Source organism: Carassius auratus, chromosome 6, assembly GCF_003368295.1.
Source record: "Carassius auratus strain Wakin chromosome 6, ASM336829v1, whole genome shotgun sequence".
NCBI classification, from domain to species: domain Eukaryota; kingdom Metazoa; phylum Chordata; class Actinopteri; order Cypriniformes; family Cyprinidae; genus Carassius; species Carassius auratus.
Window position 1 is genome coordinate 26,968,384 of NC_039248.1, and position 144,179 is coordinate 27,112,562.

The 144,179-nt window shown below is 36.6% G+C and overlaps 6 protein-coding genes and 1 long non-coding RNA gene across 14 annotated transcripts in view; 5 read left to right on the forward strand and 2 right to left on the reverse strand.

Annotated features, from left to right (window-relative positions):
• The first annotated feature begins 10,226 nt into the window (after nucleotides 1–10,226).
• LOC113105076 (phosphatidylinositol glycan anchor biosynthesis class U protein-like) lies at nucleotides 10,227–16,485 on the forward strand. Its single transcript, XM_026266182.1, has 12 exons — nucleotides 10,227–10,390; nucleotides 10,946–11,010; nucleotides 11,089–11,148; nucleotides 11,363–11,425; nucleotides 11,552–11,661; nucleotides 11,751–11,851; nucleotides 12,378–12,475; nucleotides 12,558–12,712; nucleotides 12,796–12,939; nucleotides 13,026–13,150; nucleotides 13,683–13,825; nucleotides 14,501–16,485. Exons 1-12 carry the CDS (start codon nucleotides 10,261–10,263, stop codon nucleotides 14,612–14,614), a joined length of 1,308 nt encoding a protein of 435 aa, XP_026121967.1. The 5' UTR covers nucleotides 10,227–10,260; the 3' UTR covers nucleotides 14,615–16,485.
• A 3,414-nt stretch (nucleotides 16,486–19,899) lies between these two features.
• On the forward strand, nucleotides 19,900–25,777 carry LOC113105079 (oxidative stress-induced growth inhibitor 2-like). Of its 3 annotated transcripts, none has more exons than XM_026266186.1 (6): nucleotides 19,900–20,119; nucleotides 21,528–21,595; nucleotides 22,039–22,175; nucleotides 22,358–22,549; nucleotides 23,022–23,113; nucleotides 23,281–25,777. In XM_026266186.1, the coding sequence occupies exons 2-6, from the start codon at nucleotides 21,538–21,540 to the stop codon at nucleotides 24,323–24,325; spliced, it is 1,524 nt and encodes a 507-aa protein (XP_026121971.1). In that variant the 5' UTR covers nucleotides 19,900–20,119; nucleotides 21,528–21,537; the 3' UTR covers nucleotides 24,326–25,777. The 3 variants fall into 3 exon arrangements, with proteins under 3 accessions (XP_026121971.1, XP_026121972.1, XP_026121974.1); XM_026266187.1 differs by having other exon boundaries at nucleotides 19,913–20,003; XM_026266189.1 differs by having other exon boundaries at nucleotides 19,925–20,007.
• A 2,363-nt stretch (nucleotides 25,778–28,140) lies between these two features.
• On the forward strand, nucleotides 28,141–79,371 carry LOC113105077 (metastasis suppressor protein 1-like). Of its 3 annotated transcripts, XM_026266183.1 has the most exons (17): nucleotides 28,141–28,419; nucleotides 28,718–28,846; nucleotides 42,063–42,124; nucleotides 46,393–46,466; nucleotides 63,735–63,819; nucleotides 63,926–64,017; nucleotides 64,865–64,939; nucleotides 70,099–70,256; nucleotides 70,570–70,677; nucleotides 70,759–70,856; nucleotides 71,086–71,176; nucleotides 72,130–72,252; nucleotides 73,120–73,215; nucleotides 73,355–73,511; nucleotides 73,829–73,855; nucleotides 74,806–75,077; nucleotides 75,639–79,371. In XM_026266183.1, exons 2-17 carry the CDS (start codon nucleotides 28,775–28,777, stop codon nucleotides 76,281–76,283), a joined length of 2,235 nt encoding a protein of 744 aa, XP_026121968.1. In that variant the 5' UTR covers nucleotides 28,141–28,419; nucleotides 28,718–28,774; the 3' UTR covers nucleotides 76,284–79,371. The 3 variants fall into 3 exon arrangements, with proteins under 3 accessions (XP_026121968.1, XP_026121969.1, XP_026121970.1); XM_026266184.1 differs by lacking the exon at nucleotides 73,829–73,855 and having other exon boundaries at nucleotides 28,141–28,846; XM_026266185.1 differs by lacking the exon at nucleotides 72,130–72,252 and having other exon boundaries at nucleotides 28,141–28,846.
• A 32,165-nt stretch (nucleotides 79,372–111,536) lies between these two features.
• LOC113105080 (uncharacterized) lies at nucleotides 111,537–121,439 on the forward strand. The gene is made up of 3 exons (XR_003292292.1): nucleotides 111,537–111,779; nucleotides 114,845–114,942; nucleotides 118,783–121,439. It is a non-coding gene; the product is annotated as an uncharacterized LOC113105080 (long non-coding RNA).
• A 3,450-nt stretch (nucleotides 121,440–124,889) lies between these two features.
• LOC113105081 (transcriptional regulator Myc-2-like) lies at nucleotides 124,890–127,981 on the reverse strand. 2 transcript variants are annotated; one of them, XM_026266191.1, is made up of 3 exons: nucleotides 127,822–127,981; nucleotides 126,397–126,939; nucleotides 124,890–126,268 (listed from the first exon to the last, which is right to left on the reverse strand). In XM_026266191.1, the coding sequence occupies exons 2-3, from the start codon at nucleotides 126,926–126,928 to the stop codon at nucleotides 125,730–125,732; spliced, it is 1,071 nt and encodes a 356-aa protein (XP_026121976.1). In that variant the 5' UTR covers nucleotides 126,929–126,939; nucleotides 127,822–127,981; the 3' UTR covers nucleotides 124,890–125,729. The 2 variants fall into 2 exon arrangements, with proteins under 2 accessions (XP_026121976.1, XP_026121975.1); XM_026266190.1 differs by lacking the exon at nucleotides 127,822–127,981 and having other exon boundaries at nucleotides 126,397–127,219.
• Nucleotides 127,982–140,020: 12,039 nt separating this feature from the next.
• The window catches only part of LOC113105082 (endoplasmic reticulum-Golgi intermediate compartment protein 3), a 9,926-nt gene continuing 5,767 nt past the window's right edge, over nucleotides 140,021–144,179 (reverse strand). The window contains exons 11-14 of one of the 2 annotated variants that reach the window (XM_026266192.1): nucleotides 142,324–142,388; nucleotides 141,935–142,071; nucleotides 141,737–141,792; nucleotides 140,021–140,818 (exon numbers count right to left, since the gene is read on the reverse strand). In XM_026266192.1, the coding sequence (XP_026121977.1) occupies nucleotides 140,739–140,818; nucleotides 141,737–141,792; nucleotides 141,935–142,071; nucleotides 142,324–142,388 (338 nt within the window). In that variant the 3' untranslated portion in view covers nucleotides 140,021–140,738. The remainder of the gene's footprint in view (nucleotides 140,819–141,736; nucleotides 141,793–141,934; nucleotides 142,072–142,323; nucleotides 142,389–144,179) is intronic. The other variant, XM_026266193.1, reaches the window with a different exon arrangement.
• romo1 (reactive oxygen species modulator 1) overlaps nucleotides 142,701–144,179 on the forward strand; it is a 2,474-nt gene continuing 995 nt past the window's right edge. For both annotated transcript variants that reach the window (XM_026266194.1, XM_026266195.1), the window contains exons 1-2: nucleotides 142,701–142,852; nucleotide 144,179. The exon at nucleotide 144,179 is cut by the window's right edge and continues 130 nt beyond it. In XM_026266194.1, the coding sequence (XP_026121979.1) occupies nucleotide 144,179 (1 nt within the window). In that variant the 5' untranslated portion in view covers nucleotides 142,701–142,852. The remainder of the gene's footprint in view (nucleotides 142,853–144,178) is intronic.

A 144,179-nucleotide genomic window follows, 5' to 3' on the forward strand; every position in this document is an offset into this window, starting at 1 on the left:
ATAAAAAGGTTAATGCATTGATTTACTAAGGTTGCATGAGCAAATGCAAATTAACTTTAGTCTTAAACCAAAGAACCATTCATCTTACCTTTACAGAATCATTGTCACCTCTAATTACAGAGGTTCAATGCTAAAATTTTGTCTCAATTTTCACAGTACTTCTAATTGCATTGAATATAAACATTTATTAAGGGATCCTGTCTAATTCAGAATGATTGAAATGTCTCTGTGGACATATTTCACTGCTTTATTAAGTTTATTAATGAGTTTGAGGGTGAGGTCAACACATGGAGTGAAACTGATGACTCTTGACTGTGTTCACAAAGCACAAAAAAAACAGATTTCTTCTTCCTCCATACATATACAATACAACTAACTTTAATATGACATTGGTTGGTTGATTTCTTTAAGATTTGTAAACACCATGCCATTGGAAAACAATCATTAGTCAACGGTGCAGAAATGACACATTTAACCTAAGGAGGCTTCTTTTATAGGTTTGATTCTTCCTTAGAAAAAATGATATTCCTGAATAACAGTACTACATTTCCTTCATAACCATTTCAGCCTTAGGTTTTAACTGTGGATAATAATTTTGTTAATAGCATCAGAGAAACAGTCAGCACTGTAATTGAGTTTAAAAGGTTAAAATTCATCAAATAACCAACCAAAAAATGTAAAATGACTGTTTGTTCCCTTTGGCAGTAATTTTCTGCATTTTATCTCTCTGCGTCTTTACCTCTGAGGACTTTTTTTTTTTTTTTCTGGTCTTGGCATTAATTTATTAACACTAGTGTGATAAATGCAACTGATAAATCCAAATAATTAACTCTTATCATGTTAAATCTATCAATGCTGAAAGTAGCTTTCATGTCACCATTTAATTTCAATTGATGCAATGATGTTGATGGAAAGAAGCTGATGTAAAAGTTGAAGCTGAAATGAAATAATACTGCTAAAATCTAGTTTTATTGATAGTTCCCTAAGCTTCAAACATCATTGTTCCAACCTCTCATGCACATAATACATAATATTTAATCATTTAATAATTTGCCCCAGGACAAGGTTTTGTTGTGGCAAACACAGAATTAGATTAACCACAGTTAGGAGTGTATCTGAATGCCCTTTGAAGACAAATATTATTAATGCGATAATAAGCGCAGCAAGAACAATACAATTTTTAAAGATCACATCAGCTGCAGACTGCTGTTCTGGAGTGTGAAGGACTAGAGGACTAGCAGACTCAGTCATGTGATATGCCTTTAAGTGTCTCTCTGGATTACATTAACCTCCATTAGAATAAGTACACTGCTATGAATATGAAATGGAAAAATATGAATATGCATATGAATATGCTAATGGGGCTGCAGATAAATTTAGGGATTGACGTTTTTTAATTTTAGTGTTTATGAATAAACCCTGACTCATATTTCAAGCACACTAAATTGTTTTGCGACAATGTAAACCCAAACAGAGTTATTTAAAATGCCTGTGAAATCAAAAAATTATGTGGTTATTTTGCCAGCTAGATATTAACTTATAAACTTGAACTAACTTTCTCAGCCAGATATTTTTCAAACTGTTGCTCTACCATGTCAGTAAGTGACCTGAAAGAGAAAACTGGCTGCAGAAGGAAACTGTTTATGCTTATGTCCTTTATATTGGCCCTTGCAGCAAAGCAGGGGTTGTCGTGCGCATATGGTTTGCATTATAATTGCCGTCTGACAAAGTTCAGAACGCAACAACGCATGAAATCGAGCTTGTAAGGCTAGAAAAGATTGCGTTCACGTACATTTTGGGCCTTGGGCCAAAGCACTGCTCTTAAAGCACCTTCAGTCTATAGTCTCTCCTTCACTTGAATGAACAGGAGTAGTTTGTACTCATCCACGGGGGCTTGTGCATAAAGTTTAATGGAGGATAAAAAGAGAGCACGATAAAGAGGATTTGCAGGTCCTTATAAATAAGGCCTCTAATGATGTTCCTGTCATTATTTATGTGTGACAGGTTTCAGACAGGCACCTCGAGGGACAGCCGAGACCTTGTCTTGTCGCAGGCACGCGGTGCCCACAGAGGGGGACTGATTGATCAGGTTCCAGAGCGTGGTCCGTCTGAGATTGAGACGTGATAGTTGGGGCAGCTGATTGATGTGTGAGCGTGTACGTGTGAGAGAGAGAATTCATCAAGACAAGACGATGAACAGACAAACCAAGGGTGCTGTGTGTAGATATGAAACCTAAATTTACAACGAACACTCACAGTACGGCTCTTAGGATTTACAGATTTAACCTACTACAACATTTCAAATTTGACTGTCAATTATTAATACTGTATATTATGTGTATCTAAATGCACACACACCTACATGTGTAAATATTTGCATGTATAGATTTATTTATACATATACTGTAGGGTAATTCCAACGATGTTTCCAAAATCTTTTTATGCATTTGAACCAATTTTTAACTGAAAAAAATGCAGTTGTGCAGAAAATGTAGGCGTCACGACATTGAACCAAATATAGAAAATATGAAATACTGCAATAACTCAGATTGTAGTCTACATGTTTGAAAATCACATAAATCTTGTGTGTGTTTTTACACCTCTTTTAATTTTGTAAATTAGCTATAAAAATATGTGCTATTACTTTCAAGGGTTAAAAAAGGGTTAAAAAAAAAAACTTAGTGTTTGATTAAATCACACAACAGAAAGGTGACTTGCAAAACATAACTCATTGCCCAGCATATAATATAACCCATAGAGCAGGTAATAACGGATGCTGAGAAATCTAAGAAAATGTATTATGATTTTGATAAGACATATTCATGAAGGAAGGTTTGAATTTTCCATAGTAATTGTATAATTCACCAAAGTACCATGGTTAAAAGCCATTTACACTGAATAAAATTATAAACGCAACACTTTTGTTTTTGCCCCCATTTACCATGAGCGGAACTCAAAGATCTAGGACTTTTTCTATGGACACATAAGGCCTATTTCTCTCAAATATTGCCCACAGATCTTCCTAAATCTGTGTTAGTGAGCACTTCTCCTTTACCGAGATAATTCATCCACCTCACAGGCATGTTAGACAGCATGATTATTGCAATGTGCCTTAGCGTGGCCACAATAAAAGGCCACTCTAAAATGTGCAGTTTTACTGAATTGGGGGGTCCAGGATGTGTGACCACCATTTGCCTCACGCAGTGCAACACTTCTCCTTCATTTGATTTTCATGTTTGATTTTCAAACATGTAGTCTAAAGATGATCAAGTTGTTGATTGTGGCCTGTGGAATGTTGGTCCACTCCTCTTCAGTGGCTGTGTGAAGTTGCTGGATATTGGCAGGAACTGGAACACACTGTCGTATATGCCGATCCAAAGCATTCCAGACGTGCTCAGTGGGTAACATGTACGGTGAGTATGCTGGCCATGCAAGAACTGGGGTGTTTTCAGCGTCCAGTAAATGTGTACAGATCCCTGCAACATGGGGCTGTGCATTATCATGTGGCTACGTAAGGTGATGGTCATGGATGAATAGCACAACAATGGGTCTCAGGATCTCATCACGGTATCTCTGTGCATTCAAAAGCCATCAATAAAATGCACCTGTGTTCATTGTCCATAACATATGCCTGCCGATACCATAACTCTGAGATTCATCCGTGAAGAGAACACCACTCCAAAGTGCCAGACGCCATTGAATGTGAGCATTTGTCTACTCAAGTCAGTTACGACGATGAACTGCAGTCAGCTCAAGACCCTGATGAGGATGACGAGCATGCAGATGAGCTTCCCTGAAATAGTTTCTGACAGATTGTGAAGAAATTCTTTGGTTATGCAAACCGATTGTTGCAGCAGTTCTCCGTGTGGCTGGTCTCAGACGATCTTGGAGGTAAAGATGCTGGATGTGGAGGTCCTGGGCTGGTTACACATGGTCAGCAGTTCTGAGGCCAGTTGGATGTACTGAGAGATTCTCTGAAATGCCTTTGGAGACGGCTTATGGAAGATAAATTAACATTCAATTCACAGGCAACAGCTCTGGTGGACATTCCTGCAAAACGCTTCCTCAAAACTTGTGACATCTGTGTGACTGCACATTTTAGTGTGGTCTTTTATTGTGGTCAGCCTAAGGCACACCTATGCAGTAATCATGCTGTCTAATCAGCATCTTGATATGACACACCTGTGAGGTGGACGGATTATCTCGGCAAAGGAGAAGTGCTCACTAACACAGCTTTAGACAGATTTGTGAACAATATTATAGAGAAATAGGCCTTTTGTGTTCACCTCATGAAAAATGGGAGCAAAAACAAAAGTGTTGCATTTATAATTTAATTAATTAAAATTCAAACTCAAAAGAAGGCAGCCATAACCTATCAAAACCTGTGCCAATCCTCGGATTTCACCTCAAGGTTGCATACAACTTAATACTACTTTTAAGTGCTTTCTCCTAATCTTCTGTCATGGTTTCCCTCGTACAACCCAAATTGTCTTTTTCACCTGGTGCTCAGATAACTAAACACCAGCTATCTTAAAGAAGTCGTAAATAAAACTCAAGTGATATAATATCCATATTAACTTATGTTTTATGGATTTTCAGTCCCTTCCAGCAGGTGTTCAAATCTTCAAACCAATTTTAACGCGTCCCCACATGCAAAGTTGAGCGTGAAAATATGGTGCCATTGCGACACTTCTGGCAACACGCTTTGGCTCTATATGATGTTCTTTTGCATGGTCATGCAGGTGAGAGAAATGTTTTATTTGACCGTCTTTTGAGAATAAGATAAGAACAACATCGATAAATATGAAAAACGTTTTATTAGAAGTTACATTTTTTATTGCAAATAATAGTTTTTCACACTGGCACCATATTTAGTTTACTACGTTCTAAGTTTGAAGTCTAAGCATATACAATTCTTAAATATGAATTCATAATTTAAATTTATTGTAAGGTTTAGTAAATAAACTTGTTATCAGTCTCGTTATGAGGCTCTAGCTAATTCCTCCATCACTGGGGTCATGGGTCTTTAGTGCTAATAGGGTTAACTGGAGTATACCATCGCTCCAGACAGGGCACACCCGTCAGTGTGTCTCTCGGGTGTTTGACGCACGTCAGGAGCAGAGGGCAGGTGTGATCACTCCCGTCGTGGCCTGACCTGTCGCCCAACGGTGAATTATTCCACACCAGCCGCGGCAGAACAGTTTAGAGGTGATGAATCGCCCCGGTGCTTGGCAGGCGGTGTGAATTTCATTTCCCCCCAATCAGCAGGTGTCTAGTTTTTCCCCCACAACGTGCAGAAACTCTGTTCCTATTGAGCCAGAGCGCTACTTTTTGCCACGTGTCTCCCACTGACAGTTCTATTACGAAGAAAAATGAACAGGAGACATTAACCGTGCTGTCCTGCCACGGTGCATTCTGAAAACTCCCTGTGAACAGAGCAACTGCGGCAGCCATAGTGCCATCAGGTTATTAAAGCAATCAGCCACTCGAGGCTGTGTGTTACAGTGATTTTACCATGGGTAGGGGTGTCCTTAGACACAGTCTGAGGTACAATCATTGTGCACATGGCCTTTGTGGATTACTGCAGTATGATAAAAGACACCAATGTTCAATCAATGGATTTATTATTCATAATAATTAGTATAAACCATTCTTACACCAAGTCACATCATAGCTCAATAGTCTGGCCTATAGGGCTGGCTGTCCCATTAAAACGTGATGCCTCCTAAAAATTCTTAGGGAGTGCACCTTGTACACTTTTTTTACCATTTATCTCTAACATGTACATATTAGTACCACAAAGGTATATTAATAATTTAAATGTACAAATACACATTAAATAGGCTTGTAACTTTCTTTAAGAGTGTATGACAGTAAAGGTAGAGGTAAAAGGTAATATTTAAAGCTGGTAGGCTAATCCTAATTCAGTCCGCGATCACTTCTGGAAATGTAATCAGGTTATCATGTTCCTTGAACTCTGAGTCATCAATGTCTCAGTGTTTAGTGAATGAAGACCCTTGCCAGAACCTCATGAATCCCACTGCACTCACAATTTATGGCCAGTGGTTTACAGAACTGTAATGTCAAGAAACTGTATGGATAAGGATCTATATAATTCATATTTAAGATTCTGTAAAAATGTTTACAGGGACAATGATTTGACTTGACAGTGTTTATTTACTCTACCTGCTCTTTATTTCTCTTACAAAAATTATGTGGAAGCATGGTCTGTATATAAATATGCTACTACTACTATATTTTTCCCAGTTATCTAAATAACAACAAGTCTAAATTTACTTTAATTCTCTCTACATGTCACAAGTTAGTTAGTTAGTTAGTTAGTTAGTTAGTTAGTTAGTTAGTGACATATATAGTAAAAATACAAATATTGTGAAAAAATATAGATACATATTAATATTTGAAATAATTGATTTTTTTAAATATACATTTAAATTAAATTTCTTCCTGTGATGGCAAAGCTGAATTTCAGCATCATTACTCTGGTCTTCAGTGTCATATGATCCTTCAGAAATCATTTTAATATGCTGAGTTGCTGCTCAAGAAATACTGTTTTTAAGTACTGACCTCAGACTTTTGTTAGATGTAGTGTACATCAGTATATTTCTCACATCACCACTACTGGCATTGTCTATAACACTGGGTCACTAAATCCCTGGTCGTCCCTGTAATATTAGAGATCAGAGTTGGAGATAGATATCCTGGTGGACTACCACAGTTGTTGTTGACACATCTCATTTGGGAAGTAGGCTTTTCCTTCAGCATTATGATTACTTACATCTCCTGGGCCAAAGTTTGATGATAAAAGATATTTGTGCAGCTGCCTAAAAACACTTTTCTGCCGACCGTTATCTGCACTCTGTTCTTCCTTCATGCACAATCCCATTTTAAAACCCCATTTTTTCTTAGGCATAGCATGATTTTGACCTATACTGGCAATAACATGAATTTAATTGTATGTGCAGAGTATCTGTGACAGTGCAGAGCCCTGAGGTCAACGACAGAATCTGAACAGGTGAAGTTTGTTTCTATGTTAATTCATGCCTGCGAGACAGGATTAAATTTGAATGAATTTTGTTTCTAATTTTGCTGCCTAAATCAAGCAAATTATTAAAGGTAATAAATAATAAAGTCAATTTAATATCAAATAAAATAATAAATATTAAATCAAGTTCTAGGAGACTCTGCCCAGAAAAGGGGATTGAATAAATGGATCATTTTAATTTGTTATGAGAAACTAAGGTTTATTATAAAAGCTGAAATTGATTGTTGCATGATTACCTTGTTCTTCTAGATATTATTCATTCTGTCAATAAAAATCCCATGTTCAAAGTCAACTTGAATATCTCTGACTGAGTGTAAAACACTGGCACCTTGATTTATGAGCACACATCATATGCCAGGTTTTTACTTGCTGATCTTCACAAACTATTAGACGCTAAGACTTCTCTCAGCAAGCCAGAAAATTGAGATTCAGTGAGAGAAAGACATACAGAGTTTCAGGCGGGATGGAATAAGTTATCCTCAGTCAAACAGAAAGAGACTCCTGTTGAATTAAAAGCAAGAGAATAGAGGAAACATCACAGACAGGGGTTTGAAAGGTGAGCACAGCCTTTGATAGCTGTCTGACTTCTGCTTCTGGTGTAACGCTTTTCATCCTTTCAAAGAATCCTTTTCAGGGTTGCAGCAAACATTTTAAAGTTTGAGGCTTGAGTTGGTTGATAATGTTATAGGCAGCTGTCAGTAACTCAGTGAATGATACGACCACAGGAAACACTGACAACTCACTTTGAACCCAATAAATTAAATATGTGTATGTATCAGAAGTCATCATGGGATCCAATCACATTCTATTTGATTTCCACAATCTGATGCATTTTTCAGTGAAACAGAAGAAATGTAGATTTTACCCACAGGAGCTGCTGGATCATGAAAAGTGGGCGTTTTATACCTGAATAGAGACAGACTTGAATTGAGTTTGCAGCTGACATCCACTTTTGCGGAGGCTTTCCAACCTGAATGTGGAGGACAAATTATTGTTGCACATTCTACTGACAGATTTTTAGAAATACTGCATTACCAGGAGCTTAAAACAGTGATTAAATTGCATTCGGCTAAACATTTTAGTCAGGGTAGTGCCATATTTAATTTTTTGACAGGAATGAAAAGAAGGCTGTGAGGGATATGAGTACAGTACGTTCAATAGCCTGTACTATTGTTTTACAACATAATGATTATACAGTCGACAAAAACATTTCTGAAAAAATACTAGACAAAAACAGATTTGAAAGCTGTGAGTTGTGAACAAGATCCGTGCAAATACGGCACCAAACCTGATTAAGGTCTGTTGCTTAACAATAAACCAATATCACTATTTAAAATATGAATAAATGCAAATTAACCTGCTCATTACAAGTTCAACTTAAGCCCAAACAGAAATTATATTTATATTATATAGGTAATAATCGTATAAAGATAAAATGCATGCCTATTAGATGATACAAAAAAAAGGCTAAAGCTTCAATATCTGTCTGTTGTCTTTGGATTAGCTCAGAGGAACATAAAAAAAAAAATTGAAAGTCAAATTATATATTAATTGGGGTCTCTGGGACTCCAAATAAAAAGAAAGTCAATCTCACCCAGAACACGAAGCTCAGCGTGCTAGATTAAAAACGTATTTCAGTCACACTTTCTTATTTCTTGCTCTTTCTAAGGTCACTCTTCTCATCCTGAACTTTCTCATTTCGAATCCCTCTCTATCCACATCTCACAGACTCGCTGCTCAGCTTCTCTCCACATGCTGTTACCTGGCCTGGTGCTTTGGCCGCTCTTCAGAAGGGTGAGCCAGTGTCGGTCAACACGGTTGCTCGATAATCTTTATCCACTCACCGGCCCGTTCCAGCCCTGCCCAGAGCGAGAAACAGGGGCAGACTGTGTCTGGGGGGAAGGATTTAATGCGCTCTCCTCCCTGACTTCATTACATCCCCAGACCAATATCATCCCTCTTGGTTCAGACCTTGAACTTTGCAGCTTCTCCAGCTGAGACCCTCATGATCCTGTGTGAATCAAGCTCATAGTGGCATCTTTAAATGACCTGATTCTCTGGTTTATGACACACACACTCAGTAATCCTCTGACACACGCTCTAGTCATCTTCTCCCCATCAGCTCCATTTAGCCTTCACTGGCTGATGTGTCATATTATACGCACACGGGTTCTCCATAATGTGACATCGTATCCATAAATGTTTCTTTGGCTATGTAATAGGGATCCTTCTGGGTCAGCATGTCCTTGATATGTTTAGAAGGACTGTAATGGGACATAAAGCTGGAGTGCATGTGAACAAAATTAGTTTTACAAGCTTAAGGGGAGTTCGGGTGTGTTCTTGGGCAATACAAGAAACTCGTTTACTATCTTGGGCTATTATTGGTTTATAAACAGGAGCTATTGAGGGATCAACCACTGCCATCTTGTGGTCGGTTTCGAATCCTGTTCCACATTTTAGTAAAAGTGTCCATCTGTAGTCATTCATCCTCACAAAAAACTTGGCTTTCTGTAGAAAACGAAATAAAATGTTCTGATTAATGTTCACCCTGCTCTGTATATGCGATACACCATCCTTACAAACCAGCCCACGTGACAAATTAAACCTTTATGATCATTTCATTATGAAAAGCTATTATTTTAATTTAACCTAACACTTTTGAGAAGTGGTGAGGAGGTCCGTTAATAAATTCTTTATCGTTGCATTTTGTTTGGACATTAAAAGCTACAAATCATTTAGCAACTTACTTGCTAAAATAATACCAAAACAACAATAAAATGCATTGAAAAAGGAAATCAAAAACTGTGGATCCAATGGAGAACATTATAAAGAATTACTGTAATGAAATATGAAATCTTACAGACCAGCGAATAACATGATTGGCCAAAATAGGACACACACACACACACACACACACACACACACAGAGTCATGTTTTGCTCACTGTATTTCGCTGTATTGTTAAATGAGTTCACACAAGGACTATGATACAGTATGTGGAAGCTTTCATTTGTTCTCATGCATTCCTAACTGTAATTTCCATTAAACTATCTAAAGCTCCCATTTTCTCCTTTATGAACGTTAGAGAAGGTGACGGTGAACTTCGTTTCCCAGAGTGCATCGCGCTGACAGCTTCTTCCCATAGACAGTAAAAGACGCAGCGACAAAAATGGCGGCTCTTCTTCCTCGCGACAAAAATGGCGGCTCCTTTAACCCTACTGCTGATAGTAGCTGTTACAATAAGAGCCGTTTTATTCCGATCCAGTTTGGCAGAAATAATTTCAGAGAGGGTCGAGGTGGTGTCCCCTTTGAATGCTTGGAAACGAGGTATGATTATGTATTTTTTCTTTTTGGGAATGCTGTATACCGATGGTATGTAATGTATGGCAGCATTGCTGAGCTGTCAGTTTATGCATGTAATATATTTTCAGCAAATTATGTTTTCATGCTTTATTGTTAGTTACATTATTGTTTACTTGTATATCTGATTTTAAATATTCAGCATCAATGGAATACGCAGATTTGTTCTCCACAGCCTGTTGTGGCACACAGCTTAATATCTATTTACTGTATGTCTTGTATTGAATGGATTGCATTAATGCAGATTGTTTTTAAGTTTGATTTTACATCAGATCCATGTTACATCTAACATCCTTGTTATATTTATACAGTCTGACAAATATGAGATAAACTGGAGTTCATTCTATGAAGTGATGTGATTTTGGTGCATTGTTTCAGTAGGGAAAACTTTACAGATCTGTTTCAGTTACAGTAGTGTTCACTTCACTGCCTTGAATAAAATGACTTGTGTATTTAGAGAGAAATGTCCTTAAGTTCGTTAGCTGTTAAATGCATAATATGATTGATTTTTTAATTAAACAGTTGTAGAGGGTCTTGCCTTGTTGGATCTGGGGGTCTCGCCTTACTCAGGAGATGTGTTTCATGAAGTAAGTCATTTTTTTTTTTTTCAAGCCTTTTTTTTTTTTCGATGTGTTTAATAGCTGTTGTTTTTTTATTTCTTCCAGACACCCTTTATGATATACCTCTTTCATTTTACGGTTGACTATGCAGAGATTGTTTTTATGGTAAGTGCTTACTTTGTTGATTGTCTTTCTTGTTTCCTTATATCATTAGACCATGCAAAAATGGCAATTGGTAGCAACAATCTCAAATCTGATTTACTGTTAAATTTTCCAGGTTGCTGTGAATTAATATCATGGTTTATAACTATTACTGTGCGTTTGTGTTTTTGTAAATTTCACTTCTTGTAAGTATGCTCATGTAACGTTATGTCTCCAGATAGCAGATGGAATCACAGCGGTGGCTCTTTATCTTTCAGTTCAGATCTATAACAAGGATGTGGTAAGTTATAGCTAACATTTGTGTTGATATCTGTGTATGTGTCTTAAGTTAGAGCATATGAATTCATTATATTTTCAAATTATTAAATGTATTATTAATGAACATTTATCTTTGTGTGCTTTGTAGTTTAGAAAACAGAAATATGCCTTGGAATCGGACCGGTATCCTGCCGACTGTTTGGAGCTCCTCCGCTCTCCGAAGGAAATGTTTTATATCCCCCTCAAGGTTGCCATGTTGTAAGTTCTGATCTGGCTTTAAATCAAGATTAAAGAAACTCAGCCTTACAAGTAAGGCGCATCATTTAATTTCCCTAATTGTCTTCCAGTTATTTGTTAAACCCCTTCACCATCCTGTCTTGTGTGGCAAAGTCAACTTGTGGGCTGAACAATGCCATTATTGCTCTCTTCATTTTCTGTACATTAAAAGGTGAGTGTTCTCTGTGTACACTTAAAAGAAAAAGATGATCAGTTTCCACAAAAAAATTGAAATGTCTCTTGAGCAGCAAATCAGCATATTAGAATGATTTCTGAAGCATCATGTGACACTGAAGACTGCTGAAGATTCAGCTTTGCATCACAGGAATAAATTACATTTTGAACCATATTCAAATAAAAAAAAATATATATTTTAAACTGTAATATTTTTTCCAAATATTACAGTGTTACTTTATTTTAATCAAATAAATGCAGCCTTGGTGAGCATAAGAGACCTTTTAGAATCTTACTGACCCCAAACTTTTTAACAGTAGTTAATATGCTAATTATGATGTAGTTGATTAATAATCAGATGTGAAGTGTGTCACAAAGATCATCCAAAACACATTTAGGATCAGCAGTCTTTGATCTGAGTAATAATTAAGAAATGATCAGCTGCTCATATTTGACTGTTATTTATTATAATCATATGAAGTATAACATAATTGTCTGTGGTTTACTGTATGTGATTTCATCAGGCAGTGCCTTGTTGAGTGGGATATTGCTGGCCTTGGCTACATATCAATCCATCTATCCTCTGACCCTGTTTGCTCCTGCACTCCTGTTCTTCCTGCAGGTGAGAGTCTGAACTCATGAAGAAACACTGCTCTGATGGCCAAAATGAAACATCTCCCTCTATCTCTCTCCGTCTCTTTCAGAGGTTATATATCCCAGTGAACCCGAGGAGGAGCAGTTTCTGGTTCTTCACTCTTCAGTATGCGTTCATATATGTGGGCAGTCTGGTGGTGATCACTGGACTCTCTTTCTTCCTCCTGGGCTCCTGGGACTTCATGCCTTCTGTCTATGGATTCATGTTAGTCAGCAGTCATACGCCACATGCTTTATCTCCAAATACAAATGTCTTATTCAAATATTCACTGTGTGTGTATTCCACAGATTATCTGTCCCTGACCTGACTCCAAACATCGGACTCTTCTGGTACTTCTTTGCAGAGATGTTTGAGCATTTCCGTCTCTTCTTCAGCTGCGTCTTTCAGATCAATGTCTTTTTTTACACCATCCCGCTCTCCATCAAACTCAAGTAGGTCCTGCATTATACCTGAAGATGAGCGATGTATTTATTTAGCATGTATAGCACTCTTATGGGTAAACGATTCAATCAAACAGGGAGCATCCAGTGTTCCTCATCTTCATGCAGATTGCCATCATCTCCATCTTTAAGTCGTACCCTACTGTGGGAGATGTCGCCCTCTACATGGCATTTTTGCCAGCCTGGAGTCACCTTTACCGATGTGAGTAGCTGTTTCATTTAGACATGTTGACTGATTTGATATTGAAACGGGAAAATGGAGAAGAGCATATCATGTAAATTGAGCAAAATATAATTTAGTTTCATTTCTTTTGTGTGGGTTTTTCTTTGTGAATTAACCAAATGTGGAGTGTATCCCGTGCTCTTCAATACATTAAGCACTTTTTCAAAGCACCTTTACAAATAATGTGTGTACTATTTTCAAATTTCATAGGAAAATCAAAATTGAACATGGTAAAATGCGATAAAAAGGGGACACTGCAGTTCTATTGGCAGCCGAAAACAATGTATTCGCGGAATATTAAATAGACGCAGATGCAAGGAGTTGGGCTTCTGTGAATGACTGCTATTTAAATTCTGAGGAAATATGTAGACAAAAGCATCCAATGCAGATTCCGTGCAAGCCTGCATAGACATGCACTCGGTTAACTGGATAAAGCTGAAATCTGCTAGCAAGCTTTTTACTTTTTGTAGAAATGAGTTTGCTTTATTTCTTTCTTCTCTCTTTATTTCAGTTTTGAGGAACATCTTTCTGGTGTCGTGCGTGCTGTTGGCATGCTCCGCTCTCTTTCCTGTGCTCTGGCATCTCTGGATTTACGCTGGCAGTGCCAACTCTAATTTCTACTACGCCATCACATTGCTCTTCAACTTTGGACAGGTAAAGAGTCTTGATAAGCCATTTCAACTAAACACAATAGCAAATACAGCTGCCAAATTGTCTGGTTTGCTCACAAGTCTTAAGTTAATCAAAACTGGTTTCTTATACCTCTTAGCCTCAAGGTACAGTTAGATTCTATTAATTATGCCATGACAGAAGCTGTCATGCCAGGTATTTCCTGTACTCATGGAGGTAGTACACAAAACCTGATGACAGAAAGATGATGGCTATAAAATGTAATGAAAAATTTAATTAAAATTACATTTATGCATTATGCAAATTTATGTTGTTTGGAAGGTCAACTGCAAAGATGGCAGCAGTTATCCGCTCCTTGCTTCTGGTGTTTGACCGGCTCAGCTACGACAGTGTTTACAACTACTTGGCTGTCAAATTATGGGTGGAAAAATCGATGTAGGAACAAGGTTTCATTATTCATTAACTCGTATTAGTTTCAGTTAAACAGTCCCGTATTAGGTTAACCAAGACAGCTGGCACACCCCACATAACCCGTGAGGAACGTGCACCTCACAATCTTGGAACAAATTTCATCTTTTTGTAGATATTAGAAGTTTGGGAGTTGTCCGTTTGACCTCAGAATGAAAGTTCATTTAGTGAGCACTGTTTTAGTTGACAGAATTGCATGAACTGATGTCATGTGTGTTTACACCATCACAGATCCTCCTGGTTTCAGATTATTTCTACGCCTACCTGCGTCGAGAACATCACCTGACACACGGCCTCTATCTACAGAAGAAAGATGGCACTGAAGCCACTCTAGTGTTAAAGTGACCTTCTTTCATAAGACTTGGAGACCTCACCGACTGCCTCACACCCGATATCTTTGCTTTTTCAATTTCCATTCACACTACATTTTTTTTTTCCTCTCACCTCCGTTTGCCTCCCCTTTGCTTTTTCCCCATTACTTTCAGCATTTTACCTCATGTTTGAATGTTGACACCACCTTTTGGATCAAAGCTGTTTTGTACAAGACTTTTTGATAATGGGAGCCGAAGTATCTGAGTGCTACAGAACTTAACTATTTTGGCTCCCATGAGATGGCTACAAAGTTATTTTCACTTTTGTTTCACTTGTCTTTCATTGTTTCGAAAGATTTGCCTTCTTTATTAAACTCCATTCCAAAAGTGAGGTTGTTTGGCTGGACTTGCAGTTTGAAGTCATGGTCAGCAGAGGGCGTAACACGAATGTGGAGACTTCAAGTTGAAGACCCCTCAGCGCCTTTGTGGATATTTTACCTGAGAGTATGATATGAAGAGATGGTTATCTTCAAATGTTCTCTGAATGCTTTACTTGGTTATTGTTTTTTGTTTTTTTACCTATTAATAATGCAAGAGGATTAAAGGTTGGTAAAATATTCACATTTGATACTAAGTTTGATTGTTTGTTTTATGTTCTTAAAAAATTAGGGATTAAACTGCACTGCAATTTTATTCATTTTAAAATTGGCCCTGATTTGAATTTGGTTTATTGTTCTGTTTTATGATTTCTTTGGCATTAGGAATTTACCGTCTGGATTTCCTTTGATCTGTCCTTTTGATCTAGCACCTGGGCACGTGAACCGAACTATTGCACACCTGTATAACCCGTCACTCTTGTGGTTCAACCATCCTTCTAGATCTTAGATGGTGGAATTTTCCATTGCCTGTATCGATTCTAGACTTTTCTAATACTCGGCCCTTTGGTCAGGTAGGAAGACGCAAACATCCGGGTGGCTTTGATAATCAGGTCAGTGGTTTCAAAGTCTAGTGTGTGGAAGTCATCTCTAAAGTCATAAAGATGTAGATGTAGAACATATGCTTGCCATTTCATTTCTACATGCACTGGCATGGCTTATCGCACCTTATGTTGACCTTAAATGACATTTATAACGCAAATGGATTTCCTAAAACAAATAAATGAATTAGGTTTAAAATGTAAAAAGACTTGTTTTCACAAAATACATTTTCAATTAGCTTCTCTTCCCACATTGGCTATTTTTTTTTATGCTTAATATTAAACATCAGTAATGTAAAAAAAAGCATGTTTTATATTAAGTATAATTTTAAAGGAAATTTAATTTGTTTTGACACTAAGATATTGTTACTGGACAACAAGTCAGAAATACTGATTCAGACAAGTTTTTGTGAAGTATAATACACAGCATTTCGATTGAAACTTCTGACTTTGATCATATTGAGCAGTTGTTGTACTTGCAAGTACCATTTTCATTTTTTCAGTCCTCATGGGAATTATTTATTGTGTTCTTTTGAATTCATTTTTCTACTCTATTTTACTTTAGTTGAACAACAGACTAAAGTTCATAAATGTGCTTTTTTGATACCAAGTAAGAAACATTTGAATGGCCAGCGAAATGTGAACATGTCTGTGGTTGGCACAATTAAGGGCTTCTCTCCTGCTCGCTTCAGGGAATCTTTATCTTAAATGAAATTTGAAAAACTTCAATGTGTTTTCAGGAGTTTTTATTTTGAATGCCTGCCAGCGGTTCAGAAATGTGCACACTGAAGTATTACACATTACAAACCTTCATTTCACATTACTCGTGAAAGTTTGACTCGTTTTGGATGTCATAACACTGATTTGAAATCATCTGTAAATGATATGGGCATTAAAATGTCAATAAAGATTATTTCTCAGTTGTGTTATTTTGTTAAACCCTGTTGATTCTAGATTTAAGAGATTTTGTCAAAACTTATAAAAGATCCACCCTTTATGATCCGTTATTTGGGTGTACAAAAGCAGTCTTATGATCTGTTTTCTTTAAGGAGAAATGCTGTTTAAATTAAGCTTGTCATGCGTTTTTATGTAGAAACCAGAAGTATAATCTATCATGTCAGCAAGTGTTGTGTGTCCCAGTTCAAGTAGTTACATACCACTGCTGGGATCATGACTTGATGAGTGAACTAATGAATAGACTTCTTAGTAAATTTGAAGGGTTCTATATATTCTATAGATGCTATAGGTTTTGTAAAAGCTATGAATGAAATACCTTTAGGTATTAGTTGTGAAATACCTTTAAAGACTGTCAAAATGTTGTCACAGTCTTTCATGCTCTGTAGATATCGCTGACAGATGACACTGAAACAATGTTGAGTGCAGTAAAAAAAAACAAATAAAAGAAAAATGTTGACAATCAGGCATTTATGCCACACCTGCTTTAGTTCACCGAATACTTTAAGCTGTCTATAGTGAAGTCAAGAGATTTAGCATTATTCCCAATTATTTCATAAACTCAACCCATCTGCACTATGAAATTCATGTTTGGTGTTTAGTTCATTTTAAGTGTTTTTTTTTTTTTTTTTTTTGCATACAATTTACATTTCTACTCTGAAGTATAGTAGTTATTAAGAAGACTACATATTTGCTTCTTGGCATTTGCAACAAACTACATTATAATTTTAAGTCATTATTGGGATACGTCAGTCACGCCAGGTGAAAGTCAGAATGACACTGCATAAATCACAATATTTTTTTTTTTTTTTTTTTTTTTCATTTGCATTGTTTTGGTGTCCTTTCACCTCTTTCAGTGGATTCAATTATTACTTAACCACAGGTTGTTAAGCTTTATTATATTTATCTTGAGATGTTTGTTTTTAGATTATATTTAAATATTTATCTTCATCTATAAAACTGTCAAAGTATCCATAATAAATCATAGTTTGAGTTTATATTTGATAGCTTTCTTTGACATCTGTCACTGGAATCCAAGGTAGGTCATAATTTAAACAGCTAATGTTAACATAAGTTAACAATAGTTGAAACCAACTAAAACTATGAGTAATACTTTCATAACATTTATTAATCTTGGTCAATGTTAATATCTACATGTAATACAAAATGTTTTAAGATTTCAAGTTAATATGATATTAATCATGTGTATATTTTAACGCTACCCAAGCAGAAAAAAGTTATTGTTTGCTGTTAGTTCATGATACCTATGATAACAAATGTATACAATTATACAAACCCAAGTTTGCTTAACATTGTAATTGCTTTTCATTCTCATGGCCTCTGTGCAGATTGTCTAAATAATGTTGCATAAGCATTTACATAACTTCTGAGCTACCATGACAACTGCACGTGAGCCGCTGAATCAGATTTTCATGTAACCATTCTTTCGCTCTTGAGCTGATGAAGCGATGCCTTGTAATAACACAGACTTGGTTCTCTTTGTGAGTGCCGTTGACTCTTGGATAGACTAAAGAGAAATGCTTTCAGAAGCCTTTTGAAAAGTTGTTGAGTCATATGCTGACTGGCCAGCAGGATGCAAGAGGCTGCTGAAGTAGAGCGTAAGGGACTCAAATGAATCATTTGGTCTACAACAATATGCTTGCATATTAAACCCACTAATTACAGACTGTAAATGTTTAATGATTCAAAAAATACCCGTATTTGAGTTATTTAATATATGGATTATTCTGAAGAAACATCTTGGATGCAGATTAGATAATCTGATAACAGTAACCCTGTCAACCCCTCGAAAATTAAGCAAATTCATGCAAAATAGAGATACATTCCAAAAGAGAAAAAAAATTATATTCCATTATGTTTGCAGATGTCTTAACTCACGGTGTGATGAGGCTTAATAAATCTTAATGAAGGATCACAATGTCCTAAAGACAGCATGTTCTTTGGTTAAATGTTTAGATGGTCAAGAACAAATCCTCCTACACCTTAAACTTTTATCAAGACCCCAGTCAACATTGTGATAATATTTAGACGATGTCCCAAGATAAGTCTTTGTTTTTCTTCACGTACCATTTTAGAACCATTGCAATACTAATCTTTGTAATTCTGTATATTGAAATGGCTCGGATGATTATGTAAATGTTGTGGTGTATAAATATGGTACCATGTTATACATCAAAATACCATGGTTTTGCTGAAGAAGAATATAGTATTTGTCCTTCATCTGAACTGATTGATAAATTTGAATTTATTATTACAGTCCACAGTCAACCAACAGGGTTCCCTTTTTCGAACAGTTGATCATGTTTCTAGACATGCTGTTCTACTTAAGCACTGAAGTTGCCAAACAGGCACTGTTCCCTTGTGCTATTTATTAAAAGGTCTTATTTTCAGAACTCAACAAAATGTTTATGGGAACCCAAATAGACCCAGGAGAAAAGACCTTGAATGAGGATTTAAGTAATTAGTTCCCAACAATGGAAACTTTCTTTTTCTTCTGAGCAGGGTGGGGGTCAAAGAAAGTAGCCCAGACTATTTACTAGTTATACTGCATCGCCTGACCTATAAGCATGTCACCCAGTCACGTACTATTATTGTTTTTATGTTGTAACTTAAATATGAGGATTGTCGTAAAGGGTTTACATCTATTTTACAACAGCACACTAAGCATGTGTAAAGTTCAGTACAAAAGGAATATAAATTACAAAAATGGGGTCAAAGTCACAGGAAGTCTTTTTTGCTGTGTCACCTGACCAAGTAGCCATATTCCCCAGTCAGATTTTTATTTTATTTTATTTTTTTATTTTTTTTATCTGTTTTCATGCTGTATCTACAATAAAAAGAGCCAGGGCTATAAAAATGATTTGCTGAATGAAAAAAAAATTATATACAGACAAATTCACAAACTAAGTAAATAAACCTTTAGCAGTTCTCATTGCTGTTGAAACTCTGTAACATTCAACGTCAAAATGTTTGTCTTGTGAATAAATAATAATTCACATTTGTATAACAAAAGAAAGGCTAAAATAATTGTTTATGGGGTCAATAAAGGTAATAATTCTCTGAAATGGAGATGTGATGGGTTTTAACCATAGACTGTATAAAAACAGGTTTTAACATAGATATATATACGTATCTATGGGTTTTAACACTGTTTTCTATGGCGGCGACACCGTTCAAGCCGCTGTGTTTGCTGATTGGCTGGTGTGAAGTGAGCGCTAGACTCAGACCAATCGGATAAGAGCATTGTCAGTGAATGGAAAACTACAAGCTAGAACACGCTCTTTGCGTCAACCTTCACCCAACCAATCATAATGCCAAGCGTCACGTCTTCGCTCGATGATTGGCTCTTATGGGCGGACGCTGAAGAAGAATTATAAAACCCATTAGCGCATGAGAGTATCTTCTTAAGGCTCTAACGGTGCTGCGGCATCTCTCATTACAGCCACACAGAAGAACAACCGGAGAAAGCTGCGTGGGTATTTTACCTTTCCATTTAAAATATCTACGCAGCCGCTCTGCTTGTATATTCAAGAATTGCTATCTTACGTCAACTGCGAGTTATTCGGATCTTGGAAATTTGCATTACAGGTAACTTACATGATTTTTGGTTTACGCTCATCACGCCAGTGTAAGTTACATTAGAATATTTGACATCATTTTCAATCGTGATTTGATGAAATGCGTCACGTTTTGCACTCATCTCATCTCTTGGGTCATTTCAACTCATCTTTGTTCTTGTTTCCTTAATTTGGTGTTGCGTCGTAATGTGTCCGTCGGATATGGAAATTGTCTCGCGACAGCATGTCTGATCAGGCTATTCGCGCATCTGACCAGTTTAACAGTGTGCGGTGAGGCTCGCTTCGCACAATGCGACTGTGAAACGATGAAGCCATCACTGGGAAACGCATGTCGACTGCTCTGGAAAGTTCTGTGGAGCGCAAATATCTCCGTTATTAAATGCATTATCACATATATTAAAAGTGAAAGAGAAATGACAGGAGTGTAGAATGCAGAATGTTAGGGACTGTCGCCATTCACTTCCATAGCGTGTGTGCCACATTAAGAAAGCTTACTAAGAGTTTTGGTTTCGTCACATTTGGAAGAACATGATCGTGAGTGTCACCGTAGTTTAACTTTTGCGTGAACTGTGTCTTTAAATATAGGCACAAGTGAAAGCGTGCGGTTTAGTTCCTTGAATGGACTTCAGAACTGACCCGTGCACGCGCGGCGACCTTCTTTTCAATCAAAAATTATTCACAATTTGCGGGTCAGTTGGGGGGAAACGTCTCAAGTGGCTTAAATGAGCAGTCCCACAGTTTTGCTTTCCAGTTCACACGTTGGTAACTGCGTTATCACGCTTTAAAGCTACGTGCTTATGGTTTCTAAACGTTGAACTTGAATGATTTGTGTCTGCTAAACTTTTTATGAGATGGACATTAAGTTTTTTATAAAACTGCATTTTTATAAACTGTCCAAAACAAACATAAAAACGTCTTGCACGTACTCCGTTTTAGGCACACACGCCCCCCGAGTTTACAGGAAAAAGTCTGTAAACTCGGTCACGTGTATTACACGTGTATATATTTAAGTGAAATCAGCAGCAGAGCTTTGTATTTGTGTATTAATAGGTGTACTAGACATCTAGCATGTCGTGCGATCGCAATTCAAAATGACTTGGCGATTTTGACCCTGGAGCGAACCGTTTTAAACAGGCGCTGTCCCTTTAAGAAATTCTGCGCACTCATGGTTACACTGAACTTATTATGTAACTATACATCGGTTGATTCGTAAGAAGTGCCGGCTGAAGCTAATGTAAAGTTTGCCTTACTGTAATGCAGATTATATAGGGTTCTATAATACAAGAGGAAAATATGAGTCACTTTACTGGTCATGACTAAGAAAGTGGAAATTGGATGGAGTGATCTTGTATTGTGTAAATTGGGCGGGGGTTTATGCTTTTGCAGCTCGCCATTTATTCTCTTTTTGTATGTAACAGGTGAACCACTATGGAGCTGTACAACAAAGACATATTTTCTGATGATATCCTGCCTGTTGTCATTGTTGGTAAGAGTTGTCATTATATATTTGTTTACCACGAGCTCTCGGAATTGTTAATGTACATTTACATGCATTAGGCATGCAAAACCATTCTATTTTTATTCTGTTGTTTCTCTCTCCCTTTCCTCTGTTCTAGACTGTACTTCTCTGAGCAAATTAAAATGCATTGCAGCCAAGGTCCAGAATTAACTAGAACAGGCTCAAGTGGAATCTGTGCGTGCAGAACTCTACAGAATGCCTTGGAAGGCATGTTATTCAACCATGTTCTGCACATCCAGAATCCCTTGCATTTTTGTTTATTAAATATTTTGTTTACTTTGAAAATTCTTTCACGTCAGTTAGCTTTACCATGTTTAAATGTGAGATTATATCATCTTAAAAACAGTGAGATCTCTTGTTCTGATCTGTATAGAGCATTTCCAGTATTCACATGCATCACTGTATTTCAGGTAATGGACCATCAGGGATTTGTCTCTCTTATTTGCTGTCGGGATACACACCTTACCTTTCCCCCGATGGCTTCCATCCCAACCCAATTTTGCATAACAAGCTGAAAGAGAATCCTCATCTGTCTTTGTTTGACCAGGTAATGCACACACATAATTCACATTTACCACACCTCTTTACATAACAAGTGGTAATCTATTATTTTTTTTCACCAAAAGCCCCTATAGACCACTACAAAGATTAGGGAATGTTGCCAATGACACACATTCTCATGTTCAAATACAGAAAAAAGAACAGTTTTGTTGTCTTATGTACATGTAGGATCTGGAGTACCTGTGTGAGGGTGTAGAAGGGCGTTCATCAAACCCTGTGGCTGTGCTGTTCGACGCCCTCCTTCTTCCAGATGGTGACTTTGGGGTGGAGTGCGCCTCCCCGCTGATATGGAGACATGAGCCAGAAAGGGCCACACCTCACCTAGTGCTGGGGAAGGGACCACCTGGAGGGGCCTGGCATGTAAGTAACCACACCTAACATATTTCTGGCGTCTTCGCGAATTCCTCAGCAGACACATTGGTCTCTTTTTTTTTTTTTTTTTGTTTTTTTTTTTTGTGAAGCTCTACTATGTGTCCCAAATACACGTGCAAGTCATGTTTCACTCCGAAATCTAAAAAAAAAAAAAATTATCTTCTCATTTTGGAGATGCTTTGCAAAGCTGTATTCCTAATAATGTCATGTGATAAAGAGCAATGAGTAAAATACATGAAAATGTGAGGTTTACTCTAATACACAAGGAAAGCCCTGAGGAAAAACACTTAGAAGGTACTGATGGAAAAGAACTCATGTGATTAATAGTTGCGTGTCTGAGAACAACTGAAACAGTGTCTTCTGTTGTGTTTTCGCACCAGTCTGATCAGATGTCATTCTTGTGCTCTGCCTGCTTCATTCCAAGATGTCAATTTGTGTTTATTTTGTTTGATGCCTGCAGGCGATGGAGGGCTCAATGCTGACACTCAGCTTGGCTAACTGGATGGAACTTCCTGGTGTGAAGCTGAAGGAATGGATGAGAGATAAACGAAGGTATAAAGAAGTTAAACAGAAACATTAAAGTTAATGAAGAGAATAATGTTTGTTATGGTGTAATGCGTTTTTCATATTGTGGGTTTTTTTGTGGAAAAGGCATTATGTGTAGAACACTTTCTGGTGCTCCAAATGATCAATACTGTTTGTTTGGTTTGTGTGTGCAGAAATCTACGTAATGACCGGGCCACACCAGCTGAGATTGCCTCGTACTATCAGCACTATGTGACTAAAATGGGTCTGGAGAAGAGCTTTGCTTGCGGCACCACCGTGACCTCAGTGTCTCGTGTTTCCCTTGAATCTGGCCGCTCCGTTTGGAAGATCCAAGGCCTCCAGAAAAGAGCAAGCAGTGGTGAAGAAATTGAAGTCCCTTTCGCGGTCTATGCCGAGAATGTGGTGCTTGCCACAGGGACCCACGACATCCCTGCCCGTCTCGACGTGGAAGGTGAAAACCTTCCTTTCGTTTGCCACAGCTTCTGGGAGCTGGAAGCTGCCATTTCGTCAGGCCGCTTGGACAGCGCTTCAGAGCCGGTTCTTGTGGTCGGTGCTGGGTTGACGGCAGCAGATGCCGTTCTCGCAGCTCACCACTTAAACACTCCTGTATATCACGCCTTTAGACGACCTGTGAGCGATCCGGCACTCATCTTCAACCAGCTGCCCAAGCTCCTCTACCCAGAGTACCACAAAGTGCATCAAATGATGAGCCAACAACAGTGCAAAGGGGGTGAGACGGTGGCCAATCTGTCCAACCAGCCTCTTTCTTCACCTGCTGATGGCAACTGTTATCCTGGTTACCTCAGTTTCCCAAAGCACCATGTGGCTGCCTTCAGATCTGATGGCAAGTGTGTGCTTGAGGATGAGGGAGGGAAACAGACTGTGCTGCAAGTCTCAATGGCGCTCGTTTTGATTGGTGCCCATCCCAACCTGTCATTCCTCCCCGAACATGGTGGTCCGCTGGCGTTGGACTCGGAAGAGCCAATCAGTTGCCGGCGGAACCCGCTAGACGTGGATCCATACACGTATGAGTGTGTGAAGGAGCCTGGGATGTATGCCATGGGTCCGCTGGTGGGTGAGAACTTTGTGCGGTTTCTGAAAGGTGGAGCTTTGGCCATTGTGTGTGATATCGCCCGAAAACGAAGTAAAAAACGTCAAGAGAATTGCACAGCGAGCTCATTGAATATTCAACTGACTAACTGTACACTGGAAGCATGAAAAGACTTTGACTTTTAAGGGGTGAAAAGAGTTTTGATATACGTGACCCTGGACCACAAAACAAGTGTTAAATGTAAAATTAGTCAAAATTGAGATTTATACATCATCTGAAAGCTGAATAAATAATAGTTTCATTGATGTATAGATTGGACAATATTTTGCCGAGATGCAAATATTTGAAAATCTGGAATCTGAGGTGGCAAAAAAAACGAAATACTGAGAAAATCATCATTAAAGTCCTTAGCAATGCATATTACTAATCAAAAACTGAAGTTATTAATGGTAGGAAATTTACAAAATATATTCATGGCACATAATCTTAATATCCTAAAGATTTTGACCCATACAATGTATTTTTGGCTATAGCAACTTAAGACTGGTTTTGTGCTCCTTGGTCACACATAGCTATCTATTCCAGAATCCACATGTATGTCAGAAAATGCTCAGTGGTTCTGCTCCAACTGACACAAAGGAATCAGTTGTTGAACAGTTCATGACCGTTCCCACATCCCACAGCGCACGGACACATTTTTTTGTTGTTAATGTCTAACTAACCCACCTCTGAACATTAATCTGAGTCTTCAGACACATGGTGCTTTAACACTTCAGGGATTTATTTTTCCATGGCTGCTCACTCGAAACACTACTCCTGTTCTCACAGCAATCATGTTCTGTTGTGCCAAATTAACTTTTGTAGGCTCAGTGTTTTCAAATCTAATATTTCCTTCATGTAAGGAAAACACAAAACTTATCTTTGCCAAGCAAATGCTGCTGTTGTATCAATGGTGGTACTAACCCTCTTACTGTCTTCTTCAGTGAATGTAGAAATCATAGTGGACCTGAAAAATCAGAAAGATCATTGTAGTTTCTTCTTCTTGTCTCCCGTACATTGCCTTCAATTGTAGTGAATCCTCGGTTATACCAGCAAACCAGACTTGAGTGTCTAGAATTAGGGCTCTTTAAAGTTTAAGACGTCCTTGTTGCATGATGCTGTTACAAACCTAAAGCCAAGCTCAGTGAGGTCCGGCTGCTCTTACAAAACTGACCACAAGAGGGCCTTTGCACGCCGTGAGTGAAGCCAGCAACATTGCATCAGACATGATCTATCATGACGTTATTTGAATTAATTATTAATCCTCCATAAGCTTATTCAACGTTGTGTTAACCGACATGGGCCAAATATATGACCTAGAGGACCTTTTGATGCAATGATTGCAAAATCAAAACAAATGCATATATTGTTCCTTCAAGAAGATTATTCATGATTATGATGCAACCTCCTTTTTTTTTTTTTATCTAAAAACTATTACTGCTGCATTAATTGCGTGTAAGTTATGAACCCCGGCAGCTCTGATAAAACATGTTTGTACTTTTTTATGTATAGTTTATCTACATGCGTTGTTGCAGTCAAATACTTTTTTTTTAAAATAATAAACTGGAGCCTGAAAACAATACTGTGTATTCATTTGTCTATCTATGACTACTACTTGGTCTGTGCAGTTTTTATTTTTATTTATCAGTTTACAACATAACAAACAAAACAATACAATCATTGCACATTAAACATTATCAGAGTATACAAATGTAGTACATACATCAACAGGTTCATTTTGTATGAGCAAATTAAAACTGAAACAAAGTTATAGCACATGAAATGGAGAAATTTGTGTTAACAGTAGGTGAAAAATTATACCATGAGTCAAAGGGGGTTCATAGTAGATGAAAATATATTTATATATTCCAGGTCTCCAAGAATATGCGGATTTAGTTTTTAAAGCTGTATGTTAAATATTCCATATGTAGTGTGTCGTTTATAATACATTTAAATAATTCAAATGTAGGTGGTTGTTCTTTTTTCCAATTCAGTAAAATTCATTTCTTAGATACATAAGAAATCACACCTATCCTTTTTATAAATAGAGAGTCTAATGTTTCATTTAAGTCCACCCCAAAAATGTATTTTAAAAGAGTCTTGTGATATGTTTTCCCCAGGGTCATCACAGAGAACTCATGTACAGAATCCCAAAACTCATTTAATTTTTCACAGTTCCAAACAAATATGCATAACGGTGCCCCTGTGTGTCTTGTATCTATTGCACAATGGGGATGCACCAGTATATATCTTACCAAGACGAACTGGAGTCAAATATATTCTTTTGTATAAATTTGTAATTTCGGTCATTATTTTGTTACTGGTCTGTGCAGTTTTAAGAATGTTGGTAAAGCCACTAAGGTTTTAAAAAGTTTAGACTTAAAAAAAAAAAAAAATTCAAACTTTTCCATCCATAAAAGGGTCACATGATAACAACATGGCTTTTGTGTGTTGGTTAAACTACAAGCAGGTATTGAGTTAATTTTGAATTCAAAGTCTAGAGTTCTTCAAATATTTTCTTTAATATTGCTTTTTTAAAAAAATATGTTTAATTATTAAATATATTAAAATATGGCATACATAATATATACAGAAATATTAAAATGATGTAAAAAAAAATAGGCAGTACAAAATATGTACTGTAATTTCTGTAATACACCAGTAGCACATCACATATTACAAATCACTACTAAAGTTTCACCACTAGATGGAAGCATTTACTAGAGCCTAAGCCTTAAGGACATCTGTACTAACAAAAAATAAAATAAAAAATAAATTACGATTAATTTTTTTTTATTCAGTTAGAAATAGCTCTTTTCAAGAGAAATGAATTCTAAAATGTTTACTTCTAATGTTCTAATGCAAATTAAACAAATGAAAAGATACTTTGTGTGTGGTTTTACACTTATTTATGTATATATGAAATGACCTGTTAATTTTATAGCAACACTTAAAGACACTGCCTTCCATGGACTCTGTGGGTTTGGATGTTTGTGCTGTGAGTGGGCACACGAAGCTGTGTGGGAAGCCCTTTGCAGACTGATGAACAAGGTGACCTCCGCTCTCTCCTACAGACAGACAGGTGGCCACTGGAGGACGTGATGCTGACTTCATCATGTCTGCGTTGCTATGAGACCGCTGAGCTGAGAGGTGGACTCATTTCATAATGTCAGGTAACAGCACAAGGCTGGGCAAGATTACAGTGATGCTGACTCATAGATGATATGAATCCCTGAACACCAGCTCTTCTGTGTAGGCTACAGAAGAAGAGAAAAATGGTTATAAACAGTGATGCAGTTGGTAACTATTTTTGCAGTTGGTTCACATTTTTGCTTTTACTTGTTTGTCTTAAATGTTTTTAAAAGTACAAACATTTAATATTGTGTCTATTATGAGGTCATATTATAATATAGGTCATACATATATTATATGTGACCCTGGACCACAAAACCAGTTATGAGTAGAACAGGTATATTTTTGTAGCAATAGTCAACAATACATTGTATGGGTCAAAATTATATTATTTTTATTTCACATAAAATAAATAATTAGGATGTTCCATTAAGATATTTTGTACATTTAGTGCCGTAAAAATATAAAAACACATTTGTTTTATTAGTAATATGCATTGCTAAGGACTTAATATAATATAATAATTAAATAATTTTTTGCACCCTCAAAAAACAGATATTCAAATAGCTGTATCTCGGCCAAATATTGTCCTAACCTAACAAACCATACATCAATGGAAAGCTCATTTATCCAGCTTGCAGATAATGCATACATAATTGACCCTTATAACTTGTTTTTTGTTTCAGGTTCACATATTATTTACATACATCAACTACTTGAATGTTATGACAAAATTAACGGAAAAGCACGAACATGTCCGAAGTACTCGTGCTCCGCCCCCGTTTGAGTTCGTCGTCAGCCACAGAAACGGGTTAGAAAGCGCGAGAGCGACCGAGCCAATAGTGAATGTTTACCACTTACACTGTGGAATCTATCAGGAGCCGAAACTTTAGTCAGGTTTTGCTGTATTCATTTCACCCGAAAAGCTATTTCAAACGGCAACCGCTCAATATTATCTCTATAAAGGACATATCAGCGGCTGGATCGACTGAATGAAACCATGAGGAATAAAAAATACGGCGGTTGTCGCGCTCTAAACTAACGTGGCTATCGATCCAGCAGAGCCAAGATTTTGAAAACGCCGAGCCAGGTACTTCGGCGCAGACTTTCAACGGTCGGTTTTTCCTGCGGGTTTACCTGTGCTTACGTGGCACTTTTTTGACCTGGATACTTATTTTTAAAAATCCAATTTTTAGGCTTTTTATCCACTTTTGTCGTGGCGATGCGACGTATTTTTAGAGGTTTAGTAAGTTGCGTGGCCGGGACTAGTTTACTTGCGCCAGTCAGCCAATCAGCGGAATAACACTCACTATTTTTGCTTTAATTTATCCACTTTTGCCTTATTCACACGGTAGCCTTCAAAAACAGCATCGTACTGCACCCTTCAGATACTGACAGCGGGTTTCGAGGCGAGCTTTCATAAGCAGCACTGCGCGTGTGGTAAAATGGATGCGGGAATGGAAAAGGAGTGCAGCGCTTTGGGAGGGCTCTTCCAAATCATCATGAACGATATGAAGGTGAGTCCCTCTCAAATTGAAATAACACACCCGATGCTTTGATTTCCCCCCAGCACCATGGGTGGGTTTGTAGTCTGTCTGTAGAAAGGCTCGGAATAAGTTATTTTCCAGCTGTTCTGGAGGGTTGGCAACAGTTCTGTGGTTGGCCGGCTGCTGATAGATGTGAATCCAGGCGCCCTGTGATGTGTGTCCCCTTCAAATCTCCATTTACATCCGTGTAGGCTGATCCTCTCGGATATACGAGAGCATTTACTAGTTAGAAAGACTGAATACATTTAGGTTATTTGTTTAGTAATATACAGTAGAAACATATTTGGTTATTCCACCTTCCTTGTTCAAAGCCACTTCAAATGGATTGCTGTCTCACTAACATAAAACTAGCATTTTATTAATATGGCTAATTTGACAAGCACGTTGGTATTCTTTTAAATACATTGGAGCTTGGAGTACCATCTTAGTAACGTTACATCCATGTTTTGTTTATATACATGTTAATGCAAGATCTATACAATGTCAAAAAATATGGTATTACCATAATACCCTGTTGTAAATATGTTAACAGATGGCACCATGGCTGAATCATATTCATATAGCATACTGTTTGATCTGCACATCAAGGACACTATGGTAAATGTAATTTAAATATGGCTGTGTATATAAATGAGCACGGAAGATACGATGGTATATGAGTATAATATTTATTTAATAGTAACATGGCATATATTAAAGTGCTGAGCAATTATCCAGCCTATCAGTCTATCTAAAATGTGTCCGCTTGGTTTATCATCTGTCAGAAGTTCTAGTTAACAGTCTCGTGCGTTTTTAAGTTATGTCCTGTTGTCTAACAGCAATGTTGATGTTCATTTTTAGACACTGGATGGTGACTTTTAATGCATTGTAACCTTAAAACAGAATTACTCTTCAAATACTACTCATGCCAGTTGTTTATTATAGTAACTCTGACTAATCGTTTTCCTCGTTGAAAATGTGTTGTAATGCAGTTGTGTGTGAGCGCGCACAGGTGAGCAGGAAGTCTTTAACGTGTGTCACATCCGGTTGTAAACGTGTGACTCAGGCTTTATTCATAGTACTAAAATCTAGACATTAAGGCTCAGTTTGCAAGTATGCATTCAGTCAAAGCATTGTTTTTTTTTTGTCGTTATAAAAGTTTTTCTATTAGGATGTTTATGCATAATTTTATGTGGAAAAAGGCATTGGATGTCGTTTTTTGACTCTTTGTTGTACCTACTAGTGTTCTCAAAGCATATATAAGTTAAAAAGTGTAACATGAATAATGTTGCTCTATGTAATGCAACAGCACATATTTCTTAATGTTCAAATACATTGTGGGTCACAGTATTTTAGGAACTCGGATTGTTGCTTGTTTGGCATTTAATGCTTTGCATTTATGATAAAAATGTTTCTATGTTTTTGTTTGTACTCAGTCAAGCTATAGTCATGAGAGAATAAATGGACCAGAGGTTTTTGGCAATGTCTAGCTATCCATTTGTATGCGTGCTGTTAATGTGGAAATAGGCCTATTGATTCACATGAAGGGGGAAGTGTGCAGGAGATCCCCATTATTGTTTGTGTTCGCGTGAATTTGTGTGCATGTAAAGTTATGATTCACAAAAAAATAGCTGTGGGGCAATGGCTGGCTTGTGATCTATAACAACCCAATAAATAGTGCCGACCACAGAGTGCAGTGATGTCCAAGTGCATGGAGAAGTGTGAACTGTTTTCTGTGAAAGTTTACATTTTTGTCCAGATTTAAAGGTAAATAGTTCACCCAAAAATGAAAATTTTAAGTTTATCTACTTACCCCCAGGGCATCCAACATGTAGGTGACTTTGTTTCTTCAGTAGAACACAAACAGAGATCTTGAACTCAAACCGTTGCAGTCTATCAGTCGTATAATGTAAGTGGATGAGGATCATGGCTTTTGGAGTCCAAAAATATACTCAAACAAAACCAAATTAAACACTGAGGCTCATGACGATACATTGATGTGTAAAGACACAAAACTGTCAGCCGTAGTCTACCGACAACTAACACAAAATCGTTTTCAAAATCAACAAAGAATCACCTGAGATTTTAACATCGATTTTGTGTAGATTGTCAGTGAATTACGGCTCAGTGTAGTAAATGCCAACCAGTGTTGCCAAGTCTGCGGTTGTTTTTCATGTCCGCGGGTCAAAGTGAGCCCATTACAAATAACGTGATATTTAGCCCCTAAAATGCTAATTTTACCAAGACAACCCTGATAAATAAACGTATATTTTAACCCCGGGAAGTGATTTTTATCAGGGAACCTTCTGGAAGCGCGATTGGGCTAGCTTTGAGAAGCAACTGGGCAGGATTTGTTGTGAAATCCTGGCAACCCTGATCTGAACGCACATGCTGGAGATATACTTCTAATTACAGGAGCGTCTTTACTGATGAGATGTGCATGAAAATCGCATTCGATTTTTTGCACAGCCCTATTACTGCCACCTATCTCTCAATTGGACAATTGACACTCTATCTACAAACTCAATTAGGAGTGTCAATGGTCAGACGGATGGTTTTGTATCTTTACACATCAATGTATCGTTACGAGCCGCAGTGTTTAATTTGATTTTGTTTGTGTATGTTTTTGTACTCCCAAAGCCGTGATTCCCACCCTGTTACATTATAAGACTGATAGACTGCAATGGTTTGAGTTCAAAATCTAATTTTGTGTTCTACTGAAGAAACAAAGTCACCTACATCTAGGATGCCCTGGGGGTAAGCAGATAAACATCAAATTTTCATTTGTGGGTAAACTATCTCTTTAACGGTTTAGTTAATCCAAAAACAGACATTGCGTTGTTTTCATATGGATTACTTTATCACAGAATATCTGTTTTCGGCAACATTTGTTTAGTTTTAAAGTAGACATGTCAAGCTTTCTATAGATATCTCTCTCATGTCTCTTCGTTGAGTATTCACGGAGTTACACTTCATTTTATTGACGTGTTTGTAAATGAAGATCAGCGGAGACAGGCTGCAGACAGCACACATACTGATAAGATGCTCGGGAGAAAACAAACACACAACTTCATAATCATACTTCGCGTTGTGATTCGGAGATGCTCGTTGTTCTAAATAAAGTTGATAATGAACCCTCTTTTATGGCCAAATGCTTTGAAAATCCCGCCTTGTACTCACCGAGATTAGAAAAGCAGTCATCAGTGAAATGTTGTGAACACAACAAAAGGGATTTGTTGTACTGCTCTGGTATTGTGGTGAAAATGAATTTTAGCCATTGGTTCTTCTGATCTTCATTCTTTGGCAGTGAAAATAAAACAAACATGCCTTTACAATTAAAAACACACTGTCTCCTCGACATGATGCTATCACACCAACCAGAGCGTCTGTGTGGGGGGGGTGGGGCAGGGCAGAGTTCCGTTTCTCCCAATACGGTAGGCGGAGATTATTATGCAAAGTGTTCCTAGTGACGTACATAGTGATGGGCAAAAGATTTGAAATCTATAACGACTCGTTTCAGCGATTCAGAGTCGACTCCTTACTTTAGAAGCCAATGACTTTATAAATCGTGTACTTTTTGGTTTAATTACTTTGCACATTGTTTACACTGATGGACAGCTATATCATACACTGTAATACAGGTATTTTTTTATTTCCCATCTGTGTGGCTCTTTAAAGATCATATTAAGATATTTGCTTGGTGTGCTTTGTAATCAAGCAGAAGTTTTGAATCAAATAATACAATGAGCAAAGCTTTAATACTATTACTTAAATAAGCAGGACTAAGTAGCTATTTCCACATGCCAGATGTCAGGTATTTGTAAGAAATCATTCTGTTATACTAGTCTACATTGAAATTGTTATTTTGGGTAGATCTAATGTCTGTATGCTTCCTCCCCTCTTAGGTTGTACTCAGTGTTGCACCTGATTTCCCAAATGTTCAAGAGTAATGTATGTAAAGTGCCTCGCTAGCTGCTGCTTACTTGGGTAAAATGTCACTTATGTTGACAGCCCTTAGTGTAAGCGTAGGCTGTGAAATACAAAAGTAAAAAGATAAATTGTAATCGGAGACAAATGTCACTGGTCAGAAATAAGTTGTTTCTTTTAAGAATTTGATGTTTAGCAGTGTTAAGTAGTGAGGGATGTGAGCTTGGTTGTCATGGGTTTGTTTTTTCTGCTTTGCTTGACGTTAATGGATTGAAGCAAGTGTTTTCTGGAATGCACATTACTTAATTTTTCCTTTCACACCATTGAATTTTTTTTTTTTTTTTCTGGTATGGTCTGTGATTCATGCTTCTCAGTTTCAAGTGTTACAGCTCTTCACAGAACAAGTTTGTGTTCTGTGGAAATTTTGCCAGTTTTTGTTCACCAAAAAAATTGTGCAAGTCAAGAATTGCACGTAATCAAAGGGATAGCTGACAAAAAAAAGGCAATTCTGTCATCATGTACTAGGGCTACACGATACTGGGAAAAAATTACATTGCGATATTTATTATTTCTGCGATTATATATTGCGATATGAAATCTAATCAAATTTTTTTCTTACAAACAAAAAGGGATGCACACTTACATTCTCATTTTAAATGATAGTATTATTTAAATTAGAGTAAATTATTTGCTTGTAACTTTAGGATATGGTTTGAATTGTTATCATGTTAACTAACATGAACTGACCACGAGCAATTATTTTGTTACTATATTTATTAATCTTTGTATATCTTCGTTTATAAAAACAAATGTTCTTGGTTTGGTAATGTTACTGTACAGTGCAGTAACTATGTTAACAAATACTGTACAACTTTTGATTACAACAATGAAGGCTATAGTGCAGTTTAGTAATAGTAAATGTAAAATAATGTAGTTAAATAGTTTAATAAATAGGACATTATTGTAAAGTGTTACAGATTTTTTTATACACCAATTCAGATGTCTCGTGAGTTCAGTGTTGGACAGGTCAGTTGTTTAAACCATTCATTCAATTGAATTGGTTCAAAGGAATCATTCATTCGAGAATCAGACGTGTGCATTGTGTAATTATCTCTGCAGTTTAGGATATCGCACAAGATTTGACAACACCGAAAACATTTCATCACTGGATAGTTTTTTTTTTTTTTGGACACCATTCGTGTCAATTGATTTCGATTAATATGCGTGAGGGAGAGAGAGCAAGACAGCGCTCTTGTTGTTTGAAGATGGTGAAGGTGAGCGTGCGTGCGCGGTCGGGGCTCTTTCGCTCTTGTTCTCGCTCGCTCTCTCTCTCTGCTCATTCTTATATGCCCTGTTAAACTGACAGGACTTAAAAACTCTATGATGGTTAAGATGCGCTATTAAATGGTAAATGGACTGCATTTATATAGCGCTTTCAACAGACCCCATGGCTAGGGCTGGGACAACGCGTCGAGGTCATCGATAACGTTGACGCAAAAAATACGCAAAATATGCGCATCGATTCGTCGACCTGTTTTTATTTCTCTAAAAAACGTTTGCAAAACGTTTACCTTATGTGCGCTGAATATACGCGATGGCCGGATCAACATTATGTCCAACGTTATATAACCAATCCAGGGGTTTTTCTGCATTGATCTTTTTTTTGGTGGCTGTCAAAGCCTTATTTGATTGGTGAGTGATGTAGAATGACAGGGCGCGTACGAGAGAGAGAGCCCCGGCTGCGCACGCGCGCACTCACAGTCTTCAAACAACACGATTGCTTCTTGCTCTCTCTCTCTCCCTTGTGCATATTAATCAAAATCATTAAACACGATAGAAAAAGGGCAAAACATCAAAGTTTCACGGGCGCTCGCGGACTCACAGTCTTCAAACTACACGAGCGCTCTCTCTCTCTCTCTCTCTCTCTCTCCCTCCCATCCCTCCCTCGTGCATATTAACCAAAATCATTAGACACGATAGAACGCCAAAGTTTCACGTGGAGAATTCTGAGATTTTTTTTTTTCTTCTCCATGACAGGCTGCTGGCTCCCACTATTTATATATATATTTTTTTTTTGAAAAGCACTCTCTGTATTAGCTTAATGCCCTCAAGTTTACATAGTTTACTGTATTCTTTCAAGCTCTAAACAAGAAAATTTTTTATTGAATGCTAGACATCAAGTTGTCGTTATTTTCATCTGAAAGAAGAACTTTTTTCAGTAATAGCCCTATGTGTTAAGTAAGCTTGTTTCAGTGAACTGTGTTTTTTTGAAGGTTTTATTGAATGCTATCTCTATAGAAGTGCAAAGTAATGCATTCTTAGTCAGTCTTTTATTTTGTAATTTTAAGAGCAATAAACATATATTGCAATGTTAAGGAATTCATGTTTTTTTCATTCAGATATGTAAATCAACATGTATAAATTGTTAGTAGTCAATTAATGGGGAGATAATCAAAATCGAATTGGTCTGCAAAAATTAATCGTTAGTTTAATCGATACATCGAAAAAATAATCGCTAGATTAATCGTTTAAAAAATAATCGTTTATCCAAGCCCTACCCATGGCCATCCACAAGCGATTTACAAGTTGCCTAACATTCACCCATTCACACACCGACTGCGGTGTCACATTCAAGGCAACATCCAGCTCGTCGGGAGCAGCTGGGGTTAGGTGTCTTGCTCAAGGACACCTCGACACTTGGTCATGTGGAGTCGGGGATTGAACCACCAACCTTCCGGTTTGTAGACAAACTACATGAGCCACTGCCGCCCAATATATAATCCACAAATCACATTTGTCAAGGGCCGGGGAGCATCTGGCCCATACAGTTTATGAATAACGGATCAACTACAACAGCCTACATCGCACATCCTGCAATGTGATTATCGTGGATTCGTGCATCGTGATATCGATGCTTAAATGACACATCGTGCAGCCTTATCATGTACACATCCTAAAGTATTTTTAAACCTTGATGGTTAGGGTTTTCATGATTATGAAAGTTTGTCTTTGAAATGCAGTAGTAAATTATTTTTATCCTAAAAATTATAATAATAACTCAGATTAACCATATATTGCCGTAGTCGTGTGTTCATTAGTCACGTTGAACAAAGTCCTTTTAGGCAAGTCGTGCCACTCGGCTGCCATCTTGGCAATGCCTTTGGGCAGCTATTTCAGTCTAACAAGACAGAACTGCACTTTCACTGGTCACCGGGAGATAAAAACTGCATGTATAGAAAATTTTTCCCACAGGTTATACTTTTACTATGCATGCGCAAGGTTTCCTCAACTTAGCGCATGCGTGAGTGGAACCAGACGATAGGCTTAAATGTTTCCTGGCTTGACTTTTAAAAGCAGATGATTGGCTTTCCAGCGAGAGGGGCGGGACATGTGGATACAACCGCCATCTTTGCCGTTACTGGTTTTCCTTATATAGTTGAATGGAGGATTGAGGAAGTGGCATGTCTCTTATAAATTGTCTTTGCGTTGAATCAATGAAAGCAGTTAAAACTTGTCTTAATTCAGCTCCAGCGATAGGCATGTCCTGGATTTCTTCTTCAGGGCATATTTGGATTTTCAGCATGAGAGCGTCCTCTGGCTTTCGGATGGAGATTTACTGCTGATCACAGAACTGTGCTTCACTGAAAGATATGCATAACAATCGCAGCTTCTGCCTAATCGCGATTTATTGCCTTTGAGATTTAATAGGTGAAAGTGCTGCACGAAATAGTTTTGCATTTGCATTGCTACTATTATTCATTGCAGTACAGTTAAGAAAGTGAGAATATAACATCATACGAAAATAACATTTTATTGCATTTTTGTAAAAATTTGGAAACGATTTTCAAAGAAAAGCCATAAAAAAAAATGTAATACTACAAAATCAAAGAAAAATGTTATGAGTGATATCGCATAAACAGGTTTGCTCTAAGCATTGCGCAGATGCAATAATATACTGAAGTAATTCTCCACTATATTGTGTCAAATCTGTAGTTAGTTGTGTATGTATGTTTGTTTTTTTAAATGTGCGAATTCATATAATTCTTACAGTTCAGTTAAATGTAAATAGCAAAAATCACAAGCATACCTGATGCACTGGACAAAACTTAAGCAAAGTGTGCTGGTTCAGTTGCATTGTCTTGAAGATAGTGATTTATAACAAATCGTAAGCTAGTTGGCAACATTTTACACCCATATCCTTCAGGATTGATACTTAAAATCATACAGCTTATTGTGAAGAAATGCAGTCTTATTTTTGATTTCATGTTTTGCCTGGTGGACAATAACACAGGTAAAACATCCCTTATATTTACTTCTGAATTGACTTAAGCCATGTTTAATAACCATAATGTCATAGCAACTACTGTTTTGCAGCCTTTTCGTGTCCCTCCCCCTCAAGAGCCCAGTGTCTATTCCTGCTGGACACTGATCATTAAAAGGCCTCAACACTTTTCGTTGACATCAGCCAGGCTGTTTGAGGCCGCTTAAGATGTATTGGAGAAGGTAATGATTTTTGTCTACAGCTGAGGAGCTGTCTGCCTGTGCACATTCCTGCTTCAGGACGTCCCCCTCCCCCCTCTCCACCATCCCACAATCCCTCCGTCTGACGTGTGTAAAACTGCATGTTCCGTGCACAGGCCTGCCTGTGAATCACCTCTGAAATGCAACCTGGTTAAGACCGTCCTGACACTTGTACGCCTGGTACACGTGCACGCACACACACACTGGATACACCCTTTCTGCCAGCTAAAGCAGACACACCCTCGTATACAGGCGCAGGTGCCTATTACACACATGCAAAGCTTGTGCTGATGAGAGACTTGATGACTCAGTCAGTTTGGAGTGCTTTATGATATTCAGTAGTGGTTAACCCATTTGGGTTTCTCTGTGGCTGATTACGATATGTTAAAGAGTAGGGTGGCCTATCTGAGTATTAAACACTTAAATTGCACTTAAAAATGTCTGCATGTCACTGTTTAGATGAGAGAATATCGAAGCTAATATTCTCTCCTCTATAATTTCCACAGCACTAACTTCACTTTTCTGAGCCATTTTTGTGATAACTTAGCTAGGGCTGAGCGATTTTTCCTCCTTTTATAGATTAATTCGAATTTAATGTTATGACACAATTTTATTTTTTAGAAATAGCAAAGAGAAACGTTCGGCCTGATAGTGGAAAAGCGGCTTATGAATCGCCCATGAGTGAACGTCATAATTCAGTTCATCTGGAAGAGAAGACAAAAATGCAGAAGAGCTCAGCTGTGTGGGAGCACTTTAAATTGAGTGAGGACAAGACAAATGCAGTGTGCCAGATATGCAGTTTGAAACTGTCCTACCAGAACAGCACATCAAGTTTGAAAAATCACCTGAGTTCTGCAAGCAGTATGCCTATAGTATATTGTTGGTGTAAAAAAAAAGAAACGCTTTTATCCACTACGTTAATCAGTAATTTTTTTAAAATTTGCACTTAATTTGCTTGGAAAATACTTGCGAAAATGGTAGTCTGTGCTCCTGTAGCCTACACTGAAAAAATAGAGTGCCCTCTCGCTAGTTGCTGTAGACGGTAATGTTTTCTCTTGCGACTTATAGTCCAGTGCGACTTATATATGTTTTTTTCCTCATCATGACGTATTTTTGGACTGATGCAACTTATACTCAGGTGCAACTTATAGTCTGAAAAATACGTTAATGTGTCTTTATTAAAAGTATTGCTCTTAACAGAGCTAGCTGTGTGTTTTGTGTCACTAGTGCAGTGTCTGTTCTCGGAGCATGTAAGAGGCAAGTTGCTTCAGGTTCGTGCTGTTCTGTAGTTTATTACAAGTTGATTTATTCTGATGTGTCGAGTGTCCATATTGCACCAAAATGCAACACTGCACCCCCTTGGCTACACACCCGCCACGCGTGAAGTTTATTGGATGAACGTTTCTCGACATAATAAAAATGCAACACAGAAATTTCTACCTTTATTAGAGAGAGAAATATGTTCAGCCCCCTCCCTCCGAAGCTTCGAATATTCGGAGTTGATTACTATCGAAGCTTCGAAGCTCAAGATATGATATTTGGACCAGCTCTAGTTGACGCATACTCTGTTTGCTGTGCGTGTGCAGTCTATGTGTGGTACGTAAGCAGTGCAGAAGCAGCATGTGCTGCTCACTGTGCTTTCACACAGGAGTCTGCATTATTTTGATTTCAAATCCAAACATTTTTATTTAAAATGCTCTTCCAGCATTGTGATTATTTTTTTTTTGCACAGTACAGTATAATACAATATTTTATAGATGTGTTTAAATTCAATAAATATAAGAAACACATTATTCAATGCTTTTTCCTTTTGCATTTACTTCTAGACTTGTATATTAAGTTGCTCAAGCTAGTGGCAAAACATTTAAAGGGGTCATATGACGTTGCAATCACTCCAAAGAGAAAGAAAAATTTAAATCGCATCATATGACCCCTTTAAAGCACAGCTCATTATTTGTGTTCAATATGAAAAAGAAAATGCATATTAATACACCATTAATGCATATAATTAATGTCTGTGTTTCACAGCCAACACATATGGCTTGTTGGCTAAGTTTAAAGGGAAAATTCTTTATGAACCGCAGGATTCCTTGTAATAAAGATTTAAATGCAACAGAAAAGGCAGCACAGCTGACTGTTTCTTTTAGTTTGTTTTAATTTGGAATGTTTGTGATAACAAAAGTAGTTTAAATGTTTTGCCACTTGCTTGAGCAACTGTGTTGTGCTGTTTGTAAGCTATTGTGCAACAGATGCACAAGTGTATAAACAAAAGTGCACTTCATGATCGAACATTTAGGTGAGATTAATGTATATTTCTAAGTCTAAAAAATGCTCCCCTCCACCCCTCAAATAAAAAAAAAAAATTCCATGAGAGTCACAATAGTTTCCCATAAGAGGAAAATACCCCACATTTCAAAAATTAAATTCAGGCCTTGAATAAATGTCTAAAAATCCTGAGTGAAGTAATACTATAAATAATATATAACTGAATCTAAATTAATACATAGATATTTAATATTGTTCTTTTTTTGTTTAACCTTTTTTAATTCAGTGTGATTTAAAATTTAGATAAATTAGATAAATTCTTACAAAATGAATTTAAATACAAAAAATGATTTAAAAGCATTTCCGTTTCGGTTTTCGGCTAAGTGCATTCAGAATCTTCAGTTTCGGCCAAGAATTTTAATTTTGGTACATCCTTAAAAAAAATAAAAATAATAATAATAATAATAATAATAACAATTATTATTATTATTATTATTATTATTGCATTAACTAGCAATTTTTCCCCACTCCCACAAGTACTCTAAAATGTAAAAATGGGCAGAAACAGACATTCAAATGGTGTTTTCATATAAAATGTTCTCCAATAATCTGTTTTATTTACAATTTGGAAAAAAAATACTGTTTACAGTGTATTTTGTAAATACAGTGGTATATACATTTTTGTTTGCAAGTGCACAAGTATTTTTGTTGTGACTGAATATACTTAGTAAATATAGTTGAATATACACTCATGCTAAAATTTACAATTTACACTTATTTTATGTGATCATACTATTTATAATTATTAAGAATTTGTTATAGTGTTTGTATACATTAATAGTTTATCCAGTTACTCTTCTATCTCTTATCCTTATGATGATCTAGATGAAAAGCTGTGTTTTTGTAGGATCCCCTTTTATAGCTCAGTATGTGGATCATTAGGGTGCTGTTGGTTTAGAGTACTATGCGATGACTCCCTTGAGTCCTTGTTAAGAGAGGGAAGATGTTTTTAAAAACATTTATTATTAATCAAAGAAACCATCTGTGAGGGGTGCCATTTTTATTTTTGAAATTCAATGGTTGATCCTCATTGCAACCTCTGCCAGGTGTGCTATACATGTGTCTGTTTTGTCACTTGATACAGTGGACAGACAGGTTTTCTGTCCTCTCCTCGTCCTCCGCTCTGTGTCACCACCTTCTTTACCACAGCAACAGGCAGAGATGAGAAGGATCGAAGACAGGAACTGATAATATATTTCTCTCATGCAGTTGAAAGCAGAGCTCTGGGGGGTTACTTCACAGGAGTGGTCCTCTTCTGAGAGCTGAGGGAGAAAGAACTGAGAGTTTGAAAAGGAAATGGTTCACAGGACTGATTTGGTAGGAGGGTTATTGGGGGTGGATCGTTCTTTTAAGTTTCTGACAGAGCCAGGAAAGCCCTGGAGGCTTGTGTACAAATCATGGTCACTAGTTTTCTATGAGATGCACACTCTGATAACCTTCCGTTCTGTGATTATGGCCACCGGAAGCGGAAGCAGCTAGTAAAATTTAGGGGCTGACATGTAGTAATAGAGATTTTTCACATTTTTGAACCCTGTCTTTGTCACTTGGTTGACTACTGGATTCAAATCAAATAAATTGAACATCATGCAATGGATAACATTTCACCGCTTCAGTTTATAAGTGCATTTATTCCAGTCAGCATTTTATGAGATTTTTCTGTAAGCGGGATCAGCTGTTACCGATACCCATTATTGCAAATAGAATTAGCTTGATTTGGATTAGATGTAATAAACAACAGGGCAAAGAAACAATCTTAGTCATACTGCTATCACTAATTACACAGAAACTACTGAGAAACACATTCTGATTCATGCTAGTCTGTCATGCTGTGAAATGACAACTTGAGTGACTACATGATATAAAGTTTGGAAATGTCACCTGGTTTACATGACATTCAGTTGAATAAAACACACCGTACCTCTTTTAATTTGTAGTTATGTAATTAATCTAGTAATTCAATTCTTTAGGTTGCATATGTCACACAACCAGAAATTCAGCAAAGCTGTTGGATATGATAACCTGTTATAATTGCTGCATTATTTGTCATTAATGTTGCTTCTTGTTTGTGTGTTTGTCCAAGTTTACCAGTCACCTTGTGAAGACTTGCGTTGCCTTGGCTGTTTTTGGTGTAAACACTGTACACCAACAACAACTTCCTATCATGTGATTGCAGCATTGTCTTATTATATTCATCCTCATGCACTTCCTCATAAACATTTTTAAAGGAATTTCAGTTAACCCCTGACTCTAAATATTCAATTTCAGTGCATATTCCTCTCTTGAATACTTGTATATAGAATTTTATGATCGTAGTCAATAATTAGGAATTGTATTTTCGGCAGATAAATATTGATGATAAATGTAAAGTGTAATGATTTATTCTGGTTTGCCCTGACTAACAGTCTCTTCTTCTCTCTCATTGTTTGTTCTGTAGGCGAGTTATCCTGCCTGGGAGGACTTTGTCACCAAAGGGGCTAAGCTGCAATCTCAGCTAAGGTAAGAACAGGCCTCATGCGTTACACGCTTCCTTGAGTAGGGAGTAATTATGATAATCTTGTTTCGAAAGCAGGAAATGTGCTTGATTATTACATCATTCAGGAAGGATTTGTCATCCAGTATAAGAGGAGAGCTAATAAAATAACATTTTTGAAAAACATCTTTTTGAAAGATTCAAAAAGGCAGTGAAGAGGCAGTGATTTCATAATAAAGAAATCATTTAGAAGTGGAGAAATGTAAATACAGACAGTTAGGAAATGCAACACATTTAGAAAATGAGGATGTATAGTTGATTGAATGGGCTGTTCTGTCCTAAAGTTAACAGAATATAGCATCTGCAAGCCTTTGTGCCTCCATGATGTGATGAACGTTTGAGTGAAGAATTAAAAAAAAAAACCATCCTGATTTTATCCATCGTGCATTGATTGGATTTTGAAAAGTAAGTGTTACATATTATCATAGAGCCAGATTGTTGGAGATAGGTGTGAAAAAGTAAGAGGGCTTGGGGACATTATCTAAACTGCAAGATGTTCAAGAGATGTGTAATGTGTAAAGTAAGACCTTGAGTGTTTAAATTGAGTAAATAAATGGGGCAGGATTGATTCTGACTTGGGCCATTCCTAATTTTCACAATCCATGTTTTTGTCCAATGTTATGTTGACTTAATGATCGACACTAAAGTACACAACAGTACAACCTACTAAACAGACTGTAAGTCTATCCCTTGTGTGTATTTGTGCTAGATTAAATATTCCATCTGACCTGACTAAGGTGCAAGTTGGTATACTCTATAAAGTCCCCAATATACTCATGACACAACCCCCACCCCCTTTTTTTTTTTTGCTTTATGCTTCTTAAGAAGGTAGAGTCGCAGAACATGTAATAGCCACAGACCATTGGTAGTTGAAAGGTGTTTGAGGTGCCATAAATCAGTATGATACACAAAGGCTTATCATAGGAAGATGATTGTGTAGGTTCTCCGTTGGTTCCATTTTTACAGTGCGTCGCCTCTGCCTGACCTCTTTGTTCTGTCCCTGGAGTAAACAGGCTAATGACCCTCTCAAAGGTCCACTCCATTCCTACAGATAAACATCAAACACGCTCCACTCACACACACAATTACATTTCCAGCCGTCTGGACTGCCAAGAGTTGATCATGGTCTGCTTTTTAAAGTTCCTCATGACTTTGGGCATTGCTAGTGTTTTTGTAAACACAGTGTTTACCCGTTGCTGTATATCACCATATGTCTGGCTGATCAACACCACAGTATATGCAAATAGTGATACTAGCCTGACTGGTTTGGGAATGGCTGCTGTAAATCTTAATGCAAACCACCAATTGTGCTTAAGGTGTAGTTGTACTGACTTAAAATGAAAAACGTTTTTGTGATATGCAGGTCAATGGTTATCATGTTTTGTTCATCTAAAAAGGAATTCATGCAGTCAGTGACTTGGATACACTAATTCTAAAATGAAATGTTAAATTTTCTGAATTCAATTTCATTTTGATAATTTCTTGGGGGTTTAAAGTGAAGAAAATAGTGATATAACTGTCTGTAAACAATTTATTAGTCTGATTTAAAGGCCTAAAATAGTTAAAGAATGTTTGGTCTTTTTATAATAATTGAATTTATTATTGTTTAATTAAAAAGCTGTATTTGTTTTACAATATAATTAATATTTCAAGAACTGAAATATTTGTAATTTAAATATTCGTTAGCATCAAAAAAAAAATTTCTATACTTCACAGTTATGTCATTTAATTTAAAAAACAATTACCCGTTTTTCCAGGGTATCCCTACCATTAACCCAAACTCTGTTTCTAGAGACAGAGCTACTCTTAAAGTGTTAGCTGTTGCGAGTCTACCTATAGGGCACAAAAAGCTTTCGCAGGGCTTGGGGGGCCGCTGTGGGGAGGTGGGGGAATTGCTGAAAGGCTGTACTTTGTAGTTCGCATCACCTGATACCACAGAGCTCTCTCTGATAAGCTGAGATCTCTCTCTTCAGAATGAAGGCACTGAATGGATCCATACAATGGCACCATTGACCCTGTCAGTATGTGCCCGTGTCCCAGCCGATAAACATGCAGAACTCTTTCCTATTGAGCAACTGTTTACTATATTCTGACCTGGGAGAAGACTATAGATGTGTTTTACTGTAGAATCAAATAATCTAGTATATGTAAGCTTTCAGAATTGTCAAATCAAGTAGGATTAGCAATTTTGATCAAAATTCCATTTCATGGCCATTTCAAGGCTCTGTTTCTGGGATTACTTCTCTTTATATCAGGCAATCCAGTTTTGTTCCTCTTTGGCCAGAATACACCTTGTTGTAGCCTATATATTATGCTCTGTTCATTATTTTTTTTTAGAAACCTTACGCTTTTCTACTCAATTTTAAACATTGTTCTTGTATTCAAATGTAAGGCCCCGGTATACTTCGAAAGAAATTAAAGAACAAACTGATAGGACGTAATTTCGAACAAAATCAGGCCAAAACGAAGTTCGTTTTGAGTTCATTTTGACAGTTTGAAACGACTCACCAAAGCAAACTTTCAGGGGAGTTCGCTTTGGCTCCTAAACACCTTTGAGATTCCATCGGTCTGTGGTGGTTATGTAATTGGTGGGGGTGTTTTGAAACTCCACTTTGTTTGACACGCAATATTTTTTTTTTTTCTCTGTTCATTCCTCATTCTGCGGAGGTCATTAAGGAGAGCAACATCTCCTGAATACACTGGAGTGTCGAATAGTTGAGCTGCACAATTATATCTGCACCTGTACGATCGCTTGCGGACAGACTTTAAAGATATAGAGACAATATTTCATTCCTAGAAAGAAATAGCAATGAAGCTTGGTGTCGACGACCTGGAGTTATGCAAATAGCGAAGCAGAGAAACATCTGAGACAAGTTTTCCAAAGCCATGAAAAGAATGAAAGGAAAGAGTAAAGATATAAGGTAGCAAGTACCTTTACAAATAAAGTTACAAATAAATGTTAGACCATACTGCTGCTGTTGTTCTTTCAATAAGCGAATTTAAAGGGTATACAGTAAATGAATCCACTGTGAGACTCTGATATATATAGCAATTGTAAGTCGCTTTGGATAAAAGCGTCAGCTAAATGAATAATGCAATGTAATGCAAATGAAATGCCAAACGAATATACAATAATAAACCTTTGTTTTTATCAAAACAATTACCGTATTTTTTGGACTATAAGTCACACTTAAGTATGAGTCACATCAGTCCAAAAAATACGTCATGACGAGGAAAAAATACATAGTAACAGAAGTCGCACTGGAATATAAGTTGTATTTATTTAGAACCAAGAACCAAGAGAAAACATTACCATCTATAGCCGTGAGAGGGCGCTCCATGCTGCTCAGTGGTAGGCCACATGAGCACAGAGCAGTATAGAGCGCCCTCTCGCGGCTGTAGACGGTATTGTTTTCTCTTGGTTCATTTCTCTTGGTTTATTTCTCTTGGTTCAAGTAGAATTAATTTTGATAAGTCGCACCTGACCATAAGTCGCAGGACCAGCCAAACTATGAAAAAAAGTGCGACTTATAGTCCCAAAAAAACGGTAATCCAGTTTTATAAAATAAATGAACACTAATAAAACAAAGCAACAAACTGATTCCAATATTTTTTTCCCCACATCATGCTAAAGTTTTACAGACTATGGGACATTCACACTTCCCAAGTACTGATTATGGAACGGTTCTTTTGTATTGCAAACATGACACTTGACTCTGCTGCTAATCATTATTCTGTTGTCTATAATATTTTGACCATTGGGCCCTATCTCACACCTAGATTGCCTACACTTCTTTATTTCATCGTTGTTTTGTTTAGGGGATACACGCGAGTGTCGCGGCATGACACGTCGCTCAGCCTTTTCAAACTTCTTTTTGCCCCAAAAACTATAAGTATGACTTTTGGAGTTTCAATTCTGTTTAATTAAACTTTTTACAATATCGTATCTAAATTTGTTCTACAGAATTCCAGAAAATGTGAAAAAAGTGCAGAAAAAATAGGGAAAAAATGTGGATTGTTTTGTAAGTTGCACTTTAGTTATTAGTGTCTTCAGGTATTTAAACATCATTCATCCAGAGTATTGTGGGCTGCTGTGCTGTTAACGTGCAAGCTCCAAAAATCTGTCAGTGGAAATATTTGTCGTGATATATTGACTCTGAGCAACAATCCAGTCAAAGCCTCTTTGCTTGTAGGTTTTTCTTACAGACAAACTCTTTCTCTTTCTGTCATTCAGGACAACAATCATGGTCACTAGCTCATTCCTGGATGCTTTCCAGAAAGTGGCTGACATTGCAACTGGAACACGAGGTAAGATGAGATCTCTACCTTCTTTGTCTCTCTCTGCTGTCTCACGCACAAACGGTCTGTCTCTCCAGTTATGATAATGAGGAAAACAGGCAGAGTCGTACTTCACAGGAAAGGTTATTCATCAGAAACATGAAGCATTAACTCGGAACACCTCAAGACTTGTCCAAATGTCTTTTCCTTTTTTTAAGGCCGATGTGGGCCGTGTGACACTAAAGTGAGAAGACTGCGTGCTTTATAGCTTTCCTAATGATAGTACTCCTGGTGATATGCATGAAACCAAGAAATAAATTCACACAGGTGCTTTTTGGAATTTGGTAGTGCATATCGATAAACTTTTTTTATTTTTATTTTTTATTTTTTTTGCAGTATGTCATAGGCTATTTACCATTTAAAAGTGCTGAGACTGAGCTGATATATTTAAGTTGATGTGTGTGTAATGTTGCCAGTGTTCAAATACTTCCTGCCCTTTTAAATTGCAGACAACTATAATTGAAGCATTTGTAGATCGACAACCATGGAAAAAGAGTAAACACTGCGGTGTTAGCAAAACATTGCTGTTTGTAAGAGCATTCCAGCCAACCCAACAGAGCAATGTTGGTTTGACCAATGGCGATTTGGGGGCAGGGCTTTCTGTTTGAGTGACCAATGGCAAATAGGGATTTGTTTGGAGATTTCTGGTTGAAAACAAACATTTTTACACTTTTGTTTGATTGGAGGATTGTTGTCATGCTTTCACTTTGAAGATCAGTTTATCGATTATTCTTGCAGTCAAAACGGAAAACTGGTAGTGCTAGTTATTCTGTTAAGTTTTATATGCAGTGTATTATCTTTTTATTTGTTTTGTTATCTCTTTGAGATCATTTATTGATTTGCGCTGAGGTCTCACCTTTAGGGCAGTGTGAAATAAACAGGGTAAAATCTTGTCACCCAAGGCAACAAAAAGGTCATCACTGTATTGTTCTCTGCTCAGACAATTGCAGGAAGGCATGAGTGTCTCATAATGGCCTGGATTGGGTTACATGTCTCCACTTCTTGTTAAGGTGACCTGTTTGTTTTGGATGCTGTGTGTTTTGCACTCCTCATTCTTTGTGCAGCTGCTGTGATTTAGCCCTGACTCTGTTTATCTTGCTGATAGTCCAAGAATTTTACCTTGATCTTATGTCGCTGAACACTGAATTAGATTAGCATAGCAAAAACACGGACACTGCTGCCCACGTGCTATTTTGAATCTGTCTTGAGTTTTTTTTTAGTCTACTTAATGAATTCAAAGGAGTATAGTATTGGAAGTATGCTTCTTTTTTCCGTTTTGTATACTTATTGTTGATTTACTCAGTTTTCTTTGATCTAATTTGTCTACAAAGAAACAATGGCAACCATAGTAAATAATTTGTGAGTTTTTTTGTCTGTAGCTGAAACCTGATCTGTTTCTATTGTGCTGTTCCACAGATGAATAGGCCAATGGTAAAACAATGTTATATTCTAGTTCAGTTGCATGAAATCACGTAAAAAAAAAAAAAAAAAATAGCATTTACAGTTCCAGTGAAATAAGCTCTAATTTCAGTTTTCAACTTGAACCAATACATTTGAAATGCAGTTGATGTCAGACTTCCACCTTGTAAACTTGTGCGGAAAGTCCACAAATATGATGTCATGTGAAAGGTATTTGTGTAAGCTGCAGACACTCGCTAGATTTCAGAACGGAGCTGTAATATTAATTTATTCTGCATTTCATCCCAATTTGCCCATGCAAATATTTTCATACCCTAAGAGAATTCATTTACCCAAAACAGACGAGGTCTTGACACGCCAGGAAAAGGGAGTGAAAGAGCATTTAAAGATTTAGGTGCCAGGGGTGCTGCTGCACCTTTACACGAGAGAGCTGTCATGATTCAGACCTGCTGTGTCATGCCTTCTGATGGAAAACCGTTGCCTAAAATGTCTTTGTTTGGGGGTCTTGACTGTTGAGGAGGTGCTTTTTTGTTCTCGCAGAGGAAAATAAATGGTGCATGTGTTTGGATTAAGTTAGTGTTTGTTTAGAAAGTTAGTGTTGACATGTATGGCATCTCTTTCAGTCTGAGGAGTTTTACTTTACGTTCTTTAGATTGTTGTCAGCTTTGTGACAGTTTTGTTCTGTGTGTAGTTACTTTCACTCTGTACTGAATAGATACTGAATGTACTGAATGATAAATACTGATAAATGTGAGAATTTAAGATCATTGATGCTGATCTGTTAACGGTAACTCCAAATATATTTAATGTAGTTTACAAACATGCAATTTTCCAAATAACTACACAGACAATACTCAACAATATTTTTCTGCTTTATATTATTGGTGTGTTTTGTCTCCATGCCCACTTGGGATGCACATGCCTGGTCCGATCCTGCTCTCCCCTCCCCCTGCCCCCGCTGTACTGTGTTCATATTATTTTATTTGGGTCCAAATCATGGTTCGTTTGCCTCATCAAGCCAACAGCTGTTTACCCCATTACTTAATAACGATGAACCCGGGTGTGCACTAAAAGTGCTAGTCAGTGTGAAAGCACCTTTGCTCTCTGTTGTCCGAGTTCCACCAGAACCCTTTACTTGAGCCTCAGTATTGATTATGTGACAGGCATATCAGCTGCTGACCTGCGCACATCCCCCAAACCTGATCATTCGACTTACTGATCACAGATGAGACAGCTTTGCTAAACCAACCCATCTGCTTGGGGTTGTTTGATTTGATCAAATTTAAAAAGTTAATTGTTATGCTTTCTGCAATCTACAATTATTTCTTGCAATTATAGTTTAATTTACATACTGTAATGTGCCTCTTGTGAATAATTATTTGGTGGTTCTAAATGTACATTTTCAAAATAAATGTTATTTATTTATTTTTGAATATTTAGGAGTGTATTTCTGTCAGCTGACTTGATTATCCCTTACTTATCAATCCATGTCTAAGGTCAGTGATGTTAATGAATAATACAAAACAGACCAGGGGCTGGATTCACAAAACATTCTTATAAAGGAATTTCTTCTTAACTGCCATTTTCTTCTTATTTTTTTACTAAGAAAAAAGTAAAAAATATTTTGTATTCCCAAAAATGTAATCTTAAGAATATTCTTATCTTTTTTTCTTAAGATTGTTCTTAAGACAAAATCTAAGAAGAATTCAAAATCTTGAAAATAATCATCTTAAAAATCATCGTAAATAACTTTTTTTTTTTTGGACAGCCCCAGACTTATATAATCCCAAACAATAATAATTTTTTTATGAATTTATTGGGTTATTTCAAATGAATTGTTATATTTAAGCATTACAACAACAGCTACATATAATACACAGGAGGACTGGGGATGTGCATGATTTTCTTGACAGCGATGACTGTAAATGTAAACACGATCACTCATCATTAGCATGTGTGTGACGCTGCTTTTTGCTGACTTCAAAACACATTAGCAACTCAAAAGTGAGTCAGATAGGGAGCTTTAATTGAACGCCGTTAATTTTAGCTTATAAATACATAATCTTTGGCAGTATTCAGTACATATGAATACGCAGGACGCATTTGCTGTAGAAGCGTGGACTCAAATACCAGAAGCGTTCACTCAGATGAGAGCGCAAAAACACGGCACAAACATGAATGAAAAATATCACTGCAGCTTGAGACAGGCTATTTTAAAAGTAACTGTTCAAAAACAGGCCGCATTAAAACGTGAAGCTGAGTACCAGTCAAAGTCGCAACGAAAATATACAGTCTATAGTGCATGCTTATTATGATTATTAGGGTAATCTACCGGAAACTCAAAAAGACAATAGTGTGAGTTTATCAGTGTGTCATGTATTCATTCAGATAACGGCTGTTATTTTCTTCTTAAGAAAAAAAAAAAGATGTTCTTAAGAACTTTGTGGAATTTATCTTAAGAAATTTCTTAATTTATTTCTTAAGAAGATTTTCGTGAATCCGGCCCCAGATCTCCAACATAGCCTTGTCTCCACCTTCTATCATCCAAATTGACTATCCATGCAGTAGCCAAAAAACAGGAGAAGAAAACTATCCATCCTCCATTTTTCTAATCAATCATCTGTTCATTCATTAGCTGACTGCATTGATTGATTGCTTCTTTTTTTCCTGTTCTCTCCTGTTTACTACTTCAGCTTCTCTCTTCATAGGTTTGTGATTTGCAATCTTGCCTCCATTTAACAACCTCATTCCTTCCATCCATAACAGATGAGGGCAGAAATCCCCCTTGTTTTTTCTCCATCCATTTTTTTCTTTTTCACTTTTAAGGCAGCTCCTCAGAGGACATCTGGTGGCCTAAATGCTCATGCCGTAGCGAATAGAACAGAAATATCAAAGCGGGACATTCTAGTGTACACTTCTAAGGAAAATTCTTCATCTTATCTCACCAAACATTAGCTTTTGCTCTTACAGCCCACTGATGATATAATCAGATATCTGGGTAGCTGCTCTTCTCAAGTACCTTGTGTGTAAAGACCCGTGGACAGCTGTATTAAGACGAAATGGGAAGAGCAGATGTATGATGAACATATGGAGGTATAGCTGGAGTCGTCAAAAGCACCATTGCACCGTCACTGACTGGGGTGCCGTTTTGGTCCCACACCTGTTTTGGCCAGCGCCTGGTTCACAGCTGCTATGCTTTCACAAAGGGGCCACACCAGCCCCAGTTGTCTGTAAATATGTGTGCACACGTTTAGATCCTCTACTGACTCTAAACGTCAGACCCCACTGCAAACATTCCAGAAACAGGAAGGATTAAAGTGCACTAGGAAGGCTGGATCGGCATGTATGTGTTTGAGGGGAATTTAACCCACCAAGACCCTCAGTACCCGCTCTGAAACCCCAGCTGAGAGTGATTGAGCATGCGGTGTGCAGCTGTGAAGTCCCATGACCCTTCCACATAAAGACGAAGTATGCATGTATGCCAAACAGCTTTATTTTAACAGTCTCTCACTTCTATTTGACCTGTTTTACTCTTTATAAACTAGCTCCATCTAGATTTAAACCTAAAAAGTCTAAAGCAGGGCTTCACAGCCTTTTCTGCTAAACCCTTTATTATGTAATATTTACTCACCCTAATGTCATTTCAAACCTGTATTGCTTGCTTGCTTGCTTGTTTGCTTGCTTGCTTGCTTCTCTAGAACTCAACAGGAGATTTTTATTCTGAGGCTTGAGGCTAAGTTTCAAGCAGCAAATCAACATCTCGGGATGCTTGAAATGCAGCGGCGCTGTATGTCAGCACACTGCCTACTATTGGTGTAGACGAAAACAGTCACTTTAAATTGTAATTATATTTTACAATATACAGTTTTACTGTATTTTTGATCAAGTAAAAACAGCCTCAGTGAGTGAAAGAGACATTTCCAAAAATCATATTGACCACAAACGTTTGAATGGTAGGCCTAGTCTATAATAAAAGATGTGTAATTTTACTGTCATTATTTACTGGTAATCCTACCCTACAGTGAGCTTTTAACAATTTTGAATGGATGATGTATTCAGAACATTGAGAAATTGTGTAGAATCATTCCAGCTGGTTTTGTCGGAGTGATTAAGCTGGAAAAAAAAACTATCCATTTAAGTATTATCTTTCTATACAGAGAATATTTAGATTTGTCTTTCATACATTGCACTTTCCTATGATTCACTTTCCCTGATAAATCACATTGATGGGGATGAGTAATGGACTTCACCTTTAGCAATGATTTTCCATGCTACCATATTTATTTAGTCCCTGTGTGTAATTCTCTGTTGAAAAGACCTGCAAAAACTTGTGAAGGTTGTTGACATGCATGGATGAGTTCCCTTTAGGGCCGTTTTTGAAGCAGATGGTTTTTAAAAGAACAAAAACCATTTTTTTTCTAGTCTCTCAGGGAACTCATGACTAGTTACTAAAGTGGTAGACATTGCATAATTGGTTGGCACACCCAGTGTTTAATCCAAAGTGAAACTGCTTCTGGACTTCTAGAGATTCACATAATATTTTCAGTTTGAAGAAATAATTTGACATATGAGGGTGTCAGTCACCACACCGGTGTGGATACTGTAACGTTACTTGGGAATCACAGATTCTCACCTACATCTTATATATGAATATATGACCCAAATAAGAATTTTCTCTGTAGATTGTCATCAGAGCAAGTAACAAGTCTGCCACGTTTGTTCTTACCAACTGAGGAAAAAAGCATTACAATACATTGCGCTACCAGTGGTGATTTAAATCTAATGATCGATAAGCTCATTTCACATCAAACCATGAAAATTATTATTACCGTATTTTTCGGACTATAAGTCGCACCTTAGTATAAGTCGCATCAGTCCAAAAATACCTCATGACGAGGAAAAAAAAAAACATATGTAAGTCACACTGGACTATAAATCGCATTTATTTAGAACCAAGAACCAAGAGAAAACATTACCGTATACAGCCGCAAGAGCTCTCGGGGCTATAGATGGTAATGTTTGTTCTTGGTTCATGTCAAATTAATTTAGATAAATAAGTCGCACCTGACTATAAATTGCAGGACTAGCCAAACTATGAAAAAAAAAAAGTGCAACTTGTAGTCCGGAAAATACGGTATTGTTATACTTTGTTCTCAAATTGTTAGTTAATATCTTCAACATTGGCTATAGTGTGTTTTAGCATGTAGATTTCAATTACTGTACAGTCTAAATCTCTAATTATCATACCATTCAAATTTCATATTAAGAAATTATTTTAACCCAAAAAACATAATGCTCCCTTCAAACTGGTTGTCTTTAAAATGTAAATTTTGTGTAATCCCAGGCTATCTGTAATTAAAAGCACATGTAAAACTGAATATAATTAAATTTCATTCACATGTGTTTTATAAACACACAGTCCTTTCTGGATTAAAATCCGCCATCAAAATGAATGTAATTATTCCAGCTAATGTGAGAAAAGGCTATAAAGATCCGCCACCTGCAGGATCCTCACATGCAAAAGCCTATTTGCCGAGACTCGATCTTTATGTTTACAGAAGTGACGTAATGACGCAGAAGCATGCTCGAATTTTCCAAGAAAACCTACTCGTAGCACTCAAATTAGAAAACATTTGCCGCGTTTCCACCGAAATTACCCGGAACAATTGTACCAGGAGCTTTTTTCTCCAGGAACAATTTTCCCCCCAGACCTGTGGCTTTCTTAGTTTCCAACGCGGTCTAAAGTACTGTGAAGATTAGACAAATAGTCTGGTGACGTAGGTCTGTGTGCATTTCTCAATACAAAGTACGCAAATTTCGGACATGCAAAGTCCGAACTACCGAGGATGCAAGTTTGATTTGGGAGTGTGATCTTCACCGGACGGGATGACGCAAGTCCGTTAATTATACAAATATTTACACTGAGCTCCTGCTGATCGCATGGAGCTGATCGTCTCCAGAATTGGGGAAACACATTTTTAAATAGGTGCTGTCTTCATAAATAAACCGCAGATTTGATTTTTAAACAACTACATTCTCACCTGAAATACTTTTAAAACTACATTTTATGAACAAATGGTGGTTCAGATTACAAAGCTGTGTGAACTCAACCAATCAGCATGTTTAGCGCCCAAGTCCCGCCCCCAAAAGTTCTGGACCTTTGAAAAAGTGCTAGCTTGCGAACAGAAGTTTTCTGAGGCTGTTTTTTTTTTTTTTTTTTAATAACCCAGAACTTAGACCCTGGGTCCTGCGGTGGAAACACAAAGCACTAGCCCAAAGTCCTTAGTTCCTGGGTAAAGTTCCAGCGGTGGAAATGCGGCTATTATTATGAGCTTATCGTTGTGAATCAGGCTAAAATAAGGCAACAGTTTTGAACACTGGCTGGTTAAGCGCTTGCTAAAAAAAAAATCTGATAATTTTTAACCAAAAAGCTTTAACACTAATGTGCATTTTTATGATTTATTATCCCAATTAATTTACTTATTTTACTCCGTATACATGACTATACCTCCCAGAGAAAAAAACAAAACAAAAACTTTTGATATATTTTCAAATGGAAGTGGAATTTTTAGCATGTTTACTCCAGTCTTCAGTGTCACATGATCCATTATTATCAATGTTGAAAACAGTTTTAACAGTCTTTACTGTTAATTTTGATCAAATTAATTCTTGCCGGATAAAAGTATTAATTTCTTAAAAAAAAAAAAAAAAAAAGGAAAGAAAAAAAAACATTTAAAGTTCATATTTTTAATGGTTCATGTTTTATATCATGAACTTATTATAGACAGGCAACATTTTTATGATTGCTGCATCTCAAACTTTGATGTGCATTTTGCACTCAATTATCACAAGCCTTGACTAAGTTGCCCTATCTTATCTAATTGGCTATTTTTTTGCCTTTTCTATGAGTCGGGGTGCTTTAAGTTTTGATCAGTTTCCAGGAACAATAATTTCTAGGCTGTGACAAACTTTAATGGTGTGACGTGAAAGAGTTATCTTTGAGCACACCTGAAATTCTTTTTTGTTCTCAGAATTATAGATGGTTTCAGATTAACATGCCCCCAAACGTCTTAAATGTGGTTGTTCAGTTTATGTCCATCAGCAGGAGAAAAACCTTACAGATAAGTAATAACACTGAATCATGGCCTCATGGGAAAAGCATCACCCATCAGCAACATGAAAAACCTGACATTTCCTTTCCACAGCTTTTTTTGTAGCACTTTTTGTGACTTTTTTTTTATAAATATATAAATAAAAACGAAGGTGTCTGAATCATGAGCAGGCGTTGAATGTGGAGTCTGTGCTGTGTAGAGAGTCGGTGGGTGGAGTGAGTAGGTTTGAACAGTGACGACTGTGTAACACGGACACACTGGAGGCTTTTGTGCGGGCCGGGCATGAGTGGGCACTGGCTAAACTAGATTTTAAGGAATGGAGGAAAGAGTGTGAAGTTTATTTTGGACTGTGTCTAATAGAGCAGCAAAGAGGGAGTACAGACAGAAGGATGGGTTGGCTTTATATGGTCGTGTTTAGATAAAGTATTCTTGTTTTTGCTAAACACATGCTGTCAATAAAGAGATGCAATAAAGCCAGCTTGAGGTTTAGTTTGAAATTTATCTTGGCATATCTGGTGACAAGATCCAAATAGATCTGTGAACTGGTCATGTTGGTTACAATCTAAAGGGCCTTTCGCACCATGGGAACCTTTTCATAGTACTGGAACTAACTGTGGAACTACCCACTTTTTGCACCGCTGGAACTGGGTACAATTTTAGTACCAGATGCTGAAGTGCAGGCAGTTGTCATTGGAGATTTTTAGTCCTCTTTTCTGTTCTTTCATTCGGTTTATGTATATGCCAACATTCCATGTCCATTATTGTGAAACCCGCGAGACACAACAAAAACACAGCTTCGATCACAGCGTCCTCCATCTACCTGTTGTTAACGTTGTTCTTCTGTTTCCATTGTAACAAAGCAATGCACAAATGACGTCGCTGACGACCGGCTTACATCACTTCCTAAAAAACACTGTCGTTGCGAATGGAACCCTTTAAATGGTACTGGGAAATAGTTTGTGCAAAATCGTCCCAGTAATTTAGTACTCTACATTTAGTTCTGGAACTGAAGCGGTGCGAAAGGCCCTTATGAAGGTTATGTTTGTCACCACTTTTGTACACTTCTTGTTTTTATAGACACGTGTTAAACCAAAGCCAGATGTCATGCAATCTATGCCCACAGATCATCTGCTTGAAGAGGAATGTCTCTTGGAGATCTTGTTCATTTCGTTCACCAATCCATACGCTATAACGCTTCATGAAGATGTCTGTCAGGGCTCACCAGAGGGTTTCATTTGTGTCTTCTTTGCTCAGTTCTGTAGGGCATTTGTGTGGTGGACGTTTCAAACTCGCATGACCCAGCGATCGTTTGGGACACAATCTGCCTGGAGCTTTTATCTTGTTTTGAGGCTTGTGGCTAAGTGGGCCCCCATGACTCACATGGAGAAAGGAACCAAGTGGTACAAACCCAATCCTGTGATCCACTGGGGAACGTCCTTTTTCCATCTGTGCTTGTCTTTTTTTTTTTTTTTTTTTTAAATAAATCGCAAGTCAAAATATAAAACTTTTAGTCAGACTTTTAGTTTTAGTTTGTTTTTTTGCTTTAAAGGATTGGTTCATCCAAAAATTCCAGCATACAGTGACAACATATAGTAACTATGGGATGAAAGTCCATATTGAACATTTAAATACCATAAAAGTAGTGTAAATGAATTCTTTAGAGAGATATTTGAAGCTTTGTATGAGAAACAGAAGCAATTTTAGACTACCGTTCAAAGGTTTGGGGTTAGTAAGTCTCCAGCAAAGCTGCATTTATTTGCTCAAATGTAAAAAAAAAAAAAAAAAATGTAATACTGTGGAATTAATACAACTAAAAATATTGGTTTTCTATTTGAATATATTTTCAAATGTAATATGTTCTTGTGATGGAAAGTTTGATTTTGAATGCATTCATATTTTTATAGCACTTTCATTGTGTATTGCTGTATCATTGTGTGTTTTCAGCATCATTACTCCAGTCCTCAGTGTGACTCCACATGATCTTTCAGAAATCATTCAGTCATTTTAATATGCTGATTTGCTGCTTTTGTATTAATATTTTTTTTGCCACATTTTTCATAATTAATGTAGAAAAATAATTGTTGCCTCGTATGTATTGCCGAAATCATAATGCATTTTTTTCAGAATAATTTGATGAACAAAAACTGTAATAAGTAAGTTTATCCCTTTAGTAAAAATATTACATTGGCATCCAATCTGCTATTAATCTAAAAAAATTAAGTCTTCTGAAATTGAGTTTCCTTGAAGTCCATTCCTTTCTTGCCTGTTTTAAATTCTAAATTCCTATGCTTAAAATAATCTCTTCCCAATATGGTTTCCACTAAACATAGGCACCACATGAAGTTCAATGAGTTTGACTCTGCCAGCCTTCCTACAACATGATCTTGCTCACGAAGCAAAATCGACCTTTAACTAGTCTGTTTTTTAGTGTTTCAGTCAGTTGAAGGTACTAGCTCACAGCTAGCTGAAATGTTCGTATGTTTAAAACTCTCCTGCCAACTTATGATCAGATTTTTTTTTTATATTATCAGATTTGTTGAATGATACCGTTTGTAGGTAAGAGATCTGTTCCACAGTCCTTGTGCTCTGTAGTTTGATCATTTTGAATTTGATGCAGATTTAGAGGTTTGTGCATCTGTTGTGCTGTATATTGAGGAAGGATAATACAGACAACGCCTTAAAGTAAGGAAGGACCGGGGACGCCTTGGTATGCTGTGATCATTTAAAGTCTGCTCAGGGAGGACCTTTGTCCCCAGACGTGGTTTACGAGAGTATCCCGACCTCAGTGGGGAAGGCAAGCCGCTGACCATTTCCTTTGGAAACACTCGCGTCCCCAGTGAAATGACCTGTGACTGCTCTGGCTCAGACTAGTTATTTTTGGGTTGAATTTGAACATACCACAGAAAGCAGTCATCACGGTCTGAAGGTTCCAAGACACTTCAGAGAAATTAATTATGTGGAATGATGCTGCTAGGAAAGTTTTTTTGACTAGGGCTTTGTTTTAGGTTTTTGGGGCTCACAGATGCATGTGCGTGTTTTCCTGAAGACATTTGCAATTCATTAACCCCTGAAGGGCACACATGACCTGAATGAAGCTGAATTGGCAGCCCTTCAGTCCACCGGTTCCTGAAGTCCACGCAGGATGGTTGGCGATTCTGCTGACGTTGCCTCTAGCTGATCTGTTCCAGGGTCAGCCTTCATTGACAAAACTGCCTCATAAAGACAAGAGCTTTTCCTTGTATTGCACCTTCATCAGAGATCACATGATTCTCAGCTCAGTGAGTTTTAAATCTTGCTGAATGGGATTTATACCTAAATTTCTTAGTGATATATTTGAGAGATTTTATTGCAAAACTTGAATTTCTTTGATTTCTGATTTCTTCAACCATAAACCAAGCCCTTCTGCTGAATCTCAATATTTTCCCTCTGCACCAGAGAGATTTGGTTTATACAGGCTCCATGTTTAACCTTTTTTTGACATTTGGCAATGCCAAAGAACTCCCTTCTTTTTGCAGGCAGTTTTTTTTTACTTTCTTTTTTTGTAATAAAATGTATGTATTTTATTATATATTTTATCAGGTTTAAACTACAAAAAAAAGCAATTTTTTTTAAATACTTTGGTGTCTCATGTTTGCATTAACAGACCTTAACACTGCTGAGAAAAGTGCACCATTATGTTTGAGCAAATGCACTTAATGGATTCATGCAATAATGCTAATCAGATTTGCTTACATAAAAGCCTTCTTCATTAAAACACTCTTAATATTTCACTTGGCGTTGGGGTCATTAAGGTTCAACTGTTTTTCAAGGACAGCTCTTTCAGTACTTTTCTGGTCTGAAACCAGCTGGGAGTGTAGACCTCTGGCTGATGTCAGTGTAGTGAAATACATTTTTGCATTAGGTGAAGTTTTGAATCCTTAGGAGGGACATATAATGTTTTATAACTGAGATTTCTCCCAGTAGCGAAGCCTAGTTGGATGAAACTCTGGTGCAACATTGTCATGTGGAGGGTTTGTGAAAGCAAGTACTGTTTTTCCTGAAAACTATTGATCTTCAAATGATTTTGGTTGAACTGCTGTTTTAAGCACGTCCGCACCGCACTGAATTTACTCTGATCTGACCTGCAAAGCAGCATGCAATGAGTTTCAGTTCAGTGCTCACATGATTGCATTATGCTTGCACTATTTTAATGCTCTGTAATACTGAAACTAATGAAAAATGCTACTACTTATTTATTCAATGTCAGTGCTTTTTAAAATGGTATTACAGAAAAAAACTAATATGCTTCTATGTTTTATTATCTTAGTTTTAACTTTGTACCTGAACTGTAGCATTCTAGTGCATACTCGACTGTTCGTGGCTGTCATTTTGTATGTGCGAGTGTGATCAAGGTGTGCTGCATCTGTGTGAATGGACATCTTTGTCCACAGAACGGCCTCTTTTAAGCATCATATCACAGACAGCAGTGAGTGCCTGTTAACTAAGGGTTCATTCTTTTGGGCCTCTCTCTCATTCTGAATGAATATATTGTGACTGACCCACGGTCAGAAAAACTCAATAGAGAACCTGAGATTGAAACGGAGCACTGCGAATGCTCTCTTCATACGACGAGCTTACGTGCAGGGAAATGAAATTGTGGCTAAGTGAAAGCTTTTCCATTGAGGAAGAGGTGGAAAAGTTTATTGCTCTTGAGCAAACACGATTTTGACCGTTTAAGGTGATGAGGACGCCAGCTAGGTGTTGTTCCTCTGAGGCGGAGTGCAAAGGCTTGGTTTTAGGTTGAGTTATGGACTCTTTTTCTAACAGCACAAGCAAGAGGAAAGTACTTGAGCGCCGACGGAAACGTACAGTCTCTCCGTCAGTGATAAAGACTGTTTTTGTGTGATTAAGAGGTTTAATGGGGATCATAAATCATATTGGCAAGAACAGTGAAGAACCTTTTTGTATTCGACACACAGATGTGAGTGTGCTTGAATGTTTTAATCTGGTTTCAGGGAGACTTGATTTGTATAAGATATTTTATTTTTATAAAAAAAAACAAGTTAATACTAATAAAAATATGGAATTATATAATCAATATAAATATAAAATAAACTTTGATTTTAATTGTTTTTCAGTATAATCTTGGTGCACAGATATTCTTTTGAAATGTTCTCAAGGTAATAGCACATGGTGTATCATTTATTCATTAATAAATACTGTGGTAAAAATTTCATTCAAGACAGGTTAAAAAAACCCATAATGCCTAATACAATAATAATCTGATAGCTGCTAAGTGGGTTGTAAGTATTTCACTTTTTACTTAATTATTTTTAATTGTGATGTATGATTTTGATAACACTCAGCCCTTTTAGTGCATTATAAAAGTATAAAAGTGAAGAAAAACACAAACTACCTCTTAGCTCAGCCCACCTTTTTATCTCAATTTTGCCCTCGGATGCATTTCTAATATTCAAACAAAGCTTATTTTTCACTTCATTAACTAAAGAAGCCATTTTTATTACTTTTTCTTTATAGACACAGACAAGATAACAGGAAATTATGGGGAAAAGAGAGGATTTGGAACACTTTTGGAGCTATATTCGTACAAAACTGACTAAATGTGTCAGCATTTGTGTGCTAATCGCTAGGGCAAAATTCCAACCTAGCTAGACTAAAAAGTGGTATGCCATTGTTTGGCAATGTTTTGAATAGATAGCCGATTTGGACAGTTACAGGAAGTTAAATTAATTAAGGGCTGCCTTTTGTGGTTTCCACCAAGCATAACAGTTGCTTTTAAAGTGGTTGGAAAATTGGCTAGTTGGTGAAGTTTTATTCCAAGAATATACAGAATGGTGCAATCAGCTTGATCTGTAACTCTTACTAGGAATTAAAGAAGGGAACAACTAATTTCACACTGTTTTTACATTGGCAACTGGTTTGTTTGGCGGCCTGCCTGACTTTTACACTCAAACACCTGGAATTATAGAGTTTGAGAACTGTTCTTACAAGTTTGTGTCATCTGTGCTCTCTTTATTTGACACCGGTTGATCAACACCAGAGACATTGGAAAGTTTAATCACTTAACCCCCAGCAGATAACATGTTGAGATCTCGCGTGTGAAATGATGTGGCAGTAATGAGTCTTACTGAGAGTCAGCCCGAGGCGTCAGGGTGTGACGTCCCACCTCCCCAGCCGAATCAGTTGACTTCAAAACATCAACAGAGACCAGTTTGTGGCACTAGTGGCTGTGCTGAAGATCACACAACACGCAAACAGCAACAAAGAGACCAGTGAGGTGCATGATATGATATGACATGTCCAGTCCTGCGCTGCCCCAGGCTACAGACCTGGGAAACACTTAGCAGGAAGTACAGTGACAGAGATGTAGTTACGCGAAGAGCTTTAATGGAAAAAAGAGAACAGCATCAAGGATTAACTTCAGTGATAGTAATGCGAGAGATAAATAGAAGGGTGTTTTCACACTCTGTCTAGGTGTCTCAGTGTAAATTCTAACTGCTGCAAATGCTCTGAACATTGGACTTTTAACTTGTGATTTGCATGCAAGGTTCACTTTCTTTTTTTTATTGTATGTTATAAAATATGTATATGAGATAAAATACTGTATGTTTACGTTACAATGATAATGTACCTCAGTGATAACAGATGCAGAAATTCAGGTTTTGTGGGAAATTTGGCAACTACACAGAAATGTAAATGTTTTTTAAAGAAATGTAAATGAATAACGAAATGAAATTAATTAAATTATTATATTTGTGTAAATGCAAAGTGGAGTGAGACTCTTTCAATGGGATGATTTAAATTGTGTTACTTTACACTTTTTATGGTTCAATGAAATGTTTGGTTATTTGAAGAGGACTTAAGTAATGAAAGAATGAAACTGAAAGCAAAGTGCATATTTACGGCAAGTGAATGGCAAGTTTTTCAGCCAGTCGTGTTGAGCATAATTTGCATATTGCATCAGCTATATCCTGTTAAAACACAGTCAGCATTCCAATATAAACTATATCTGATTTACACAATTTATTTGAACATTTCACTCACTGTTTAATCACAGGGTAGATTATGTTAATATCAATTATGTTATTTCAGAGTGTTCGACTCATTAGATAATGTGACCTTTTTTGTGTTTATGGGTGGGCTGGTTAATGTATGTATCATTGCGATGTAATGTATAATCTAACTAGTTTATCTGCTTTTGTAATCAGAATTACTCGGATAGTAATTTATCATAGAGGCTGTTAGGAAGCCAGTCTAGTCTATGCCTTTCCCAGATGTTTACCTTAACTGTTAGCAAGTGAATAGTTGGATTGTCTCAGATCAGTGATTAAATAAAGCTTTTTTTGGCTGTTCTTCTCGGCTGTACATGTGCTAGCCCAAAAATTTAGCATCCTTTCCTCAGCTGACTTTAGGTTGGAAAAAAGTCCAGAGGTGTGTGTGTGTGTGTGTGTGTGTGTGTGTGTGTGTGTGTGGTCCTAAAAATGGGCTGTCTTTCCTGATTGTGAGAGATTGATTGTTTTAAACTTATTTCCTTACCTAGAAGGTGAATGATTTGAAAATCATTGTGTTATAATGAATACAATCTATAGCGATCATTTCGAACACACTGGATTGGTAAATACATTCATTTTAACTAGATGAAGTTTGCTAAGCTAACCACAGATAATGAGTACATAGGCTTGAGGGGCTGTGGAAGAGCTGGGTTTGCTGGCACCCTGTCTGTGTGAGCAGTCTCTTGATGAATGTGCAGTGCTCTCGCTGCATGCTGGAGGCTTTGCTGCAGTGATGAATTAGTCTGATTATGCAGAAGCTAAGTAATTGACCTGTTTAAAACTTTGGGGCCGGAGCACTAATTCCTCAAAGCATTAAAGAGGTTTATAGTTTGATATAGTTTATAGTTGTGTGTGTGTGTGTGTGTGTGTCCTGTCCTCCCTTCTTCTGGGTCAGAATAACCTGATGCAGGTACAAGGCCTGTGCTGAAGGAAACTAGGTCAAATGTGCTTCAAGTCATTCTGTAACAGTCAGATCGTGAATGCACGTAATTACCCACCTCAGTGAAATGAAATTCTTGCCATTATGTACTCACCTTCATGTCATTCCAAACCTGTATGACTGACTTTCCTTCTTCTTTGGAAGAACGTTTGCCTATTTTCCATGCTCTTTTCAATGCAATTACAGTGCAACCGACACTTTTGAGCCTCAAAAAGGATGTGCATAAAAATAGCACATATTACTTGTTCACTAAGTCTCCTGAAGCCATTTGATGCTGTTAGCAAACCATTCTTTTAGTTGGATCATATCAATGAATCCATAAGGCGGACAGATTTGGAATGTCAGGAGGGTGAGAAATTATGATAGGAGCTTCTTTTTTTGGGCAAATGATTCCTTTAATCTTCAATAATGAGAAATCTGCGTTGCTTCATTTGAAGCACACATTCCTGTGAAAGATAAGAGGAGTTATGTTGCAAACTGTCTGAGACATGTTACAAAATGAAGCCCATTCAGCCACTTATTAAAGAAAGAGAGAGGGAAAGACAGGATTAAAGAGAAGAGAGAAGAGAACAATGTGATGAAACCGTTCTTTCAGGATTCTTAAGCAACATGTTTTTCCTCTTGGCATCACAGCTTCTGATAGAGCTCAGAATGAAAGTTTGGAAGATTAAAGACACTGATATTAATTTCCTCTCTTATTTTTTTTTATCTCCAGGAGCGACGAAAGAGATTGGATCGGCTTTGACCAGGATGTGTATGAGACACAGAAGCATTGAGAACAAGCTCAAACTGTTCACCACGTATGACTGCTTAATTGTTTTGTTTTTCATAAGCTCATTAGTTGAATTGGTAATAAAGATTATGTATTATACAACGCATTAACTGTGTTTGTGTGTGTGTGTGCAGGGCTCTCATGGATAACTTGATCACTCCTCTGGAACTGAAAATTGAAGAGTGGAAAAAGGTTGGCAGTCAGCTGGATAAAGACCATGCCAAAGGTATCGGCCTCCTTCCCTGTGTGATATAATCAGAATTCAACAGGTTTAGTATTTAATCTCTGTGTGTACGGCAGGAGGTAAAGTATCATTTGAATCCTTTAATGGAGGTTTTTCAAACTTAGTGGGTTGATTTTAAAGGTAGCGTTCTCCTGAAAATGAAAAAATTCATGTTCAAGCTGAATAAAAACAATAACTAGAAGAACAGACTGTTCAATACAGAGTGTTCAAACTTTATCTATTAAAAATATACAAAAAACATTTAATTGTTAATTAAAATGTTAATGGAATCCAGTATTTCTTTATCCTTTTGAGATGGGTTAATTATACTATGAAACCGTTTACACAGAAATCTTAAGAGTGCAGTAACAAAGAGGAAAGTGGGCAGAAAAACTGAGTTATGATTGTTATTGGCACACAAAAAAACTTGACCTCGACAATATAACCGTTGGAAAACCTGTCCTGTTAGCTGCACACTGTTAATTATTAAATGAATCTTAACTCTGTGGGAGTCCCTCAGACAGTTATATTAGAGCTCACAATGGATGAATTATTCATGAGAACAATCCATTATGTCATATACAAGATTAGGCATTCAATCAGTTAGCTTGCAGCTCGCCATGCTACACCCATGCTATCTCCAACATGTCTGTCTGAGGTTGCTAAGGGGTCGTTTCATTTGACATCATTGTGAATCATTTATTAGCAGTGCTTGCTAAGGCAGGCAACGTTGTTATTGGTGCTCTTATTTAAGATTAGGGATTTGAACCACTGCCTTTATTATTAACATTTAGCTTTTGCTTCCACTGCAGAGGCTAATGTTCTTCTTTCCCTGTCTTTGTTGTTGTAGAATATAAGAAAGCACGAGCAGAGATCAAGAAGAAATCTTCAGATACGATTAAACTGCAGAAGAAGGTTAAAAAAGGTAAAAACTGATGCTTTTCATTGAACGAAAGTCACTGAGGGTGAACACCTTGGGTAAATACTGCCTCAATTATGTTCTGTGTGTTGCAACATATGAATTCCTGTTGTCTTGTTACACACTCGCCAATCACTGACCTCAGATCTCTGTCTAAACACAACATGCCCATGACTTCTGCTGGCGCCACACCCCGTGTTGTCATGGCGTCAACCTGGGCCATCTTGTCCTCAGTCATAATGCACTTCGAACTTAATGTTCAATTGAAATAGTCCTTCAGTGTTTATTTTACAGCTTGACCAAAAAATTAGATCTACTGTTTTTTTTATTTTTATACTTTTATTTATTTATTTATTTTTATTAATAATTAAGGAATTTAGTATCTACACTTGTATAGGTAACTGTTTTTACCTAGTGTTGTGGATTGTTTTTAATAGGTTTGGTTTAAATTAACAATGAATATAGAGTAAAGCATGCTATGGTGATGGGAACTTGGGAAGGTGAGAGTATTTATAATTCTCATGGCAATAATATTGCAATGCAAAATAAATTTGATAATACCATTTTTTAAACAAAATATAAGTACTTTGATTTTAGTGTGAAACATGGTTTAGATGTGACATTAAGCTTTTTTGATTCAATGATTAACAAAGACTTAAAATTGGAATAGTGTTGTGTTGGAATAATTATGAGAGTGTTGGGATGAAACGAGTTTAAGATGGAGGAAGAGACGTTAGGGATAAATGGAGCCATGATTAATTGAATTCATGGAAAAGAGGCAGCGAGAGAGATAAATGCGTATGCAGATGTGTTCTGTCTCTATGGTGGATGTCGTCTGCTTCAGCTGTGTGTGCATGGGTATGGGCAACAGTAAGAGACACTTCTGCTCTGGTCAGTTTGAAGGGTCAACACTCCACCATCATGCAAATGCTTACTCAACATTTCCAGAGAATGTAAAAAAAATTACTTTTGCATTTTCTGTGTGCTTGTGCATAAAACCCCTGATTAAACTCCATTTTATGATTTATGAGCTTTCTGGACCCTCAAGTATGATAATCTTCTTTCCGAGGAGACCCTTCATAGTAAATAATGTCAGCTATATATACAAAGTTTGGGGTTAGTAAGATTTAAGAAAAAACTTGGTACTTTTAAATGAATCAAAAGTGACAGTAAAGACATTACAGTGCCACAAAAGATTAATATTTCTAATAAATGCTGTCGTTTTGAACTCCATTCAAACATTTCAGAAAAAAAATCAAGGTTTCCATAAAAATATTAAGTAGCACAACAGTTTTCAACATTAAGAAGAAGAAATGTTTCTTGAGCATGAAATCAGCGTATTAGAATGATTTCGGAAGAATCATGTGACATTGATTGAAGGGACTACATAGAGGGATTTATTTTTGTTTTGTTTAGTGAAGGTGGTTGGAATGTGATTGTATGCATAAAAAAGAAAGCATTTGAGGAAATGAGCAGTTTTTGTCTGAACATTGTCACCAGGATAGCTCATAGCTCAAGGCCACACAAACTCTTCAAGAGGAAGGAGATCCCCCATCCTTCCTTCCATTGGCATGTCATCTTTCCCAACATTGGGAAAACACCCTGTGGTCATACACTCCCTTTCACTTGGAAGGGTTCTGCTACGTCTGCACGATCTGCCTTGTCTTGTATTTAGGAGTAATATGACCTCAGATCCAGTTTGTCTTTTGGTTTTATCAGCCACTTACTGATCATGAAAACTGAAAACTAAAGGGAAATCTGTTCTATAAGGCTGGACGCATTTATTTGGGGATATTTACATGAGAGATCTTATTCGAATTCATTAGTAGTTCTCTGGCAGACTGTTTGTATCTTCGTGTTTTAATTAGATCAGTGTTCTATATTTGCATTTTCTGCCCCATCTTATTTTGCATTTCCAAATAACTAGTACCTTAAGATTGGTTTACTCACCAAAGCTAATCTCTACTTGGAAGTTTACTACATGCATGTTAAAAAAAAAGTTACGTTTCCAATAAAAATCATTACTTTTATCTGTTGTACCTCCCACTAACAGAGTCCCTTACTGTGATGTTAGTCATCTGTAAGATGAAAACATGGCCTTGTTCGACACCGTCTGAATCACAAGATGAAGTGTTAGCATAAGTGATTCAGAGGCTAGTGCTTTTAGATCACCACAGCACACCCATAAACCCCTCCTAGTGCTGTTTGATGTACTGTCATAACTCTCACAGATGGTGAGAAAATGAAAATAAATATGGCATCTAGACCTATGATGCGTCTCGGAGTGCACATTTGTCATTATATCTTGCATTTGTGTTACTCTGAGGTCTACGGGGGCAGACCGCTCTGAAGACTTGGACCCGTCTGTGTGGGGATTGTGAAGAAAAAGAGCACTGGATCTGAATTATTAAAACACATGCACATTAGTATTCCAATGCCATTGCTGCTGTGTTTGAGATCTCTGGACTCTCTGGCGTATGAATTAACAACATTTTTACGTTGTTTTGAACATCTAGAATATGTTTGTATTTCATCTCCCATTTAATACAGTGATAAATGATTTCCTCTCTTTATTTGCATGTTATTTAGACCTTGTATGCTCAATTATATACAGGCCAGGTATATTCACGTGTTGCTGTGCACTCGTTTAAAAATGAAATCCTCGTGGTCTCTTGGTCACAGATCCAATGCAGTAACACCTACTAGGTGGAGGCTAACCATCATCATCATCATCATCAGTAAGGTTCCTTTGCCCTACTTCTCCCAGAAAACCTGCACAGTGCATGTGTTTGTGGAGAGAAGGTGTCTGCTCATGACATCATAGCTTCCAACCGCTCGGGCTCTCTAGACCTCTGGGAACGTCTCTGTGGCGCACACACCTCTGGGTTATTTTCCCATCACGAGGTTTGTTTTGTGTTTAAAGAGCTCAAATGAACTAAACACTAAAGCTGTTACTTTTCTAAAATGTGCATGGGTCTTTCCACTCTGTTCTGCTTCATATAAAACTCATAATTTCCCATAGATCATTACATTTTTTTGATATACAATTATTTATGAAATAATATGTGTGTGTATCTTATTAATAAATAATTCATTTATATATATTTTTTCGATTCGAGTGGTACTTGCCAGTGCAAAACTTTTCGTGATATTAGTGTGTTTTTAGGTGGTTTTCAGGATGATGCTATTAAGTTGTTTAGGCGGTTTCCTAATAGCGGAGTCAAAGTTACTGATTTATGTTTGTGGTGTATCACCTGCTTATTAATTTTGCTGGCCTGAAGTCATCTTAGCACTCTCTAATAGTTGCTATGCTGTTTCTAGGGTGATGTCAGCGTGTTCTGAGGGGTTGTTGTCACTCTTTCACATTTCTCTGTGTTGGAGTGTATTCTGTTAACATGAAACAGCCTCCTGTAACATATTTCAGATAGAGCTGCATGTGTCCTAAGCCATTTGTCTTACAGACAGGCCGTGGGATTCATCAACAGACCTAGTGACCTTTGCCCTTTAAACTGAAGATGACCCCTGCCCTAAGCTGTCCTACCCAACCAGGTTTTTTCAGCCTTCACTGCAGGCTGTGTTTAAAGGTGTAATGGTCTAAGAGCATCTAAACACACATGCAGTGACACAATCCAGCACAAGGTCAATGTACTCGAGCACCATGTTCACATCTCTGCCTGGAAGGTCAAAGGACTTAACGGAGTTCCGCAACACTGACGAGAATTGCTTAAATCCGAAAAATGCATACTCCGCACTTAAACAGATTTGCAGAGGTTGTTGAGATTTACTGTGCTGTGGCGCTTGTGCAACACTTGTGGATCTGATTCTGTTATTCGATTAAAATGCAAACTAGACTCGCTAAATGCTTATGAACCTTATCGTGAGGATTACCATATAAATAATAATAATACAAATAATAATAAAAAACTATTATTATACAAATGATTTTCATGCAAATAGTTTCTGAGGATTTTTTTCATAAATTATTTTTTAAACTTTCTTGAATAACAGATAAACAGTGTGACCGTACTGAGCACCACTGTATGTGTGTGTGTCAAGGAAAATGCATTAAAACCGTTTGGTTTAATCACTATTCTGTATTAATGCGCTGCTTTAATTGATGCACGCACACACACACCACTCGCACCAAGAGATCTGAGAACGCGCAGTGCAAGAAGTAGCATTCTGTTTTTTCATTCTGTTAAAAGGCCAGGTCATGTGTTTGAAGCTCCTCATGTGGTATGTGCTGGCATGAGGTAAACAAACCTCGAAATGTGATTAACCTCACATTTCCCCCAATGCACTTCATCAGTAAAGCACCAGGAGACAGGAGCTGTCATCACATCATAATTAAAAATCACTGTTATGTTCTTACATTAAATACTTAGCATCTTTTTTTCTATCTTTTAAGTAAACTTGTATCATTATGTTTGCCAGTTAATGTTTTTCTGTGATTTTTAGAATGTGTGAGTAAGTCCATTTATGGTATGTCTTATTTTCTATAATTAAGCCGCATTATATTAGTTGCCCAGCACCATAGAATCTGGATATCAGTGCTAGTCATTTAAAACAGCAGTAGTGCAGTAGTGGCAACACATGCACATCATACAGTCCACCTGTGTGCCATTACCAGACCTCAGATCCGTCGTCACGCCTGGTCACCAATGACCTATGAAATCTGCACAGCCTGGCTCTTAGAACACCTATTAGCATTGCAGCACATATTTGCATGATGTAAATGTTTGTAGAAACTGTACTGACTCCTAGTGGTTGAAAACATCATACGTTTTAGCATAAAGTTGCCAGGCAGGTTATTCCTTCCTTCAAATATCAGCAAGACTAAGCTGTTTTGCATCCAGTGCTGCTTTAGCAATATTTAAATACTTTTATAACATTTATCATTACTTCCTAGCCTTTTTGTCTTTATCTAGTACTTTTGCCAAGGCAACATTTTAATTTTCAGTGTTTTTTTTTTTTTTTTATCTAATATATATATATTTTTAAATATAGTTCAGTTAATGAACAAAACTTTTTATTTGATTTTAGCTTTAATAAGAAATAATAATACTTAATGCATCATTCTTTAATATTACTATTACTATCATAAATGTGCATTAATATTAATGTAAATAATATATGAATATTGGAATGTCTTTGTGTGTGTGTAGGTAAAGACGAGGTGCGGATGCAACTGGACAGCGCTCTTCAGGACGTCAACACACGCTACGCAGTTCTAGAAGAGACTGAGAAGAGAGCCGTGTGTCGAGCACTTGTCGAGGAAAGAGGAAGATTCTGCTCATTCGTCACAATGCTCAAACCTGTCCTGGTGAGTGTCTGAACAGACTCTGGTAAGACATTATATTTTGCAAAAAGAAAATGCTTTGAATAAGACCACAGCATTTTGTCATGTTTAAATAACATTTTCACAAAAAGAGATAACCCTAACTGTATAATAGAATGCGGTAGTGGTTCGTTTTGAAGGCTGATGCTGTTTCTCATTAAACAGGATGATTCTCATTACTGTATTACAATCAAAATGCTTTAGAATTATGCCTAATCGTCATGGAAATGATTCAATAATTAAAAAATATATATTCTGCTTAATATTGTCATGCCATTTTTTTTCTTTGTATTTTCAGGATGAAGAGATAAGCATGCTTGGTGAAGTCACCCACTTACAGACAATTCTAGAAGATCTTGGCAACCTGACGGCTGATCCCAACACACTGCCTCCTGCTAGCGAACAGGTGCTGCGTGGACTCTAATCAGGCACATTGTGTCTATGTGAGCTTGATCTCTGACATTCTGCTCTGGTTTTGTTTATGCAGGTTATTCTTGACCTGAAAGGCTCCGACTACAGTTACTCCTATCAGACTCCACCCGCGTCTCCTAGCAACACGCTATCACGCAAGAGCAGCATCAGCAGGTGAGTTTGGTGTCGGGAAGAAATGTTTGTGCAAGAATTGTTAGCTAACTTGCCCTTAGAATGTTATCTGAATTACTGATAATATATTAATATTTTAGTGATTGGGTTGCAAAGGCCAATTTCGTTTATTTTTTACGTTGTATTTAACATGCTATTTTTGCAAAATTGACACTAACGTAACAAACAAATGTGTATTGTAAATAATCAGTATAAACTCTCTCTGTTTCAGTAACTACACCTCTGTGCGTCATGTCCCATCTCTGGACTCCATCTCCAGTGCAGTAGATGGGCTTCATCTGAGAGCACCAGAAGTAACACAGGTATCATGGATACATGCTCCACAACACAAAACTGAGGGTCCAAAACGTACCTAGTCCAACTGGTGTACAAATCCTAAGAAATAATCTGTCACTCAGAACACACATACGGCTTCATTCAGCGCATAGGAACAAGTACAGCCTGCATAATCCAGACCTCCTCAAAATCCAACCTCTTCGGACCCCAAAATCAAATGAGCAAATTGACCATCAATACACACATCACTGGACAGTTCTTCAGTGCAAATAATATAGAAGATTTCATGTAGTTTGTCTTGGTATTGCAGTCCAAGTGTAATGGTAATAAGGTAGTACTTCACTGTTGTGATTACATCACCATACTTTCCCAGTTCATTAAGACGATACATTTTGTATTGCAAGCATTCTAAAATGCTGTTTAAATGAGTAAATTCTGCAAATATAAAAAAATGCACTTATTTGCATAGATTTCCGGAACAGAAATCTGAACGTTGGACAAAGCCATGTTCAAAATTCTTCTTAAATATTTTTATGACAAATGATAGATTTTACAGATCTATTTCAAGTTTGGTGTATGAACTGCTGAAATTTCTTTCTCAGTGCAGGAGAAAATACTTCTTAATCTTGAGAAAAAAAGCCTTTAAATATATGTATTGTAATTGAAATCTACAGACCTAAAAGATGAAGTATGATAAAATGAACACTTTAATGTAACATCTCAAAATCAACCAGTGATTTTACTTTCTTTAAAATTGTTTATTATATTATGTGATATATGTATATATTTTAAAAGACAGATCAACAAGTGCCATTTTATGATTTTCCAGTCAGGCATTGAACAGAATACCAGAAAGCATTTACTTTCAACAATTTGTAAAAGGGTCTAAGGGGGTTTGGATTTTGATGGAGGCTTGGATTGATCTAATCTCATCTTTCTCTTGTTCCACTCCTCTCTGCCCCTCACCTCCATCTCCCAGCGCTCACGCAGTCCTCTCCTCCTGGTCGGAGGGGAGGAAGGTGCTCGATCTCTCAGTGAGGGGAATTCTCCCACAATCCCTCGCACGGGCCACCGTGGCCAACACCTGCGGCACAGGAGCACTGTGAGCATAGACTCAGTGTAGTGCTGTGTGTAACTGTGAATGGACTCATTAATGTTGCATGAACTACTGGACACTTACCTCTCTGGTGGTTTACTTCCTTGTTTGTCTTTGTGCATGTGTGGAGGTTCTGTCTGTGTAGGTAGACAGCGCCCTCTGCAGACCATTTAGAGGGACACCTGATAAATTTACACAAGGAGAAAACTAATTTCTGTTTTTGAATATACATTAACACATTAACCATTTTTCATATCTCTAACCCCAAAAATCGGAATGCTCTGACAGGCCAATCTAACTAAATACTTAGCAAAGCATCAATAAAGTCAACATGAAATCAGAACGGACTGTTTACATACATTTCTGGCCTTTTTGTCTGCTATTTATAACATTTTCCTGCTGATGGTTTAATGTTATCCAATGACAGAGTTGCTGTTTAGGATATATGCTGTTGTTTTAGGTAATGCAGCCTTTATAAAATATAAAATATTTTAGTATTATTTAACTCTTTCCCTACCAGGGTATCATTTTGTCAGCCACTGCAGACATTTTTGATCATATTCGCAAATTTGTATGAATATAAGTTTTTTTTTTTTACATATACATTTTTTGGCAACTGTAAAAAATATATTCTAATTGATTCACTATTAAAATAATACTTTTTCTTTTTTTCAAGCAGGACATTTTATATTTGCATTTTTTTTTTCTTATTTCCATTGAACTTAATTTGTATAATGGAGAAAAAAAAACTGATTTGTGAACACCATTTCATGTTGGCTTTAAATCCTTATTACTTTGTGACTACAGTGTGTCATAGTGTCTTTTGCTATTTACTAAGTTGAGATGGACTAATAGAGTATATTTTTTGTGTAGGAGAAAGGCACAGAGAACGGGACCTCCATGCCCCCACTGCTTAAAGCTTACAGCGGGCATGAGGAGAGAGCCAGGACACTGTCCATCTCGGACAAGGTACGTGCTGATTTAAATGCAGAAATTATTTCTAAGCAAAAACAGAGTGCATTTGATACACCCTTTGATTCTACTGGAATCATTGTGGTTGACTCCAGACCTTTACTGATCTCTGATTGGCTCTCGTTCCCGTCCGTAGGCACAGTCAGCCAGGGAGCAGCTGGCTCTTACTCTTGGAGGCGGGTTTAATTCAGAAGCACCTCGGACCAGCCGAGATTCCCTCCACTGCTCCAGCGGATACAGCACCCAGACGACCACACCGTCGTGCTCCGAAGACACCATTCCCTCGCAGCACGGTCAGTATGCCTGTATGTACGCTTACATGCATGAGCTGCTCGTTTCTGTTCTGTAATTTTCCTTCTTTGCACACATCTTGGAGAAATGATAAACCAAGCTCAATCTAGATATCTTTTTTTGTTTAGCATTTTAACCCTTTTTCCCCTTAACACAGTAATCTGATTTGTGGTTTGTGTGCACATCAGATGTGCGAAGTAGTCCAATTTTGGACTAAATCTGATGTGCTTGCCCAAATCACAGGCTTCAATTGCTGTCCAAAGTGCATGTTTCTGGGCTATTGTATACATGTTAAATGTACTTTATTGTTCTTTTACAGTGGTAAAGAAAGAACCTCCTCTTTATGGTAGGTTTCTGAATGTCATTGCATAGATTTGATTATTCTCATTGTAATCATATATACCAATAATAAACATTTAAATGTCTTGATTTTAGGGAATCCATGTCATTTTGCAGGCATTCCTTGTTGAAAGAGTGTTATCTGTATGCATAAGATCTGAGTGTGTGCAACCATGTGGCATCTTGTCAGTTGTCAAGTCTGTTGTCCATCTTCTCATGTTGCCCGAGTTTATCTGAAAGACACACTCTTAAACAGAGCTTTTGTTTGCGTTTTTTTGTTGTTGTTGTTGTTGTTGTTTTTAGATGGTAATCTAGTACTGTTGTCTTCATGGAGTAATGTTTAAGGGCTGTCAATTTAGTGCAATTATTTAATAATGATAAAAAAAATTTTTTTTTTTTTGTTTTGTTTTTTTTAGTATACTTGTTAGTTTAAAAATTGTATATGCATGTTCAATTTGCATAATTTTCCCTTTACAAATAATTTTTTCTGCTAGTCCATCTTTTCAAAATGTAAAAAAAAAGGTTTTTGGGGGCTTTTTTTTGTATGTGTTTGTATATATACACATAATTTTTTTTTATATTTTTCATTATATATATATACATGCACACTATTTAAACTATATAAAATGCATTTGTAGGTTTAATTTAAACATCTTACTAATTAAAATTTGAGCTACTAGATAATGACATCACAAAAGGGAAGTTAAGTTTGCTATGTAGAAAAACCCATGCACTGTCCTGTCTGGAACACACTCACAAAGTTGGGCCATCTTTATTGTTAAACCCTGAAATTTTGAGACATGCTGAACAGCTGTTGTGTTTTCTTCCACTGTCATTCTCTGCATATGTAATTTCAGCTTGAATAAAATTTTTCTCTTCAAGACAATATAAAAATGCTATCATTCAGCATTATCTCAGTATGTGACTCTCCTCATTTTGTGTTTCTCTCTCTTTCAGACTATGACTACATCTCGCTGCATGGAGGAGAGGACGCCCACAGCCAGTCTGAATTTGATAGATCTTCCACCATTCCTCGCAACAGCGACTTGAGTCTCAATTACCGCAAGATGTTTCAAAGTAAGAGGCCGGCTTCTACTGTTAGCCTGTTGATGGATCCAGAGCCTATAGGACCCCACACAGCCACCATCCGCCGTAAACCCTCCAGCAAGCCCAACATCCGCCGTGGGACCATCATTGGAGGAGTGCCTATCCCCATCTCCACACCACAGGTCCTTCATCTACTCAAACTCTACTCAGAACAATTTTAAACTGTGTAAAAGAGACCTGCTGGAATTTCTAGCATAATTCTGAAGCAATCTTGAAGAATTGGGAATTTAATTTAATCTTTAAAAAAATTGGAAGAAATTAATCATTTTATTCCACAAGAATGCATTAAATTGATCAAAGGTAAAACTACAGACATTTATAATTTTACAAAATATTAAAATTTTAAAATAAATTCTGTTCTTTTGAACTTTCTTATTGAAAATAATCCTGAAAAATGTCCTGGTTTCCAGTTAATTAGAAAGCTTTCTGAAGGATTTTGTGACACTGAAGACTGGAGTAATGATGCTGAAAATTCAGCCTCGCAAGTTACATTTTTAAAATAGATACGTTATTTAAAATTTTAGTAATATTAAATATGACCGTTTTTACTGTATTTTTTTATCTGATTGTTCAGCCATGTTGAGTGCAAGTTTTTAACAGCATCATGTTAAAAAGAGGCTGTATGTTTTCAAGTTGCCATTGTTATAGTATTAATAAGAAAACCACTTTCATCCTGCTCTTAGGTGCCGATGAAGGCGTCCGTTTCCACCGCCGGCCTAAGCGGCAGTGAGGAGACCATGTGCCCTCCAGGGGTGACGCAGGGTAACAGGTTACCTGGTTCTGATCTGGCTCACACCAGACATAACCTCTGTACGTCCACTCAGAGTCTGAGTGCAATGCCGCCTCCATACTATTCCATGTTTCCTGGACAGCCACCAGTGGGTGGCACAGAGCCGCTGTATCAAATGAGCAAGCAACAGCAGTATGCACTGCACCAACAGCAGCAGAGGCAATATCATCATCATCAAAAACAACAACAGCTGCAACAACAATATAATCAACAGCAATATAATCACCAACAGCAGTATAACCAACCGCAGGAGCCGCAATATCAACAGATAAATCAAAAAGAGCTCCAGCAGAAACTCGAACGGCAGCAACATCAAAATCAGAAGCAGATTCAAAACATGGCAGCTCACAGTTCCAGCTTGCCCCCTGAAAGCGGGAAGATCAATTCTGCTCAGCCTGGTGTGGATCATGTCGACGGCGTTCCTGATCCAGGCAGCGGAGGTGACATGTTGAGTATGATCCGAAGAGGAGTCAAACTACGTCGGACACTAACCAATGACCGTTCGGCTCCTTTAATCACCCCCAGCCATCTCAACTGATTTCATTTTTCTTTGAATTCATCTGTGACTTTTTTACGGTTGCCTTTGGCTCCTTTTCGTTTAACGACTTTTTCATGCCTTTTTTTGTTGAGGTTTGCGTTTCTTTTTGTTGTTGTTTTTAAGTTGAGGCAAAACTGTTGACTAATGTGCGACTCCTGCCACATGAAAAGAAGTTCAATTTAACTACACTGTGCGCGAAAAGTAACTGTTTAGCAGTGTCTATGCGAAGGTTGCGAATTAATTCTGCAGGCTGTGTGCTTTATAAATATATGTAAACCTATATATACAGATATATATATGTCTTTAGAGATCTAGATTGAGCATCGGAGTTTAAGATATATTCAAATTATTTGTTTATGTCGTATTCGCAAGGATAAAGCACTCAGCCTTCTGGTTAGAGATCAAAAACTTCTGTATATATTAGCGAAACAATTGAAAGACTGTTGTATTATTATTCATTTAGTTTTCTTGTCTGTTTTCAAAATTAGATAAAGCAGCACTAGGCATCTATTTTTGTACAGTTTAGGGTAACAGAAAACTGCCCCACTGCCTTTAATCTACCCAATGACTGGAAGCGAATGCAGCCAATGAGAGGAATGGAGGAAGGGAAGGAACAATGTGATTGGGTGGATGAATGAAGGACTGGAATAGTGGATCATATTTGTGTTGCTTATGACTGTGAGAGCTTACAAAGGCATCACTGTGGTTATTTATTCAACCTGTTTGATTCTGAATCATTTTTAATCATTTGGTTACCAAAGCTTTGATGCTGTAGCCCTGTAGATGCATATAAATCTGCTCTCCTGGAGGATTTATAAAGACTTGATTCATATAATTACTTTTTGCCCATGAATTTGAGCTTTTTTTATGTTTTTGAATTACAAAACTTCCTTTAATTCAGTTATTATTACCAGAAAAGAAAGTAAATGGTTGCATTAGGTTTATAGATTGAATGTGTTGCAAGTTGCCTTCTTTGTTTGAAATCGAAGTGTCCCATCCTTCCACCAATTTAAGTGAAGCTTATTCAATGGAAAATAGGGTATACTTGTCTTTTCACTTTGAAAGACTTAACTCAAGACTCATATCTTAAGAATCTTTTAATGCATCTTAATTAAAACAAAAACCGTGACGCGATATGGTTAAGTACGACTATCAAATTGCGATAGCTTTGCTTTAATTGAACAAATATAGATGCGGTTTGTTTCAGCATGAAGCGCAGAACTGTGTTCTTTTACACGCGAGCAACTCATGATCCGTTGTTTTCAGTATATCAAAATCTGCTCATCTGCTCCACCTGAACTCGTATGTTTGGGACGCTTATAACGTGTATTTGGAAGCACTACATGCACCAGCCATCTTCCCAAACTTCATTAGAAGCGCTTATAAAATGTTGAATATGTTGTCAACCAACGAAAAGCTTTTTAAGATGAGACGTTTTCCATCCAAAATAAAATTAATTGTTTTTTAGTTGTACTGTAAAAAATATTTTTTTCTTAAATTTTTTTATTTTACAGTGAAATATTACAATAGTTCTATTTTAATTTAGTAGTAATGATCATAATAACAAATATTTTATTTTGCAGTACAATTATTGTTATTATTACTTTATGGTCATATTGATGTAATCACTACATCTTTGACCAAATCTAGACCTCTTTTGAATCAGATTTTAACTTGTTATGGCGAGCTGAGAATTAAAGTGGTTGTGTTTTTGTTTTCTTGAATGAAAGCCAATGCTGGACGTTTGCTTTCATGTTGAAGTGCATCGCCAATGTCTTTAACATATTTAATAACAGGTGTAATTACATCATTTTAGCACCTCTAGATTTAATTAGGACCGTATTCATCTCAGTATGATTCTGAATGTAATGAACCTGATATCCAGAAGCACTTCTGCGGTCTGATGGGATTTTTCGCGGGCATCTGTGCTCTCTTTGATGTCATATAATTTATCATAGCTGTCACACACGTGCTGGCAGGTGCGCTTTGAACTTTCACTCCTGCTTCAAAAGTTGTTTCTTCATATCTTACCGCATTCTTTTTCCCCCCCGTTTTTTTTTCTTTTCTATTTTTCAGGTTATTCTCAATCTAGGGTTACTTCACACCTGTCTGAGCCGTGTCTAGGATTTCTCGCTCAGTTGTTTTGTCTCTCTTCAGTGATTTAGACATGGCCAGATACAATGCTCCTCAGGCCTTTTACTGTAGAATTAGCTTGCAGCTGCTGTACAGCGCTCCTGGAGTGTAAAAGAATATAGTTTTACTCTGAAAGGTGAGCTGACCGAGGTGTTTCTCTAATAATCTGCATTGCTATTAGTGCTGCTCAGGGCAGTGATGACTGGGGCGTTTAATCGGTGTTGAAGTTTTCTTTGCTGAGATATAGCGATGGCTGGATCATAATGAGTGCTGCCTGCTGTAGTCATTTATCTTCCAGCTTGCGGCAAAATGATAAACTTGCTAGATTGAAAGGTGGAATGAAATCAATTGACCCAAAAGAGTGTTTTTAGACTTTTTTTTTGTTGTTGTTTGTTTTGTTTTTTGTTAACATTCTCGCTTTTTGATTCCTTAATCATCTGATGCATTCTGTATGCTAGACCATTTCATGATCAAACATCAATGGAAAGGGATGAATGTCAAATTAAAGTGAAGAAACCATAATTATTGTGAACCAGTCTCTTCTCCATTGACATTTTGAAATCTGTTTTAGGACTTTAGTAGTCATTAAAGCAAAAAGCCACTAGAAAGCTCTGTTGTAAATGTGGGTGGTTACCAGGGTGTTGCTATGTGTTGTTTTTGATTGGTTTTTATCATTTTTGCTATGCAATTGTTATTGTATGGTAAGTAAAATTGTATACTAATTGTATACGGCTTAAAAGTTTGGGTAAGCAAAATTTTATAAAGAAATAACACTTTTATTCATTAAGGATGCATTTAATTGATCAATAGTTCCATTAAAGACATTTATTATGTTGCATATATTTCTGTTTCAAATAAATGTTGTTCTTTTTACTTTCTATTTATCAGATAATCCTGTGAAAACTATCGGTTTCAACAGAAATATTAAACTGCACAACTGTTTTCAACATTAAAATGTTTCTTTAATTATTAGACTGATTTCTGAAGGATCATGTGACACTAAAGACTGGAGTTACAATGCTGAAAATTCAGCTTTGGTCGCAGAAATACATTTTAAAACAATAATAGAAAATATTTCACTATATTACTTTTTTACTGCATTTTTTATTAAAAACAATTCAAGCCTTGGTGAGCAGGAGAGATTTATTTCAGAAACATTTAAAAGTATTACAGAATTTAGAATTGAAGTTTGATTCTGATCATTCTGAAGAGTAATATCATGCTTCTTAAAAAATGAGCTATAGTAATAGCAAACTGTTTACAGTTATCAAATAACTACTGTAGAAGTATTTATATAAAAACTAATGTTAGTACCAACTCCTTTCCATCAAAACAGTCCTTTAAGGATCGTATGTTCCTGTCAAGTTGACACATTTTCCTGCCACAGCAGAGTGAGGTTGTGATCAGTCTTATGTAATGAACAGGCCCTAATAAGTGCAGGTTTTGACATCTGAACAAGCTGTAATGTTGACGTCAAGTTTGTGTGGACTCTGAGGTGACTGTGTTGTGTGTTTGTGTGTGTGTGTGAGAGAGGGAGAGAGAGACCTCTTACCATGTTTAGACATCATCCTACTCCCTAAGGTAGTAAATGTGTGTCCTTGTTTCATTTACTGTACAAACTATTAAAAAATTTTAATCTATACATTTGTATTTATGCTTAAAAATAAAAACAAATTTATTTTTCTTTTTTTTTTTTTAAGAATTTTATGTAATTTAAAAAATATATAAATTTTAGTTAAAGGGTTAGTTCATCGAAAAATCAAAATTATGTCATTAATAACACCCTCATGTCGTTCCAAACCAAATTGAATTGAATAGTTTTAAACGATTCGCATCTCCAGTACGCATGAATCCACAAATGACTTAAGCTGTTAACTTTTTTAATGTGGCTGACACTCCCTCTGAGTTTAAACAAACCATGAGTAAATCATGCATTCAAACAGTACACTGACTGAATTGCTGTGAAGAGAGAACTGAAGATGAACACCGAGCCAAACCAGACAATGACTTGTTCACGAGTCAAGAACCGGTTGCATCATTTTTCGGATCACCAGTAGTTCTTTCGGACAGTTCGTTTCAATAAACCAGTTGAAGAAAACAGTTCACCAGTTCTTTTGCGCTCGATGTAATGCCGTCATTGGCGATGATTGCCCTTGATTTAAGCCTTTGGTTTACCTGGGCTCATAACATTAACACAGAATCAATCTCCAAAAGAATCAGTTCTGTTCAGACGCTATGTGTGTCGTTCTGCTTTACGCTGAATCACACATGTGCAGTATCATCAGCTCCTCAGTTCTCGAATCGGACGCGTCTGACAGAAACGGTTCTTTATTTGAGAACGAGTCAGTCTTTTGTTCGTTATCTGGCTCGGCTCGGTGTTCATCTTCAGTTCCCTCTTCACAGCAGTTCAGTCAGTGTAATGTTTGATTAAATTAATTACTCCGGGATATTGGTTTATTTGAACTCAGAGGGAGTGTCAGCCACGTTAAAAAAGTTAATAGCTTAATAAGTTTAAGAAGCTAACTGTTTAAAACGATTCAGTTCGATTTGGTGAACTGGTTCAAAAAGATCCGGTTACATCGAATGATTCGTTCGCGAAACGGATATCACAAAATGCTTTGTTTGGAGCTCTCTCACAACAGACACGGAAGAGAAGACAATGCTGAATTAGTCGTCATTTTTGCTATTTTTGGACCAAAATTTATTTTCGATGCTTCAAAAAATTCTAACTGACCCTCTGATGTCACATGGACTTATTTCATGATGTTTTTCTTACCTCCTGGACATGGACAGTACACCTACACACAGTTTCAATGGAGGGACTGAGAGCTCTCGGACTAAATCTAAAATATCTTAAACTGTGTTCCGAAGATAAACGGAGGCCTCACGGGTTTGGAACGACATGAGGGTGAGTAATTAATGACATAATTTTGATTTTTGGGTGAACTATCCCTTTAAGTTAGATCTTCGTATTATTTATTGATGTCTAGGGTTAGTGTTTGGATTTAACGTTTATTGCATTTACTTACAATTTACATTAGCCTAATTTGCTTCACTTCGCTACTTTATTTACAAGTCTGCACTGCGGACCTGATTGACAACCAGAGCAAGAGCATTTTATTCAGTAGAATAAAATTGGTTTGTTGTCTCTTAAAATAGAATTGCATATGCCTGCAAAATGTTTATTTTCTCAACTTTTAGGAGTCCCAGGATTCCCACAGTCCAGGGTCTTTTTAAAATTGCGACAGGGGTTACAAAGATCATGGGAACATTCTAAAACATTAAAAATCATGCCAATGTACTACTCATGTCAAATCTGAGGAGACAAACACGTTTTATTTTTTATTATTTTTGTTTAAATCTCAGTTTCAAAGATGGGGACCTGACATAGAAGTGTAAACCCTCCCCATCGAAAGAAGTGCGTCGAAATTCTATGGTACTTTGCTACAAACTCATTTTACAGTTATCAAAGTTTATGTTCCATTGGTTTTTTGTGCATTTTTCTAAGTTGTTCTATTCATCATTTGCATCATGTTATTTATTTATTGCGATCCTAAGCATTTTATTCCGATATTAAGAACTCTTCACTTATTTTTATTTATTTATAAGGTGATAGCCTACTGTTGAATTGTGTGGGACAAAAATACTGCTGATTATGTCCTTGTCCTGATGTAAATCTGAGGCTCTGGGTGATACAGATGCGTCAGTACCTCACACAAACAAATAGGCTACGTAAGACGCTTCTGTGTCACGGTGACTAAGCATTTTATGGAAGCCGTGTGACTTCACCGGTCACGATAATTCGGTGATTTAATCTGACCTTGATGCACTCGGTATTGCTGAGTGATTGCAGTATGCTGACTCACCTCCATCAGTTCAGGCAGTGAACGCCAGGTGGCGCTGCCAGCCGCGAGGAAGCTTCCATCCCTCGTCACTTCCAGGAACCACGACCGGGAGGCAATCTGAAGGGAAGGAGGTGGGTGTGGGGCAAGAATACAATCTAAGTGCTCATGTGAAAACTATTTATTTTTTCCCGACATTTCCTGTCAGCTGTTAGGATGTGAGGGAAATGCTGATTTACTGTAAAACGAGGAGGGGGTCTGTGGATAATCATTCGGGGATGAACACTAGCCAGTGTGTTTACTTAATATTGTAGTTGCATAGTTACAGTGGCCCTCTAATGTGAATTTGGACACTTACACTAGGCTTAAAAATATCTAAAACTAAAAAGTGTTACTCCGATACAACGAGGAAGATTTTCATGATAAAATATACATAAATACACTATATTTTAACGTAAACATACTTTAATACATAAATATTAAATTAAGCAGTTGGACACTTTCTATGGAAGATATTCATAATTAATGTGATATACATTAACTTGTGTGAACTTGAGTGGAATTAACTTTATAGACTAACACCAAAAAATTAATTCAATTTCATTTTAAAGCAATTTTTGGATGTGGATATTGTGTTTACAACATGGCGAAGGCACAAAATTTCAAGTAAAAGTAATGCTCAAGCAATATATATATATATATATATATATATATATATATATATATATATATATATATATATATATATATATATATATATATATATATATATATATATATATGTGTGTGTGTGTGTGTATGTATGTATGTATGTCATTTCTATATATATATATATATATATATATATATATATATATATATATATATATATGTGTATATATATATAGGCCTATATATATATACACATATATATATATATATATAATGTATATATTAGTGATAATAAAAATCACTAATATATATATATTAGTGATAATAAAGATCACAATATATATATATATATATATATATATATATATATATATATATATATATATTAGTGAAAAAAAGATCACCTTTACACTAGTTGAGTAGGAATGAGGTAATCAAAGTTTGTTTACGGTTGCCATTTGGTTATATAATTTATTCAATGTTTCAACATGCAAACTTTTTTTTTAAGTGCGACTTGAGCATAAAAATTTGTTTTGGTGCCATAGTTATATCTTGGTAACATTAACATTGTAATATATTGCATCAGATTGCGGCTTAAGTGTTATTGACCGCAATTAAATGAGTCACACCTGACCTGATTAATGTAACCGCAGTCAGTTTGCACTGTTTCTTTTTCTTACTCCATCTGTTGAGCCTTTATTCAGTCCTGTTTTCTTTCTCTGTTTGGGACAAGTTAAGAGGTTAGGGTTCCATCTTCTAACATTGGAGTCTCTCTCTCCCTGTGTGTGTGTGTTTAAAAGGGAGAGTGAGTCAGTGAGATTCCATCCCATTACTGGTGCTCGTGTACTGACTCACTTCCAGAACGTTAGATTATCCACAAGCAACAGCTTCCTAAACCACAAAACCACAAACACACACTCCAAACATCCCTTGAACTTTACTCCAGTTATCCCGCTTCCTTATCTTTTCATGGATGTTTTGTATGTTTTGCACAAAACTAAAAACACCTGTCTCTCTTCCACTGGGATTTCCTGTACTAACGTTAAAGTAAATCCATGCGACTGTGACCTTGCTCTGTGTGGTCAGATCTGTCCATGAGAGTATCAACCTATGACACATTCACACAGACTTTTGATGTCTATTGTAACTCTAAGCAAAAACATCCGTTAGTGTTGACTCCATATCTGATTCAAGGTTTTGTTCACCGAAGAATTCGATTTTTGTCATTTACTCACCCTCATGTCATTACAAAACCATGTTTTACTTTCTTGAGTGGAACTTTAAAGGAGGTGTTTTGATGAATGTTCATGCTGCTTTTTTTCTCCATAAAATATATGGTGACAAGGAAATTACATGAACCAATAAGTCATGCAATAGTGCAATAGCGAAAGTCATTTTTACGTTTTGTGTAAAACATAGCAACAACAAAAAACAGTAATGAAAATTAGAAATGTTTTCTTTATAACTGACTGAAATAAGTTTGTTGAAGTATAATTACTTAAAAATGAAACAAAATGGTAACTCTTTGCATCAAGGTCACATTAGTTAATGATTAATAACATGAGCAATGAACAATACATTTATTACAGTATTTATTAATTTTGTAAATGCTAGGTTATATTAAAAAAATAGCACTGTTAATTTTTAGTTCATGTCGGCTCGGGTATATTAAATAATGTTACAGCGATTGACTTTAATATTAGTAAATGTTAAAATTAACATTAAGATTAAATGATTTAGCAGCACTTTTCATTCTTAGTTAATTTGAACTAATCAACTAATGTTAACAAATGAAACCTTATTAAAGAGTAACCTAATGCCAAAATATTAAAGCTAAACAGAAATATTTTACAAAAACAGATCAAAGTGACAAAAGCACATAATAAATTAAAGTAATATAAGTAAAATGAAAGTACTTTATATATATATAGAAAGAGAGATAAAAATACTGAAATTGTGCTGCTCTTATGCTTTACTTTTATTAGTAAATAAATCAGCTGCTTGGACATTCTTCAAAACATCTCCCCTTGTTTTCCATGGAGGATAGAAACTCCTACGGAACAACATGAGGTTGAATAGGAGATGCCAGAATATAAATTTTTGGCTGATCTATCCCATTAAGTTGTGCCAGAGCTAAAGTTGAGTGCCCACGGCATGCCTTCTGTTTCTCTCTTTCTCCTCCCTCCTCCTCATTAGGCGGTCCTAATAAACTTGTGTCTGGTTGTGTCTTCTGTAGTTGTGCCAGCATCTGTGATTGGTCATGGCCGTGATCTCTGACGCACCGCGTGATGCTGCCCTCATCTCCTCCTGATCACCGCATCACGCCGGCGTCTGTCTCACAATCGGCTTTAAAAATGCTGCTGCACAAAACACTTTCTCATGACTGATGAGGAGACAAAACCACTGTGATTTCAGTCTCAGAAATCACTGCACACGTTAATGGTAACGGCTTTCTTAGAAAACACACTTCTGAAATCTGATAATCTTTTTCAGGATTTTTTGATCAAGTTAAAAAGAGAGTAATTTATTCTCGCTAGAACTTATGTAACTATAAATGCCTTTACTGTCACTTTTGATCAATTTAATGTGTCCTTGCTGAATAAAAGCATTAAGCTTTCTTTCCAAGCTTTTAAAGGGTAGAGTACGTAAGCATGTCATGCACACTTGATTTTAGAAAGCTGTTGATCGTTTGACGTCACTTGAGTCACTGTAGTGTTACTTTTCGGCCTTGTTTTTGTGAACACTTGCATGTTTGTGTGTTTGTCCGTGTGAGTGTGAGGGCATCATGAGGCGTCCGAATCTAATTTGTGGGTGACTTCTCTCACACTTGGTTATGTTGCTAGGGATATACTCACATGATGACTGTAAAATCACAGTAACTGCATGAAGGGGAAACTTCTGTTTAGAAGAAAGTGGTCAGTGTATTTGAAGCCATAAAAGTGGTCAGTATAACTTGTGCATCTTAAAAAGTCATGTTAAGTCTTTGTTTGAGAAACAGACCTACATTTAAATAATTTTTTCAAACATCCAAACTAGCTCTTCTTGACATGTTCACAAGAGAGCTAAAGATGTCTGATTTGTGAAACGAATTGTTCTTTTGAGTCTAATTTAGTTTTTGTTTTTTTCTGTGAATTGGTTGATCGGGTTTACCAGTTAAAACTGGATTTAGAGTTTCAGTGAAAAAACACATGCATTTCACTCTCATGCAGAGATAGCGTATGTCTTCAGAAGACTCAAAATACAGTGTACGAGTCTCATAAGCTAGTTTTATGCTACTTTTGTCGCTTTCAAAGCTTTAAAGTTTAAGTACCAATTGATTTATAATTGCTTTGAAAAGTGAAATGTTTATATTTTTCTGCATTTGAAAGAAAGAAAGAATGATTTGGAACAGCATGAGGGTGAGTAAATGGTGACAAATCTTTCATTTTGTTTGTAGTCTGTCCCTTTAGGTCTTTATAAGACCGCCTACTCATAATCTGAGAATCCTATCTGTATGAATGAGAGTTTACCCCCTGAAGCATCTGTTGCAATCCACACCTACAGGGAGGAAATGCTTTTATGACTCTAACCGTTAGATTAACTAACCCTTTGAGCCTTGCGCATGTTTTCTGTTTGCCAACATGTTCAGCACAAATTGTGCTATGACTTGGCTATTATACTTACTGTACAGTAAATGTGTTAATATGTAGCCAAAGTTATGTTTGAAGAGTGACTCTGGTAAACGTCCTTCGGTCATTGTGGCGGTGTCATGTGACTAACAGCATCTTAGGTTGAAAAGGCGGTTTGTCAGTTTGTTAATGGAGTGTGTTTTATTACACCCTTCCTAAAATTGCGTTAACAATTCCTCAAATTGCAATAGCGCCTGATAGAGTGATGGGTTTCTTGTTGTGACACATTGTGACCATAAATTTTGTTTAATTAATTTGGCAGATTGACAAATATGACTCTGTGTAAGATTGTTCTTACACGGTTGCATTGCAAAATATTTAGCTTACCATGCTTACGAAATAGTACCGTAGTATTACCATGGTGTACATATATAAGAATTTTAGTACCAATTAATTTTAATATCACAGTATTACCCTCTGATACTGTTGTAAGGCCATGGTCACTTAACATTCTGTTACTTAAAAAAAAAAAAGCTATACCATGGTGCAGTGATAGTATCAGATGGCAGTACTATGGTACTTTAAAATACACACTGGTAAAGAAATTTGTGAGGCATGGTTTAAATATTTTGCTTAAAGCTGCAGTAGGTAACTTTTGTAAAAATATATTTTTTTTACATATTTGTTAAACCTGTCATTATGTCCTGACAGTAGAATATGAAAAAAAAAAAAAATCAAGCTCCTCTGGCTCCTCCCAGTGGTCCTATTGCCATTTGCAGAAAGTCATGCGCTCCCGGTAAGAAACAACCAATCAGAGCTGCGGGCCGCAGATGTAGAAAAATGTATAGAATAAGCGAGTACACCATGAATCCATTTTCCAAACCGTGTTTTTGGCTTGTCCTGAATCACTAGGGTACACCTATAATAAGTGTTTATATTCTGACTATTTTAGATTGCTTCGGGGGTACCGCGGCGGAGTAACCCAGTACCTTTGTGATTCTTAATAGACATAAACAGAGAGAAGTAGTTCCGGCTACGATGTTCTTCCGCAAGACGCAAGCAGTTCTGTTCATTAACCGCTAGAGCGTCAAAAGTTACCGACTGCAGCTTTAATGGTATGTCCAAGAATACCGTAATATCATACTAATATTGATCAGTGTTGATGAATGTCCAAAATATTGTGATATTACCATGGTACTTTGTGGTACTCTTTTGTGCATGGTATATATCAAAGTACCATGGTATTACCATCTGATACTATCACTATGTTTTTTTGTTTGTTTGTTCTTTGTCAGGCCATCATGACACGTTCTAAAACACATGTACTATACCTTGATTGTATTAGAGGGCAGTACTTTGGTACATTACTTTGATATCATGATAATTAATTTGTGTGGCATGATTTATATATTGTACTTAATGCTATGTCTGAGATAAGTGTCCAAAATACCATGGTATTACCATGGTACTTTTTGGTACGCTATTGTTAAGTCCACAGTATTTTTTGTAAAGGTAAAAACTTTGTTAATTACAAACAATTTGTGAATATTACAAACAAGAATGAATGGGGGGAATAAAATAATTTTTGCTTCCCCCCTCACAGTTGAAATGATCTTCTCTTCGCCTCTTTTCAATACAAAGAATATAAAAGTACACAAAAGCTTCTTTTTTTTTTCCTAGGGAATTTTCCCGCCAAAACGCAGCTGGCCTTGTATCCAGTGTCTGTGGTAACCATGGTATCGGATCCTATTGCAACCCTGTGTCACGTGAATGAGGAGGTCGTTCTGTGTGTTCAGTTACAGTGCCACACACATTCTGATGGTGTTAGTCGGTGCCTTGTGTGTGTGTGTGTCATGCTGAGGTAATGAAGTTTGGCAGATCCCTAGGAGCTCTTACCACCTCTCTGTGCTCCTCGAGTTACATGTTCCCTCTCAGACTTCAAACAACATCTTCACAATGGAGCCATAAAAATAAAGGTCCTTTAATAAACGCTGGCAGTCAGTGAATGTACTGTAAAATAATAGCCGTGTGTCATCATGGTGCCAGTTAACCACTAGAGGCCTCTGTTATGTGTGTTGCTTCTATACCCAAAAGCAGACTCCCACACAGGTAGAAACTCCAGCTGTGCTGCTCTAGTTCAGAGATACTTCAGCTCCAGCTGATCTTACTGAGGACTCAGTCCTGGCTCTCTCACCTGACACAAACCAGTGTCTGTCTGTCTGTCTGTCTGCCTTATGCTCTCACCTGATACAGTCCAACAAAAGAAAGTCTGTCTGTCTAGTATTTTGTCTGTCTATCTATCTGTCTGTCTGTCTGTCTGTCTGACTAGCATTTCATCTATCTATCTATCTATCTATCTATCTGTCTGTCTGTCTGTCTGTCTGTCTGACTAGCTGTCTGACTAGCATTTCGTCTGTCTGTCTGTCTGTCTGTCTAGTGTTCTATCATTCTATTGCTCTCTATCTATCTATCTATCTATCTATGGTTTTATATATATATATATATATATATATATATATATATATATATATATATATATATTGTATTTATTCTCATTTTATCTATCATTCTAACATGCTTTCTCCTTTTCTCTTGTTATCATTATATTGTGTTATCTATCATATCTATCATACTGTCTATCGTTCTATCTATCAATGGTTCTATATATTGTCATTCTGTCCATAGTTCCATCCTTCCATCATGTTACCCATCCATTCGTTCCTGTCTTTTTTGTATCTATCTTTTATCTATCTTTGTTATATCTATCTATTGTTCTGTCTGCCTATAAATATTTATTTTTCCTTAAACGTATTTTTTTGCATGACAGAAAAAAACCCTTTTTCAGAGTAGGCTCATTAGTAGATGCTTCTGGAACAAGTGTGAGTGAGCATGCAAGAGAGAGAGAGAGAGAGAGATGGAGTATCACATGAGGTCCCTCCCCTCAGCGCAGCGGACTCATTGACCTTTTGTTCTCTCCTACTCGGCTGTGCGAGAACGGGAAGCGCGCGAAACGGCAGCCAATCAGGTTGCGGCGTGGCAGCTGGCAGAGAATACAACAATGGCGCACAGTTCTGACAAAGGGTGGGCCTGTTCCCGCACTATGAAAAAACACTGGCAGTCTTCCAAACACATTCCTCACAGAAAGCCTCCTTCAGAGGAGAGCCGAGAGAGTGAGAAGCACGGGCTTAGAATGAGGAAGCGTGCCGGATGCATTGTGCTGGTTCTGCTTTCCGTTTGAAAGCTAAGTTGGGCAGTTAAGTGTTTCATCAGCAGCGGTTTACCGCACATCCAGTCAGACAATTAGTTTGCGATTTTTTTTTTCTTTATCTTTTTAAACATTTTCATAAAGTGTGCTACAGCCTAAGGCTTAATTGTGTTCAGAGCTATGTGTGCTTCAGAATTCCAATAAGAAGTGTTTAGACTAGAGAATTAGAAATGGGCTGTGCTCAGTCTGGCAGCGTGGGCCTCTCGCTCACTATGTAGTAAATCCAGGCGCGAGACAGTATGAATGGGGTTGCAGCTTTGGCTGCATCTCCAAAGCCAATCAGCTTTAGCAAACAGAAGCATAATGCAGTACCGTTGGCACTGTCAACAGTCAACGTGTCACATTTCCATGGAAGAACTTGAGTAGACTTTACATTTACCCAGAAAAGCCCACCTCCCCCTTCTCACATTACAAATGCAAGTCGAAAGATGCCTTTACACCCCCTTTCCAAAATCCTCCGATGATCCCACCCATTTATAACTGACAGCTCCGTCAATACTCCCACCACACTCTTGCTGCGTGCGGTGCACGTGTGAACCCCCAGGTGTGTCTTTAACACTTCATAGACCCTCCTCTTTCCCATAAGTAACGTCACTGCTCTTTAAAAAAAGAAAAAAGAAAACCTGTACCTTTAACTAAGCCGTTTTATTTTTTCTCTCATTCGCTTCCTCTCTCTCACACAGTGTAATGCAAACGTGGCTGAGACATTTGATCTTTCTAGCAGTTGTCATTACAGTGGCCTGCAGAGACACCCGTATAAGGGCTTTGTGGTGTGAATGGTGGTGGCGTGATGACAGCTAAAGAGAACATCTGGGTGGACCGAGATGTAGAAAGAATGTGCAGCATGTAATGTGATTTTATATGTGCATGTGTGTATGAGTATATACAACATATATAGGAAATATGCAATATTGCAATGCATATGCCTTGTGAGTAGTCTGCAATGGACTTTTGTCTATTTGAACATCTGCCATGTTGAAGGAGGAAATCTGGTTCTCAGTCTTCTCTCTAAATCTGTCCACAAGTGGTTTGATAAAATTCAAATCAATTGATTTGTCTGGTCAGGACAGATGTTGGTGCTCCAGCTGTTCAGATATCATGATCATGATCTTTTTTTTGCATTTTAGCATTAGTATCTGTAATTAATGTTTTAGCATCTACAGCTCTTTTTCTCGCTCTGGTCTTCAAGGTGAATATTGACGTTTGCAGGCCCTATCCATTCACCTTCCGTTTTGCTCACTTTTCTTCTTCTCTGATGAATTCTTGCCATGCTTTATGAATTCTTGACGTATTTGATCATAATCTTAAAGATTGTTAATAAAACACCAAATAATTGGGCTGTTAAGGATATATGGATACTTCCATGATTTATCCCTTTTGAAAGTCTAATTAGTCAACCATTTCACAGACTTGTAAGAAAATGTGAGCGCTCCTTGCTTGTGCAGAGTGTTGAATAAATTGTGTTTCCTTTTTTTTTTAAATGCATTACATTTTTGTCTGAAAAATTATCAAATAAAAACCACTTCAACTTACATTAAATGAAGCTGAGCCATATCTAGAGACCAGTGGCTGGATTCACAATAATCTAAAGATTAAGAATCTTAAGATTCTTAAGATTAGTTCATAAGCATGTTCTTACATACAGTTCTTCAAAATTAAGAAGTTCTGAAATATATTCTTAAGAACACCTTTAGAAGAAAATGACAGTCTTTAACTGACTGAATGAATGGTTCATGCTGAGCTCTCAATCATCAGTCCCATGAGAAACGGTTCTTTTTTACGCTTTCTCTACAGTGAATGTGTCTGGGGTGCTCTCCTCTGTGCTGAAAGCTGACAAACATTGTCACATGGACTGAAATTAAAAAACTAGCTCCATTTTTGACTTGTTTTAGTATGTTGTTAGATTACTGAATTTCGAATTCAGTAAAAAGTTGCATTTCACAAATACTAATGGCAATGTCAATTATCAATTATCCCTAGAAATATGTATTCTAATGCTGTAATTCTTAAATTACAATTAAGGCAACAATTCATTTAAAAAAGCTTAAATTTATATAACCTATCTTCTATTTATTGCTCTATTGTTCTGTCTATCATTCTATCTATTATTCTGTATATTTTTACATCAGTTCTTTAAAAAAAATGTTGTAATGTATGTTTTATTACAAAAATATTCAAAACTTTTTTTCTTTTTGAAAATAAGAAGAAAATGGCAGTTAAGAAGAATTTTACTCTTAAAAATATCCCATGAATCTGACCCAGAATATTAAAGAGACACTAAAATGAACTAGTAATAAACGACCTAGAAAAGTTTCCTTAAACTAAGAAAATGGTAATGTTTCTCTTAAAAGCTCTTTATGGAAAGGCTCTTTGGGGGAACCAAAAATGGTTCTTCTATGACATCACTGTGAGAGCCTTTATTTTTAAGAATATACAGGAATACTCATTCTTCATGGAACTCAAAGTGTGTGTGCATTCACATAATACACATACGTGTTTGTCATGTGTGTGCACGCTCGTCTCAAATCCTGTCTCGAAATGTTGTGATGGAAGACAGTGAAGATCCTTGGACGCCGTCTGAGACCACAGTATGTGAAGCTCATCGAGGGGGAGGAAGGATACTGCGTAGTCTGTAATCACACTGACACACACTCCTCCCTGACTCGGTGAAAGAATGAAAAAGCTGTCGCTCGCAGGCCACACAGCCGTCCCACGCAAAAGCATGTATGCCACACGCATGCACAATCTCACACAGGAATTTAAAGCAAAGGCAGTGAAAACTTTATATGCGGTTGGAAGGCTTTGTACACCCTGCTCCTCTGCTTGTTACCACAGCTTACACAGAGCGGTTTCCTTCCTGAATCACGAGCTTTGGTTTCATTTCGGTCTCAAAAAGAGCTGGGATCATTATTAAAATATTTCACTGTCTATAAAGCTTTTTGCTGATGCCTTTTCTTGCTTTGCTTTTCAGCTTTCTAATTCTCGACCTCAAGACAGCTCTTCCTGTCAGAGCTCGGTTGAAAATGAGGTTTTCAAGCAAAGAATGTTACATTTCTTTGTAATCACAGAGAGACTCCTATGATCTATTATGCAGATTAATAGACCAATTATATATTAGCAGCATCAGAAGATAGTGCCAATTGTCCATTTCAAAATAATGTGCATTTTCATGTTGTAAATACTAAGTTAATATCGAGTAAACTTGGTGTTTACCTGAATTTGCACCATGTTCAGTGAACAATGTCATGTACAAAGAACTTGACTGACAGCCACAGTAATGTCAGAGTGACACTGCTGAGGACATGTTCCCCCGTCAGCTGAGAATCAACATGAGATCAAATCCAAGGTAAAAGCAGAGAGCACCAGGTAGTGTTTGCTCATATGATAACAGCTTAAATATAAGGGTAATGAACTAATGTTACCGCTGTTATAACACACGTCATTTAGTTACTATTACAGCACAACCAGGTCCGTTTGCAATCATGTGAGAAAGTGCATCTGTCAAGCTTCTTTTGTTGGTCGATTCAGCAGATACGAATATTAGCCAATGACATCACTCACAGGCTCATTCTAGCACTTCATGACCAGTTGTTCAAAGAGCTGGTTATTTTATTATAGTTATTGTGATGGGGACATTTAAGTTATGAGTTTTTACATCATATAATCATTAGCTTGAGCATGAATTAATGATTAGGTCACCCAGAAATGACTTTCCTGTCATAGTTTACAGAACAGGAGCTGGGGTTGCATGTTTCAGTTAATAAGCAAATATATATAACTAAATAAATAAAAGTAGTTCTTCTAATACTGGCACAATATGTTGATGTCTTCTGAAGTCATTACATGGCTTCATGTAAGGAACGAACCAAAATTTAAATCACTAGTCAGTGATAATCGTGAGCTGTGAGCAAATCATTGAACTGAAGAACTGAATGAGTCTGATTTGTGAATGAATCAGATAGAACGTATTATGAACAATACATTAAAAAGGTTTAACTCCAAAGATTTGTTCACAAATCAGCCATTGCTGTGTGTCTAATGAGCTCTCATTGAATGGTCAGTCAGATGTCAAGGTTTTCAGATTCTGATGTAAAGTTCAGAATATACTATGAGACATGTACCACTTTTATGATGCTTTTGTGTAATTTTTAAAGCTTAATTTGTTGTAATTTTCTGAAAAAATATTGACCTTATGATCTCTTTTTGTGTCTGACGGATAAAAAAGAAAGTCACACTGGTTTGGAAACAGCATGAGGGTGAGTGAATGACATCGCTTGAATTTTTGCATGAAATATTTCTTTAAAGGAGCCGCTGTTTTTATACCCCTTGAAACACTGGCTGAATGGGAACTAATGAATGTCGTCTAGTGTTCCTTTAACTACAGAGTCATTTAACTCTGCAGATAAGACCGATTGTGTCAGGAGCGGGTCATTGGGTGTATATTACATGCTGCTGGCTGAAACTAGATTTGTTCGCTAAACATGGAGTCTCTCTGTTTCTCAATCACTCACTTATGCATATGTGTATGAGGACATATTTTCCCACCACACAGAAGCTATTCTGAGTTGTGTTGGGAGATAGGCCAGATTACGTATCTGAGCGGCCTGTGGATTTGATTGGCTGGCGGCTTCATCAAAGTCCAGAGCTCTGTTAGACGCCGCTTCCCTCTCACAGAGTACGGGGGTGTAATGTCAATCATTAGTGGTCTGGTTAATCATTAAGTTCATGAATTGCTCTTATTATAATAAATAGAGTTTGACATTTTCTAAGAAATTGCGAGTGGCAAAAATGGTGCAAGGGCATTGCTAGGTGCTTGCCATGATATTTCAGGTTACTGGCTTAAGCCAAGAGAGTTGTTGGAGTCTCTGATGAATTATGAACAATGGTTGCCTTTGAAATCATCTTATCATACTTGTTTGATTCAAAAGCATGCAAATTTATTTTTGTATCTTTAGTATGATATAATATCAAGCATTGCTTTTCTGGTATTATTTATAGACTGTTACATTTACTGATATTTTAAATTAGCTTTTATTTTTATATTTGTTTTTATTTTAAATTTTACTAATTCAGTTTCATCTCTCTCTCTCTCTCTCTCTCTCTCTCTCTCTCTCTCTCTCTCTCAGATACACACATAACTTTGGGATCAGTTAGTTTTTTTTATTATTATTCTTTTGTCATCAAGGCTACATTTATTCCATCAGATATACAGTAAAAACAGTAGTATTGTGAAATACTATTAGAATTTGAAATTGTTGTCTATTTGAATATTCTTAAAAACAAAATGTATCCCTGTGATGACAAAGCTGAAGTTTCAGCATCATTACTCCAGTCATCAGTGTCACATGACCCTTCTGAAATCATAGTAATATGCTGATTTATTATTAATTTATTATACTTCTTTTCTAATAATTAAAAAAAAGTATTTAAAAATAATAGCATTTATTAAAAATAGGAATCTTTTGTGACAATATTAGTCTTTCTATCAATATCAATTTAACACATCCTAGCTTAATATAAGTATTTATTTATTTATTTTGAAAGGTAATGTATGTATATCTGATTAGTGTATTTTATGACATATTATGTTTTAACATTTATGTTTTTGTTATCAAGCTTTTTCAAGGTATATCTATTTTTTTACTATTTATTTTATTTCCACTTATGTAAAAATGATAGTCAACAAATATCTTGGTACACATCCATTTAAACTGCTTGGACGGTTTCATCCGCCTGCAGAACTTTTCCAAGAAATGGGAAAATCCTAAAGGTTTGGGGCTGAGCTGAGGGTTAGCAGATGATGACAGATGTTTCACTGGTGTGTGTGTGTGTGTGTGTGTGTGTGAGTGAACCTTTAGGAGTCAGGCATGCAGAAAGCAGGTAATAACAGCTCTCTACTGCAGGAGCTTTAGTGATTAAGCAAACAATCATCTATCTGTTAACAGTGCTGAGTAAGTGCTTTGAATATTCTGTACATGAATTTGCATCCATATCAGTCTTAGAATGACAGTGTTAACTTAAGCAAACAAACCTTCATACCACTAGAGTTGAAGAACTCTCAGTGAAACCCAGTGAGTCAGTCCACTCGACCGCCATCACAGCTATTTTGTAGTCGTGGAAGTATAGCTCCTGTTTGCTTGAATGGGAAGTCTGTAATGTCTAAAACAGTGGTCTAATAACATGATCCGATATACTTAATATTTATATTTATAAGCTAAAATTAAAAATGTTTCTGCTAATATTTAGAAACCTGAGAGCTGGTAACAGGAGAAGTGTTATTGCACATTCTAACACATAGTTCAGTTAAAAGATTTTAAGCAAAGGATGTTACACACTGTGTTAGCATCTGTATTTTTTTGGCTCCATGACAGATTAATTTGTAACTAAATTTCAAATGCAGTTCAGACACTGATAGCAGAAAATTAAAAGCAGTAGATATTTTTCTCCTTCCTCTGGGGTAAGATCTGAAAGATGTCCAAGCCTGCATTTATTTGATCAAAAACACAGAGTATCACTTTTGTACAGGGACCATTTCTCACTGTTAACTAGTTGCTTATTGGCATGATAAGTCACAGTTAATGGTTTGTTAATTGCGAGAATTGAACCTCGAGATAAAGTGTGACCATTGTGAACTTAAAATAACTATTTTGTATTTAAAAAAAAAAAAAAAAAAAGCAATGTATTCCTTATCAGGAAAAGCTGAATTTCCATTTAATGTACTGTCACACGATCCTTCAGAAATAATTTCATAAAAACCATGATGCATTTTTTCCAAATTCTTTGAATAATCCAAATTGAAATATTGAGAAAACCGCCTTTTTAAAGTTGTCGAAATGAAGTTCTTAACAATGCATTTTACTAAACAAAAATGAAGTTTTGACATATTTACTGGAAGAAATTCACAAAATATCTTCATGAAACATGATCTTTACTTAATATCCTAATGATTTTTGGCATAAAAAGAAAAATGTATAATTTTGACCCATGCAATGTATTTTTTGCTATTGATACAAATATACCCCAGTGACTTAAGACTGGTCTTGTGCTCCAGGGTCACAAATATACAGTTACATGCAGTTTAACAGCTTGCAAAATCTCAATCCCTCATTTGGCGCTAAATAACTACCATCAGGTTTACTATAGACATGCAGCTAAAGGTGCAGACATTTATTTTTGTGACTGGCTTTATTGAATATGCATTTGTAGAAGATTCCCTGTCAGATGCAAAAATAATGGGAGGAGAGCATTTAGATGAATGATGCAAGGTTACTTTACTAAGGTTTGCGGTAATCAATTTTCTGATACTTGCACCATTATTTTTCCTCTCTCTCAAAAAAAAAAAAAGCATAACCCATTTTGAGCCTGCGTTGTTAGTAGATTACCTGCACCTGATTACTGTCTGCTCTGCTTGCAACCCTCTGCTGATTTGGTAGATTGCATTGGTCATTATGCTCATTATGGAAATGATCCGTGTTCTTTAATTTGCACATTGTCAAAACTTTCCACTCCCATTAGTGCTTTTATGAGATTGCCCTCACACACTAATTTGCCCTGTTTAGTAAATCTGGCCCTAGTTCTGTATCTCACCGTCTGTAATGTTGAAGCGCTGTGAGGGTGTAACGTGTGTATTTAGCGTGGATGGAGGCTGCTGAGATTAGTATGCATCCTGGATCCTCTGACAGTATGTATAAGGCAGTGGTCTTAACAATATAAACAGCTTAAATAAACACGGTCCTATGGCAAATGCCTGCTGTAAACGGTTCACTGGGTCAAATGGAGACCAACAGCTGGGAGAAGACACAAGTCTCTCTGAAAGACTGACATCTTTTACATATGGTGCAATGATGTTACCATATTTCTGGACATGTACCAAAATATTACCATGCTGCTTTTTGAATGAAATGCACAAGTCTAGAGGAAGACTGAGAGAGAACGGAGATGGGGTTTGGTGCAAAGGAAGTGAGAAAGTGAGTGAAAGTTTACTCTCACGGATCAAGGAATGTGTGATTCAGTGTTGAGCTGTACAGGCTTGTTTTACCAGCAGCATCCTGTCGATGTCAAACCCATTAATGTACAGCTTCGCACACACACACACACACACACACAGTGTGTTCTTTGGATACTCTTACTGTTATTTCATGTAATTTATGAAATAACTAACCCCTTAGGCCTTGGTAAACAAATAAACGGCTGCCCCTCCCAGTTCCATGACGGATAATAGCAAAGCACAGATGATTTAGCTGGATTACATTCAGTTGGATTAACTGATATCCTTGGTAGAACATGAATGAGCACATTCTTTCCCATAGGAAAGACGTGAGGGTGTGAATAGGTGATGATATATTTCCTAATGGAAGAGAGAGAGAGAGAGAGAGCCCTGTGGTAAAGGTGGGCAGTATTTGCATTTCTCAAGGAGTGGTTGTAAAGTTTAAGCCTCTTTCAATTTTACTTTTTTACAGTTTCTTTCTCTCTTTAGAAGTGTGTAGTGTTATGTATGTATTGTTTTATGCTATAACATTTTTAGGAATATTTGAATTGGCTTTTAGTTTTAGTTTTACTTTATTTCTAAACAGTTTAAAGGTATTATTATAATACATTTATTAGTTTTCCTCATGTTTTAGTTTTATTTTTGTTGGTAATTTCAGTGCTTCAACATAAACAACAAAACTAAATTTTAGTTTTAGTAAAGTTTTTCGTCTAATACTTAAATATTAATTTATTTCATCTTAATTTTAAATTAGCAAAAATCTTTTATAGTTTAGTTTTAGTTAATAATAACATCGCTGGACTAAGTTCAGATAAATGTATGCATAATTATACATGCACTTAATACAAAGTCATATTGTTTGCCACATTGATTAACAGTGAACATAAAGACAAATAACAGAATATAGCATTTTAATCATAAATTGCGTTACTTGATATTTACAAACACTTATATAAAAAAGAAATGTTCTACGCCGAAAATAATATCAAATGTGCAAAGCCCCCCCCCCAGAGCTGTTTCTGTATACAACAGTGAGCGTGAGCTAGATTAAAGTGAACATTGTGTTTTAAATATGGTTCTTTTATCTTATAAAAATGCATTGATTCACTTCAGGAGGACATTGTTCACCTCCCGGAGCCATGTGAGGTAGTTTTTATTATGGATGGATGTGCTTTAATTAACTTCTTTTGGACTGATGAACAGTAACACCCGCTGACTGCCATTAAACAGCTTGAAAGATCAAAGACTGAAGTATAGACAAAAATAGTTTAAATGGGTTGTTTTTCCTCCATATTTGATTAAAGTTAGCTGCTTCTGCATTTCACGTCTGTATGGTTTGTACTGTCAAAATAAGAGTTGTTGGGTATTCAGGTATAGTAGTCTTTTATGGGATCCTATGATAGTTAGGATGTAGACATTACCCTTGTTCTGTGGAAAGTCGTTCTTGAAGCTTGTTGTTGTGAATCTCAGAGCTCTAGAGTAGCGAGCATCATGGCACTGACCCAGATGAAGTGACTAAGAGCGTGTATGAGTGGTTTAACAGATACACTCAGGTGGAGTGTGTAGAGGTTTGTGTTGCAGTGGGAGGGGTTGCAGGGATGAATGCAGCATTTGTGGTTTTTCTGAGTCAACATCAGTTTAAAGTGCTAATACTGAATTGAATGTGAGTGTCATTTTCTGTAGAGGTGCCATGAATGATGATTTAATTGCTTAAGTAACTGAATTATTTCTTTTTGAATGCTAACAGGATGTTGTGTACTTTTTACTTTCAAGTGTTTGTGTAAGTTTTTCTGTCTTTCTCTCAATCTTTTACAGTTTACCACCTGTTGGACTGGGATTCCTCTCCCAAAGTCTTTCTCCAAAATCAAACGCTCTTTTTTTTTATCCTTGCCGTTCATTGCAAATTATGTAATTGAATCATAAAAACACACTGTAATATGCAGTCAAACTTTTGACTATATGAAACAATGATTTTTAAGCTTATTACAACATAAGGAAGTATATAAGTTTGAGAGCAAATAAATGCTCACTCGACTTCATGGGAAAGGGTGGTTACTTTTGAGCACTTTTGGCATGATTTACAGTTTCCATAGAAACATCGGCTTCTCTGATTGGTGGTTTGGAATTTGAAAACATACTTTGCTGGCTTTATGCTGCATCTATGAGAAGTGTGTGTGACATAACAACAAATCAAAATAAACATTCAAGTATGAATATATAAAAAATTAAACACAGGATTATAATGTTGAATTAGGTTGGAAATCTAAAAAAAAAAAACTCTCATGCTCTTAATGTAGCAAAATCAGTTCAGAACCACTGATTCAAATTTGTGCTGTTTAATGAAATCTTAGGTTACATTGCCATAGTGTGCAGTTAAACTCAAGTATCAAGTTAATAAGACATGCAATTGGAAGATTTAATCATTTGAATTGAATCTCTTCGCACAATAAATATAACAATGCAGCATTGAATATAAAGATCATTAAGATCTTTATAAAGATGAAGAACATTAAGCTGAATTGTAATGGCCACCTAAGATAATAATTAATATGTTGCTGAAGTATGAGGTCAGATTACTGTAAATAGGAGATGGGGAATCGATATATGAGTGCAGAGTGTCTGTATTGTAACCAGGGATGTGAACAAGCTTCCAACATGCTTTAAAGGAGATATCCTGAGAAGATATCACACTACACTCCATGTTATTTTTTGCGGGATATGGATATACAGCATGCACGAAATGCTCACCGAAACCATGAATCATTCAGACCCCCAATCAAAAAAAGAGAAAAACATGAAAGAAGACAGGAAAATTGTGCTCGGAGGCATTCAAAACATGTACTAACAGAACGTTGATGCTTTGTTTTTTTTGGGTTTTGCACCAATTTGAATCCAGTGCAAGAAATTCCGGCCTGTGTGGGAGTGTGTTTGATTGGTGAGAGAAGTACCAACTTGTATTTGGACTACTGCTTGGGTTTCGTCTGAAACAGGTTAAATTCTAGAGGGAATGAATTTTGGGTTGAGTAACTTGGCAGGATGTTTTTTGCTGTTAACGTTATCCGTTGTGTTTGTGACTGTTGGGTAATGCACGTTTGGAATAACTGAACTGAATGTCTTGCCACAAGGCATGATCTTGCAAAATCAGGAAGAAAAGAAAAAAAAGTCAAGAACTGGTCTGTTTATCAGGTGTTTATTGTTTTATTTACATGGCACATATGCTTATCTCACACACACCCACATCCTTTAAAGGCCACAGCACACACACTTGCACTCTCATCATTATCTCTGAACTGTTTTATCTCAGAGTCTGTCAGCTCACACCTTAGTTTGCTGCCTTGAAAGAGTGAATGTTTGTGTGTCTCTTTTGCCCAATTTGGTCATTTGAATATGCGTCATTGGCACATTTACAATCACAGTGGGGTGGTAAAGGCAGTCTATGATGCTCTCATGTGTCCCTGGTCACACTTGCAGAGGTGTTCACGAGCCCATCATGTGTTTGTCTTTACACCCTATAAACCTCAGTTGAAACCACCTTCAGCTCAACGCCTTGAGTATTCCAACAGATACATGCTTCGTGCAGAACACACAAACTGATTACTGATCAGAATCAGATTCCTATCTTCTGTCAGCACTGATTAATGATCAGATTCGAACTTGTCATCATTTTTTCCAAACACTCATTACTATATTTGAATGGGAAACACTAAAGGAGACATTTTGAAGAATGTTAATGCTGAACTTTTTTCATAGAAAATCCTTAATGATTCATCAAATGTATCATAAAAGAAAGTCATATGACTCTACAGATGAAGACTTATAAAGCCACATGAGACCACTTTGCAACAAAGCAAACAGTGTTGTGTGCATTGGGTAAGTAAGGTATAATGCACGGCTAGCTGTTGATTAACAGTCCACCTTTAATGTTAAAAACAAATTAATATATCAATTATTCAAGTATCTGGAGAGATCGAAGAAAGAAAGTAATTAAGAATGACACAGGAGTGAGTAAATTGTGACATTTAGGTTTCATTTTTGTGTGACTGTTCTTTTAAAGATTCAGTTGAGGACAAAGGTTTTTAGGTATCTGTATCTCCATTGGCCAGAGGCATCTGTAACACTATCATGAAAGCATAGAGACAGTGATATGACACATTCATTAAAAACGGCATAAATAAGAAGCTAAAATAAGATAAGGGCAACAGAAAACAACAAGCATCTGGAAGGTAGATGACTCATTGTTCTGAGAACAAAACAGGGTAGTAAAATATTATTAGAAAAAGGTTGATAGTAAATGTTCAGGCACACAATGTGAGCCACAACAGAGCAATAAGCTAATAGTTATTGTTTGCACCTAAGGACTGTAATACACAAAAGGACAAGATATCCAATGCTAAGGCATTGACTTTCAGTAATAACTTTTTGCCGCAGGTAAAGTAACGTCCCAGAGAGAGAAGCCCCTCGACTCAACAGAGGTCAGAACAGGATCCTTGTGTCTTGTAACGCTTGAGCGCTAGTCATATGCCTTCGCCATAGTGACTCATAAAGTTGAAAAGAACCGTGACTAATATGACTCAAAGTGTAAACATAATGGACAAACCAAAGAGCATTGAAAACCTCCCATCTGTTTAGACAAGGAGCGGCGAGGACCCAGTGACAGTTGTGTTGGCAAAGGGGAATCAACAGACCTACTTTCATGATGACGGGGTCTTGATGGAGCTTTAGCATAAATAAGCCAATCTATTTTTCTTGTAACTGTTGGACTGGTAATCATAGGAAATTTTTTTTTCTTTTTTTTTTTTTTTTTATACTGTATTGTCCTCTTGTGTGTACCATTGCAAATTGGTGCCTGTGTTAATGATCAGGGCAAATTACCGTCTTTTGTAAATCCTGACAGTACTATTTTAACACCAAAAGATGGTTTGCACTGGCGCAAGCTGTTAGTAAAACTGGCCCTAGATATTTACATGTTCTGAAAAAAAGTGGTAAGCTGTTAGGGTGTTCTGGGTGTTGCCAGGATGTTGCTATGCAGCTACTTGATTGATCTGAGGGTTTTCTATGACCTTACAGTGCAGTCGCTAGGGTGTTTTTGGTTTTTCTGTTGCTATGCCATTGCTAATGTCTTCTTTGTGGTTGATTGGCAAGTAATTTACAGTTTTTAGCACCTGCAATATGAAATCATAAGTTTGAGCACCTATCCTCAACATTGAGTGATGGTCTAATGATGAATGGCCCGCTGAAGTTATCCGTTTGTGTAAATCCCTGCACACTGAAGTGTAGTTGCTATTTACTGTAATGTAAGTGTGTAAAATGAGTACACTCAGCAGCACTAAACACCGCTGCAGGGAGAGGTGTATCAGGATGTGGGATGTGGCTCAGAGCTTCTCAGATTTAGTTTGCAACACAAGTAGTGTGACACCGTTCCAATCTTAGAAGATGAATGCAACAAAACTAGGTTTTTACACACTGTCATACACATGTGTTTTTCACCCACTTCCTGTCAGCAAGATAGTACTTCCTGTTTTTATGTGGCTCCTGTGGTTATACGTTAATACTGGATGAATTATGTTTTACTACATGTGACCTCTGGCTGGCATAGATCAACTGTTTATCAGCTGTGAACAAAGAACCGATGGACAGACTCATCCGTTTAACCTGCAGGAAACTCAAGGAGCTCAAATCTGACAATACACCCATTTACTAGAAACTAAATCTAATTGTAATTTTAAAGTACATGGTTATTAAATTTAAAATCTAAATACTTACTTAGTCTAAATAAAATGCTATTTTGCCATATGGGCCATATTTTGCATTCAAGCCTCAATTGAAAAACAAGTGCACTTTCATAATGTACTTAAAATGCTCTATTTTCAGGCACTGAATTTGTTCTTAATATACTAAAATAATTCTGTAGTACTATCTTAAAATCATCTAAATGTACTTAAATGTGCTACTTTTGAGGCGCTATGAATATGAACTAAAATGTGCTTTCAAACATTTATATATCTTTCAAACATTTATATACAAGTGGTTACTAAATAAATTTTTAATATAGAGTATGTTAAAAGCACACTTCAGTTCATATTCATGGTGTCTTAAAATTACACTTGGAGTTTCTTAAGATTATTCTAAGTAAATAAATAAATAGAAATATACAAAAAATGTATTTGAAATAGATTTATTTCAAGGCCAAGTATACTACAAATACATTGATATGTTATGTACTTAATAATAAATACTTGCAAATATACTAAACTGGTATACTTAAATTTAGCTTAATTGCAACAACTAATTTTGTACTTAATGCGTGCAGAATACTGCCGAAATACACTGAAGTATATTTGATTGTGTTAAAGTGGAACTATTGCAAGTATAGCGTACTTTAAATACACTTTAAAAATCTTGCATTTAAAGATATGATTCAAAGATCATACAATCCTCATCAGTAGTGACCTTAAAACACATTTTAGGCTTAAGATTAAGAAATGTGCGTTGTGCACAAATAGTACTTCAAATAAAGTTTAAATCTAACTTTTATATCAGTAAATACATCAGTAAACATTTGAATAGATGTTAACTATAGTAGTATGAAATAAATGTATTTTAAATATATTTGATTTTGTATTTTTTTTACTAGGGTTGTGATGCATTAATTATGCCATTTTCACATTGACTTCTTAACCTTTGGTTTCATTTTTGCTGTGAAGTGGCCTGTACAGATGTAAGGGAAAACACAGGGTTATGAAGAAACCGTAGGAGGAACAATGTCTCGAAAAGGACACCCGTCCTCCTCTGCTCGACTTGGGAAGGGTAACGTATACTTAAGTTACCCGTTACCGCATTAGTCACTGTAAAAACACAGTATTTTACCACTTGTGGTGGAAATGATAGTGTGAGAAAGTTACAGTATGATTAAAAGGAGGAAAGTCATTAGCAAGAGCCATTTTATTCTGCCATATTTAATGCACATACCCTAAGACCCCTCACAGCTTTTCACACCATAGATCTATTTACAGAAACTCTCTTTCATCTCGGCGGCATCTCTGTCTCAATTCACACATAGCTGAGACAGAAATGGCAACCATCCCTAAAATGGCGTTTGGTGTGAAGACAAGACTCATTCCAACTTGAAAGAAAGAAACATCTCAATTTGTCCTCCTGCACTGCTGTGGCAAGAAAAATCCATCTGAAGGCATGAATGTATATAGAGCATAGGTCTGTGGTCTGGGGGAGAGAGAACCTACGCAAAAAAAAACAAAGGGCCTACGTATTACAGCAAAAGCCTACGCTAAAGGGAAATCGCACAATTAGACGCAGTAGTGTTTATTTGTGTTGCTATTGTGGGCCACTTTCTATTGCGGCACCACTGAACTACAGGTGTGAGAGGAAGTTTCCAGTGCGGTTAACGTGACGAGGGTCTTGGAGTCCAGGAAGTTCACGCAGGAAGTTCTAAACACTTTTTCTTATAAATTGGAGTTTTTGGCGGGGTTCATTTTGCAATACTAACTATTTTTATTTTATTAAACTATATTATTATTAGCGAGATAAGTATTGAAATTAGGTGTGCAACTCACTGACAATCAGACAATAAAATGTGAAAATATTCCAAACTTATATTGAACTCGCAATTGTGTGTTTATATCGCAGTACTGCTTTTATTGCAATTGCGAGTTTATTTCTTGGAATTCTGAAAAAATTGTGACGCATTAACTCTCAATTGCAAGTTATAAAAGTCCAATTCTGAGGGAAATAGTAATTTCTTACAATTGCTTATTATAAGTCGGAATGGTGAGATATGAATTGTGAGCTTTTTTCTTAATTCTGACTTTATTTCACAGAATTGCCAGTTCATATCATGCAATTCTGACTTTAAAACACCCAGCTGCGAATTAATAACTAACAATTCTGATTAAAAACTTCACGTAATTCTGATGTAAACTTGCACTTGCAAGAAAAAAGTCAGAATTGTCAGGTAAAAAGTCGCAATTACCTTTTGTAAATTTTAGTCATTGGCAAAAATGGGCTTCCAAACGTCGGTGAGTTTTGCATGTGTATGCAGTAAATGTGCAGTGTGTGTCATTGTGTTCACAGCGTCTGTGATGGTGATCAGAGCTACTTCTGTAAAGGGTCACTCCTGAAGCACTCATGCTTGACGTTCCCTTCTGTCTCCATCACTCTCACTCTCTCCTGTTTATCTCAACAGTGCTAAGAGAAATGACATCAGAGAGGGACGCAGACAAACATTTGTCCAGATGAGCTGCGGTAACAGAATTGTGTTTGGACAGAGGTGACAGTGGATCAGCTCAAGCACACTTAATGGACACAAACTAAGATCTGGGGATATAAATGATGTTATTCAGTGTTTTTGGCCAAACCATGCGTGCCCACAGAAGTGATGACGTCTAAACCACACCATGTTATTTTGAGACAGGTATATAAGACGCATGTTTGCAGCGTTTCATAACTTGTTTACTGAGACACTCTCATCGCATCTCCCCTATAGATTTTACTTGTGTATTTATAGACTAGACACAAGAACCACATGAGGGAGCAATCAGTCAAAATGGTTTACAGAATTTCAAGTTAAGTGTGGTTAGAATGCCTGTGTGTAAAAACAAAGATCTAAGGTTCTAATCTAAAGTATTAATTTTGGACTTGATTTATGTAACTTATTCATTTCTATCTGTAATACCTTCTACCTTCGTAACCACTTAAAATACAATAGGAACTGCATAGCAACCTTAATTGGGATTATGTTAATCTGAAACTGGTCAAGAAGTCGTTTTTAGAGAGTTAAAGGTTTAGCTCTCCCGAGAATGAAAATTTGCCCATGTTTTACTCACACTCGAAGCATCCTAGGTGTATGTGACTTTCATCTTCCAGAATAATCCAGTCGAAGTTATAATAAGAAATTGCCTTTACTCTTCCAAGACTGTATTTAAAGATGTGTGCACTTTATTTCACGTCTTCTGAACAGTTGACAACAAACGCCCGCTTACACCATTGAAAGGCTTGGAAGAACAAGGACAATTTTTAATTTAACTTTGATTGGATTATTCTGAAAGCGGAAACTCACATAAACCTAGGATGCTTTGAGGGTGAGTAGAAGATGGATGAATTTTCATTCTCGGGTGATCTAACCCTTTAACCTGCACCACTTGTTGTAACCATAGAAAAAAACATTTTTATTTATTTATGCAAAATGTAATTTCTTTTTTTTTCATGACCCTGATATATGAATGTGCGTTTCTCCGATGTATTGTTGACATAATATTATTTGATTCGTCTTTTTATTGTTGAAATGATGTCTGACCTCTGATCAGATTCTCTGATGTGAAACGCTGGATGATTCTAAGAATGAACGACTTGCAGAACTTTCTTTGTGGTTCTGATGATTCATCCACCCAACCGTGAGTTCACGTCGATGACTAGACTGCAGCTCTCACCAAGTCAACTGGTGTTTCAGTTCTATTCACGCACACGCTTTTAAACAATCAAACAATTTTCAACACCCTATCTTAAATGTGTTTATGATTTATAACAAAACCACATGCATGCTCATTATAACAGAGAGGAAAATATTGGGCAACAAATAACATTTAGCTTTAGATGTCACTAAACACCCAATTCAAGGTGGTTAAAAGATAAGAAAAATGGCATCAGCTTCAAGGCTTTTGATTCATTCGATCTGGGTACTGTATCAAGGTGAACTATTTGTTTCAGAAAGACAAATTGTTTTTAAGGTACACTAGATAAAGGCCGCACTTTATTCTTTATAAAGGAGTTCAGACCTCAGATAAGGGCATCTGTCTGGCTCTCGTCTCCTTTCCTTTGGTCTTTTAAAGAAGGAGGCTCCTGGTCTTTGCTCTTTGGTTAGTTCTTTAAGGAGTTCCTCACCTCCTGACCCCAGACCTGAGAGACATGCTCCAGTATACACCTCTCCAACAGGGGGAGGTCAAAACTTAGAAAGTGGCAAATGCACTCCTATGCAGAGATGGGGATTTTTTTTCTTCTTTTTACAGTAATAGAAATGATAGAATCAGCGGAAAGAGATCAAATGATTTCTCTGGTTCATGTTTAAATTTAGGAGTGGTAGTGAGAGTGATTGGTTACCAAGTGGTTTACAATTAGGGTTCATGCAAAGTTGGTTAAGTTGTTTAATGACAAAATGTACACTGCAGGTTTTTTTTTATTGTTATTCTAATATACAGTAAAACTGTTTAATCACTTGAAAATTAGTTTTAATTAAAGTCCAGTATATAATTGAATATATTTAAATCAATGTGACTAAATCAAGTTACGTCAACAAATACTGGTCATAGCAGGTTGAAATAAATCTTTGGAAGTACCTACTGAAACTTCTTTTTTGTTCTCTAATTAATTATTATTATTATTATTACATAAACCTATTTTCTATTGCTACTGTCCACTACTGATAAATATTACTTAGCAGAAAATGTTAATACAGTTCTATTTTGTTTTATGTATTTTGAAAAAAAAAAATTTGTTTATTTATTTGTTTGTTTTAAATGTTGTTTTCAAAATAAAATTGAAATGTGTAAGTACATAACAGTGAGATTATATTTTAGCATTGCTCAACAGAAATGTCAAAACTGGCCCATACTGGATTGGTGCTGGTCTAGGTGGTTGAATATGATAGCCATGCTGTTCACCAGTTGGTGAAGTTGGTCAACCAGCATTGTCTGTGAGATGACAGACTGGTTAGCCAAAGGGAGTCATACTGGATAGCTAGTTATGAAGCCAGTTTGGGACCAGCGTGCAAAATACAACATATGTTGTTGTGTTTAAGAAACTTTCTCTGTCTGCAAGTTGTCCAGTTTTCAGCTCTTCTTAATTTCATTTAATGTTGAGAGTGCAGATTATGCCTCCTGCTAATAGCCATGTAAAGACATCAGCATCTGCTGCCTCTGATCTAGGACCAGTGTCGTGTTACGTGCTAATGGATTCTCATTACTGCACAAAGAGGGTTCAGTGAACTTCAGATTCCTGATGTATCTCAGCTGGCAGTTGGGTGATAATCTGTAAACTGTTGGTAAACCCTGATTCAGGAACACGCTGATTATATCTAGACTCAGATAAAAGGATTCGTTCGATTCGAGTTCGACGGAGCTCGAATCTTGCTGAACTCCTGTAATATGAAAACATTAATTTGTTTTCTCATTGTAAAACCCAAATCATTTAATTGTTCCATTTTCATCTTTCCAAACTTGTATGATGTTATTTTTGTATTGAGTTTGTGAACTACCCTTTTAAGAATGATTTGCATAATAAGCGCTTTAGCCAAACCTTGCACAGCAAGCTCATGGGCTCAGATGGGTTCATGTGGGCTAACTGGTTTATAGTATAAAGTTCAGTTTGATGTTCTGTAAATAAAATCTCTTTTGCAGCCGGTCATTAAGTGAATGATCTGTTTTCATCCGCAGACGTGACCATTTGTATTTCCATATGTAAAAATTCCTTTACAGAACGTTCTGTAATTATGCCTTTTACTCACCACCGATTCAGACGAACTATAAATCATGCAAAACACAACTGCGTCTGAGGAATGTGAAACGGTTTGCCCCACTGCAGACACAGACAGATACACAGATGCTAGAACACACACACACACACACACACACACTCTCCTCTTACATACTCACGTTCTCGGACACATATATACTGTCCTTTTGTCTCGTTTCACGTCCCTCAGCTGTCCACTGTCACTCACCCCATTTCATGCTGCTGTCACAGGACATTTTCCCACAAATCTCCCACGCACATGTTCCCTCTGACAGTTCACACACGTGCCAGGAACACACAGCACACACATTCAACTCTGACGGGTCCGAAGTCGACATAAAATCAAAATTGACCCTTGACTATTTACTACATGTTTATGGTCTTGCTGTGAATGATTCATTGGCGAACTTTATTCTAAATTATTATTTTTATTGTCTTCATAATCTCACTCTGCCTCTGAATTGACTCTCCTCTTTTGTTGACGTCACGTATTGTTAACCAATAGCCGATAACGATTTTATGTTTTAGAAAAGTCTTAGTCTGGTTGGGAAAAAAAACAAACAAAACTGCTTTGTACAGTATGATCCAATAAGTTTTTTTTTTTCATTAAATATTTGATTTTTAAATTGTACACAGGGGTATCACAGTGGCTCTCAAGAACAGCATTTGCAAGACAGTTTTACTTTTAAAAACAGGGGAAGTTTGACAAAACTATATGTTCTAAAATGACAAACAGCAAACTGTTTAAAATAATATGATTTTATTAGAAATGTTCAAACCGGTAATACAAAGCCAGAAGAAATGAGAAGACATTTTTTGAATATTCAAATTGAAAATTGAAATTTCCACATTGAAAATAATTTTTAATCAATACTTTTTGTCTCGTTTTCCACTAAAATAGTCAAAATACTAATGGTATTGGACTATTTTAGTGGAAAAAAGGGATATTTACATGAGAATCAAAGTCCAAATGTCCCATTGGCAAATTACTAAGTGTAATATTACATTAAAAAACTATTTGCCAGTGGGGTAAGATAAATGCACTGCATGAATTTCGACAAATGAGTGTTTTTTATTACCTGAAAACAATTTTCCTGCAACACGCTTGAGCAGTCTATCAACTATCTGAAAATCAAGAGAATTTTATCAGACCAAATTAAGACGCATATCCAGAGAGAATGTGCTGGATTTGTTGTGACTAACCTCTATGATAGGGTTCTGTCTGCGTGCCACATTGTGGATACAGAGAAATCCAACTTCTCAGAAGGAACTCCCTGGAATGGAACAGAATGCATATAATGCTGAGCCAAGGCTTACGTCTATCTTTGTATTCCTTCGATTTTATCAAGCTGGCCTTCATACAATGACCTGATCAATCCAATTCACTTCAAACACATGCATTCATTCGAACTTTCGTTTGTCCTCTTCACAGAAAGTCATCTGGCCTTGAAATCATAGTGATACGTCATCCACCAAACAAACACCCATACGCGCATATCAATCACCAGGGAATGTAAACCAAGCTTTGCTGAGTACTGTAATCATGTTCTACTGAACTTTGTCCCAGTATTTAGAAGGACTTCTTGGTCCCTTTAATTTAGTGACATGTGTACCCCATGCATAATTGGAAAGATGTTTATTTTACTTGGTAAAACCCTTTAAACCAGAAATAAAAAATAAGTTATCAAGAGTTTTCTAATATGCATAATTTCTCTCAATAATACTTTTTTCGTTCACAAAAAAAGACCTAGAACTATTCAATAAGCCATACTGCAGCTGTAAACATACTTGAGTCAAAAACATCTTTATTTTGCAATGCCATCATTAATTTGAATACGTTTCCACGAAATAATCCCCTGTAGTCAAATTTCGGTGCATCTTGTCACATTCCTGTGGGTTGAAGAGCTTATCATGTTCTTCTGATCTCTGCAGCTGTAGGAACAAGCTGAAGATGTTGAGAAATACATGCCGGCGGTTATTCTGAAAATGTATGTTTCCCACCGGAATGAAATGTATACAGGTGAATCTCGTGCGATGAGAAATGATAAAGAAATCAAGTAATCGTAAGCTTTACTTTACAAGTGTCGTGACAGTTAAGCACATTTCAGCCCCTATCCCCATAACTTTAATTCATCTTGAAGTGAATGGTTCCCATGATTCAAACGTCACCTAACTTTGCAGTAAGATGTGTAGGGGGTTTGAAACAGTTGAGACCACTGAAGTCTGAAACATTTGAGACCGCTGAAGTGTGTCTAACCACCTGCCTGCAGTGAGACATTGCACCTTTGCAGTTTACTCATATCAGTCTTAAAACTCCCCCTTTATTTGTTTCTCCACAGGCAAAACATTGAAAAGCCCCCTCCGTTGGAGAGAGAGACAGAGAGAGAGAGAAGGATGGAATAAGAATGAGAGCGAGTGAAACCGAGTGAGTCATGTGTGCAGCTTCAAACAACAAGGGGAAATCCTCTGGAACATGCATCACGCATAGAGGTAATGGAACCGGAGGCCATACACAAACCAAAACTTTTAGCCATTTATCTGGAGACCGTTTGACAAAGTGTCATGCAAAACTGTTGCACTTTTAATAACAGTAAACTGTGAGGCATTAGCAATGCAAAATACTATTTCCTGAACATTTTCATATGCTTAGAGGATTTCGTTGATGATACGGCATTTAACGGTGATTGAAAATGATACGGCATTTAAAGTGCATGCACAGTATGTAGTGCACTGGATCGGTCCAATTAATATGCTTGTTCTTGTCAAATGCGGCTAGAATTCTTCTTGGAGTAATACAAATTTGTGGTTTTTCACATTAAAATATTGAAAGCTCATCAAGTAGTCAGCGCAGCCTACACAATGGAGCTATTTAGGGAAATTTCACATGAATGTCATATGTAGGTATTCACCCCTGTACTTTCTGTTGCAGCACTTGCGCTAGAACTTTACTCACAGGAAACTCAGGGGGAAGCTCCCCATCTGGGTTTAACATTAAAAAGGAACGTTTCCTGTAGCGTAGCAATTTTTCTCTCGCATTGTTCTCATTTGCATGATTTCCACCCTGATATTAAAAATCAGGGTTTGTAGGGCCCCAAGAGCCAGAGTTACATCATATAATTAGCTTTTGTTCTGTTTCAACAGAAATCACTATGAAGATGTCAACAGGAAGCGCATGTACTTGAATGGCGGAAAAGAGGATGAACCTCATATATATATATGTATATATACAGTATATATATATATATATATATATATATATATATATATACATACACACGCACACACAAACAAGGTTCATCCTATTTTCAGCCATTAAGGTACTTGCACTTCCTGCACTTAAATGTATATAAATACATCTTCTTCGACTTATTTTACGACTGTTGTTATGCAGAGATGATGAAATGTTAATGATGAATACATTTGATGATAATGATTATAAATTCGCTTTACACCAATTGTAGATAAAAGCACACATTCCTGTAGTATATACAGATTTCATGCATAAACAAAAAAAGTTTAATGTTTCTGAGAAGCCATGAAAATAACTGTTAAAATGTGACTCATTGTGGTCATTTTCAGCATAGCATAATAATTTGGCACTGCACTAATTTAAGGAAACCTCTGGGATGCTTAAATCCTGTACAAAAATAGTGAAATGACGTTCATGAACAGCTGGCTCAGGGTCAAAATCAGATCTGAATAGCCTTAGAATGTGGGCTTTTGTTGCACTGGCTGAAAACAGGACAAAGCTGATGGTGTTTGTTCAGGGAAATGAGCTGTATTATGACTAAAAGCCATGCCATTTTCTTTCCTGTTAAATGCAGCGCCCCCAAAAAAGTGTGTAGATATTTAAGTGTGAATATTATTGCATTAGATAATAAATTAAGAAACCAAGTAGTATTTTCAAAAGACAGATGGCATAAGCAAAATATGTGATATGTGATATGTGAAACATTCATATTTATTGCAATATATTGTTTTTGTTTACTATCGTAAATGTAGCCTGTTGGAATTATCTTCACCTTCCAGCAGTAACATTTTTCATCTTTATTTTAAATGTTTATTGTTTCATCACAATAGTGTAAAACATTAAGCTGAAATGATTGCGCTTGATATTTTGTCCATTTAATGTGTTCACAACCTCTTGCAAATCCATAAAGTTGCATCTTATATGCAAGCTGATGTTTCAGCAGAAATCAAATGTTGCTGCATTTAAATAGACTGAAGTGTCAAGTGTGAAGTGTCTGGTTTAATCGGCGGATGTCTTGACACGAAGATGGGTTAAAGGGTATTTTATGAGAAACTGAACAGAGAGACTGTTTTACACTCTAACGACTGTTCTTCTGAAATCAGAAGATTGTGAGTAATCCACCCTTTTACCAGAAGAGTTTGTGTTCCCATGCATGTTTGAGTGTGTTCTGATCTACCATCAGTTCAATCATCATGACTGTGCATGACAAGAACATCCAACTAAAAATATCAGCCTCCACCGGTAAAGCTGAATGATCTGTGAACTTCTGAGACTTTCTATAAGCTCATGATCATGATGAGGTGTCTGATGATTCCTGTGCTTCTGCAGAACCTCACAGGAGATTCAGATCACTTACTGTATCGGCATGCAGAAGGTAGAGATGAGCTGTTAGACACCAACATATGTAAAAGGGGAAGCCCCCTAGCAAAAGCAAGACTCATCATCTGACATACATGACAGAAATGGAAGTTTTAGCCTAAAAAACACCCACCCATAAAGGGGCCCGGGTCAAATTTAGCACTCGTTTCTGATAGACTGGAAATGAAACTTTTTAAAGGGGTGTAAATGTGTTTTCTCTCTTAATCTGTCTACTTCACTCATGCAAGAGAAGTATCAGTATTATTATTAGTCATGCTTAAGTTTACTGATCTGAGCAAATAAATTTTGGCAAGAAAACGGCCCAAAAAATAAAACCGACTCGTGGCAAAGGGAGGGAAATGTAGTGCCATATAGTGTAATAATGCATTAAGTATCTAAGAACACCTTAGCAACTGCATAGGCATAATGACTGTGAGTTTTGCCCTGGCGGATGCAAAAGAAATTGCTCTTTATATTTACTATTATGTGTTACTATTGCAGCATATTAATTATGTGAGTTTTATGTAAAATTGTCTCATGCATTGCAACGGTGTGACTGATGTTAATGGTTTATGTACTTTGGAAGCATAACTTTCTGATCATAAAGTAAATCCGATAGAATTGCTAGGAGATGTTACTATTTTCTTCCAAGCTGCCTTTTTTGGTCACCCAGATTTCTCAGAGCTTTTCTCAAGGCTTCTATCTTCAGGCTTGTTGGTTAATCACAGACCACACATGCTGGAGAACGCCGAAATTACAGCAAAACAAGGGCAGTGTCTTGTGTAAGCAGTTTTTCCTTGAGGTAATTAGAAATGTCACATAAGGGCTCCATTATATAGCCATGTTGTTTCCCTAATGAGAGGTACGGGAATGCATAGTTACAGCAAAATAAAAAATGCAAAGCATGCATTTATTGGTGTATTTATTGTGTTTTTCTGTTTTTGAGTTCCTGACAGCGACAGCTTCAGCTCACCATCCAGTTTCACAGTATGGAGAACCTCTGAGATTTGTGTCCTGCAGAAGAAATAATCATAAAGCTTGAGGGTGAGTAAAGTATGACAATTTTCACTTTAAGATGAATTATTTCTTTAAAGCACACCAGGTTTATTCACATTCAGGCTGCTATAGCCCACAGTAAAACACATGTTCAGACTGTGGTTTGGCCTCCGTGATCCCGCAGTAGTTGTTATTTTCCATGTGTCTTCATGTACAGTATGTCTCTGTACTTCTATGAATTTTCCTGGGCTGAGGTCCACGTGTCTGGGATCACTGTCTCTCATCTGGCTGGCTGGAATGAAGGGCTTTTCTCTGCCCCCTGTGTTCAGCCACTCAGTGTCCGCGTGCACACATACATCCAGAAATTCTCTTCAGCTTAACTGGGGAGAGGCGAGTTTCTAGGAAAAGCCTCACAGAACGTCTCCGTTCTAGCCAATGATTAACAGGTGCCCGAGCTGAAAAACATAAACAGCACTGGGGAACTCTCTGACTTCAACTTGGCGTGCTTTCTATGTTTTTTGATCCAACCTTTGTGTTTAGAAACATAGAAAGAGAACAGAAGGAGTTTGAAATAATGGTGTACTTCTGACTTTCTTGATTTAAACAAAAAAAAAAATGTATACATATTAATCATTTTTATTTAGTAACTTAATGGTTTAATTATTGTTTAGATGTTTTTTTAAACAATATAGTATATATATATATATATATATATATATATATATATATATATATATATATATATATATATATATATAGATATATATAGATATATATATATATATATATATATATATATATATAGATATATATATATATATAGATATATATATATATATATATATTACATTTAATTATTCAATTTTAATCATGTAGATTTAATATTTTGTTATATATTTTTATTCTATTTATGGACAAAATATTTTATGTAATTATTACAAATGAATAATTTATATTTTACTTTAGATATTTATTAATATTAATATTTTACTCATATTTAAAGGGAAACCTGATATATAGTGACCAGAACTTATATTATGTTGGGCTCTTTTGGTTTCACTTAATAAGAAATCGCAGAAAGTACACAGCAATTAAAGCACCAAGAACAACCTAGAGACCACTTATCATCAGAGGAAAATTACTACACTTCTATATATTTAGGTTATTTTTAATTATGTTCTGGTATTGCATTACATTATACTGAAAATATTAAATTGGCTTAATACATATAAAAAAATACCTTTTTTAATTGAAATCTTATAATCTAATCATTACTAATTGTGTGATGATAAAGAGTACTGAAAACAGCTGGACATACTGTATACAGTGAGCAAAAGATGTTTTGAATCTCAGCTATATGAAACACTCTAGTGTTACGTAACGTGTCTTGATGAAGTGTAGATGTGTCCCTGAGCTGCTGTACAGAACAGAGCTTACATTGACAGCGCTGACATGCAGTTATAATTAGTTTGGAAGAGCAACTGTTCCTGCATTCTCACACACTCTCTCTCTCTTCCCTCACACACCTTGACCCTCGGGAGCATTCTTGGGGGAAGGGATTAAAGCCTGAGAGGGGGGTTGGAAGGGCAGAACAATTACCCTGAAGAGGCGTTGGGCCAGACCCCTGCAGGTAAAGCTGACAGGGCGAGACCTCAAGCTGTCATGAGCTATTAGCTAGGCAGAGACGACCAGAGAACACACACTCAGACGGAGCAACTAGATGAAAAATAGCTTTTTTTTCGGCTGGACTAGTCGACTTCAGTATACTACTCAATATACACTGTGTGTTGCAAGTGCAGTATGGACTACATTCTGCGTGCATACTACACTCACCAGGCTATACAGCAATGTCCCTTCTTCAAAAGATGATTGTGAAGTGCAATATTCATAGAGCCACAGACTTTAGTGAGTATTTGGAACACACAACCAGTTAGCATTAGTCAGTGTTTCACCTTTGCAGAATTTAAGTTATGACTGAAAATATGGCAGAAGATGTGATCGCTGAAAAACTTTTTGAAATCATTATTCATTAACATTCATTTATTTTAGGTGTGTTAGCATTTATTACACTGAAACTTGCTTGGAATTGTATTTCTACTACTTCCCATGTGTTTTTACTATTAGGTGTGATGATTTTGTGTTAACTATGCAATATATTGCTTTTTTCCTGCCCATGGACTACAAATTAATTTTAGTTAATTTCTTTCTGTTTCCAACATAACAAAAGGACCAAAAAAATCAGCTGTGATTTTTAACACATCATTTTTATTGACCTGCCAATATTCAAGCCATTTTATACAGAATTGGGTAAAAAAAAAAATATATATTATTCACTTGCATGATAGTATAACTTGATGCCTCTAAATTGAAAATACAAAGTAAAGTGACAATAATGTACCATACTGTTGTTTGTCACTGCATACTACTTCACATACTGACATACACAGCCTATGAAGAGTGTTTATTATTATTCCAGCTATATATAGGTAAAAAAAAAATGAAATATTGCAATGCGGTTTACAAAATTGACAACTATATAATAAGGACACACTGTTACACAATTACTTTACTTAACCTCTCTAAATTAGAGAGGACTGGACATGATTTGGAGAGAGATGGAACATGTCTTTAAATATAATCATATAATCTCACCTCAGTTGCCTTTGACCAGGTTGCACACTGTACAAATGTGGAATTTGCCTCTATTAAAGAATGACCAACCTTTGAACAAATATACTTGGGTGTGTTTGTGTCAACAGAATGATGCAAAACTCTAAGATCATGTGCAACTCTTGCACACACACAAACACACGTCTACCATAACAACTTCCTTTTGTGAGTGAGCAGAAACAAATGATGTTTTATATCATTTATAATGTTGTACTTGTTTCTGCTACATCAAAACACGTCCCTACAGCTACAAATGAGCACTTCCTCATCTATCACACTTCTCTTTACTTCTCTTTTCTTTCTGTGCTGTACGTTTCTTGGTTAGTCCTCTCTTTAACTTCCTGATTCTGAAATATAAAACAAATTTTACAGGTTTACAGTCTTGTCTTATGTTCACGTTCAACTCTCATTGTGCTCATAAGCCTGTTTAAAACCCAGTCTCTCATAGAAATGAAGGGAAAGAATAATGTTGCACAGTAATTTAGCCAATAAATCCTCAATGAACTATTTCAAACTTTTGGTAACTAAACTTAGTGAAGGATCTACCACTTTAACTAAACAATATAGTATAGATGGCATAAGACCATGCAGACAACCTTTATTATTAATCAACTTGATTTATACTATAATTATAGAGCAGAATACATAATAAGTGTAATATGGAAAAAATAAAGTAATAATTCAAGTATGTATATATATATATATATATATATAGAGAGAGAGAGAGAGAGAGAGAGAGAGAGAGAGAGAGAGAGAGAGAGAGTTTGGATAACTTTCCAATTTTTAAATATTAAAATTGTAATTAAAGGGGCAAAAAATACTCAAAATACTCTTAAAATCAATTCTGAATAAATGTCATTTTAATTATGTTTTAAACAATATATTTTGATTATAAATATATTAAAATGCATACCGTTTCATTTGAACCAATTATCCTAAGTAATTAATTAACTAATTAGTAAGTAATTAAAACTTTTTAAAATATTCATATAAATAAACATTAAAAATTGTATGTAATTAAATTGTATACATACATACATACATACATACTTACATATATATATATATATATATATATAGAGAGAGAGAGAGAGAGAGAGAGATTTTTCTGTTTTAAGCATAAACTTAACTACCTTTTTGTATTTGAGATTCATGCTTAAAACTAGGTTTTATGTGTGCCCTAACCTCTCTCTTCATGTGTATGTACATGTGCTGCAGGACGTTCCTGAGATGACAGACATGCACACCTACAGGAGTTCAGGGGTGAAGCCCCCCATGGTGACGGAAACGGCCCGAGGAAAGGCCTCATGCTGGAGGGAGAGGGGCCCAGCAGCTCCCTCAACAATGGAAGTTCTTGGACGATTCTAGGAAGGTCCTGTGATTTACGATTCATCTCTTTCTTGAATGCCACTTCACTCCTTGTTCACTTTGAAACATGGAGCAGTTTTCAAAAAAGTGTGTTTCTTTGCATGCACGTGAGACTGTGATACCCGTGTGACCAAACCGGTCGAGCGGCATTTTGGCGCCATCAGAAAATAAAAAGAAATATATTGTGCAGAGCAGCTAACGTGTCAACACAAGCTTTTATCATTCCTTTGTCAGTTTAAAAGCTTTTATGTGGAATAATCTTTCCGACACAATTTGACATACTTGAAAAAATCCACATAAATGCCATTAATGTTTAAAGACACCCTATCAGCCTGCTTTTACGCCTAATTACCCCGGCGATCCCCTCACTATGACTGGACTCTCATTATGCTCTGAGGGCATGAAGAAAAGGAGGTTTAACATCCACAAAAGAAAGAACCTTCTTATACCCTGGAAAATGGATACACTGTGACCTTTAACATTTGGGGGATTAGGCTTCATTAGGGGGTGACCCTAAAACCTCTGTTCACCCGTATGCTCATCTCTCTGGGATTAGAAATCTTTGACCAATAGGTCCATGGCAGTTAAAAGCAGCAGGTTTTATCAACGTGTAGTGCGTTTGCTACTAGTTTGATTGTTTAAAAAAAATCACAAATAGTGATGGTAAACAGTTTAGCTTCTCCATAAACATTACCATCTCTTGTTAAAGGCGAATCGGTCAGTCAGCAGAACAGGCACATGACTGTTTGCTTAATACTTTATTTCTGCATCTGTTATTTCAATTGTTACTTGCTGGTTAGAAGGTTTATTTCGTTCTCTAACTATTTCTGCTGCTATTTTTCGTTGTAATTTATATTTTTGATTGCACTTTATTTGCAATCAGAGCAATAGCCATCGGCTTAGAAAGAGCTTTTGTTATTTATATTGCTCCGTTCCTGCACTTAAGTGCGAACTTTAGTTTCAATTTGAGTGATTTGGGAGTGCTAATTTAACTAAAGGTGCCGCAGCGGTATTCTCTGAAGTGTCGGGTGGCTGTATTTGTTTGTTGTCTGTCAGCTGAGGAGGAAGCTGGATGGTCTGCAGTCCTCATTCCCAGAAGATAGCAGTCCACTTTTAGTCTTTGGCAACTTTAAAATTCATTAAAGTCTTAAGCTGCAGACTTCCATTCACTCCTAGATTTATTACAAACCCCTTGCACCAACCCCTCTACCTGTTACTTTTAGATGAAACCTGCGCTCCCTTTCACCCTCCCATCTTTCCTCTGTACTATCCTCCTCTCTTCCCTCACCTACCCATTTCTGATAGTGAGTGACGGCTCATGGTACCATCACAGAGAGGCTCAAAATCACTTTCCAGAAAATTTTCTTTTACTGTTCCTGGCTGGTGGAAAGATCTTCCAACTTGGTATGACGAGCACTTCCTGTGTCTATTTGTCTCTTTAAGATGAATCGCTTGATGCATTCCCCAATTGTAAGACGCTTTAGATAAAAGCGTCTGCTAAATTAATAAATGTAAATATAAGGCTGTTTTAATTAGTTTACGATTAACTAGATATTCAGGCTAGTTAGTTCTGTATATAATTATGCACCAAATTTTTAAGAAATACATAAAGTAAATGTCCAAAAATATGTTTGTTTTTTTATTTGATCAGTTATCCCAAAACAAAGCAAAGAGGGACATGGATCTGAAACCTGTGAGTCATTATGTACTCAACTTGGGATTAAAATAAAGCCACTTTGTTTTAAAAGTTCAGGGAAGTTACTGTTAGTTCCTTAAAACCATTAATCGTTGTGACAATGAAGTTCAGGTGATTCTGTGTTGAAAGATAAAGTGTTCTAGGCTGTGCTACTGAAGCTAAAGTTATTCAACTGATTACATACTAGATCAGGAAAACTTTCAGCAAATGATCCATATCTGCAGCATCTAAATAACTGCTTTCATGGCAATTATGACATCAGTTCTTGAAAGACATAAAGTCAGTTGTGTGACAGTATGCCATTTATAGTTTATCAGTTCAACTGATGAAAGTGAAATGTAATTCGTGTGACGGGTCATATTGCACTACTTTTATGTTATTCTAAAGATAAAACCTGTAAATGAAAGGGGATGGTTGTTCTTAGTATTGAGTTAAATGACAAAGTATATGAGATTATCAAGAAAGAGTAATGTTTGTTTCATGGCCACTGAGTGCCATAGATGTGAAGTCAACACGAAACGGTGTTCAGATCCCATTGTACTTTCATAATGGAGTGTATTTTAGATTGAAATAAGATATTCTGTGGGAAAAGGATGATGAATGAGACCGGTTTAATTGGATTGTGAAAAGCTATTTGTTTATGGCAGGCTTTTGGAAGGGAGAGGTTGGGAAAGTTGATTACTTTTTGATAAGATTACAAATACAACACTGAGCTGATGAATCATGCTCAATAATGTGCATTAATTGGGTCAATTTTGATTTCATATTGCATTCATGAAGGTAATATTGCCCAGCAGTCCTTAAAAGGATAGTTCACCTAAAAATGTAAGTTCTGTCATCATTTAATCACCCTAGTGTCGTTCCAAACCTCTGTGAGTTGCTTTCTTATGTTGAACATAAAAGAAGATATTATGAAGATTGTAGGTAATGAAACAGTTTGTGTTAGCCATTGAGTTCCATATTAGGAAGAAAAAAAAAACTATGGAAGTCAATGGCAAACACCAACTGTTTCATTCCCAACAATCTTCAAAATATATTCTTCTATGCTTAACATAAGAATGCAACTCACAGAGGTTTGGAATTACATGAGGGTGATTAATTGATGACAGAACTTACATTTTTGGGTGAACTATCCTTTTAAGTTAAAAGAGGTCATGACGTACCAAATCTGTATTTCTTCTGCAGAAGATATTTTATAAATATTCTTGACATATTTATTGTTTCAATGAAAGTCAATAAGGTTAAACACTGTTTTGGAACCCATTGACCTTTATTGTATGAGCAAAAACGATTCAAACAATATCTTTTGTGTCCTGTAGAAGGTGGCCAAACAGTTAAACCATGAGGGTAAGTATATGATAGATTATTGGCTGAACTATCCCTTTAAAAGTACACTATATGACTTTTAAAACCTGAAGGGATTTTTAAGCATTATGTATCATACACTTGCCGACTTGGAAAATTGCAAAAAAACTACCTGACATAAACTCTGATTTTTTTTGTGTGTGAAATCGGTCAAGTTCAACTGGCCAAAATCTGTGTACTGGCTCTAACTCTTTTTTGGTCAACTTTTGTTGTGTAGTGTATTTCAGATGCAAGTAAACCGTTGGCATTATTCCCAGGGATTATTTATTGGGGTTTGTTGCAAATGACAGACTGAAATGACTTATGATGAAATGACTTTAGGACCCGAGTACAGTTATGCTGTTTTCTAATGCTGGGAAGATGTTGCTTTGGAATTGACTATAACTTTAGCCCTGTGGTTAGTGTGTGTGGTGTGTCTTCATAAATCATTTGCTGAACACACACATGCACTGATCTCAAACTGTCCTGAAAATACTTTCCCAGCTCCACACATGCATCCAGGACGCTTCCCTTCCAGAAAGCCTAGAGGGTGTATCACGGCCTCAAACAGATCTCACACCTGTCCTTGTCTACCACTCGTCACGTGTCAGCGTAGCGTTTGGATTTCACTGGCTATTTGGCATTTTTGTGCTGAGCCCTGGAGCGTGACCCTTCAGTGACTGTTACTTCTCGAGAAACATTTTTTCCCGAAAATAGCCAGCAGTCATTTATTTCCCAAAATCTAATTTGTGTGTCAATCACTTATATAATCATGAAGGTGCATTGCTGAAATATCTCCTTGTCAGTTGTGCATGTGAAATGCTGTCATAAATCATGTTTTAGCCCTCAAGTAATGCAAGTTCATGATTTCTTTTAATGACATAATGGTCGCATTTTAATACTTAAAAGTATGTTTTGGGAGGATGCTGATCTCTTTGGCATGAACTATTGTAATGAATGTGTTTGTGTCCTTTATGGTCAATATTCTTTAAAGAAGCTGTTTCAGCTTTAAAATCTGCTTTCATGTTTTAATGGCAGTAGGAAGGCAGTGAAACGTCCCCGTGCAAACATGGCTCCTGTCTCTTGTCACCTTCATGCGAGGGAACATATGGCCAGAGACACTTTAGTGTGATGAAAGCAAACACAACCGTGTCAATCCACATCAGACCAACAGGCTAAAGCCCAAACGCTGATAAAAACACTTTCACACATAGCAGAAAATGGCAAGATTGTCATGCGGCGACAGATGTGTATCTTGCAGACTTTTCTTGAAAAGGTTTCATTTGGTGTTTTTCAGCAAACACACTTTTAAAAATAAAGGTTCTAAAAAGTAAAGGGGTTTTCACAGTGATGCAAGGGGAAAAAATTTTGGTTCCCCAAAGAATTGAAAACGTTCAAAAATAAAAAAATGTGTTGTTACAGAGAACACTTTAATGATCTAAAGAACTTTTTTTTTCCAGCAGAAAATAAAACTTTGGTGGAATGGAAAGGTTCCATGAATGATAAAAGTTCAGACCTAGGGTGATTCCCTCTTTGAAATTTAATGGCTGACAATAAAGATAAAAAAACTGTTGTTATTGAAACGAGTTGTTTGATTGAACGGAGACTTAAACATTAAACTAACTGGGAGCGCTTGCTTTTTCCAGATCTTGTCTTTTTCGTAATGGTCTGGCTTTGTTTGCTTTAGCACCTCTCTGTCTACAGCTTCAGAACGGTTCAGGAGCCGGTTGTCTAGATGACGGCACATTTACATGTTTAAAGACTGAATGGGGACTTCACAATGCAGATTGTCAGGAGACAAACCTTTCATTCTCTCTAAAGCATCCATGACCCAACAGGTTTAGGCACAAAAGATGAAAGGAGACTTAAGTAATGGAGGTCTAAAGCTTGTTCTGACACTTGGTGCTTCAGCCACGACATGCTTGGTGTTCTGATGGAAATGATAAAGGTCACTTTAAGTCAAAATGTTGTATTATTCTAATTTAAATGTGTTTTAAAATGCACTTTTTTTCTGCATCATTACTCCAGTCTTCTGGACTTCCAGATTTGCTGCTCAAGAAAATTTTTTTATCAATGTTGAAAACTGATTTTTTTTTTTTTTTCAGATGAATAGAAAGTTCAAAATAACGCTTGTATGAAATCAGAATATTTTATATTGTCCATTTTGAAGAAAAAAAAGTTTGCTGAATAAAATAATCAATTTCTTTATTTTATATACATAAATATATACTTATTTTTTACAGTACCATTTATTAAATACAAAGATTTTAAGACATTTCATTAAACATTAAATTAATCATAAAAATTGGCTTCTCTTCAAGAGCCAACTAGGGCAGTAAGTAAAGTATTTATCCACAGTGCTTCTGGCATCAACTGTTTTTGAATACTAGAATGAATTTGACTATCAAATATAATTTGGATAATTGTTAATTATGTGATGAGAAATGACAGATCCTTATAACCATAATACCTTCGAGGCGTATGGTGGAAAATGAAGGGAGAAATACATTAAACCAAATGAACCATTTTTGCTAGTCACACTAAAATATATGGTTTATGCTTCATAATTTGGTTCACTATAAAATAAGGCTTATGCATATAGGTTAATTTATGGGATTCATATGGGGCAAGTTTGTGCTCAGTGTTTCAGTTTGGTAAGTAACTCCTACAGTGTTCTATTGACCCACTGCAATCAGGCCCTTTAGACTTTAAACAAATGTCAACCTTGCCACCCCCTCACCTTGACCCAAATTCACTCAAACATTCCTGCTTTTCTTTAAAGGTTTTTAGTCTTGTGCAACTCTGTGTGTGCCAGCCATTTCACCTGTCAATAAAACACACCTTGAAATCTTTAGGTTCATGTTGTTCTAATGTGATTTTCTGAATGCTGCCAATGAAAAGATCCAATCACGACATGTCATTTTGCTCATTCTTTATTACTTTAGAAAACAAAGTGCCATTGAAGATGAACAGAACTTTTTTTTTTCAAAAAAAAAAACCTACTAAGGAACCAAAAAAAGCCTAAATAATTTATAATACATAATTAACAGGTGGTATTTACATTATAAAAAAAAAGTGAATAATCTATACAGTTGCCATTATGAAGGCAATAAAATAGACGGCTTCTTCCTGGTAGAGGTAGATAAACAGAGAAATGGGAGGGAACATACAAAAACTGACAAAGTAAAGACACGTGGAGGCAAAACAGAGTGTGATTCAAATATGAATACGCTCCATAACTCCAGACCTCAACAATACAAGCTATGCATGAACATGAATCCAATATAGTTTATCTTTCCAGTCTGAACATCAACAATTGCAAACATTAGTCTATAAAAACGTAATCATCTCAAATTACATTCAACTCATTTTCTTTTTAACATCCTTTGGATCCAGCCCAAAATATAACAAGAAGTTTATGCCAAGAACAAAAAGGTAGAATGTGTGAGGATCATCTAGGGTGTTTCTTTTAAGGCTAACTATGCGTTTAACTGATTATTCATCAAATATACAGCAAACAAAACAGTTTCATATTAAGACTCAAGAACTAAATGACTTTAACACAATCTAAAGTCATAACACTGAGAACGTTTCTTGCATTGACCATGCATGTTTGCAAACGGAACTTAAAGGTTGGGGAAAATCTTCTCAGACATCATAGTCTTTACAGTCAGTCACAAGCATTACGGTCTTCAAACCAGCAGGGTCCCAGACCACTACCTAGTGACCAAAACTGGCATTGTTCAGTCCCAGACTCTCACAACCTCTTGAGCTGCTCCAGTCTTGCTTTCAGACGTTCTTGTCGTTCTCGAAGTTTCTCTCTCTTCTGCTTTAGTCTCTGGTTGTCTGCTTCCAGATTTCTGATGCTTTCTTTAGCCCGCTTTAAAATCACCACCTTGGATGCCTTGTCGTTATTGGACAGTTCAGGGACGTTGTCCCGTAGCCTAAGGAAGCAGTTCTTTAACTCGTTGCGCCTTTGTCTCTCCATCACGTTGTGAGTCCTCCGTCTCTCTTCCTCGTCCTCAGTGTCCACCCCCTGTCGGGAGGCCAGACTGCGAGAGCGTCCCGTACTCTGAGCGCTTCGGTGGGAGTCTCCGGACCCTCGGGAGCGTTTGAGAGGGGAGGGAGGGGGCGGAGGAGAGGCGGGCCTTGGGGCAGCGTAGTTGTGCTGTTGTTGGATTTCAAAGTGACAGCGCTTCAAAGCACGCTGTTGCTCGCGCCGACTGTCCTCCAGCTGCTGCTGGTGCTGGGAACGCGTGTTCGACCGCCGGACAGTCACAACGTCAATCTCCTCCTCTGTGGAGCACAAACATAATGATACAACTTACAATTAAAACTGAGTTTGAGCAAACTTTAAATCCAGTTTTAAGACACTATCCTCCATCATAGCAAAATAAACATGGTAAATTAATCAAAAGACTCACCAGAATCGCTTGTGGATGATTCTCCTTCAGTGGACAGTGAGCCATAATCAGACGTGGACTCGATCTGCTCCTGGCTGTCCAGCGGTAAGTCCTCGCTCTCCAGAGCCTGACAAGCGAGCGCCACACTGTGGCAGTCCAGCGTAGAGCCGACGATTTCGGCAAAAATCTCAGTGTCAATATCGGAGAGCAAGGGACTTGTGGAGAGCACCGCAGAGAGTTTATCCTCGTTCGGTTTGTCGCTTTGCCACAGGCAGTCTTCCGAGAGCGGATCCGAATCCGCTGCAGAACCGCTGCCGGTAAAGTTCCAGTCCAGTTGGAGAAAGTCGCTGTCTTCTATTAAAAGTTCAGATACTAACTCCAGCTGATCCACCGTCGATAAATTCTTTGCGAGCCCGGCTTTCATCGGTGGGGACTGAGGCGGCGTGGGGATGGACTGCAAGTCCTTCATGAGACTCAGGCAAAACTCGTCATCAAACAGCAGCGGCTCGGAGTCGCAGAGCCAGTCGTGCGGTGGAGAACAAGCCTGCAACATCTTCGCGGAACCTGTCAGAGAAACGCACGAGAAATGAATCCTTTGAAATGAGAGAACGCGTGCATCCACAAGTGAGCGTCCACCCGGCTTTCAGCTAACAAGTAACTCGCACTGTTTCTTAAGGGGCTGCGAAGTGTGGTTCTCATGCACTGCGTATTGTAAAGTTTCCCCGGCTCTCGCGCTCATTTTTATTCATGTTTACAATGGTGGCTCCGCCCACATGGGCGTAACGAAGTGCAGTAATGATGTCAGTGGAACAGCTGGAAGTGGTCCCGCACCTCCACTCCGAATTTCTCTCTTAAAAAAAAAGTTAAATCAACAATTGACTTTTTTTTTAACCCTAATAACCAAAAACAAAGTAAAACACGTTTTTTGTTGTTTTTTTTTTCAAAGGATTTGCGATTCAGGTAAAACTATTTTAATATTGCGTGAATATCTTCAAATGCTTATTTTCTAAATTAAGGTGACACTTTTTTTTCTTTTTTTATTATTATTATTTCTAAAACAAGTTTCAGAGTATTGCTAGGATGAAAAACCGGCGTAAAAGTATTTTTAAAAACAATGTTCATAACTGCAGGAATTATCAAATAGTACTATTTAAAGTGAACGAAGCTGATACATGTATAGACTGTACAAAATGCAGGTAAATTGATGTTTGAGTGAAAGACAGACAACGAAAACTATTGTGTATTTTATAATTGCGCATTTAATAGCGGAGCAAAAGTTATACAAGTTATCCATAAAGCTTTATTAAGGAAACTTCCCAACACTTCTTTACGAGTAATGTACTGCAAAGGTAATCGAGAGGTTCACGCTGTAATATCATATGGATGGAATGCCGGTAGACAGACCACACGCACTAAAGCAAAAAAAAAAAAAGAGTAACGTCTTACCTTTTTGCTAAACACTGTGGCCAATAAAATCGATGGAAACCGTCGGTCAAATTAAAACAATTTTTTTATAAAATTATTTTTAAAAGACGTTGAAAACCCGCAGATCCTCTTTGCGGCATGTCAGAGCCCACGCGGACAGAAGCTGCCAGTGGGTGTGGCGACGCATGGAGACCTTTTTACTTTAAAGGGCGACGTACTGCTGTACTACTACGCGCATCTCGCGCCAAAACGTATTCGACAAATGTTGAATGAAAAGTCTCATAGTGATTATGCCTATTTATAGTCTGTAGCTTTATATGCAATAAAATCCTTGACGGAAAAGCTGTTGAATAGCCGCGGAGGAATGAACGGGATATAGGCCGGACCTATTTTCCTAGCGGAGGGCTCTTGCACTCAGTGAACCTTACAATTCCAAGAAAAGAAGGGGGCGGGGGGGGGGGTGTAATTCACACACGTGTGCAGTTCACAAATGCCGGGTTTGCATAGTAGTGCAAAAAAAAAAAAGGAGAACGAATGCTGCGATCACGTTGTGCTGTGGTCTGTTTTGGCGGGTAATATATGCATACAAGGACATAGTGTTCTCAAACAGACACTCCTTACAGTAGATCTCGCGCGACTTAAGAGATAGAAATATGAACTTTAGAGTGACTAAAAGGTATATGAGGAAGATAAAGGCGCTGGTTACGCAACAAAAGAATCGCATCCGGCTCAACACGTGCAGGAGTTACCCCTCCTTCTCCAGTCGCGGGAATGATTTATGAGTCTCCCGCGAATTCAACATATGGGCGGAATCCTGCATTCCCTACAACCACTGACCTCAGAATGCAACAAAGGGAAATACTAGAATTCTCATACTCGTTCGTTGTACAGTGTGATATGCTCCACGTCTTATTAAACTGTTTAAACAGCACTTTCTACCCTTAACTGGAATGCATGCTCATATGAAAAAGCATGGCTTTCCAACACACTAGTGATCCTGAAGCAGTATTTAATGAGAATGATCATGTAAGTTATGTATATATCGCCTAAAAATATATATGTAGGTTCAAAATCGAGAAGCAGCTTTTGTTGATTGAATTTGCAATGCACCGATAATTCAGGATAAATAACACATTAGGTAGCCTAAATGAATGAAGAAGTAAATCGCATTGCTTATTACTGGCTCAAATGTACAGAACTGCATGTATTTTGAATGTCCTATAAATGTTGCCACCTAGAGGCCATTAAATAAGGCTAGCGTACCAAGTGAAATTCAGACAGATGTGCAGCATTACAGCATCGCTCAGTAAATTCACTAACTTTGTAAGCTGCAGGGCCCGTATAATCTAACCTTTCTATATTAGAACCGGGGCTTTAGTGTATCTTTCACACTTTGATCTACAGTGCTTTTAATTTTTGAATATAATGAAATGAGATCAAATGAAATGAATATTGCATAATGGATAAAGATAGACAGGAGAGAGCAGTGCTCAGTAAATGTAACATTAGTAATAAGTCAATGCACATCACACTCAACATAGCAATATCAGGTGTGAATACACGGAGTAGAATGCTTACCTCATCCCATAATACATTAGCTACACAAAGTAAAAAAATAAAAAAAATAAAAAAAGCTTGACTTTAGGTAATTCTGTCATATGCCAGATTTGTCTGGGATAGACCTTCTAGAGAAAGTTTGTCATTTGACCAGCTTTCATGCGGTTTGTTGTGGCAATGTGTGGTTGTTAAACTCAATGGGAGGCATTTGTAGTCCAAGTCTGTTTAAATGTCTTGCATCACTCATTCATATTGCTTCTATATATCTCTAAAATAGCTTCTATATGTTGTCCAGCTACATGTTTTAGAGGTGGAATTTAAATGGCTTGTGTTCATTCATTCAACAAAGAATCCCATTGTTTGGTAGATTGCCTCATCAGCAGGGCAGCTTTAAGCTATGTCACAATTTTAAAGCCGTGGCATTTACACCTTTCTAATGAGGTTTATGTGTTCTCTTATCAGTATTGTATAAAAAGAGAACATGTCTAGACGTCCAAAGATAAGCGTCTTGTTAAAAGTCATGTTCACTGTTCCTTAGAAAATGAGAAGAATGTAATTTATTTTTGTTTTCTGAATGAATGCTTCAAACTGGTTATAATAAATGAAAAATGCACAAAGTCAAAATGTTCACTTTTTAAAAAGAGATTAAATGAGTTTCAATAAATGAATCATCAACTGATGATAAATACTCACATTCTAAAATGAATAACTGCACACTTTTGCTTTTGTGAATATGAGAGAATGGCAAAGCAAAGCATAAAGCATCATAGAATAAAAAGAAATAAATAGCATTAAACTGACTAAATGTTTTGGCTTTGTTTCTTATATTACATGACCCTTTTTATGGCTTTTAGTGTTAGAAGGTTGTAAAATGCGTCCAACTTGATTGTGTATATAATGTTTTATATATATATATTTTTTTTTTGCATAACTGGCTAAAATATGTTTTTTTCTTAGCAAATGCTTTCTTAAAAAAGTTTGACCATGTTTGTACCACGATGTAACTGGTTTTAAAATAGCAATAAGGAATAGCTTACTATTCTTATTATTTTTGCCATATAAAGAAATGGCAGAAATAGTAAGCCATTCCGACTTTGGCCCTTCTTGCTTCTCGTGAACTTTAACCTCGCTGATTCAGCTCAAGTTAGCTTGACTCAGGATGGACAGAAGATTTTCATACTCAGTTCGACCACAAGGTGTTGAAAGTGAGGTTTACAATGGTATACTGTGGTTTTGCTGTTCCCCCTGATAATATTGTCATCTTCAGCGAGGGCCGCCAGTGCAGGAAGAGAAAGAAGATAACAAGATACCTAACACTGTTCTCTGCAGGCAATCAAGCATTGCAACACAAGCGGTGTCCTAATTCTTTGCTTAGAAGCGTGTGGTGTGTGTGGCGGGGAAAGGGACGTGTCAGGGGGAAGTTTGCCTGTAAATCGGTGATAGTAACAGTTTTGAACTGTAAAAATGCTGCTCCTCAGAGGTCCTAGTGAACATCACCCACTAATGCTCCCTCATATCTGGAGTCACAGAATGTAACTGATACCTCCCTGGAAAAGGCCAATTCACCAGAAGCAGATAGAATCCTCTTCCTTTGAGACTGTTACGGACTCACCTTCATCCTTCTTTAGCCAGATAATTTCCTCGTTTGCATATAAGAAAGTGAGGGAAGCATTTGAACATTGAAACATAAAACTTACAGAAAACTTAGGAAATAAGAGTATGTCAATCATTTCATCATCTGGGTCATAGAGCATTGTATGCACACATTTTAATTTCTTTGCTGTTTTTCACTGCATTGATGCATGAAGAAAAATTGTCATGAATATTAGCATAAAATTGTATAAAAATATGCACTTTGTTTAAATTCATCAACATTAATTAATGTATTAGGCATGATTAACTATCAGGTTACAATAAGAAAGCAATAAAATATTTTTTTCGACATTTATAATCTTGGTTTATATTTCTTTACGGTTTTTCATAAATGCACAGAGAAAAAAAAAACAAATAAAATAGTATATAAATATGCACTTTACTATAAGTTTAAATACGGCATTACTAACTAATAACTAGCAACAAGCTAAAATTTACCTAGAATTTATTTTTTATCACTTGGTTTGTATTTATATATTTATATTTATGCATTTGACAGAAGAATTTATCCAAAGTCACTTACTTAGCATTAAAGTTATACATTTGATCAGTTCATGTTTTCCCTGGTTAATGTTAAAAAGTGAACATGTTTTCATGTAAAGAACATGAACCAAGATTACAAAATGCTGTAAAAGTATTCTTCATTCATAGTTGATGTTAACTATTAATATACTACTATACATACTATAAAAACAATAATTAATACTTTGAATATAATGACCTAATGATGTTTAGAGAAACGATACAACAGGTTGAGCAAAACTGAAAGTGTTCATTGATAAGTTTCAAAGAAGAGGACCCTCTTTACTGTTACTCTCTCTGTCCTACAAGTACACATGACATGTTTCACTTCTGTTTTTGATGCTCAATGTGACCGCATACCACCAACAGTTAAAGACTTTACGGGGGCCCCTCAAGTGGGGAGGAATCAGCCAGTAAAACAGCTATGAACGTTACTTTTGCAATACATACTTTTTTGACATATTTGAATTTGACATTTTCCTTCCCCTAGGACACTTTGTACTTGGATGTTATGCAATGCGAACAGGTATATGTCAAACAACAAATCAGTATCACGTAGCTGTTGTAAAGCAACTGTTGCTTTTAAATGAAAAAAGAAAATGAAAATGTTAGTTCAAAAATATTTTTTTGGTTTTATTTAAAATTAGGATTTCTAAGAATGGCTGAATTCATTCAAAATAAATATTATACAAATGATATATATAATTAGTATGGTGAAAGTTAGGGTTAGGGGTTTGTTCGAAACATTAATCCTAAAGATGAACAATATCAAATATGAGTCATAAACACATATGAGTCATTCTTTTTTTTCTTTTTAATATGCACAGGAAACAAGTGGTTTCCTGTGCATATATTTTGAATGCAAAGAGTCACACTCATACACATCCATCCAGTAAGAAGTCGATCAAAAGAGCAGAAGGAGCTCAGTGTTCCAATGAAAACCAGATGCATGCAGAAGCACACGTCTCTATGAGAAACATCTGTTTTGTTTTTAGCAGGGAGTCTCCCCATCTGACAGTGTCCTAATGTAAGCCCTGAAACAATGTCCCAATCTGTATGTGTGCGGCAGACGGTCCTAACCATGGTCAACCCGGCCACAGCCATTCCCACTTTAATACTTGATAATTATAACATTCTTTCAAGGTCTGACCGCATAACCTGACCGTTTTTGACCAAATTAAAGATTTCGAACAGTACAGATGTCCTAACGTGACCAAAGGACGAGCAAAGCAGTAAAAACAAGCCTCGCATGGCTCCCACATGAGGGGAACGTACAGGGGATGATCTGTTTTTCAGTCTCTTCCTTGAACTTTACACAAGTATGTTTTCTAGGAGCTCGGGATATAATGCCTGACTGTGTGGAGGAAAAGCGGTGCGGCAAGAGCAAATATGCAGCGGGAGGGAACTCGATTTAAAGCAGAGTGAAATAAGAGAGGGAGAATGAGAGAGGGCATCACCATAGTACCTCCAAATTTAGACTATACTCCGAAAGAGTACCACAGCCGACACTGCGAAGCCACGGCAGATGCGAGAGGTCCTGTATCAGCAGAACATTGTAAAGCACATCCGTTCCTGCTGGGCATGTAGGGATGAGAGTTGGCACACATGCCCCTATAACAGTTGGTGGTGACCACAACTGACCCGCAACCTGATGCCACGCGTGCCACAGGCGTCCACTGAACCATCCATTCATCGCAGGCTCCCGAAGCCACTTCTCAAAAACAATGTCTCACTGTCTGCTGTCTTTTTATGGTAAACTTGGTGCTGTTCCAAATGCTCCGTTCTTAAAATCACAAGACTCGTGCTCATGCTGCATGAAAGTATGTTAAAGGGATAGTGGAACACACACACACACACACACACAGATATTTATAGCAGTCCAAGCTGCTCTTTTGCATATCTAATGAGAGTGAATGGCAACCACAGTTGATTTTCAGGGTTTCTGCTTAATTCACTGTTCCACAATTTACCGCTTAAAAGGGTTCTTCTGTCAGAAAAGAAAGAGTTAAATTCATGCCATGGCATTAAATGTTGCATGCATTGGAAAAAACTAATATCTTCCTCTGAACATCCTTAAATCAATTACTTGAGATGTAAATGTGAAATGAAGTCTGGAAAAAATGTAACAAAATTAAGTGAGATTGTACTTCTAACAAGATTAAAACATCCCTTTTAATTCATTTTTCTTGATCCTACTGGGAGACATTTATTTTCTTATTTAATTATAAACTCACTTTATTTTGATAAATTTCACAGAAAACATTTACAGGACATATTGATCTTTTGTGCTCCCATCAAATTATTCCTTAAAAAAATTCACCTTTATAAAACCTGCAGAAACCCTTATTTCTGACACAAAGTTATTATATGACTTTAAATACACTGAATTAAATTTACATACAATAAAAAAAATTTGATCTCAGTATGGTTCATTTAAATCGGGATTTTTTTGAGAAGTAATAATGGAGAAGCAAATATTATTTAAATGCTATTTATTTATTCATTTATTTATTGTATGTTGTTTGTTTGTCTTACAGAAATGTTAGCACTTTTTGAAGCCATTCTTGTTATTTTTTTCCAGCAGTGTTCGCAATCTCTGCATGTTCAGCTCCTTATATGTGACTTACATAACTGGTTCACTTCTCCCCTACATTACAACACAGTTATGCTGACTGATGAGAGGCCTCTTAGAACTGGTGTCCTCTATACCTTTTTAACTTGCTTTATGGACATGACATATTACACTGGCAGGCACTTATCCAAAGCAACTCACAGTCAAATTCACAGGATACATTTTATGTGTGTTCCTTTTTAAGAGAACTAAATTTAACATGGCTATCATTATGCCCTTCCCATTCCCAAGTTCTAAAACTAGCTTTGCCATATGTTTTATATCATTTTTGTACAATGAATAATGAATTTTTCTGTTCTATTTCAAACCCACCAATCTAATATGCAAATTTGACATTGATCATACGACTCTTTGTACAGATGGTCAGATGTTCTTGCTTCCTGAGCAAGCTGAAGCTCATGATATTCTTTATGATGTCAAGTAAATGTAATGTCGGACACTGCAGGCAAAAGTTTTTTTTTTTTTATGCACCGGTCATTTTTGAGATTTTAGACTTTTTCTTCCATAGCATGTCTTCTTTCAGACCAGTGGAATAAAAAAACATCCAAAATACTTGATATTTAAACGTCATTTCACTTATTCTGTTTGTTACACTTAATCTTTTAAGGATTAAAACCTTGCACATATCATTATACAAAAATTTAATACAAATAAAAATGGCTTTGTACTTTGTGAATTGTATACAAATTGGTCCACATTTAATCATTACAACATATACACTGATTGAACACCTCAGTATCCATGCCCTAATTCACATGTGGTGTCTTGACTTAAAATCTAAATATATATATTAAAAAAATGCAAAATTATTTATTTTATACAGTTGGGAGACCATAAAGATTCTGTTTTATTTGTTTTGTCGTTTCATAACGTAGGTTACATGATCCCTACCTATCAACTTAACAGTCAATTGGCCTGTAATCACTATTGCTCAAAAAAAGATGGATGGGCATTTAAAACAAATGCATGGTGTGTGTTTAAAGTGACAATGAATGATGGAGCTGTAGTAACAGATGTCCCATCGGCCGAGGCATGCTAAGACTCGTCAGGAGTAACTGCTCACTAACTTCTGTCCTATGCGCATAACTAACCGCTCCAGGTCATGCGAGGCATGTTGTCTCTCAGAGTCCTCTATACATAAGACAAGATGTCTTCTAGTTTCCTCAACACCCCCGGAGGCACACGAACAATCAATAAGCTACACACTGAGCATCAGACATTAGCATAAACCGTGGATGCATAAGCTGTGAAGATTCTTTCTTTGGTTTTGTCTCTAATGATCTGCATGTCAAAGCTCGGCTGTATTAATATACATGGCAGATTAGCTGCAGATTACAGTGAACTGAGAAGTCATGCAAGGCTCTAAATGCAGTTTGATTTCTCCTTCTGCTCCACCATCATTGATGGGGATGCTATGCTGAGCTAGTTTCATGGATTGACATGTGACCGGAAGTCAGCATTTAGTGCACACTCAGCAATTAACGCTCTCTCCCTGTCTGATTATTCATTATTCATAGGGATTAGGACCCATGTAGCTTTACCAACTGCTTTGCACAACAAGCACATACATTTTTCAAAGCAAATGGCAACTAGCAAATATATTCAGTGGGGATCGAAAGTTTGGGCACCCCTTGCAGAATCTGTAAAAATATGAGTAATTTTCAAAAAATAAGAGAGATCATACTAAATGCATGTTATTTTTTATTTAGTACTGTCCTGAGTAAGATATTGTGCATAAAAGATATTAACATTTATTCCACAAGACAAAAAAATGCTGAAATTATTAAAATAACCCCTTTCAAAAGTTTGGGAACCCTTGGTTCGTAATACTCTGTGTGGTTACCTGATGATCCTCGACTGTCTTTCTGTTTTGTGATGGTTGTGCATGAGTCCCTTGTTTGTTCTGAACAGTTAAACTGAGCAGCGTTCTTCAGAAAAATCTTTAAGGTCCTGCAGATTCTTCAGTTTTCCAGCATCTTTGCAATTTTGAACCCTTTCCAGCAGTGACTTTATGATTTTGAGATACACCTTATCACACTGAGGACATTTGAGGGACTCAAACACAACTATTTAAAAAGATTCAAACATTCACTGATGCTCCAGAAGGAAACAAGATGCATTAAGAGCTGGGGGTGAAAACTTTTGAACACAATGAAGATGGCCAAATTTGTCTTATTTTGTTGAAATATTTTTTTTTTCCATTTAGTTCTGCCCTTCGTAAGCAACAGAAGATACTTGTATGTTTCCCGGTACACAAATTAAGTACAATTTATCTTGATCTTCAAATTCCAAAAGTTTTTCACTGATGCTCCAGAAGGAAACAAGATGCATTAAGAGCTGGGGGGTGAAAACTTTTGGAATTTGAAGTTTGAATAGTTGTGTTTGAGTCCCTCAATTGTCCTCAGTGTGAAAAGATGCATCTCAAAATCATAAAGTCACTGCTGGAAATGGTTCAAATATGCAAAGATGCTGGAAAACTGAAGAATCTGCAGGACCTTAAAGATTTTTCTGAAGAACGCTGCTCAGTTTAACTGTTCAGAACAAACAAGGGACTCATGCACAACCATCACAAAACAGAAAGACAGTCGAGGATCATCAGGTAACCACACAGAGTATTACGAACCAAGGGTTCCCAAACTTTTGAAAGGGGTTATTTTAATAATTTCAGCATTTTTTTTTGTCTTGTGGACTAAATGTTAATATCTTTTATGTACAATATCTTACTCATGACAGTACTAAATAAAATATAACATGCATTTAGTATGATCTCTCTTATTTTTTGAAAATCACTCATATTTTCAAAGATTCTGCAAAGGGTGCCCAAACTTTCGATCCCCACTGTATATATATATTTTAACATACCCATGTAGAAAACCTTGTGCATTTCACAATGCAATTTTTTTAATAATATTTAAAAAGACAAATAAAATGTCTAATATAGCCATGACGGAAACCTTGTTTTTCACACTGCATAAAATAAAATATAATATTTGGTGTAAAATAATACCAGTACGTAGATACATAGAAATGCCTTCTATGTTAAATGTTTATTTCCAAGCGTACTATTACGAGTCGAAAAGGTTTGATGTGTAAAAACAGAGTATATTAGAAATCAATATCACATCTTCTACTTCTCGAAATAAAGGGGTCAAATAATTTCCAGAAAAATACACATTTGATTTGTTAAAAAAATTATAATTCCTCAAACAGAAAAGCCTAATCCTCCAAAACCCAAATCCTCAACAAGTTCCTTATGTTCTTTCTATCATCTGTTCCTCTTTTTCCTCTCTTTCCTTCCGGCCCTCCACGTTTCACAACGTTCCAGTCCTCTAATATCAGACTCCTCAGACAGTGAATCACAGAGTTGCACACAACATCTAATATTAGAGTTCGCCTCGGTTTTGCAGAGTTTGCAAATTTTCAAGTCTTTCCCATGTTGCACAAACTGTTCAGATCTTCCTTTTTTCTTAATATGCGGAAAACGCTCCCACAGATAGACTGGCAATTAATGCAACTAAGAAATATCACACATAAGCAAGAGTTTTGTTGTTCTGAACAAGCCAATTTGTGCAACGGAACTGTTGCATAGGCTATAACATAGCCTACTTCTCTTAATATTTCTGCAATTTTTTTTTCTGTGATTTTTAATAGCTTTCTGTATGCGAGTCCAGGAGATTGCATTGGGATATAATACAGTATACACAACATGCTGTGTTTGTATACTGGATATTTCAGTACTGTAATACACTGAAAATGATCATTACTGTAAAAACAGAAGCTGTAAAACACAATTTTTGCTGTCCTAAAAAAAATCTTATTTTAGTAAAAGATGCTAAGACCAACACCTTAAAATTGTGCTGTGTGCAACCACATACTGCACTGTGTACTGTATCCCACAATGCAATGCAATCAAACTGATTTTTAATTTACTGCATGACAGATGAGCTGGAAGATACATCAGATGTGATTTTCAACATCTCGATTCATTAAAAAGGGACAACATTTGTAATTTTCTTTTAAAAAAGACAACTAGATGCCACTTGTTTAATTAAACATAAAAGTAGCCCCAATATGTTTGTGTGACATATGTAGCATATTACTATTTTAAAATGTTGTCATAAATACAGCATACACATTCAAATGGCCTTATGAGAAAATAAATAGTATGCAGTAAGCACTAAGCAGACAAGTATGACTAAAGTCCAGTCAGAGACCGGAAACTAGCGTCTGGAAACATTTCCATATGGAATGAATTAGACAAAAGTCTCGATTTAGTCTTGACGTCTCTTGACGTCTCATAACACCGCTACACAATTAAACGAGCTAAAATCGCTTTCTTGACTAGTTATGTTTAAGCACAAAGTCAGTTGTGATAAACTTCCCGGAAATTACTCATGGCCGTGTGTCCAGCGTGCTATAAACGTGTTCCTCATTTTATCTTAAAAAAAAAAAAAGAAGAAGAAGAGGAACACAAAAAAAATTATAAAAGTCGTTTTGATATTCTTGTGCATTTCTAGAACCTGTTGCTCCACCTGGTGGTCAATAATATCACTTGGCTGCTCTCAGATGCCGGAAACAGATTTCCGTCAAACAGTCAGCTCTTTGTTCCGAGGAGAAATTTAGGAAGATAGGTCAGTGGATCAGTCACATGAAATAATTAATACACAACAAAAGACTGTCTGCTTACAGAGAATGACCTTTAATTCAGAGCTGGCTCATCCTCAGGAAATAGCAAGACTCTGACTGTGTTCTCAATAATGATTTTAGTATACTAACTAAACGACGTGTTGCACACACTATATATACTGCACATTTTGTTTAAAACAAATTTTATGCAATAGAAAAACCCTTATGAAAATTAACCGTGGTTTTACTACAAATAAAACCAAAAAACCATGGTTACTATAGTTAAACCATGGTAACTTCAAATTAACCATGGTTTTGCTATATTTTGCTATATTAACCATAGTTTAATCATGGTATTTTTAGTAAATCTGTGGTTATACAAATGGAAGTCAACACGCCAAAAAACCATGGGTTACTACAGTTTTACTATAATAAAACCATAGTTATTTTTCGTAAGGGTAATTCTAACAGTAGTAAGTTAGCTCTTGTCAATGACATAATTACGCTGTTTGGGTAATTTAATAATAAAACAAGGATATAAAATGTAATTTTGCATTATACGTCCAACTTCGTGTCACTCACTGCCTTGGTAATTAGGAATGTGTAAAGGAGATGATTAAAACGTGGTTTATATTAATTTCAGTTAGTTAGAAATCAATCGCTGAGCAATGCATTGTGGGATACAGTACAGTACTGCATATTTGGGCAATTTAATGCACTATGATTAAGCATTGACTTACAAAATTATCATGTCGGAAATAAAGAGCAACATTTTTTTGTAAAGCACGTTTTTTTTTTTTTTGTTGTTGTTGTCCCTGTTTTTTTCTGTCCGATTAAAAAATCTGTTTAATAAGAGATGTAAATTTGTACACAGTAGATACAGAAGTATGGTATAGTATTTGCAATGTAATACACTTATTATCATCATCATCATGTGTTATGTCAAAATGTAAAATGTAAAAATGTCGTGGCTGTCCAATTTAATAATCAGTTTAGTAAGAGATGCTAACATTAACACTAAAATCACTAAATCATAAACTAATATAGTATTCCGTTTCCAATCCAGCCTTTCCATCTATGTAAGCTTTGTTTCTAATGATAATTAAATAAAAACTAAGCACTTAAGATCAAATAAAAATTAAGCAAGAATTCTCATAATCTCCAAGAAAAGCATCACTGTTCCGAATTTAGGCTCCAATTCATTCAACAGTCACTTATTCACAAGAAAAGTCACTGAAGTTCAGTCTTACATTTATTCCTCATTTTAAAAACCGCTTCGAACAATCAAAATATAAATACGTTTTTCCCACACACATGATAAACCAGCAACAAAACATGAGAACACTCTCATACCAAACACACACACATACACACACTCGCAAACACACACCCCAGCCCCTGAATTTAGAGTTAAAGGTGCAGTTACAAAAAAACCCAGACATCTGTACAGACTGCAGTCTCTGTGTTTCCATTCAGAGTTGGTGTGCTTGACGACAGAACAGGATTCCTGTTGAGTTTGCTTGTGTCTTTTCCAGTTCTGATTCCTCTGTAGGGACCCAAACTCATTCAAACGACTGCTGGTTTAGTCTGTCAAGCTCTGACAGTGTATGACAGGCAGGAAAACACTGGTTTTATGATCAGGTAAGAGTACAATTTTCAAATCAACCAACAAGTGATTCATAAAGGACAAATAAAGGCCAAAATCTGAGAAAGAAAGCTGTTGATTTGTTGTTGCATTGGCATACAGCTAATGCGGACGTTTGTATGATCCTCCAAAATACAGTCGGCCAGTGTCTCAGTCACAGGTCCTTGTGTGCGAGGGGCCCATGTTGACGGATACTGCTCTGCGGCCACAACAAAAAAACAGTCTGAAGCTTTCACTGTGGCACCTTCCCTTTAAAACACAGAGGTTTCCAGACACAGTCATGCACCCAGTGTCCACGTGGTGCTAGGATGCTTTACCCAGCTCGATCTTTTTCTGTATGGCTCTTGCTGAGTGGTATATCAAAGAATCGATGAGTCCAGCAACTGCAGGAACAGGAGAGAAACAGACTCGATGAGATATTGAGCTCAATTACATCTGGCATCTAAACTGATGCTTGCATGTCGCATTCACATGCTGTGTACAGTAAAGTTATCAAAACAATGAAATCACACAAAGGAAATCATGAGGATTATTGAGTGACACAAATACTAGTAAATAATACTATTTCCTAAAACCGAACAATTTAGCAAAATAAAACCGAAATCACAATATGTGATCCTGGACCACAAAACCTTAAGTCTTAAGTCGCTAGGGTTTATTTGTTGCAATAGTCAAAAATACACTATGGGTCAAAAATATAGATTTTTCTTTTATGCCAAAAATAATAAGGATATTAAGTAAAGATCATGTTCCACGAATATATTTTGTAAATCTATGGCCATAGTACTATGCAATCACAAAATCACAGAATAATTCATCAAATTGTGCAGCATACAAACAAGCAAAGCAGACTTGAATCCTTAAAAAATACATTTTAAAAATATCAATCACCATTAAAAATAAATAATAATAATTGATTTTTTTCCCCTCAAATCATGCTTTTTTTAGTTGACACATTCTAGGCTTCAGTATTAAAGGTGTTCACATACATGCTGGAAACTTGTTGACTTTTTTTTATCATCTGGTCTAACTTAGCCATTAAAATGCTTTATGTCCACAAAAACTAATCTTTAACATTTAAGCTTAAGTGTGTAGATCAAAGGGTTTTTAAGATCATGAGATACAAATTCAGTGAAGCGAGCAAAATCTTGTGACTGTGCCTTTCTGTCAGTTCTGAGCATAAAAATGTAAATGTAAAACAAGCAGTAAAAGGAGGTTTACAGTCTACATTCTTTCATTCTGCACGCAAAGTACATTTATGTGAAAACCACTGAGGTACAAAACACAGAATGGAATCTCACCTGTGAAAACACCTCCTATAATAGCACAAACTCCTGTTAGGAAATGAGTGAAAGACCTGCGGACAAAAACATGTGCAACAATACATCAAAATATATCCAGCATGCAACATACATTGCATCAGACTGTTTCTTTCAATCAAAGTGAACTAAAATGATAGGTTAACAAAAAAAAAAAAGTATGTTTTTACTAAGACATACCTTTGCTTCTCTGTGAATTTGACCATCATCGGAGACAGTTCATAAAGCACAAACACCCCAGGTAAACCCTGATCTCCAATCAGCCCGTTGGCTACTTTCTCATGTCTTGTTACTGAAAACTGGTTTGTTTTAACAACCTAAAGTAAAAGACAAAAGCATGGCTTCTTTTATCACCCATGTCTAAACAATTCAAAGACAATAACTGAAGCATCCTACAGAGTTTTAAACATATTCTCATACAAGACTACCATGAAAACCATAACTTGCAGCTATTCAATTGTTGCTACTACAGTTATCGTCAGTGCTGTAAAACCTTAATAAACACTAAGTACTGAAACCAAGTAACCAGATTTTAGCTCACAAATTTCTTTTAAGCTCATCTCTCTTACCTCTCCATCTCCTTTAACGTATATCGTTGGCACAATTTTCACAAAATACTGGTACATCATTGATGCTGTAAAGAGCAAAGAGTGCAAAGGTCAATCTAACATAAAAGATCAATATTGTGTGTCAGTAAGAACCAGGTTTTTTTTTTTTTTTACACCTCAATGCCATGTGTTTATATTTTTGTTCTAACCTTTATATTATGATAGGGAATTAAAAAAAAAATGCTTTTGCATAAAATAGATTATAGTAGTGATTGTTTGGCGTTAATATATTTTAAAGAAACTTAAAAGAACCGCTTGCAGTTTCATCATTCACCGTTAGGAGGCACGCGAGTCTGTCCGAGCACGTGATTGGCTCTACCGCTAGATGGCGCTGCAGCGCTTCACAAACCCTACATTCTCCGCTTGTACTTTAACACCAACCACTTCCTCTCAAGTAATGGCGTCCGTGTGAGAAAGTCCTGTAGCAAACATTGGACAATTTTCTGCGAAAACTAACTAATAGAGACACTCATATAGTGATTTAAACAAGGTAAGCATACTTTCTCCGTATACATTTTCCGATAATTTATCGTTGCAAACATTCCGTGCTCGTCGGAGTTCGTTCAAGGCCAGAGACCTTGATGACATTTAACGAAATAAACAACTCACGTGCAATATATTCAGTCTTATATGTTGTAGTTTAACATAACCGTAACTTTTTTTATTATTATTATTTAAACCTCATAAATAAGCCAATTTCCGTTCAGTTTATGTAATTACCTTCCCTTATATAACACGCAGGTGTGTGGTTTATCGGTGAAACCTACTGAGCCACATACTGTAACTAGACAGCATCGGTACAAACAGCATTTTGGACAGAGGCCATTACGTCAAACTGCGTCTGTGGTGACCAAAAATTAGTTTAAATGGAAAAAAAATGTGTGTGTGTTTATACACGCACACACACGTAATTTTTATGACCCAAATTATCCAGGGTGGTCATATATACATATACATACATACATACATATATATATATATATATATATCGGCTGTCAGTTGATTAAAGTTTTTAATTAATTAATTTCAGAGTGCTGCGATTAATTCATTGCAAACTAAATTTGGCTGTGAAAATACCCCCAAAAGATAATTTAAACCCATTATTATTAAATGTTTAGGCTACAATGGCCTAACAAAGTATAGAACATAAAAGAAAATCATTTGAGAAAAATGTAAGTATTTTTGTACATGTAGTGAAAGTCTCTAGTGACTAAAAAAAGCTTAGTAACCAACAGTATTCAAAATACCTTCTTTCATGTTGTGCAAAAAAAAAACATTAAGTAATTCAGGTCTTAAACAACATGAGGGTAATTCAGTAAAAGGCTCTCTTTATGAATGGGCTACTGAATCATTGATTCACACACCAGTGATTCAGTAGCCCTTTCATAAAGAGAGCCGTTTAAATTTTGCACAGTATTAACTTATCATTTACTGAACTGTTGTATAAAATCACATTTGAAATCGTTGTGTGATATTGTTCTTGCAGCTAGTGTGTTATCGCTTATCATATGATATAAATATGAGACAAGAACTCGTCCAAGGGGCACTTTTTTTGCCCCAATATCTTGATTTTTTTTTAAGGCATACCTACATTTATAGAGTTGTTTTCCTGCATCACATTTGTCAACAGTCAACTGTATGAAATGTAAGATGACGTACATGGGCTGTGTTAAAATGTTAGTTGTGTTATTTTGTTTTAACTAATTAAGTTAAAACATTGAACTGACAGCCCATAATATATATATATATATATGTACATCTCCACACACATTTTTATTGCATGCTACTAAAATTGAAAGTATTGTCCTCTTTCCAGA

Bases quoted from the DNA above. Each gene is read 5' to 3' on its own strand.
- LOC113105079 (XM_026266186.1), top strand. From the start codon at position 21,538: ATGGAGCTGTACAACAAAGACATATTTTCTGATGATATCCTGCCTGTT. The intron at 22,176-22,357 runs GTAATGCACACA...ATGTACATGTAG, and splicing joins ATCTGTCTTTGTTTGACCAG to GATCTGGAGTACCTGTGTGA. The intron at 23,114-23,280 runs GTATAAAGAAGT...TTGTGTGTGCAG, and splicing joins TGGATGAGAGATAAACGAAG to AAATCTACGTAATGACCGGG.
- LOC113105077 (XM_026266183.1), top strand. From the start codon at position 28,775: ATGGATGCGGGAATGGAAAAGGAGTGCAGCGCTTTGGGAGGGCTCTTC. The intron at 70,678-70,758 runs GTGCTGCGTGGA...TTGTTTATGCAG, and splicing joins TGCCTCCTGCTAGCGAACAG to GTTATTCTTGACCTGAAAGG. The intron at 72,253-73,119 runs GTGAGCATAGAC...TTTTTTGTGTAG, and splicing joins ACCTGCGGCACAGGAGCACT to GAGAAAGGCACAGAGAACGG.
- LOC113105081 (XM_026266191.1), bottom strand. From the start codon at position 126,928: ATGTTGCAGGCTTGTTCTCCACCGCACGACTGGCTCTGCGACTCCGAG. The intron at 126,269-126,396 runs GTGAGTCTTTTG...TGTGCTCCACAG, and splicing joins ATCATCCACAAGCGATTCTG to AGGAGGAGATTGACGTTGTG.
- LOC113105076 (XM_026266182.1), top strand. From the start codon at position 10,261: ATGGCGGCTCCTTTAACCCTACTGCTGATAGTAGCTGTTACAATAAGA. The intron at 10,391-10,945 runs GTATGATTATGT...TTAATTAAACAG, and splicing joins TTTGAATGCTTGGAAACGAG to TTGTAGAGGGTCTTGCCTTG. The intron at 11,426-11,551 runs GTAAGTTATAGC...TGTGCTTTGTAG, and splicing joins AGATCTATAACAAGGATGTG to TTTAGAAAACAGAAATATGC.